Source organism: Myotis yumanensis, unplaced genomic scaffold, assembly GCF_028538775.1.
Source record: "Myotis yumanensis isolate MYYU_CA2020_CCGP unplaced genomic scaffold, mMyoYum1.0.hap1 SCAF_2, whole genome shotgun sequence".
Lineage (NCBI taxonomy): Eukaryota > Metazoa > Chordata > Mammalia > Chiroptera > Vespertilionidae > Myotis > Myotis yumanensis.
In genome coordinates this window covers 54,465,847-54,608,375 of record NW_027223753.1, presented here as the reverse complement: position 1 = coordinate 54,608,375, position 142,529 = coordinate 54,465,847, and the positions used below count along the sequence as shown (strand labels likewise).

The 142,529-nt window shown below is 39.4% G+C and overlaps 1 protein-coding gene across 3 annotated transcripts; it reads left to right on the top strand.

Annotated features, from left to right (window-relative positions):
• Positions 1-37,903: 37,903 nt before the first annotated feature.
• ERICH3 (glutamate rich 3) lies at positions 37,904-140,568 on the top strand. Of its 3 annotated transcripts, XM_070405391.1 has the most exons (15): positions 37,904-38,065; positions 62,248-62,341; positions 65,781-65,906; positions 69,597-69,668; positions 71,551-71,679; positions 76,158-76,316; positions 80,816-81,034; positions 94,252-94,432; positions 103,236-103,422; positions 107,613-107,902; positions 113,808-114,044; positions 121,570-122,013; positions 131,591-131,716; positions 135,324-137,641; positions 138,401-140,568. In XM_070405391.1, exons 1-14 carry the CDS (start codon positions 38,043-38,045, stop codon positions 137,621-137,623), a joined length of 4,587 nt encoding a protein of 1,528 aa, XP_070261492.1. In that variant the 5' UTR covers positions 37,904-38,042; the 3' UTR covers positions 137,624-137,641; positions 138,401-140,568. The 3 variants fall into 3 exon arrangements, with proteins under 3 accessions (XP_070261492.1, XP_070261493.1, XP_070261494.1); XM_070405392.1 differs by lacking the exon at positions 71,551-71,679; XM_070405393.1 differs by lacking the exon at positions 37,904-38,065 and having other exon boundaries at positions 62,322-62,341; positions 65,751-65,906.
• The last annotated feature ends 1,961 nt before the right edge of the window (positions 140,569-142,529 follow it).

Genomic DNA, 142,529 nt, shown 5'->3' with positions numbered 1-142,529 from the left:
TAGTCATGCTGGCCTCCTTTGTCACTTATCTCTTGATTTGACTTTTATGAAGGGATTATTCTGTTCATCCATTAGTTCAAAATATTTATTGAGTTCATAAGAGTGAGAAGGCACAGTGCTAGAATTTGCAGATACAAAGATATATAAGACATAGTCTACATCCTTGAGCTTACAGTTGTGTAGGGGCAAGAGCCAAGCAAAACATTTTTTGGAGTATTGCGTACACACATTACACATATATGCAATTAAAAAAAATTTTTTTTAAATTTTTCTTATGAAGTTATGGGTGCTGACAAGTCTAAATCTATAGGACAGGCCAACAGGGTTTCTGTGTTTCAGTTTTAAGGCAGAATTCTTTCTCTGGGAAAACTCATTTTTCGTTCTTAAGACTATTGACTGATTGAATGAGACCCACCTTCATTATTGAAGGTTATCTACTTAAAAAGCAACTGATGACTTTGTAAACATAAAACTAACCATCAAGGGGTGACCTGGGGACACAGATGTGGGACATTTAGTGTAGCTGGGATTTCCAATTACACATTTAGTATCTGTGATGCATTAGTTAGCTCCCTCTATCCATAGTAGCTTTGGCCATAGAACTACAAAATAACTTCGATGCTTCTGAAAAATAAAAACCCAATCAGGTAGCATTTTATAAAATCCTCTGGTCAGCTTTATTGAGGCAAGACATTCTGTGTGTGTCAAGGGGTTTCCACAATCTACAGTGTAAAGAGCTTTTTTCCCATTCAAGACACTTCTCAAGAACAGCAAAACCCATCAGGTCACCTTGGCCTGGCTCTCTGTGTCCTCGACCACATCTTACAGAAAACATCCCGCTCCGTCTTTGATTCTCTCTCCAGTAGTGCTGCTTTACAGCATAGTGATTTTCTAAAATGTCATTTGAAAATTGTCAGGAGCCAATTTTACTAACCCATAGGGCTTTAGGGATAGCTCATGTTGTGGTAACTTACTGCATTTAAGGAAAGGGTATAGGAAATTTTATATCATCGAAAGAAATCTAGAGTCACTTTGGTCTATGTCAGTGACCACTGACACAGGTATCGATGGGGACACTCCATGTACTTTAAGAGTGATTCTAAGCCAATTATGTGATACAGCTGCTCATTAAAGTGTGTTAAATGTGGCCACAGATTATCAGTCCTTCATTTATCCTTACGCACCAAGACTGCAACTGTACAAGAAACTAAAGAGGAAACCGTTTGCCAAAACCCATTGGGAATTTACACTAAGTCCTGTGTCAATCATTTGGTACATTGACCCAAATTAGCTGCAAGGTAGGTGGGAAAAAAGCCTCCACTCGGCCACTGCTTCTTACTCAGGACCCAGGGGCTGCACTGCCTAGAAAATCAAACCTCTCATTGCTGAGAAATATTTGAGCTAGCTGGGGATTTATGTAGCCCTCAGCTTCTTGCTTTCCTTTGCATTTTATGGACTACAGGCTTCAATTTATGGTGCAACTGAAGATTCAGGAGGCAGGGGCACTTTGTACCCTGGGACGTCCAGTCACACAGAGAAAGCCTTGCAAATGGGTGGAGAGGGAAGGGCCCCTGAATTGCAGTGAATGCTGGAGACTGTACGCCACTTGTACAAAGAACATTTGCCTGACTCCTGTGAAGCAGGAGATGCTCACACCTTAGTCCAGCAGGCACTAGGAGGGACATAAAGTGCTTATGAGGCCACCTCACTCCAGGTATAGATTTTATAGGAACTGAGCTCCCTTATACACAGGGAGGAGGGCCAAGGGAATATGCAACCCTGTGTTGGAGTTGCTGAGAGCATGGGTTGTAAAGGTAGATGGCCTGGCTTTAAATCCTGGCTCTACTACTGACCAGCTGTGGAGTCCTGGGCAAATTACCTATTCATCTGGAGTCTCAATGTCCTCACATGTAACATGGGAGTAATTTCTACCTGGAGTGTAAGAAGTAAACAAGATAATGTCTCTGAAATACTCAGCACTCTATCTTGCACGAAGTGTTTAGGCAAAAGTTCTTTTATTTATATGAGCCATGAGATAAAGGGGAGGAATGAAAAGGGAGTATCCTGAAATACGCGAAAAATAAAAGGAAACCCAAATGCAGATTCCCATAGAATGTACGAATCAGCATAACTGACATTATGGAAGACATCATTGGTCATATGGGTAATTTGATCACTTGCCAAAAATATGGAGAAAAGAGATGAGAAAAAAAAATAGAGCAAATGAAAAAAAGAAAATGCCACCTTTGAAGTGTAAATGTGCCTCCTCAAAACCCAGAAAAATAAAAGCAGTAATAATTAAAACTTTCCAGACCGCACCAAAATAACTAAGTTTATTCATTGACAGTATTTATTACATCTATGCAAAATTAATGAAAATTAGTAATAATGCATATCTTAAATTTTAAAAATTTTACATAATTAGATATTAGAAGGGAGCATGCAGAAGAATAGTTATTTGTAGTTATGTTATTCAAAACCTAGAGAATATAAGAGAACAGATGGAAAAACTATTAATGAATTCAGAATGGTGGCTAATTGCATAATAAATATATAAAAATTAATATAAATCAGATGATAAATTAGAAAATATAATGGAAAAAAAGAGCACATTCACCATAGCAGTACTACTATCTCTCTATATATAAGCTTAAGTGACCATTATGACCGAACGACCAGAACAACCAGTCTATCAATCACTATGACACGCACTGACCACCAAGGGGCTGATACTCAATGCAGGAGCTGCCCCCTGGTAGTCAGTGCACTCCCACAGCCAATGTCCCACAGCTGGCCAACCTCCCACAGTCCCTCCCCCATCCCTCCCCCCATCCCTCTGGCCCTATCTGGCAGCTGGCAGGCCCCGTCTGGAAGCCAGTAGACCCCCAGGCCCTGGCCAGCCTGGCCCCAATTGGGACTGGGCGAGACAGCCCCAATAGGCCCTGATTGTTGGCCAGGCCTAGGGATCCCATCCGTGCATGAATTTTGTGCACTGGGCCTCTAGCTACTAATATAAAAAGCAGTGAAATATGAGTGACCAAATTTATAAGAAACATGGGACCTTTACAAAGAAAACTCTAAAACTTTCCTGGGGACACAAAAGAATTCTCAAAAAATAATTCTTGGTTGGGTTCACATAAAGAGTTTCTTCCTGCTCATACTCTAGAAATTCAAAGTAATCCATTCCAAAATATCAATAGGACTTTTTAGAAATCTGAAGGAAAAAAGTTTCGGAACTTTTGGGGAAAAAGGGGAAATAGCCAGAAAAATTCGGGGAAAAAAATGAGTTGAAACAAGCGCCAGCAGATAAGACATTTTTTTTTTACCATGTTAGTTACTAGAGTCCTATTATTTCAAGAACTGGAGGCCCAGTGCATGAAATTTGTGCACGGAGGGGGGTGGTGTCCCTAAGCCCAGCCTGCACACTCTCCAATCTGGGACCCCTTAGGGGATGTCCGACTGCTGGTTTAGGGATCGGGCCTAAACCGGCAGTCAGACATCCCTCTCACAATCCAGGACTGCTGGCTCTTAACCACTCGCCTGCCTGCCTGCCTGATTGCCCCTAACCACTTCTTCCTGCCAGTCTCATCACCACCTAACCACTCCCCTGCCAGCCTGATCCCCCCCAACTGCCCTCCCCTGCAGGCCTGGTCCCCCCAACTGCCCTCCCCTGCCAGCCCGGTCACCCCTAACTGCCCTCCACTGCTGGCCTGGTTACCCTTAACTGCTCTCCCCTGCTGGCCTGGTCACTACTCAGTAAGAGAACTAACTGCCTGCTTATTTGGGAGGTAAAAAGGCTCTTATAGTGTTACTCAAAAGCCAAAACTATGAAAGAAAGAGCAAAGTAGAAAAAGTAGAAAAATCTCCAATACCAAATAAAGATTAATAATCTTTAAAAAAGAATTCTTCAAATTAATTAGTAAATAATGAACACCCCATTAGAGAGATGGACATTAGTGGGTAATTCATACAAGAACAGGTACAAGTAGGAGCACTTATGTAAAGAGCTGTTCAACCTCATTAGTAATACAAGAAATGGACACACATGGACTATTTTGATGGGAGTATAATATTGTTTCTGTCCTAGAGAGCAGATGGCAATGTCTTTAAGTTTAAAACCTGAATCCTCTTTGACCCATTAATCTCACTATAGGAATTCATCCTAAAGAGGTAGACATATCTGTAGAGGCATGTGTCAAGATTGTTTTTATTGCAGCATTGCTTACCATAGTAAAATATTGGAAACAACCTAAATTTCCATCAACTCAGTGATTAAAAAGCCAATATATTCATGTAGTGTAAGGCAGTGTAGCTATTATAATGACCATGCATATATATAGTTACTAATATGGGAAGATGTTCAAGGCATAGTATTAAGAATATTAAGTTTAAAAAGAAGATACAGAATATGTATCATTTCGCTTGTATATAATTGTCTGCCTTTACTTAGGCATTTTAAGAGATACCTGGTAGATGTTCATCAAAATAATTTGTCTTAGTGGAATTATTAATATTTCTTCCCATCATTTTTATTTTTCCAACATTTTCACATATTTTAACAAAAAGTTATTTCTGACAAATCAATAGCTAAATACTATTTAAGAGAAGTACTTTCATATTTATAAATACTTATACATATACATATGCATATGCATATAATTGTTAGTAGTATTACAGATGGCCCCCATTTTCCCCCTCCTTTGCACCCCTCCATCCAGCCCCTACCCCACCCCAGGCCTTCACTACACTATTATCTGTGCCCATGGGCTATGCATAAATTCTTTTGTTAATCTCTTCCAATCTCCCTATTCCCCTCCCTTGAGAAATGTTTTCTTAAATAATAAATATTAAGCTCTAAAGAATTTAATATAGAAAATGACATTAAGTTTCAGATTATATATATATATATATATATATATATATATATATATATATATCTTACTTTGAATCTTCTATCCTATATAATAAAAGCCTAATATGCTAAGTGTCTGGTCGTCCAGTCAGCCATTCAATCAATCAAAGCATAATATGCTAATGATATGCTAAGGCCCGCTCAACCACTGGCTATGATGTGCACTGACCACCAGGGGGCAGATGCTCTGACTGGTAGTTAGCTTGCTGCTGGAGTCCAGAGATTGGGACTGAGCGAGACGGGCCAGACACACCCTGGAGCCCTCCCACATTCCCTCCCCAGCTGGCCAACCTCCCGAATTTCTCCCCAGTGGGTCCCTTGGCCTGGTCTGTGCCCACTCACAATCCAGGACCCCTCAGGGGATGTTGGAGAGCCAGTTTTGGTGAACAATGCAACGGCCAGTCGCTATGACGTGCACTGACCACCAGGGGGCAGATGCTCAACACAGGAGGAGCACTGCTCAGCCAGAAGCCCTGAGCTGGGCTCAGAGCTTGCGAGGGCAGCGGCAGTAGCCTCTCCTGTCTCTGCGGCAACGCTAAGGATGTCCGACTGGCCAGTCAAACATCCCCTGAGGGCTTCTGGACTGTGAGAGGGCACAGGCCGGGCTGAGGGACCCCCCAAGTGCACGAATTTCATGCCCCGGGACTCTAGTAATTGTATATTTGCACATTCAGAATTAATTCTGACCTGTGCTGTAATTTATTTATTCTTATGAATGCTCTATAAAAGAAAAAACTGTTGTGTATTTGTATTAAATTTGCACTAAATGGATCATAATTTATTTTATTCTTCTTTTTGAAATAATAAATTATCCTTAGAAAATATTTCATTTTGTTTTTAAAAGATAAAATATTCTTCAGGTGATGAGAATTATCTGATCTTGGGAAAACTTGGTGTTTACATCTCTAGTAATGAACTCTCAGTTTAACTCATGATTAATAAAAAAACCTAAGATGAACTTGGACTTATCAATTTGTTTTGGATGTTTATTTTGATTATAGCATCCATCTGAAATCCGATTGTAAGCATCACTCTAATCAAAGCACTTTTAGTAGGTGTGACAAATGCATTTGAATGGAATTGTGCCCATGTATTATTTGGTGAGATATTATTTTGCTTAGGAATTAACACTACATAATTCTGTTTCACAGTTTATTCATGTAATTTGAGTTTTTATGTCTTGCAGTTTTTTTTAAATCTGGAATAAGTTTTGAGTTTATTAGCTGGTTTCACGTGGTCTTGTTTATAGACCTATCATCATAGCTTCTTAGTGCTTCACAGATTATGATCCCTTTTATGTCTATCCAACTTCATTTCCACATAAATGAAAACTTAAATTGCTGGAATTACTTGCCTTTTTATTGTCCGCTTGCTGGTTAACCAAATAAGGAGCACTGTTTTTCAGAGTTTGTTCCACCCAATGGTAGACAATTTATCTTGAATTTTTTTTTTGAAGAAAATACTAACCCTATTCCCACTTACAAATTTATTTGCATCCTTTTGTCTTTATCTTCTGTTTCATTTGAAGTGATGAACCTCCTTCTTATTAAGCATAATTTCTCTATCCTTTTTCTGAATTGCCTTGCCCTAGCCTCTTCATGAATTTCGCTCTATGAATTTTCCCCTGAATCCTATAGCTTCATCATAAACATCTCAACTTCTTTCCCATCCTGCCTTTCAGAATATCATTCTTCTGACACCCCTGGTTTCTCTCAGTTTGCTTTGCAGACATCTCTTCTCACCATCACCTCTTAAAAGTTGGTGTGTCTTCCTTTCTTTTTCCTCTTTTCATTCCCCTTAGCTGGCGTCAGAATCCAGGCATTGGTATCACCTTTGTGCTCTCAAACCTTTGTCTCCAATGTGTTTGAAGGACCGTATGGACTGCCAACTGGAAACTGATGCAGCGTGGCACCAGAGAGGTCAAGGAGGCCTCATCTCAATCCAGGTTCTTGTCACAGAACAAGAAAGGATTCAAGAGCGTGACAGAAGGATTTAGCGAGCACAGTAAATTTATTAAAGTGATAGTATGCACTTGAGAAGTTAGAGCAGGCGACTTCAGAGAACTAGAAGCCTTGATGGGGTCTGAGTAGAAAGTTTTTATTAAATGTGGCCAAGCGGGTTGGGGCGGGGAGGGGATAGAGTGGTCCTTTGCTTCTGACACTGGTGGGGTGACAGCTTGTCCTTGTGTCCTCTCCAGATTGCGATTTTGGAACTCCCGATGACAGGAAATTGTGGACGAGGAAGCAGGGGAACAGGTGGTCAGTGAAGTTCGTCTCTGTGATGTTCCAGCCAAGGTGGAGAAGGGTATGGGTAGAGCTTGAGGCCTTTGTTAGCTATTCTAACCTTCTTGCCTCAAAATCACTTGGAGGTTTCACAAACTTCACAAAATCAGTATGTCCAGAATTGAATTCTTCCCAATCACAAACCTGTTCCTCTTCATGTGTTTCCTATCTCAGTGACTGAAGACAACATACGTACCTGTTACCCCAGTCCAGCAGTCATTCTCAATGCTTCCTTTGCCCAGGTCCCAGCCCTGCATCCAGCTGGCCACTGAGTTGAATGGCTTCTATTGTGTTTGTACCTACAGAACCTGGCTCACCTCCAGTGCCTTGGTCTGAGCTCTTGCTGCTTCCTGCGTGGCTTTCTGGGGTGGCATTGCTATGGAGGGCTCGGTCTTTTTCGTTGCCCAACTTTAAATCCACCAGAGTGGTCGTTGTAAAATGTGTTAGTAAAATCCCCTAATGTGTTTTAGGAAAAAATATAATAAACTTCTTACCTTTGCACAAATGCCTTGCCTCTTTAGCCTCACTCTTCACTACACCCACATCTTCTCAACCTGCTTGTCCTTCCTGAAATACATCATATTCTTTTATAACTCAGTTCTAACCTGCTTTTCTCCATTTCCCCACCTATCTAGATCTCATTCATCCTTCACAGCTCAACTAACATGACTGTTCTGATCAACTCCTGCAGTGAAAGAGGGACCCCCCACCCTAAATAGTGTGAGATGGCCAAACACACAATAGCCAACACTGGTTGAATGAGATTGGCAGCAGTTATTAGTCATATACACTTATAGTTGGGGAAGAAGGCACTTAATGCCAGGAGGCAGGCCACATGGAGGTTGCACTGGGGAGCAGAATGAGTCAGAAGGGGTTGTAGGAGGCAGGCTCTGTTGTACCAAGAGGGTAGGATCCCCTGTGGTTCCCATGGAGGTGGGGATGTGATTGGTTTGTTGGAAGAGTCTCACAGGCTGGCAGAGGGGTAAGACTCACTAAGTGGAGGGCAGGATGGGTTGTAGTCAGTCCAGCCCGGAGAGGAACTAAGTAGATGGAGAGCCTTTTCCACTGAGGGGGTGTGTGTGTGCATATTTGGCAAGAGTAGGGAAATTCACAGCTAAGCCTTTATTTTAATTGATTGATTGATTGATTGATTGATTTTCTTTTTTTTTTTCTGGTCAAGTGCTCAGTAAAGGTGAGCTGTCATGATTATTGGTCTATCTTCTCTTGTTATTTTCTTGGCTTTGCATCAATGAGAACTGCCCATGTTTGAGATTAATCCCAGAAGCACCATGTCCCCGGTTTTGTATTATCTTAAAATATTACTACCCTTTGTTGCTTTGGTGAAACTGGGAGCTTGAAAAATAATTGCATTAAATTGGACAGCATCCCTGGGATTAGCACCCAGCACATTGTAGGCCAATAGTTTTCAGATGGCTTATTACGCATAAAACTCACCTGGGGTGCTTGTTTAAAATGCAAATTCCTAAACATCCCTCCTCTCATTCTGGGGTCAGGGGGGCCCTAGGAATTTGCAAACTTTAACAAATATCCTTGGAGGTCAAAAGAACACTGTGAAAAGCCTTTAACTAGTGTTGGCTCCTACCCTACTGCTGTTGCTGCTCTTTGTCCTCCTCCTCCCCCTTCTGCTGCTCCTCTAGGAGGAGCTAAGCCTGTAAGACAGCAATGGAAAGTCAGGCCTTATGACATGATAAGGCAATACGATGACCTCCTGGAGAAAACCCTCCTTAACCACCACCAGCCAGAGTTAGGCAGCCTTCCTCTCTGCTCCAAGTAAATCTGAACACTGGCCCTCCTGCCAATGGCATTTAATTCTTTTTGGAGGACCATGGGTCTGCATACACACATACTCTCTAAACAGAAACAAATAAACACACTTTACACTGTTGCAATTTGCTATTTATTTGCCTGTTTCCCTGACTAGAATGCTGTAAATTCCTAAGGTGCAGGGACTGTGCCTTCCATTTCCTAACGCCATTTCTGTGCCTCACACATAGAAGTGACTTAGGAAATGTTTATCAAATACATTAAACAATATTTATTATGCACTGAATGATGGAATGTACCTTAATTGCTGCATGAAAATGTACTCACAGTGCATTTTAGCATTAAAATTTCAGAGCACTATGAATGGGGACTTTGCAATCCAGTGGGTCCTAGTACAGCTCGGGGAGTGTCGGAGGCAGACGGGGGTCGGAGTTCACACTAGGAAAGCAGCAGCACTCCCACTGCTAGACCGCAGGGCCATGGAAAGTGGACTTGGTCTAGATAGCAGGGGGAAGATTTCTCAGGGAGCCGGATGCTCTGGCCCAAACACTGTGCTCTCTGAAATCATACAATTTGTGTTATCACCACCACATTGCAGTGACCTCATCTGCCTCCCTTCCAGCCCCCAGGTGGTGAGGACTGGGAAATATGCATTACCCCACCTTTCTAAAGTGACTTGAGAGGGGAGAAATCAGCTTCCAGAACAGAGGTAGTTTAAACTCCTTTTCCCTTATTTTAATTATACCTGCTCTTTGACTTGATCTAGTCCTCCCATTCATTGGATGCCTCATTGCTTCTCAGCCTACCAGCCTTGACCAGCCCTCACATTCCACCAAGCCTCAGTGGTCACTAAAAAACCTTCAATTACCTTGAACTGTCATCCTTCCACAAAATGAAACCTAACCCTGTATCAAACCCGTAATCAACCTCCAATTTCCAGCTTTATTTCCATCACTTTACTTGATCTACCCAAGCTCTAGCCCAGTGGTTCTCAACGTTGGCTGCACATTAGAATCACCTGGGAATCTTTTTAAAATCCTGATTTCTGGCCGGGGCTGGTTTGGCTCAGTGGATAGAGCATCGGCCTGCGGACTGAAGGGTCCCGGGTTCGATTCCGGTCGGGGGCATGTGCCTGGGTTGCGGGATGTGCAGGAGGCAGCTGATCGATGTTTCTCTCTCATCGATGTTTCTGGCTCTCTGTCTCTTTCCCTTCCTCTCTGTAGAAGATCAATAAAATATATTTTTAAAAAAATCCTGATTTCTGGGCCTCACCCTCCAGAAATTCTGTTTCTTTGTTACTAATGTTGTGGCCCCAAAGTGCTGCTCAGCTTTCTCCTCTAATTTGCCCTTCAGACCCATGCCATTTATTCCCCATTTATTCCCCTTTCTCCAGATATGAAAGAGTCATATCTGGAGAAATGAATCATCGATTAATTCTAAGATAAGTATATATCTCTGTGCGCAGAATTTAGAAGATGAGCATGGCATTTCCCCTCTGGAAGGCGGGTGGAATGTGGGAGCAGCTATTCACCAGATGTCACTCAAACCATTTGTGAAAGCAAATGGCTATACATCACATAATGGGGAAGAAGAGAGAATGGCTGATGCTTATAAGCAGTATTATAAGCAGTTGGTATTCAGGAGTAAATATTTTCCTCTCTTGATTTAACTTTTTTTTTTTTTTGCCCTAGAATTTAAGCTCCTAGCACAATGCTGGCAGAGGGCAGACACTCAAGTGTTTGAGGAGTAAAGAATTACAATGGTTGGTTTGGTTTTCCTACCTGTTTTCTATCTCAAGATTTACAGGTAAACACAATGTATTTTATATAGATAGATATATACATATAAATTATATATTCATATACTATGCATATATAATTTAAAGTTTAAATGGTATCACAGAATAACACAGAAGTATACGCACGTGTGTACACTAACTATATATTGGAAGTTTGACGTGCGTATCAAGCATGAGAAAGTTGGTTTTCTGTGCTTTTGAAACTTAATTCTAAATACCTGTCATCTTGTTTTTAAAAAAACTCACTTTGGATGGTTAAGAGGGGGAAAAAAAGAAATTCCTAAAACCATAAAAGAAAAACTAATCCATTAACATATTTATTTTTCTTTATTATTTTGTTTGGATTTAAAAAAGCATTGAATCTTCTTAATCTTACTTAATTTTTACCTTGAAAACTTTTAACATCCTAACTCTTAAACTTATACTCTAAATACAGAAAATGCACACCATTATTAATTTTTAATGTGCCAATTCAACTTAGTAAAAAAAAAGCAATTTATGTGCTTCAGTAATAATTCCCACTTATTTTAAACTTGTTTTATTAAAGCTTGCAATTCTATTTAATTGGCATGTAATTTAATAGCCACATGAGTTATTCAACTATATGCTATACATGGAAAATGTTTATAGGCAATCACATCTCTTTTTTTCAAATCTGGACTCTAGATCTTCCTCCATCTTGTGTTTCCATGTAATTCCTTCATGCTGATTATTTGCATTGCATGAGTGAGTTAGTGAGTTATATATTAAATTGATTTTGCCATTGTTTATAATGGGATAGGTGTGTGTGTATGTATGGTGTAGGTGTGTGTTTTTATTGTATTTTAGTAACTAATTCAGAGAGCCAAAACGTAACCTATTTTATTTATTTATTTCAATTTATTTATTTTTTAGTTTAGTTTCCTCCATAACCTATCTTATTGATGAAAACAAAGATCCAGAAGACCCGTGTTTCTTTCTTTATGGAAAGTACAGCACCGCTACCCTCACACATCCTGTTCATTTAGCCCAGCATGTCCTGTCCTCCATTGTTTGCCTACTTCAGCATAGTACTTTGGAAGATTTGCCTTAGTTGTTACTTCTACATGAGAGGCTGTTCTGACCTCACTAACAGGTGAGTGAGGTGGCTTTTCTTCATCTTCCTTTAAGCAAAATAACAATGTTGAATCAGACAGAACTAGGGTCTATGCTTTATCTTTCACTAGTGTGCCAACCTTGGACCTTTGTAGGCCTTCAGTTTCTTGGTTGTAAATCAGGGATAATATTTACTTTATTGGGTTGTTATAAAAAGTATATTAGATAAGTCTTTTTCTGCCTTTGCACAATGCTTGGCTTATAGAAAGCCTGTGGAAATTTTAGCTCTCTTCTATTATGTGCGCAATGATTATATGTTGAATGAATGGATGGATTACAATCACCTATCTTCCCCCCAGCTTTATTGAGGTACAATTAACTATAATTATCTCTTGACTTGTCTGACTTCCAATGCTCTGTTTGTTTATCCAGGGATGGGTCAGTGATCTTTTGTCTCATGTAAGGTAGAGAGTAGTATTGGCCATATTGTAAGTGGTTGGTAAATTGTGAAAACCTCTATCTTGCCTATCTGACTAAAAACTTCCATAAACACTTCAGATACACATCATTCACTTAACAAATATTTGTTAAGCACCTATTTTGAGCCAGGTGACATACATCAGTGATAGTCTCTGGTCTCATAGTGCTTTCATTTTAGTGGAGAAAGACAACACAAACAGGTAGGTGTATAGTGTGCTGAGAGTTAGTAAGCACTATTCAGAGAAATAAATCAGAGTAAGGGGCAAGAGTGTTGGGGGCGTGGCTATTGTATGCAGTGTGGTGAGGGAAGCCTCTCAGGAAAGGTGGTATTTGGATGAGACCTAAAGGAAATGCGGGAGTCGGTTATGCAGATAGATACCTGGACATAGAGCTTCCAGCCCTGAGGAAGGAACACGACTTGTGTGTATCAGGAGGATCAAGCTCCCATGGGGGTGGAAGCGGGGGAGAGTGAAAGAAGATGACCTCAGAGAGGCAGCGGAGAGCCTTGTAGATGAGCAGAACTATTTAGATTTTAAATCAGAGTTAGATGGAAAGTATATCCATTAGGGTTTAGAGACAGAAATAAAGCAGAGAGTGGTTTATACAGAGAATAAGTGCTCAAACATCACTGGAAGGGATGGAGAGATGGGGTCTAGGCGGGACCTCCAGGAATGACTCCTAGAACAAGCTAGAACTGCCAAAGGGAGTTGCTATCTCTGCTCCTATCAAGAAGGTGAGGGGTTCATCAGCCTGCGGACTGAAGGGTCCCAGGTTCGATTCCGGCCAAGGGCATATGCCTGGGTTGCGGGCTTGATCCCCAGTAGGGGGCGTGCAGGAGGCAGCCGATCAGTGATTCTCTCTCATCATTGATGTTTCTATCTCTCTCTCCCTCTCCCTTCCTTTCTGAAATTAATAAAGAAATATATTTAAAAAGAAGGTGAGGGGTTAAGAGCACCATTTGGCTACAATTCAGGGATTAGCAAACCACCAACAATACCACATCCACTTTTCTCCATCCAAAGAGTTGATGACTAACATCAGAGCACATGCAGAAAAATCCAACGTCTCCACATTGCTGCTCACCAGAGCAACGGCCAAATGGCAGGAAGATGGCCCCATTAACTCCTGTCCTTTAAACCTGGCTGGGTGCCTGTACTTGTGAGAAATTAATTCTATCACAGAACTTGGCTTTCTGGTGTTTATAATGCAGGGAAGCAGACTACAAGGAGGTCCCAATAGATGCTGAGATCCAATCACTGGCTATTCGCTCAATACTCACCACTGGCAGCCACAGGAGGAAATTGAGGAAATACATGATCCGCACTGAGTTTTAAAAAAAACACTCCAGCCACTATGTAGAGAATAGACAAGGGAAAACCATTAAGAAGGCCATTTCAATAAACCAGTAAGAAATGAAAGTGTGTTGTGTAATCTTGTGTTAGAAGAAATATTATAATTTAGTCCAACTCACTCACTGAGCTGATGTCATTCATAGTCATTCATTCATTTATTCATTCAATAGTCTGTGTATTTTATGATAAAATAGACTATGTCTCTAAATATTGAGGAAATATACCTGTGTGATCCTATTGAAACTGGCTAAACATTTCTGTAAAACCATTAGTGAAATGTATATGGCGATATGACCAAAACCTAATTTAAAATCATCTTCTCTGTGTGGCTACATACACATACATCCAAAGATTTCAATAGATTTTTAAAAGTTTTATTTCATTCATTAATACCAAGAGAGAAATTCATTTATGTCTTATTTTGAATTCACTTGGCTACATGCAAAACATGTCAAAGCCTGTGGGAGAGCCAGTTACAGGCAATTACTCCCTCACAGGCACGATAGAGGATCAGAACTCCTTACACATTTGGCAATATTGTTTATTTACCTGACCATGATGGAGGCCCATTATTTTATAGATAAGGATGTGACAAACATTCTGATAAAGAGATCAAGATGATGTAAACAAAGGTGGTTTTATAAGAAATTTGGATATATATATATAGAGAGAGAGTGACCAGATTATTATGACCACCTGATGTTTCTAGGCAAATTAACTATAATTTCACGCTGAAGTTGCTAGAGGGCCAGACCATTATAAATAGGGAAGCAGGTTGTTTACCACGACAGTAGAAGTGATTTTTTTCTGAAGATATGGTAAACAATGTGATTTAACAGCCTTTGAACGTGGGATATATATTATTATGACTGGCCAGATTATTATGACCACCCCATCAGTACTTCGTTGGGCCACCTTTTGCCTTCAATACTGCGGTGATTCTTCTTGGCATTGACTCCACAAAATGTTGAAAGGTGACGCGAGGAATCTGACACCATGCCTGATGAATAGCACTGTCCAGTTCTGTGAGATTTGATGGTTGTGGAACCAGCTGCCTGATGGCTCTTTTAACTTCGTCCCACAAATGCTCAATTGGATTGAGATCTGGTGATTGTGGGGGCCACCTACGCAAGGTAAAGTCTCCCTCATGTTCTTGAAACCACTCCTGCACAATACGAGCACCGTGGCATAGCGCATTGTCTTGTTGGAAGAAGCCATCTCCATTGGGATACGCCATCAACATGATAGGATAAACTTGATCAGCAACAATACTTAGGTATGTTGTGCTATTCAGACGTTGTTCCACACGAATTAAAGGGCCCAAATGATGCCAGGAAAACATGCCCCAAACCATAACTCTGCCCCAACAGTTTAAGGGTTGTACTCATGCATGTGGGGTGCATGCTTTCATGCTGTTTCTGCCAAATTCTCACTCTGCCATCTGCATGATGCAACTGGAAACGTGATTCATCAGACCACATGACTTTTTCCCAATGCTTGACTGTCCAATCCTTGTGTTCCTGTACGAATTGGAGACGTTTTATCTTGGTAACTGCAGACAGCAAAGGTGTTTGAACAGGCCTTCGGCTTCCATATCCCATACGATGCAGTGCACAGCTAATTTGCCTACAAACGTCAGGTGGTCATAATAATCTGGCCACTCAGTATATATATATATTTTTTTCTTCCATTTTTTAAATTCACTTTGGCATAAAATTTCAAAATATGAATAAATGCCACCAGATGACATTTAAATTAGCATCTGAAATATATGTTGTAGATATTAAGCAGATGATTTAAAAATAGGCTTAATAATAAACATAACTTATTTTCTGATCAAATATTTTTATAGGCAAAAATAATGTAACTTGCCTGTTTAATTACTGTGGGCTACTTATTCGCAGATGATGGTTGTAACCATATTACCTGGCAACCTTATGTCACTTTATGTTTGAATTTTTATTCTTTTTTGTGGTGCTTTTAGTCTATTCAATATATGTTTTGTTTTTTAAAAGAATGCTGTCTATAATAATTATTCTTGTGAAGCTACACAATATATGAAGTGAAACAATTTTAAAATGCTTGTCTTCTGTATATACTATGTTACCGCATATCTTCTTTTTTTTTTTTTTTTAGATTCTATAACTTTCATTTTAGTGTACCTGTTAAGGAAGGGATAATACATTGATTTTTATGTAGTATGATATAGATGGTTAAGTTATGCTTTAAAGCATAAAGTTATGTTTTTATATAGAAAATATGAATTAAATAATCACTCTTTAGCTGTCACAGGTCAAATATGTTTAATAAAGGAGAGATATTTAGTTGTTTATTTCTAAAATATTTTCTCACACTTGAGACTATTGTTTAAATGGATGTACACATACATATAAATTGATGTGTGTGCATATATGTATATGTGTATGTACATGTATATATATGTATTTTAAATATTTTATTGATTTTTTACAGAGAGGAAGGGAGAGGGTTAGAGAGTTAGAAACATCGATGAGAGAGAAGCATCGATCAGCTGCCTCCTGCACACCCCTTACTGGGGATGTGCCTGCAACCAAGGTGCATGCCCTTGGCTGGGACCCTTCAGTCCGCAGGCCAACCAGCTCTATCCACTGAGCCAAACCAGCTAGGGCTTTACATGTATATTCTTAATAAACTAAACTATCTATTCATAGAATGCAAGGGACTTATATTCTTTTTCATATTTGTATCTTTCTTGTAGCTCATATACACAAACACCCAGTAAATATTTGTTGCATGAGCAAATATAAGTGCTTGCCCTTGTGTGATACTCAATGGACACATGTATTCCTTAGATTTATTTTTATATAAAGGGAAATCATAGCCTCTTTCACATTATATTTAATTTCTCAATTTATAATTATAGCAGTTCATTTAAAATTTTAAATCTTCCTTTGAGAAACATTACGGTGATCCAAATTTCCCAAGGACTTTGGATGTGTTTTTATGGGAGCACTTCAGTGCTATTGAAACAAATTGTTGTCTCTGGGCCCTTGTTTCCAAATTGCAACCATTAAATGTTTTCAGGTGTGATCAATATTTTTTGAAAGTCTCCAAATTTCATTTGTAAAAATGCATGCTTGGATTGTGGAGCAATTATGCTTTCATATGCTAAGAGATATTTTAACTCTTTCCTAAGGCTATATACAAAGAAAAAGAAGATATCTACATTAAAAGATGAGGCTCTCTCTCTCTTTATTTAAGGAAAATAAATGTTCCTTTTATTTTTTTAAATAAGTTTTATTGATTTCAGAGAGGAAGGGAGAGGGAGAGAGAGAGATAGAAACATCAATGATGAGAGAGAATCATTGATCAGCTGCTTCCTGTACACATCACACTGGGAATTGAGCCTGCGATCTGGGCATGTGACCTGACCGGGAATCGAATTGTGACCTTCTAGTTCATAGGTTAACACTCGACTTCTGAGCCACGCTGGCCAGGCATTCCTTTGATTTTTATACTAAATCTATGTAAGCGTAAAATGTCCTTAAAATCCTTCTTCTTCCTCAGAGTCCATATCTAAACATGCTCTAATATTGGCTGATGCTGTTCCTGAAATACTCCCCTCTGCACAACCCCTCAATCCTTGCCCTATTCAGACTCATCTCTCTAGAGCTCTTTTAGCAGCTTCTTACTTTACCTTCCTGACCTTAACTAGTCTTCTTCCCTCCCTCCCTCTACACCAGTGGTTCCTAACCATTTTTTGGCCATGCCCCACCTAAGCATCTCTAAAATCCTGATGCCACCACCCCCTGTGACATATAATTCTTATTATTCAAAAAGTGAACTCCTATTCATGTGGAAGAAGGCTAAAAGGTCATTAATTTGGTCTAAACAAGCTTCCAAAGAACATGGCCATCCATAAAAGAGAAAAGTAAAAGAACGAAAGGACAGTTGAAGTACTGAAGAAGAAATCACTAAGATATTGTTAAAAAAATAATAATATGAAGTGATATGAAAAATAGCAAATAAAGTTTCAAAACATATAATAGAGCACTGAAATACATAAATATGTCACAATCTACACTAATAAAAGATAAACATGTAAATTGGTGTCACTCTACTATACCCACCAGCCAATCAGAGTGACTATGCAAATTAACCCAACAAAGATGGCAGTTAATTTGCATACGCAGGTGCGAAGTGAAGACTGAAGACTGAACACTGAAGACTGAAGACTAAAGACTGAAGAAGCTTGGCTTCTCCGCTGCAGCCAGACCAAAGGCCTGGATCCTGGGTGCCGGAGGAAAACCGGTGCCAGCAGCCAGGGGAAGGAAGGACTATTGCTCGAATCTTCGTTCAACGGGCTTCTAGTATATATTTATATACTGTATATGAGGCCCCTAGAACCATAAGAAATGCAAAAAATTCACTGTTAATAACTCATTCTCGAAATGTCCCCCCTCCCCCCTTAAAAATCAAATTGCCCCATGTTGGGAACCACTGCTCTACACTGCAGCCAGGGTGATTTTTCCAGTGGGAAAATCTGATCATAGCTCTACCACGCTTATATCTTTCAATGGGTCTCTGAAGTCCAGATCATAAAACCCACACTTCTTAGTTGAGCCTTTTTGGATTGGGGCCCTTCCCACATCTCTCTTCATGCTCTCTGATTTCCAGGTAGACTGAAATATCTTCTGCTCTCAGACTAGTGCATCTGCTGTTCCTTTAGTTTCCAATGTATTGCACTGTCCCCTCTGCATACCCTTCTTCCTACCTTGTTTTCTGGCAACACCTACTCATCCTTCCAAGACTTCAGCATCACCTCCTCCACAAGACCCTCCCTGATTCATGAGAGTAAGTTGCCTCTGTGGGCTTCTGTAACATCTTCCCCGAACCAACACAATTACAGTGCTGACATACTTGATTGTAATCCCTCTGTAGATGGGTGTGTAGATTGAGATCCCACACACACACACCAGGAGGCGATTGGATTCTTGAATGTAAGGATCATACCTTGCCCTATCAGTAATCCCAGTGCCTGTCACAGCGCCTGAGACATATCAGGTCTTCACAAAAGATTGGTTTGTTGCAATAAAATCTATCTGGAAGGACCATCGTCTGAATTAGTTTTTGCTGCTGTTGATGAAAATACAGTTTGTTCCTCACCAGAAGGTGTCGCCCTAGCTCTATGTTTTCTACACATATTTTGGCTTTTCAGCTTTGCTCTAATATATAATTGGGTTCTTATGGGAAGGAGATGATAATTTAGGCACTGTTTACAGAATAAAACTGATTTAACCTTCATTTTTTCTGTGAATGTTTTTTTTTTCAAATGTAGTGTTCCAACTGAAAGTGCCAAAGTAAAAAGGAAGATTTCAAGTTTAAAAAATGATTAGAGCAAAATAAAAATTCAAGTTAGGACATCAAGTTAAGAACACAGGAGAATGTTAAGCACAAAGTCAACACTTCAGAATGGTAATGGCACAATAATAGCTATAGCCACACAACTGTTTCTATCTCACAAGCAAAATGCAAATTGTGTCTGATATTTGAGCAAAAGCACTGAAAAGGAAAATAAGGCCTGGAATGAAATTGCCTTGTTGTAGGATGTCTTTAACTTTGAAGAGCTCCAGATCCTGTATAAAGAACTTTTAATCATGGACCTAAGCACGTTACACATATAACACAAGCAGAGAATGAGGAGAAATGGAGATGCAGACAGAAAAAGGAAACACAAGGAGATGATCAATGATCATTGAAGGTATGAAGACATGCAAGGAAGAAATATTTAAAATAAGATAGAAAGTGGCCAGGTACACATTGCTGAACGCTTGCAGCTTGGTTTAGTGAAGGAGATAGACTCTTGGAATCAGAAAATCCAGGTTATGGATTCTAAAATCTATTAGCTGTGAGACCTAAGGCTTTATAGATCTGACCTATCAGATGGTCTGTTTTTGCAAACATAAAATAAAGTCTATCTCCAAATGGAGCCATGAGGGTCAAATAAGATAATACAAGAAAAACCTTGCTCTTTAAAATGCTATATTAACGTGAAGTAGTAAAAAAGGGAAAATGAAAGTAACATTTACTGAGCACCTACCCTGTGGCAGGTCAGGTAGGTGCTGGGCATTTTTCATAAAAACACCTTCTATTTCTTCCAATGGGTCAAGACTCTCTCCTAGACTATGAGTTGCAACCACAGCTTCCTCCTTCACACATCCCTTCTCTTTCTTTGCCCTGTCACCGCATTCCAATAAGTATCTCCTAGAAATGGAAATTATGGACATTACTATCTATCCCTAAACATTGAAGGGTCTTCATGAAGGGTGAGCTTTACTGAAACCGGTAGTTTTCAGCTTCAGCTCTGCCTGGTGGTATTGGAGCAGTAGAATCGGTGCTTCTGAAGAATCTCTGGATGGGTTTGCCAACTAATTCCTGGTGGAAGCTTTCTTTTGAAGGAAAAAGATATAAAATAATTTGTCATCAGATCAGGACCATGTGTTCCTCATAGACCCCTTCTCAGATGGTAGATGAGACTTATTTAATTTAAAAAAAATAGATTCAGAGACATAAAAGCATGGAACAGACTGACGAATTTCAGAGGGAAGGAGGGTGTAGGGGTAGGGGAGAGTGGGGAGTGATTAACAGGAGAACTTATATGTGTATATGGAAACATACAATAGAGTGGTGAAGGCCTGGGAGGAGCAGGTGCAGGGTGGAGGGGGCCAAAGGAAACAACCAACAAACAAAGAGGACATCTGTAATACTTTAAACAATAAATAAATAAATAAATAAAGATTTCTTTATTACAGGGTGAAAGCAGTTTTGGAAAATGCCACTTTGAGACAAGAGGAATAACCTTGTTCTGGATGTGTTCTCCATTAATGTTTACTAAATAAATTTAGTCTCCATAACTGGCAACATAAACAATCTATATTACTAAGGTTATTGAAGTCAATACATGCACAGAATTATAAGTTTTCTAATCCTTTGTAATTTCCATTTCAGAAATCATTGGCTCTGAACAGGAAAAACATGTTTTCTCGCATGTACATCCTTTCGGATGCAGTGGCATCAACAGTGTTATTATTCTAATGAACTTTACATGGGCTGGGTGAGAAATAAGTAGCAAAAAATAAAATGGTTATAGAGAGAAAGTAAATTTCAAGATTTTATTCAGCTTAAGGTGAAGAAAGCAAATCTCACAACTGTGTTTGTCCTCAATTTGATCCTAACATTCTCTCCTTTTATTTGTCCTTGGCTTTTCTATAGATTCTAAAAGTTTTATATAGAAATTAAACTTTTGTAGATGTTTGGATCAGCATCACACAAACACTATTAGACTATTAGCCATCTATGCCGTGGTTTACAACTTCCATAGATTTTCTTGTGCACTTTTGCAAAACTTCATTATTTACATGGCTGTTGAACGGAGGCTATTGCCAGTTACTACAACAGCAAGTCGAATATTATGTCAATTGCTGATGAGTAGCTCTATTCCTTGTCAAGATTAACAACTTTTTGATGTTTTCTACACAATGGAATTAATGTTATTCCAGAAGGTAATGGTAATGAACTAAATTTTACATCCACAGAAGAGACTGGACAGCAGGGCAGTCTTGCACTTTCGTTTTTATCTGTGATCAGGTGCTTTATCACCACAAATCCTTTCTGTCAAGTTCCCTCAAATAAGCTGGATTTATTAGCACAGGTTGTTACCCCTTGTTCCCATAATGAGCTCCACTACTGGTGGTGGCTCAAAGAACCACAGGAAACAAAGCAGAGGACCTGTCATTAGACAGCAGACTACATAGGCAGTGGGGATTGGATGTGGCTTTTAACTCCGCACCACTGATGGTAATTTTTGGTTGCTTGCCTGATTTGCCTGGGGCAACTAAAAACATCACCTTAGGCCAATTCAAGCTAACTGTCAGCCTATGCAGTGGTGCTAAATTTGAGATATGATTGACAACTGTATATATATACTCAGATGTGTGACCCCTAGTTCATAGTCATTAGCATCCAGCACTCAGTCAGGGCTGGCCTGCCCCAAAGACATTAGTGGAGGCCAGCCCTCTGATAAGACCAAAGAGCTCTGGGGAGGAGCAGCAGCACGTTCTCACCCAGGTGTTCACGGTTCTTGTTGCATCACTGACCATCCCTGCACAGGAAAAGCTGGACAGCTTAGGGCCTTGTGATGACCTCGTTTGATATTCATTTGTGTGCAGGGGCAGTTACGGCTGAACGCCATCTGGCCTGACTTGGCCAGCCATTTCATCATGTGCTACCTCTCCTTGATGATGGATTTCTCTGAATAGCTGAGAGGGTCAAGCATTAGCTAAGTAAGTAAAAAATAATGTGTAAGCTCTGACGTTGCTCATCACATTTCCTCTCAATCTAGAAAATTGTAAAAACTGTCCTTCTGTGACTTGCCTGTAATTTTAGGGAGCACACATACTTATAAAAGTTATTATTATGATACTAGAGGCCCAGTGCATGAAATTGTGCAGTTGGGGGGGGGGGGTTCCTCATTCTGGCCTGTGTCCTCTTGCAGTCTGGGAGCCCTCGGGGGATGTCCGACTGACGGCTTAGGCCCACAGGGAGCGGGCCTAAGCCGTCAGTCAGACATCCTTAGTGCTGCTGCAGCTCTCTGCTACTGCCGCTGTGCTTGCCACCCATGAGCCCGGCTTCTGGCTGAGGGGTGCTCCCCCTGTGGGAACGTACTGACCACCAGGGGGCAGCTCCTGCATTGAGCATCTGCCCCCTGGTGATCAGTGCACATCATAGTGAGCAGTTGAGCAGCCTTAGTATATCATTAGCATATTATGCTTTGATTGGTTGAACAGCCAACCAGCCGACTGAACACTTAGCATATTAGGCTTTTATTATATAGGATCTGCATATTGTATCCATCACCTTTACATTTTAACCACATCTCAAACTCTATTCTTTCTACATTAAAATTTTTTTTTTTGCATGCTTCTAGTGTTCTGGTGCTTGATCAAACTTGTACCAAAGCTAAAATCAATATGAACGAACTGTCAGACCCCTCATCTAAAAACAGGCTGATGTTAGATGTGCTGTGCAATGAAGGGTGGTACATTAGTTAGGGAAAGACACTTAAAATTATATAGGAAATATGACTTTGCACCCAGTCTCAGGAAAAAACATCCAAGGAAGTAAAACGTTCACCAGGGTCTCCTGGTGATCATCTCCAGCTTCTATCTTTGCTGAACTTTCTAAGATCTCTGCTGCCTCCAAAAAATGTCTTTCTCTTCAAACTTGGCCTTGAGAAATTTCACTTACCCTTTGGGAAAAATCTACTCCCTACCTACAGGGGCTGGAGTAGATCCAGTGGCCTTCCCAAATTTGTTATTCAGTGGAGAGAGGAATACCCAGGAGCTCCAGTGCAGGGTGGCCTCTAGCCATTCACATCCTGTAGAGCAGTGGTTCTCAACCTTCCTAATGCCGCGACCCTTTAATACAGTTCCTCATGTTGTGGTGACCCCCAACCAAAAAATTATTTTTGTTGCTACTTCATAACTGTAATTTTGCTACTGTTATGAATCATAATGTAAATATCTGATATGCAGGATATATTTTCATTGTTACAAATTGAACATAATTAAAGCATAGTGATTAATCACAAAAACAATATGTAATTATATATGTGTTTTCCGATGGTGTTAGGCGACCCCTGCCTGTGAAAGGGTCGTTCGACCCCAAAGGGGTCGCGACCCACAGGTTGAGAACCACTGCTGTAGAACAATCTCACATGGGGGAATCACCCTCATGGAGCCTTCTTCAGGTCTTCCCACCAGTGTAGTTGTTCATACTTTATTTATCTTCAGTTGCCCAGTAGATATCTGCTGGCTCACCTGGAGATGGTAAAGTTCTACCCACAGATAACTTTTCTTTGGCCTGCATAGTGTCCTAAAAATTAGAAAATTTCACCCAAAAATATCTTTTAAATTTTTATTTTAATTTGTTTAGCTTCTTTGAAAAAAATAAGATGTGGTGATTCTAGAAGGCATTTCCACAAGGCAACAAGTGGCTGAGCCCAGAAATTCAGCTTTGTAGGCAGGCTGAGGGATCTCCTCTGCTACAGGCCTGTCACTCCCCTTTGTCTTATATTTTTCTTCCTCCTTTGGGTTTTTGACTTCTGGTTTAAAAGTATAAGAAGGAGGAAAAATATTCCAGATAGGACACCACTCTCACAGTGGAGTTGGCAGAAGTTGTTCATTTCAGAGCAGTGTTGGGTTTTTTATTCTTACTTTACTCAAATATTCTCACTCTTTCAAATTGTGATTCTTGGGTCTTCCAGGAATAAAAATAAAATGTGTCTTTTATTAAACTATATACTCTCTGTGGCTTTTGTTTAGCTACATTAGACTCGACAGATACTTTGAATTGTCACATATGAAAATTGGATCAAATACCTAATACAAGGCCTCAGCTTCTTTCCATCAGAGAAATGAAAGGATCTCCTTCTGCCAGGGCTGGTGGAGGTTCAGAGGGGATTGTCACATTCTCTATACCTATAACTTCATATAATCACAAAGTTAGAGCTTCTTAGAAGCTGTATAATCTATTTATTTCAATATAACTGTACAAAGATCTCCTTTAGAATATGTGATCATTTCTAGGGATAAAGAACCCTACCATCAAACTTGTCCATTCTGTTTTTGGACATGTGTATAGCATACGTGTAAAGTGTGTCCTTGCTCATAGAATTGTTGCAATAGGACTTCTAATTGTTATTTTGTTCTAGAAAGTTCTTCCTTTTACCAAGCCAATCATCACTTTATAACTTCTTCTCTTTTATAACTTCTTCTCCTAATGATCTCCCATGAAACTTCTCAGTCTCTTCCTCATAAAATCCTTTCAAATATTTGATGACATTGATACTTTCCAAAGTCCTGTCAGTAGTTTAGACATTACCAGTTATTTCAGTGGTTGATTTTATGAAATGGTTTCCACAATGTCCACCAGTTTAATAAACATATACTTGATATTACATTTTTAAATGTAATTCTTTTTAGTTTAGAATGTTGAATGTAATACCCAGAAGTAAGTGAAACAGGCTTTTCTATCTTAATTTCAGCAAAGGTTTCCTAGGCAGAGATGATAATAATAGGTGCCAAAAGGGATGCCAGTTGCATAACTGCAGGGGGCACATTCACATCATGGTCTATGTGAACAGGACGCCCTGGAGTTGTGCATGCTGTGCACAGCCTGTGTGATCCCATATGGACGACCCCGACATATCCTAGAGAGAAGTGCTGGAAACACATGCCGGGTATGCATTAGCCTATCACTCATTACCAGACACAGAGGAAGAAGCTGGTGGTAAGGATTTAATTGGAGAGAGAGAGCTAAAAATGTGTTCATTTCTCTGTTCCCACATCTACCTGCTGTGGATGAGAGGGAACAGGATGCTTCCCCCTTACCTTACACTAAATGACGAGGGCTTTCAGAGCCTGGGATTTGCCTTTGCATTTGGAGAATGCAGTGACTGATATGTACCTGTGATATAACTCTATCATGTGGGAACAGTGTTCTAGATATGATCAGATCAATGAACTTGATCTGAACACAGAAGAACTTGTACATGTAAGAATGTAAATCAGTATTACATTGATGCTTTTAGTTGCTATGTCATAAAATTGCCTTATATTGAGTTTCCAAATAACTACCCAGGTATATCTCAGGTGAACTATAATTTGGTCAGGTATCTTAATATTTTGTACTAGAGGCCCAGTGCACAGAATTGTGCACTGGTGGGGTTTCTCAGCCTGGCCTGCACCTTCTTGCAATCTGGGACCCCTCGGGTTGATGTCGGACTGCTGGTTTCGACCCGATCCTCACAGGCCAGGCCGAGGGACCCCACCAATGCTTGAATCTGTGCACCGGGCCTCTAGTATGCATATAAGATCTTTGGTTAATCTCTTCCCACCCTCCCCCATCCCTCTCTCCCTCTGAGATTCATCAGTCTGTTCCATGTTTCCATGCCTGTGCATTGAACATCTGCCTCCTGGTGGTCACTGCGCATCATAGCTACTGGTTGAATGTTTGAATGGTCAAATGGTTGGATGGTCACTTAGGCTTTTATATATATAGACTAGAGGCCCGGTGCACAAAAATTTGTGCACTCGGGGGGGGGGGGAGGGGGGTCCTTCAGCCCGGCCTGTGCCCTCTCGCAGTCTGGGACCCCTCGGGAGATAACGACCTGCTGGCTTAGGCCTGCTCCCAGGTGGCAGAGGGCACGCCCAATCCCTAGGTGCAGCCCCTGGTCAGGCTCAGAGCAGGGCCGATTGGGGAGTTGGGGAGCCACCCCGTCATGCACAGAGCAGGGCAGATCGGGAGGTTGCGATGCCACCCTCAGTCATGCTCAGGGTAGGGCCGATTGGGGGGTTGGGGCACCACCCCTTGTCACACTCAAGGCAGGGTCGATGGGGAGGTTGTGGCGCCACCCCCTGTCATGCACAGAGCAGGGCTGATCAGGGGGTTGGGGCGCTGCCCCCTGTCACTCACAGAGCAGGGCCCATCAGGGGGGTTGGGACTCCGTACTCTGTCACATACAGAGCAGGGCCGATCAGGGGGTTGAGGAGCTCCCCCCGTCACTCACAGAGTAGGGCCGATAGGGGAGTTGGGGCACCACCCCCTGTCACACACAGAGCAGGGAGGATCAGGGGGTTGGGGCGCTGCACCCTGTCACACTCAGGGCAGGGCCAATGGGGAGGTTATGGCTCTACCCTGTCACACACAGAGCAAGGCCCGTGGAGGGGGGTTGGGTCGCCACCCTCTATCACCCATAGAACAGGGCCGATCAGGGGGTTGGGGCGCCGCCACTGTCACATTCAGGGCAGGGCCGATGGAGAGGTTATGGCTCTACCCTGTCACACACAGAGCCGCAGGGCCATCAGGGGGTTGGCGAGCTCCCCCCTATCAGGCACATAGCAGGGCTGATCAGGGGGTTGGGGTGCCTTCCCCTGTCACGAACAGAGCAGAGCAGATAGGGAGGTTGTGGCCCCGCCCCCTGTCACACACAGAGCTGCAGGGCGATCAGGGGGTTGGGGAGCTCCCCCCTATCAGGCACAGAGCAGGGCTGATCAGAGGGTTGGGGCACCTTCCGCTGTCACAAACAGAGCCGCAGGGCGATCAGGGGGTTTGGGCACTGCCCCCTGTCATGCTGATCCTGGTGCCGGGAGCCTCGCTGCTCTGCTGATCCCGGTGCCAGGAGGCATATTACCCTTTTACCATATAGAATAGAGGCCTGGTGCATGGGTGGGGGCCGGCTGGTTTGCCCTGAAGGGTGTCCTGGATCAGGGTGGGGGTCCCCATTGGGGTGCCTGGCCAGTCTGGGTGAGGGGCTGAGGGCCGTTTTCAGGTTGGCGGGTGACTGAAGCTCCCAACTGCTCCTTTTTTTCTTTTTTTTTTTTTCTGTTCTGGGCCGGCTTTAGCTCTGAGGCCTCGGCTCTGGCCTTTACCTTCTGTATTTGATAAAATGTTGGGGTCCGGCTGGCTGAAGCCCGGCTGACTGAAAGCCGGTTTCTAGGGTTTTGTTTAGCTTCTATATTTGCTACATAGTTGCTTAGAGTTGCAGCTGAGAGGCCGGCAAGTCAGGTGGGGAACGTTGGAGTCCGCAGTCACTGGAGCAAGCAAGCCTCCCTGTTCGCTTCAGTGCATGGCTGCCGGCCGCCATCTTGGCTGACAGTTAATTTGCATAAGGATACACTGATTAGCCAATGGGAAGGGTAGCGGTCGTACACTAATTACCATGTTTCTCTTTTATTAGTGTAGATGGGAAAACAATTATTTTGAGGCTAAATCAGAATCACCTTACTTCAGAGCAGCATCACTAAATGTGGATTTAGACTGCTTTGGTTTGTGTCTTGTCTACTTAGTTGGCCAACCCATTAATCTCTCTGAGCCTCAATTTTCTCATTTGTACCATGAAAATAATAATACCTCCCCTATCTCAAATGTGAGAATTTGATGAGAAAATGTGTATGGGTTGGAAGCACTGGATAAATACTGGTACTTTTCTGTCTCCTTGATGACACCCTCAATTTGTGGTTTGCTCATCCCCAGCCACACTGAAGGGGGCACTAGAACACAGGAGCTGAGAGCCCTTGCTGAGGAGGTGTCATCACTTATAAGCATGTGATTTGAGCAAATGACTTCACTTCCCTGCTTCTCAGCACCTTTCTCTGCAAAAAGGGGAACTAATATTATTTTGTGTAAACGATGAACATGGCATTTAAAGCATTTAGCACAGAGCCTGGCACACAGCATGTATTCAGTAATTTTTTAAAAATTGTCACTACTGCTACTGCAACTATAGTAGAGTTTTTAAATTTGCTTTGATGACAAGGCCTATGACTGTCCTCCAGAAATCTGGACAAAGAGTCTCTTTGAAACATGCTTAACCACTGTGCTTGCTCTGGGAATGACTGAAGAGCCTTTAATGTATTGGGTCTGAAAATGAGTAGCCAGTTTCCAGCAGGAGGTGGTAGAGGGAGGAATGGCTACAGAATGCCATTTTGACCAGCTCTCACTCATTTTTATCCACATTTCCTTAAAAAAGCTCTTGCCAATTCCTCTGAGACATATCCTCCTCCACATTCTAGGTGTCCTGACCATGTCCCCGAAAGTGACAAGGTTACTTTGATTCTATCACTTTATTTCTTCCATCAACTCCTCCCTTTATCAAATTAACTAAAGAGGAATTGTTTCCATCATGGATTCCTATGGATCCACTCCCCTGCCTGTCCCACTACTAATGCCACATCGTTTGTTCATCTTCCCTGATATCATCTGCTTTTCCTGCTGTGCTTCTTTACGCTACCTCTCTGGACTGCAGAGGACAAGTTGCATTGTTTATCATTTATGTTTATAATCCCACTGTATTATAATCCCACTACCTCTCTGGACTGTAGGGTCCAAGTTGCAAAGTAGCTAAATTGCAATAAGATGGAAAAAGTAAATTTAAGCTTGTACACTTTTAAAAAATAATTATAAGTCTAATACTTTAAAAAAAGACTATTTTTATTCTGGGATGATAATTAATAATGTCTTCCTATGAGAAAGCAAAATGTACCATAATGAGACGACCCATTATAAATTCTGATAAAAGCAAACAAAAAGAGAAAACATTTTTATTTAGCTTGGGCCACCTTGTCCTCTGAAAATTTATTATTTCTTCTAGACTTGTGGAAATCCTGAGAATATCTTACAAACCAATATTATTACCTTAATAAACACTCAAGAGTTGCTGTCTATGGCTTTAACTGGAATTATTAAAATCAAATCATTTAGTGGGAAAGATGCTATTTATATTGAAGAAAATAATGATTAAAACTCTACTATTTGTTTTCTTTTTCTTTGCGTTTTAATGTTAAGACCTTTTTTTTAAATTACTGATTTGTTGTAACTAAGTTCTCACTCACTAGGTAGCTGAATTAGCTGTGTTGAGGGGAGGGCGCATGGTAGGAAAAGCAAGAGCTCTTTCTGCTCAGAAAGATCTGTTTCTTCTACTCACAAGGTGGTTGACCTTCATTAAGCTGGTAAATCTCTTTGAGGGTTGGTTGTATCATCTATAAAAAGATAAATAACACCTACCTTATAAGATTGCAGTGAGAATGAGAATAAAGTGACTGGAACAGCATAGGTAGTTATGAAAGTGTGGTTACATATTATAAGGATGAACAAGTTACCATTTTCTGATGAGGAAACTGAGGGTTGGAGACTGTCAGTAGCTTTCCCTAAGTCACACAGCTATTCCATGGCTGCAGTAATCACTGTCAGCCAGTTTTTCTGTGATAACCAATAACCCTCAGATCTCAGTGGCTTTACACATCAAAGGTTTGTTCCTCATTTGAGTCCCTGTCCATCGGGAGTTTGCAGGGGGTCTCTGGTCCATGCTGTCTTCATTTGGGAGGAAAGGCTGAGGTGAGCACCATCATCTGGAACGTTGATGATCACTGAGGCCAGGGAAAGCAAGGTGGGGAGTCCTGCTCTTAAAAGTTCTACCAAGAAAAAACATCCATCATTTTCCTATTCGTTTCTCATTGGCCAGAACAAATCCTATGGCCATGCCTAACTTCAGGAATGGAGACTTGCAAGCCTCTCCTATAACCTAAAGAGAAGAATCAGATATTGGTTACTATTGGTGAATAGTAACACTTTCCACAGTGACAGAATTCCCTTTCAAGCCCAGGTTTTTGATTTGCATATGAGCAAAACAGGGGAGCCAGAGCCTGTCACCTCTCCCTAAACCAGTTCTTCAGCACAAGGCCAGCCTTGTTGGTATATCAGAAGAAAATTCTCACCATTCAAATATCACATATGTGGAACTGCTCAAATGCAAGTGCAAAATCATGATGTCAAGCAAAATGAAGGGGATTTGTGGATTTCCTAATTTTTGTAATTATGAATAATTGAAACTAAGTACTTTCCATCTAAGATTTTGCTTCTTTCTTCATCACTTGGTTGCCTTAGTAGAACTGTGTTACTCCTCTTGACTTCTTTCCCCCGAATGCTAAGTGCTTCTTTCTCCATACAGTAGCACGCTCCAGTGGTTACAGCTTTGCCTTTTCCCCTTTGGCTTACAGCTGACGAAATAAGCTCAGTTGCTTTGTGTGACTATGGAACACATTCGAGAGACAAGGCCAAGAAATTTCGTGCTTCTGCTTCTAATGCTGCACAATGTTGGCTCATCAGTGCACTTCTGTATCCCCACCTGACTGACCATTTAACTTAGGAATAAACATTCCTGGGGTGCCAGCCCTGCACAGGTGCAGACAATAAACCCTATAGTCACGAGTCCTCCTCAACCAAAATATGGGATCTAATGTAGCCTTTACTATACAGGGTTACCAAACTTTCCATATTTCAAGGAATCAGCAGATTTTTTTTTTCCAGATACATTTGTAGAGCTCATGAGCTCAAGGTTTTGCTGTTTTAATCTGCTGTCCTATTGATTTATTTTCACTACTTTGACTTTTCCTACAGTTGGCTGGTGGATAATCTCTCCAACTCCCATTTCAGAATAGTCTTTTCCACTTTGTATGTTATTTGATGCTTGGTCCACATTCCCATTCCATGTATCACAATAGGAACATTTCATTAATTCGGAACCTATGATCACTCCAACAATAACAAAACTTTTCTTTAACCTTTGTGCTCTTAGGGAGGAAGGGTCGGTGGCACAATTATTAGTGAAAGCATATTAAAGCTCCTTGAGGGGTGCTATTTCCATAAAACTAATACGTTAATTACCAAAATTTTTTTAGTTAATATCCATTTCTCAAGGACTTTATCGGGTAGCACTTCTTTAATCGAGTTTGAGTTATAATATGAATTTGTAAGTAACAAAGCTTTGTCTTTATTTAAAGATAGATGCTATCTTTCAGATGGTTTGTTGTTATAGGAGGTTCACTATCACTGCCTCCCATATGAACAACCCAGTCTTCTGCTCCAAGCCATCCATCTCCTTCAACCTGAGTTTAAGAACTGCCGTGTTTTTGTCAACACGATCAAATCCAAGGGCTCACAGTCCCCTCCCCAATGTCCTTCTAGCTGTAGAGAGGAAGAGAACAAGATGATCCAGTCAGCCGTTTGCGGTGCCAGAATGCTGGAAGATCAGGGCTGTTCTGTTTTCACAGAAGAGCCGAGTTCAGTGTCACTTAAACCAAATGAAGCTGTAAAACTTTTTAGGAACGGTTGCCCTTAAGGGCTCGAGGGCGTGGACCATTCCATTTACTCTGTCAGAAAACACAGGTGTGGTAATCAATAAAATCCTGTGCTTCCTGTGGCAATCAATAAAATTCCTGTGCTTCCCTTTCTTTTCACCAGCCACACTATTGAGTCGCTGCCCCTGGGGAATGTTGGGAGGAAAAGAGTCGGTGAAACCAAGAACATCTTTCCCTGAGATCAGTGGCCTTCCAGTTATTACTGTCTCCTCTGGCGGTTATGCTTCCTTACCCCTGGGAAGTGGGAAGGAAGAGAGCAAAGTATTTAAAAGTGTGGGTTCTGAAATCCTGGAGAATGGGATTTGAATCTCAGCTGTGCTACGTGGTAGCTGATATTTAACTTATTTGAACCTCAGTTTCTTCATCTGTATAATAGGGATAAAAATGACACCTTACAGTTGTGAGGATTCAGCGAGTGAAGCACTTAGCACAGAGCCTGATACATAGTCAAGTCAAAGAAGAGTCTGATATTAGGCCGAGTGGCGCCTACGTGGAGTTCTGAGTACTCTGAGTTTGCTCTGTTTCTCATGGCGACCAGTAGAGTCAGACATGTGTAGCTGCTTAGGAAATGCCGGATCAAGTCAGCAAACCTAGTCTCTCATTCTATGAGGTCACCATGATGGCTCTGCTCGGTTCCTCTCCCCAGTTTCAATGCCTATGGTTTAGAAATCATTTTTTGGCTATTGGTGGAAAATCATAGACATGGCCAGCTTGTTAATACATAAAAAATGTACTCATATGTAAGTGGGACAGAGTCAGAGAAATAATTACTTATGACTTTTATACACATTCTTCACATTGTCTCTTCCAACGGGAGTGTCCAGGAAAATATGGCTTGCATTTCTTATATCATTTATTCAATGAATACTTATTTGATTAAATACTTTCTAAATTCGTGGCTACTGGATTGACACTGAAGGAGAAAGCAGAAACTTAGCCTGGAGTTGGAGGAGGTAAGAAATGCATGCAAACTACACAGTATAATATGCCACATGGGAGGCACAGACAATGCAAATGAGCAGAGGTGGTGATCTCACAGCAGCGATTTGACACACCAGAGCTCTGTTCAAATCCCCTTTCCTTAATGAAGCCATCTTCTCCTACCTCTTCTCCTTTTTCTCCTCTTCCTTTTTTCTGTTCCAAATCATAACTCCCATTAATGTTTGGGCTACAGAAACCAGGACAGGGTCTACAGGCACTGGCGGAGCCTACTCTCACCTTGAAAGGCTTAAGTGGCAGAGTCTACTCTTACCTTGAAATGTCTTTTCCTCCCAAGCCCCATCTACCTGGCCACCTCTTACACATCTTTTAAGGCTTCTCTTAAGGATTGTCTCCTCTGTGAGTGTTTCCCTGGACAAACATTTTGGGGTATAAATGGGGAATGTATCATATCTAATAAAAGAGTAATATGCAAATTAACCATCACTCTGTCACAAAGATGGCGGTGGCCACGGAGCTGGAGTGAGCCGGAGGCTTGAGTTGCCCTGGCGATGGAGGAAGCCAAGCTTCCTGCCTGCCCTGCCGGCCCTGAGCTCTGCTCAAGGCTACAAAGTTTCAATTATAGAAGATAAATAAATCCCAGATACCTGCTTCCAGGCTGTGGCGTGGCCAGCCTGAAAACGGCCCTCAGCCCTTCACGCAGGCTGGCCAGGCACCACAGTATGGACCCCTATCCTGAAGGGGCTGTGGCCAGCCTGAAAACAGCCATCGGCCCCTCACCCAGGCTGGCCAGACACCCCAGTATGGACCCCCACCCTGAAAGCACTGTGGCCAGAATGAAAACAGCCCTCAGCCCCTCACCCAGCCTGGCCACACTCCCATGTGGTGAGGGTCCCCACTGGAAGGCTTAACCAGCCTGCAAACAGCCATCAGCCCCTCACCCAGGCTGGCCAGGCATCCCAGCGGGACCCCCACCCTGATCCGGGACACCCTTCAGGGCAAACCAGCCAGCCCCCATCCATGCACCAGGCCTCCATCCTATATAATAATCCTATATAATAAAAGGGTAATATGCAAATTGACCCTAATAGCAGAAAGACTGGGAATGACTGGTCACTATGACACACACTGACCACCAGGGGGCAGATGCTCAATGCAGGAGATGCCCCCTGGTGGTCAGTGCGCTCCCACACGGGGAGCTCTGCTCAGCCACAAGCTAGGCTGACAGCTGCCAGCACAGCGGTAGTGGAGGGAGCCTCTCCTGCCTCCTCAGCAGTGCTAAGGATGTCCGACTGCAGCTTAGGCCTGCTCCCTGCTGGCAAGTGGACATCCCCTGAGGGCTCCCAGGCTGCCAGAGGGATGTCTGACTGCCATCTTAGGCCCGATCCCCGCCAGGGAGCGGGCCTAAGCCAGCAGGTGGACATCCTCCAAGGGTTCCCAGACTGTGAGAGGGCACAGGCCGGGCTGAGGGACCCCCACCCCCAGTGCACAAATTTTTGTGCACCGGGCCTCTAGTTTATCAATAATATAATGATTTGAAAAGAATAAAAACATAAATATTCTTTATTCTGCTTTCAGATTTCTTAGTGGTTATGCCTCCCCAGTAGCCTCTATGTTTCTCTCTTCTCCATGATGGTTAGTCTCTTATTTCTCTTGGTGTAGAATCCCTGGGAGAGGACAGTAGAGAATAATCAGGGTGTCAGGCTAGAGGAAATAATAATGTCATTAGTGAGAAGTGATGCTCAGCATCACAAAGAATGGGAACATGGCTGGAAATGGTGGGGGATGGGATAGTATAGGAACATTGGTCAGAAGGTACTTCTGTATTACACCTTATACCTACTTCCATCAGATCACTTATCACTTTACTTTGTCATTCTCTGTCTGTGTCTCTGGATAGATTTCAGACTAGAGGGCAGACAGGAATCCTGTTCATCTTTGAGACCACAAGCATAGTAAATACCATTGATCTCCCATGGCCACTAAAGAAGTTCATTGACTCTCCTATTTCAACTGATCTGTCTGCAGATTCTATCCAACTCAGAAATGGGGATATAAGGATCTGGAGAAACCTTGCCTATCCTGATTACTCACAACTCTACATTAGGGATGACCCTTTGAGTTTGCCACTCTCTCCACTATACATGCCCTCTCAGCCTTTCCTATACCTGCTCCCATGGTTCACTAAATGGTTCACTGGAATTAAGCTAATGAGGGAGGCTTATTAAAGAAGGCTGGAAAACAATTCAGGTTTGAAGTTAAATCATTGGACATTTGCTCTTCAGCTTCTCAGTGGTACACTTTTGAGTGACACAAGCTAATGTTGGAGGATGTCAGGTATTAGGAAGCTCTGGTAAACGTAACCATCTGCATATTGTGTTCTTCTGAAATGTTTACATTATCTACTTCCTACTGGGGTTTGATGTAGTGTTGATAAAAGAAGGTGGTCCTGGGGTCACATCAAATCATCCTGCATGTCTGTTACAACTGAGGAGAAAGTCCTGATGACTTGACCTTTATGTGTAAGAGAAAGATAAACCTTTATGGGGAAACTTACTTCTCCCATCTATTTATTCATTCCTTCATTCCTTTTTTGAACACTCTGTGAAAGGCACTGTGATAGGTGCTGGGGATAAAAGGGTAAAGATGTGGTATCTGTTTTCAAAGTCCATGAGGGTAAATTATCTCTCTGATTGCAGTGACAACACAGTCCAGGGGTCAGCAAACTATTTCTGTAAGGGGCCAGATGGTAAATATTTTAGATTTTTTTTCTGGCTATCAGGTCACTTATAACCACTCAACTCTGCCACCAAAGCTGCCATAGATAATTCATAAACAAATAGGTATGGATGTCTTCCAATAAAAATGTATTTAGGATAGTGAAATGTAAATTTCATGAAATTTGCATGTATCATATAATGCTATTATTTTGATTTTTTCCAACCATTTACAACTGTAGCAACCCTTCTTAGCTTGTGCACTATACAAAACGAGGCAGGGGGCTGGGTTTGGCACTTGGGCCATAGATTTCCCAGCCCTGATGGTCACTGGTAGGTTAGATGTGTGTGTGATTCCTAAGTCCAGCTCGTTTTCAGTCAAAGCACAGATCCAACCAGCATCATAGGAGTAATCCTTGTCTTTTCTACTGTCCTACCTCTATTAATCCTCTGTCCTCCAAATCCCAACTCCACAGGTCTTTCTACAAAACAGAAATCTTTTTATAAATTGAGGATACTACCAAGGACATCTGGGAACTTGTTTTCCTGTGAGAAAATGAAAATGACTCCAATGACTATTTGGTCTCTAAAACAGTTTAATTTAGTATTTTTTTTTCCCTTCCCTATCTCCATACTAGAAATTAACATAAAAATTCCTTCTGGCTAAATTCCCAATACATTTTCACAGTGAGCATTTTCTGAAGTGAAAATTAGTAGCTTTCTTGCAGTTTTCATCAGGGATGTGAAATCATGCAGCTCACAGGGGTGAATAACTCAAACCCCATTTATGAATTAATGCATGCTGTTGAGGGTACCTCGCTGTTTTCCTAGTGACAGGGATTCATTTCTACAGAATCCTGAGCATCTAAAGAGTGTATTTTAATTTGCTTCTTCATTCCACCAGTGAGAGAATACCATTTCCTATTTGCACAAATGAATTAATATGTAACAACTGGTACCTATATAAGATTATATTATTTACACCATCCTTAGGGGTTGGCAACACTTGGGCAAATTATAATGTCTCTCCCTAGTCTCTCCTCCCTTCTTCCCCATTTTTATCCAGGTGAAATCTAGAAACTGAGCATTAAGGACATCCTGAAATGGAAATCAGAGTCTGTGGGGTTAAGCATTTATGGAAGAGGGAGCCCAAGTCCTATTTATGCCTGCATAATGATTAAGTACTTATAGGGCTTCCTTGTTTAAGCTTAAGATGCTACTTTCATATCTCACATCTTCCTTCTTTGACAACCTCTGCCTCTCTCTCTAGTTCTAGCCAGCTGGTCCCCAAATCAGCCTGAGTCCTCAGTCTCAGAACCTAAGCTATTAGCCAGACCACCCTCCCCCTCACCCTCCCCCCTACACACACACCCATTGGGATGGCTCTGGTCTTTTAGGTCAGAAAACTCTGATAGTATGGAAAATGAGAGCGTTTCGTAAGTACTCAATAAAAATGCTTCCATTTTGAAGACATTAAAAATTTTTCCTTCATTTATACTCCAAACATTTATTGAACTGCTATTCGCTTCTGAGAATACAGAAAAACAAAATAGAGGAGCTCATGTTCAAGGAGAAAAGGCAGCCATAGACCATTCAGTGCAGCACAGGGGGTGAGTATAAAAGTGAGCTATGTCCAGGCAGTATGGGCCCAGAGGTGGGAGTCAGCCATACACTTGGGCACATCAAAGAAGGTAGTGTTGAAGAATGAATAGAAGTCTGTCAGGTAGTCAAGGGTGGAAGTAGGTTCCCGTTAGAGGGATAGCACAAGATTTGTTTTGCGAGAGAGTTTAGGGTGGCAGGGGTGGGGGAAATGGTCACAGTGAAGCTGATGAGAGATGCTGGGGAGACATGATGAAGGGTCTTGAGTGTCGTGTGGAGGACTGGGCTCTGACCTGTGCAGTGGCCCTTTAGGATGGGTGGGAAAGCAGAAAGACATCAATGAGGTGACAATCTTCGCACTTGCAAGAGAGGCTGAGTTAGAATAGAGCTCCATGTGTCCAACCTGTCACCTATACATGAGGAACCTGGGGCCAGAGGCCAAGTCACCCAGCAAAATCCCTGACAAAACAAGGGAAGAACTAGGAATAGGTCATCTGAATCCAACGCTTTAAAATTCCACCATACCAAGGCCCTCTCCCTTAAATGGAGGCTTCTTCATCAAAGCCTTGCTTTCTACCTACTGGATTCGAATACAACTACTGATTCCAGCACCGTTTATTGAGTAACTGCATCTTCCCTGCCTTCTGAGCATCGGAACAGCCAGCCTCCTGGGAGTGGGGACTCAGCTAGGAGCAAAGATGGGAATTTTACAAGGAGGAAATGACCCGATTACAGCGCCTTGCGGATGCAGAAACAACATAAAACCCCAAAGCAGATTGAGAAAGGCTTCTTTCTCTTGAGTTTGCAGTCTAGGGTCTGTTTTATAAGAAGCAATGCGACACCCTGTAGCTGCTCCCTGCTCTTCTTAGTGCCCGGAGCCAACGCCCGCCTTCCCTAGGGCCTAGCAGGGAACACACCAGCCTAAGCACACGGCCTGTGTGTGTGTGTGTGTAGGGGGGGGAGGGGGTGTGTGTGTTCAGATTACAGGTGCTGGGGAACCCGCGTCCCGCAGCAACAGACCAGGAGCTGGGTGTCCTCTCACTTAGGGGCCCAGAAGAAGGGCTAGCAGCTGAGCCTCCCCGGGCTGGGTTCCAGCACAGCCTTGGCTTCTCCGCAACCTGGGCGCTTGCATTCTCTCCTCCCTTAGCAACCGGGAGGCTTTGGATACCGCCCTCCTGCGTGTGGGGACCCGGGAGGCTGCGGGTGGCTGGGGCTCAGGGGTGGCGGCAGCCCAGCCCAGGTGCCACGCGAACGGGCGACGCAGTGCGGAGCCCCCCCCGCGAGCGCGATTGCCAGGGCGCCAGCGAGCATCGGCCCCACGCAGCCACCCTCCGCACCTGCTGCGGGGTCCAAAAACGACCCTGTAAAAATGAGCCATTCTCACCCCGCTGGGTAAGTGACAACTGCGGCTTTTTTTTTTTTTCTTTCTTTTTCTTTTTACAACTGCAGCTTTTCCACGCAGTGGCAGGTGGCGGCTTCAGGCGGCGGGCCCTCCTTCTCCCTCCTGCTGCGGAGGGAAGGGGCGGAGGGGAGAGCGACGGGGGGGATGGAGCTCGGAGTAAAATAATAGGGATTCTGGGTTGCAGCGAGGATGGCAGAAATCCCAGGCTTCGTGTCTCCTCCCTCCCCTTTCCTCGCTTCGTTCACGTTCATCCCCTTTGAAATGTTCGCTCTGGAAGGATCTAAAAAGTGGATGTGAGAAATGCATCCATTAAGCAGGGACCTTAGCTGGGATCAAGGCGACCCTGTGGTGTGGAACGTATGTGCTTAAATGCAAAAGTAGAGGTCACCAACATACGCATTCCTTGGGAGATCCGGGATTGAGATAGACACATTCTCGCCTTGGCATCTTGCAGACACAGGAAGTGTGAGTTGGCTTGAAGCTGAGGGTGGTTGCATTGTGAGGAGTGCCTCTCATTTCTGGGGTTTTATCTGCCTCGTCCCCAAAGGAACATAAGGGGCCTTTAATAGCATTTTGACCAGGGGAGGTGGTATGACACAGAAAAGGAAGGAGAAACGGAAGGAGTTGTGTGCCTGTATGTTTACAGGCCATCTTCCCTTTGGGGAGGGTGACTCCACCGAAGACATATTTAGGCAACTATTCAATCCATTTTAGAAAGTTAACAAGGTCATTATTGGCTATTGTCCCACCCCCCAAAAATAGTCTTGGTCCTTTTAGTGGAAGAGTGAATATCCAATTTCTGAATTAAGCAATGTCATGCATAATACATAATTTTTTATCATGATACATCTAGTGAGTAGGTAATATCCCAGTTGATCTTGCAACTAATTTGAAGATGTTTTCCTTTTTAACTGGATTTATTGCACATTTTCAAGAGCAGCAAATTAGCAGAGGACACCATATTTAAGATCATTTGGAGTTTGTAATGTCTAAAATTCCACATTGGTCTTTGTGCTTTGGATTTATAGTCAAACTTAAAGATTTAATTTTTTAAAATGAATTTTCTGACTGTAATGACATAAAAATGTTTGAAAAAACTAAAGGCATACAAGGTGCCCCGTTGGAAGTCAGTTTTAGAACTTTCTGGAAAGTGATGTAGTTATGACTAGACAAAGTTCTTATTTGATCTCAAATTGAATTTCGTTGAGGTGCTTCAAGGCTTTGATGCTGAGCTCCCGTGCAGTTTCAGTTAGCCGGGGACCACGTGGGATGTGGATGGCACTATTTTTCTGCATCTGCTGTTTGCAGTATGTCCACATTCGGGAAAATGAATGTGTCAGTCATGGTTGTCTTCCTATGTCTTTCAAGTTTTTAGCTAAGTGAGAATCTGATTAGACCATTTAATCATCTATTTTAAAATATGGAAAAACTTGTAGCTGCTTATGAAACTGTGCATGATTAAGATTTCAGAAACTGCCCTGGCCGGTTTGGCTCAGTGGATAGAGCGTCGGCCTGTGGACTGAAGGGTCCCAGGTTCAATTCCGGTTAAGGGCATGTACCTTGGTTGCGGGCACATCCCCATTAGGAGGTGTGCAGGAGGCAGCTGATCGATGTTTCTCTCTCATCGATGTTTCTATCTCTCTATTCCTCTCCCTTCCTCTCTGTAAAAAATCAATAAAATATATTTTAAAAAAAAGATTTCAGAAACTGAAGTGAAATTTTTCTGAAGCTCCATTAGTTTCAAGTGCATGGGAGAAGGACAAATCTGTGATCCAGTGAACGAGTATGCTTCATAGTGCTCTTCGAGAAAGGTATTAAGATGCCAACAATCATTTTGCACTAAAATTGGAAGCTCCTGGAGTGTAGACACCATATCTCATTCATCTTTGTGCCCCCTTTACCTAGGACAAATGTGCTGCATAAAGTAAAGCTCAACAGATGCTTGTTGAATGGATGGCATCATTTGACGGAACATCCGGTCTAGAGGTGGATGTACTCACATGGGAAGACCATATTAGAGCTTAACATTTATCAAGTGCTTACCATGTGCCAGACTCTAGTCTAATGTTTTACATGAAATACCTCTATTAATCTTCACATCTATCCCATAAGGCAGGTTCTAGTCACCCTTATTTTTACAGGTAAGGAAAGTGAGGACTGGGAACTTTCTAAAGATCTCACAGAAAGGCAGGTTCAGGGCTGGCACGCAAAGTCACGCAGTCCAGCTTCAGAGCCCATGGGCTTAAACCATCACCTACATTACCTCTCCTGGTCAACAGTTGAAGTTTGTGGGATCCCTACACATATAGCAATTCTTATCCAGATCAGACTGACATCTTTCAGGTGGTAGCTGCATACAGATATCTAGTCTCTTAATACATGATTAGGAAATGATTTTGTTATAGTGTGAAAAAGTACATATATATTTTGGTTTCGGATCATCAAAAATAAATGAAAATAATAAACATAACAACTCTAAATGTTTTAAAATCCACCCAAGAACAAAATTATTCAAATTGCTAAAGTTTTCCCCTCCATATAAGCAGTGATTATTTTTCTTGCCTGTGCTACCATTTGGAAATAATAAAACTTTCAGTAGCAAGTAAAAGGTTTCATTAAAGCCGAGAAAGCTTTTCCATCATTACTGAAGCAGTTTGTACTTATTACATGTGAAGGATAAAGTGGTAATAAAGTGCAGTTGTACAATAAAACAGAAATTTTAAATCCCTAAAATTCCACCGATCAATAAGTGACGCCCTGATGCTTTCTCTCGGGGCTTCCTTTGAGTTCCACTGCTTACTTAATTACAGCAGGAGACACTTGACGTACAAATTGCAAAGGGCCTGTGCTGACTTTGTTCAGATAGAGTTTGGAGTCAATAAAAGTAGTCTTAAAAACGTCTGCCACAGATTATAATAAAGACTGAATCTGAGCTGCATTTCAATTTGGGGGAAGTCAAGTAGAAAGCACCATTTCTGGCATTGCCATCTCCAATGATACTGTCTTAGAGTGGGGAATTTCAGTTGGTAGTCTCTCTGGTTTGCTAAATCTCACCCCGAGTTGCTCTTTGTTTGTAGGCTGTGCACTAGTCCTAGAGATGGAATGGCAATTTTATACCCCTCAGTCATTCATGACAATAAAATGATAATGCTCTCTTGGCTCCTGCAAAGGATCATCTCTGAATCCTTGGATCTTTTAAGTAGAAAGAGTCACATTCGTATGTAATTTGCTTTGCGGAACTGGAAGAATGGGGGATATTATCGTTTACAACAAGATAAAGATGTACAAAATGTGTGTTTGGAAAGATTCTGCCAAGACTTGGAAGCACTTTTTTTGTTGTTTAAACTTATTAATTCACACTTTTTTAATGTAAGGAAGTGTTTCTGTAGTGACAATATACTGAAGTGTGATATAGAATTAACACATCCTTAGTACTCTCTGATAACTCAGCCCTTCATCAAAAGCAAAGTAAAAACTACTGTAAGCAAAATTGTCCATTTTTAAATAGTAGATATGTATATCCAAAAACGAACCCCCCAAAATCACAAATCTGCCATGTTATTTAGTGGGAGCGTCCATTGCACTTTGTCTCTGCTTTCCTCATTAGCGAACAGTGTAATGCTTTGTATGTTTGTAGTCACATTCTAGTTTGTTGCTCATCAACCACTCCCACTACCAAAATACATCACACAGAATTTCTGATTTGAAGTCATTATGTATTTGATTTCCAATTGGGTAGTCCCTAATTAACCTCCTGTTAATATTAGCAACTTAACTTCTAGAAGTAAATGGTTTCTGGTTAAATAAAGTGAATTAAATGTGCTCATTTTTTTTTTTTTTACTTCCTCTCTTATTTTGTTAGAGATTCTGCTCTTTTGTTTTTATAGATGGGATGTCTTCTCTTAGTCCTTTGCTTAGCAAACCTGTTCATATAAGTAGGTGGAAATGAAAAAGGATTTGTTATACACTGTCACTCAAATCTTTGAATTCCTTCAGAGTTATATGCCAAAAATCACATAGTGATCTATCATTGAAAATTGCTTTCAAAGATCTTTCAAATGATAACTCAGTTAGGTCTTTCCTTCAGTTATGTTGAAAGCAAAGGCTTGGAAACAAAGGATTGCAATCCTACTTGTTGCCCAGTTATGAAAGCCATTTGTTGTATCATCATCTGTATAATACTTCAAGTTGTCCTTTTGTTTTGCAGATGTTTTTCTAAGTTTGGTGCACCCTAATAAGACACTACCAGATGGTGAGATATGTACCTTTCTGTTGTAAAAACAGAAAGATAAAAGGGAAGGATGAATTATTATGATTGGAAGTGCATTTTTCAGGTAGATCAGCTTTAGGACACTTGAGGCTCTAAACTTGATTCTTTTAAAACTATCCTTGCCTGGGATCCCCTAGGAAAGTCTTTGGGTATCCCCAGAAGTGTGCATATCCCAATTAGCAAATGTCCGATTTAGAGAACAGATACTGTCAGATGCAGTCTCCTGTAGCATTCTTTCTTTCTCCTAGTCTTTTTTTTCCCCCATTGAGGCATTTCATTTGGACATATGCATCACATCCTTAGAAAAAGAATCCCAGGATTTTCCCTCCTGTATGTTCTTGTCTTGCTTCTTCATGGTCCATAATGCTTGCTGTGGTTGTCAAGGCATTGCTAACTGGGAAGAGAAGTGGAAACTTCTCCAACTTACTTTAGTTATTAATAATTACATAATTTTTTCAGAGTGTGAGAAAATAAAACTTCTCTGACTCAATTTTCAATTAAAAAATCAGCCTCAAATAATTGACCTGAGGTTTATGTATTCTTGAGACTTTATGTTTCCAGAGATATAATTTCCATTGACAACTTCAGATTCTGTAAGATAATACTGCCATAATGTTTTAAATGTTAGTTACTAATTTTGGTATAGACCCAGAGAAGTTGTATGCAGATTGGATTATTGGATCTTTTCTTCAAATGGCTTACTCACTTTTCCATACAGTTAATTGTAAATGGTATGTACTTTGGAATAATTTTATTATGTCCATAAGTTTAAAATAAGATCAAATTAAGTGAAGGTAAAATTTGTAAAAAAGAAAAAAATCTAGGATTCAACATTCATAATGGTTTGCAAATATTTCTTCACCTTTCCCTAAACTTGAAATCTCAAATGATATGTGTATGATTTATATTTAAAAAGGAAAAAGGATAAAGAGGACAATTAATTAAATCATGTTCAAAGTAAAACCCTTGGCACTACAAATAAAAATAGTGTGTGGATATATATTTATGCTTTTAATTAAACTATTTAAGATGGATGTATTTATATACATTTACTTCATTAACTTAATTTTTTGTTTAAATGATCAACTACTAGTCCTGATTGCTTTGGAGAAGACTTGTACAATGCCCTCAAAAGAGAATTAATTATTTTAGTGTGTAGATACTACATTGTGATTTTTGTTTAGTTCCTTGCTTTGGCCGATCTCCATGATTATCAAACTTAAGCATGCAAAGAATTACTGAGTAGAGTAGTATAAACAAATCCATGGGTATTGTACTTTTTTGAGTTAAATTAATGACGTTTAAGGATATTTTTGCCTACATTGTATGTTTGCATCTTGTTCTGATTTAAAAAGTCAACCCAGATGTAAGCTGGGACTCCATTATACCTCTGGTCTTCAGCTGAGCAGAAGCTACTTGGTTCTTTCACTCGCCAGAAGCTCTAGATTGCTCTCTTCTTGCAAATGTCCCAATTAGGGAACGTATCCTTCACGGACAACAGCATTATTGCATTTTGTTTTATCAGAAAATATATCCGGGTTTAAGTAAATCACTTGAGAGCTTGCCTTTCTGGATTAGTGTTTTTCTGGAGAAAAGAGAAAAAGAGGTGACAAGTTCAGGAGATGCATCTTAAAAATCATGCTTTACTGAAACTCTGTCTCAGGTATTAGGATTAAAAGTCTATTGAGAATTGTTGTCAAGTCATTGTTTTTATAGTGAAATATAAGAACATACAAAAACCACACAAACATACAGGAATGATACTTTAAAAGTGAAAAACATTTTAAAATGTAGATGTAGGACTCTGGTTTCCTTAACAACTTCTTGTTTTCTTGCAGGTCTCCTCTCATTCCCACTCTTATTTCCCTATCCCTTTCGTATGGTTAACTCTAGTCTATGGGTAGATTATTGTGAGTTGCAATTTTTTCTCTTCTTCCCCATGCTCTGGGGACTTTCATTGGAGAGCTTCGTTAACCTCTCTTCATCCATCCCAACTCTCTACACGAATGCGGTAAGATCCTGAGGGTATCTGCTCCCCTTTTAGGATGGGTCACCAATGATCCTTTTCTGTTTGATAGATCAGATCATTCAGAATCAAAGTGTAGCAGCTTGGGGTTCTTTGTACTCAGCAAACATGTACTTTTTTTCTTCTAAGTCCACATTACATACTTAAATTGGTCACATTACTGGTTATGCCTGTGTTATGGGCTGAATTTTGCCCCCCACCTCAGTTCAAATATCAAAGCCCTAACTCCCAGTACCTCATTCATATCTGACTGTATTTGGAGGTCTTTAATGAGGTAATTAAGGTTAAATGAGGTCGGTGGGTTGGCCCCTTAAAAAAAAGAAGAGATTAGGACACATATACACACAGAGAGAAGACCACTGTGTTGATGCATGGAGAAGACAGCCATCTGTGAGCCAGAGATGCCTGGAACAGATCCTTCCCTCATGGCCCCCAGAAGAAACTTATCCTGCTGACACCTTGATTTTGGATTCATAGCCTCCCGGAACTGTGAGAGAATAAATTTCTGTTGTTTAAGCTACCCAGTCTGTGATACTTTGTAAGGGCAGACCTAGCACATTAATACAACTATTTGCAACCACTGATGCTCTTTATTACTTGGTCCTGCAAAAGCTGAAGATGGTCTTTATGGGAAATGCAGAGTCATTGAGAATACATGATTTGAGAATATGAGATCATGGGGGGTGGAGATTGGAAGCCAAAAGTTCAAAAGGAAGATAAAAATAAGAGCAAATAGAAGATATGATTAAAGAATTAGTGAGGAGAAATAATTAAGACAATACATCAATGATCTCTACTGGTAAGTATTGAGCTTTTCTTTTGTTAAGTCTGATTAGTAATCAAATTACTCCCCACCTCTCAGTGGGTGACACTAGTTTCGATAGAAAATTGAACATTTTAAGATGGTGATCCATTTTTCAGTGACTCTTATTGTTTTCTTATAATAGTAATAAACATATAAATTAATGAGAATTCTTAGGGCAAAATATTGAAGCCAGGGAAGGAACAGCAGGGAACTAAACAGGCAATATAAATTGCACATAGTAGTTATGAAACAGCATTAAAAACTAAGGGTTTTCAGTTGAATTGAATCACTGTTTTATAGTAGCAGTTAATTTGGTATTCTCTCTATACACAATATTGTAATATTTTATATTTGTGAATATTATGTGGCTCTCATATTGAGAAGTTGTTTCTCTTGATGTCTTGCTTCAAGATATTTACAATAATATTGTTTCTGTTGTTTAGATTCAAATAAAAATAAGCTGCTTTAAATTAGAATAATAAACTTAGAAGGGATCTGAAATCTCTGGTACTAAGGATACAAGTGGTTTTCTATTTTCCTCCTTGTACTTATTTGTATTTTGAAAAATTTCTACTTTGAGCAGGAAAATACAAGGAGGAAAATAAAATTGTCTGAAATCCTACCATCCATAAATAATCATAGTTAGTATTTTTGTATTTTCTTTCTTCTCCATTTTCCTTTGGATTATTCCTATTCTTAAAGCTATGCTAATGAAGCAACACTGTTTGAAAAGGTGTTTCTAAGATGCATTGTTTTGAAGTTACACCAAAAGATATCATATAGACATGCCCCCTCCCATTCCAGTCATCTTTATCTTTCCCTTATAAACTACAAAACCTTTGAGGGTGGAGACCACAACTCTCTACATATTTTGCTCCTTCATGTAGCTCCAGAACAATGACCTGAACTTAGCTTAATAATAGCTGACATATGTCTCCTATCTTAGTGATCATTTATGACAAGTTCCAAGAGTACATTTTTTGCTCATTCATTCAATTAATATCTACCGAGTGCCTATTATGTGCTAGTCACCAAGCTTCCAGTTCATTTGAGTTCTTGAAACAAAACACGAGTAGGGAGTTTTTAAAATACATTTTTCAAAGTCACTGGTCTTCATTGAGTTGTGTGGTTTGGGGGCAGCAGGATGATTATATCAATTAGGAATATGTTCAACTGCAAGTAAGAGAAACCCAAACAAATAGTGGCATAAACCATAATAGCATTTATTATTTATTTCACAAGTCGTGTGGAAGTGGGTAATTCTATTTTTTTCTCATATTTCACCGCAATTCATAAGGATTTACATAGGTTATAACTGTTACTCTTCGTTCCTACATTTTCCCCCTCTAAAACTTGAGATGTAGAGCTTTGACCCAGGCTGGAATCTTCCAGAACAGGAAGTGGGTCAGACTGACCTCAGGCTGCAGACTGTGAAGAGGGAAGTGGGTCAGACTGACCTCAGGCTGCAGACTGTGAAGAGGGGTTTTGAGGTTCCAGTCCTTGGTGAGGAGATGGGCTCAGAGAAATAAAAAAAAGAAAGAAAGAGAGAGAGAGAGAGAAGGAGAGAGAGAAAGAAAGAAAGAAAGAAAGAAAGAAAGAAAGAAAGAAAGAAAGAAAGAAAGAAAGAAAGAAAGAAAGAAAGAGGAAGGAAGGAAGGAAGGAAGGAAGGAAGGAAGGAAGGAAGGAAGGAAGGAAGGAAGAAAGAAAGAAAGAAAGAAAGAAAGAAAGAAAGAAAGAAAGAAAGAAAGAAAGAAAGAAAGAAAGAAAGTCTGAAGTTACAAAGCCAAATGCAAGAGCATGGAGCAGGAACCAAATCCCAAAGCCCTATGTCAGGGTGCAGGGGAGCTCAAGCAAGGACGCTGGGAGACAGAGCCACGGGAATTTAGAAACTGTAGTGGGGAGTGTGGAGAGGCAGCATTTCACAGGAGACATGATGAAGGGCTTGAAGTGTGTGAAGGATTGGAACTGTCTGCAATTTTCTCTTCTTTCTTTTTCTAAATGAAATGGAGTGAAATTCCAAAAGAAAAAATCAATGTTCTATTAAAAAATTATGAGATAAGAATGCTATACTGGGAAGCGTAATATTTATGGAGTCAGAAAGACTTAGATTTGAATCTCAGTTTTGCCCCAGGTGAACTGAGGAAAGTTAATTTCTCTGTGCCTTACTTTACTCTTTCAAAAAACGGAGGGGAAAAAACACCTTTCATGTAGAAACATTGGCACATACTAGAGAATAGCTGAATGGCAACCATTGTATATTTATTTTTATTTTGGTGCAGAGAACATGTTGCTTAATTTTTTCCCCTAGTTTTAATTTTCTAGCTTTCTTGAGATATGACTGACAAATAACACTGTGTAAGTTTAAGGTGTACAATGTGACACTTTTATATACGGTTATATTATGAAATGATTATTACAATAAAGTTACTTAACATATCTTTAAATCTTTAGGATTCATCTTTTAAAGTACATCAGCCAAAAACACATAAAATAAACAGCTCAAAATAAACTGAGATATCCTAAACTAATTGGGAGGGAAGATGAGGAAATTAGCTTTCAGACCATAAATCACTTTCTTGTTCAATTAAACAAATTCATTTTAAACGGTAACCTGTTCTTAAATTCGTGTATTTTTATGAAGAAAATTAACACTGACCCACCTCTGCATAATCCAAGAATGAGGTTGCCCTTTGAAGAACCCATAATCTGGATAATTGAGAATTCTAAGAAACATGAATGTTTGTACTTCTCTAACATATTTATTCTTCTTATCTAATCTGATAATTTGGGACAGACTCAGGAAGCTGCATCATTACTTTGACACTGAAGAATGGCAGAAGGACTGGTGAAAATATGATGGGGCCTTTCTTTTAATGATTGATCATTTAAAACTTAGTCAACCTCTTTAACCTTTGACCAGATGTCCTTACTACTTTAAACCTCACTATGCACATAAAAATTACATTTTAGAGAACTGAGAAGATATCTAAAGAGGTTAATTTGTTACCCTTCCTCATTGAACACACCTGGTATTTTATTGTTGTGATCTTTGGTGGCTGTTTCTTTTTGCTGTTTTGTTTGTGTTTTGTTTTGTTTGTGTTTGTGTAGTGCAAGTTGGCTGGTCTGGGAAGGACTTGCTTCCCGTGTGCAGATAGTGGCCTGTAGATTATCCAGCTGTCAGCATCTTCAGGGCCTGCCTTCGTTCCAGAGAACCACCTGGTCCAAGGTCACATCCTTCCTGGGCAGCCCTCAGAGGTGACTGAGCATGGAGGGATATAGACAGAGGCTTGGCCACTTCAGCTTGGCCAAGGCTGTGCTTCGTTTATTGTGCATCTTGACTTCTCCCTCTGCGCAATCCTGCTTCCACTTTCTTCCTTTCACAAATATTGGCCCCTAATAAACATCTTGCACCTCAACTGAATTTCAGTATGTGTGCTGAACAATTCAGACATTGGCTTTCCTGAGCATAGGTGAGTATGGAAAAGCAAGAGAAGGAGGTGGGGGGAGGAGGAGGAAGAACCTGACAACACCAAGGATTACTATGTGGAGAAGAATTGTCAGTTAGGAGTGAGATAAGACACAGGGAAGGAAGGTTGGGTGTATGCAAGGCAACCTTCACCTACTTATTAATTTTGCTTAAATCAGTTCTTGATATGGGAATACATAGAATAACATGGAAGTTTTTCAGACCTTCTCTAAAAGACTGCACTTTTCTAATTTGTTAACTCACAATGGATATTGACAGCTAGAAAGGCATTTGAAGATTTAAAAAAAACAACCCCACACAATATTTATTTACTTTTAACATTAAAAAAATACATTCCAGACATTGTTCTGTGTAACTAGAATACTAGGCCTTAGTGAATAGGACCAAGTTAACACCCTCATGGAATTTAAAATATTTAGATAAGGGTACTTAAGGAACCTGTCTTTCTGACTTAAAAACATAGTGGTCAGATTTTCATGAGCTTCTTCCTAAGAGGATAATGAGTAACCACTCTTTGAGGAATAAATAGGGAGAAATAGATTTTAAGTGTTGTCTCTTTCAAGGAAGGCTTTCTGCCAATGGGGAAAGTTAAATATGGAGAGAAATTACTCATGGTAGAAGCCTTTAAAAAGTAGTTACTTTTACCTGCATAGAATTATTTCAGTTTGGGTTTAAATTGATGATTGGAGTGGAGGTGTATACTCAATGATAACTTCCTAAAATTCATTGAGCATTTACTGTGTGCTATGTAAATTATTGAGTGCTTTATACAGATTGACTCATTTAATGTTCTAAATAACTTTCTAAAGTAACACTGTGACTATTACCATTTTCAGAGGAAGATGTAAAGCACATCCAAGTTAAGCACCTTGCCCCTGGTTGTTAATCTACTTAACAACCCAGTTAAGATTCAAACTCAGGATATTGGACTTGAGAGGTCAAACTCCTAACTACCGTACTCTGCCATCTCCAGACACAGCAGGAGGAAATAGGTGTCAAAAAGAGAGAACATATAATTCATCTCATTTCCTCTCTTAAAACCCTCCATTGCTGTCAAAAAACCATACAATTCCAGGACCTTTGGGCATACAATACTACAGGCCACCCCTTTGCTCTTTAAACAATTTCCTTTTATTGAGTGAAAATACCATCCCTATAGTTTCATTGTGATGGTCCTGCCTTCTTAGCACCTTTCACATGGTAACCACCCACTTCTCTGACTCCCTACATGTCTTTCCTTCTCCAGGCTGACCTCTGAGGGACATTTGACTGTACTTCATAGGACACAATTCAGCTAGTAGTTAAAGCAGAACAGTCCCTGATTTGAATCCTGGGTCTCTCTTGAACTAGTTGTGAGCTATACCTCAGTTTACTCATCTATGACAAGGGAGGATAATAGTACCTTGCATGTTTGTTTTGAGAATTAAAAAATACAGTGAATGTCATATAAGTGTGTACTGTGTGTCCTACAGAAATTTAAGTGATCAGTAAATGCTACAGATGAAAATGATTGATTTCCAGAACTTTTCCTTTTGTCACCTTTGCTCCAAATAGCCTTCTTACCTTTCTTAATTTGGATGCTACTTTTCTATTAATGCACATTTTTAAGTGGCCATAGTTTTTATTTTCCATTCAAAGATGTAAGATTCTCAAGTGTCCAAAGAAGAGCATATTATAGGGAAATGGCCCATCTTAGTGCGCAGGAGCCCACTGACTCCCACGCACTGCTTTCCTATGGACGCATCTGTGAACAGTGCAAAACCATCTTGCCAGCAGTCAGCACCGTCGGAGATTAGTTTTGTTTTTACTGGTCACTTCAAACCATCATATTAAGGCTATAAATAAAATAATATTATGGTTCTCATCTGGCTGCATCATTAGAATAGATGAAATTGTAAATCAATATTTAGCATAATTGCTGAGATCTGGCTGGTTTGGATGCAAATAAAAAAGAATGAAGAATGGAATATAAAATCATTTATATGATATCAGTTCAGTCACCCTTCATAAAGTGGCAGGCAGCAGAGACTCATGGTCTAATTTTCGGTGGCAGAGTTTTCTTATAAAGGGTTGGTAAATAATTGACCCTTGTGTCAATTGCTCTTCTGTATTGGTCTTTCTGCAAGTTTCCACAAAAGGCTGTGTTTTTTTGTGTGTTTTTTTCTGCCTCCATGGAAACTTTTTCTTCTAACGAAACTTCGGAGTACACTCTAAAGGCACTTATGTGACAAAAACAAAACTAACATTGTCAGCATGCTCATCCACACTGAGCATTCTGCATTTTAAAAAGGACAAAATATTTAAAGCATGCTTTTAAATTTCTTTTGTTGTAGACTGTTTTCAGTTATTTCCTGAAGCAGAAGAAAGGATGTGATCCTTACACATGGATTTTTTTTTAAAGGATATGTGTCAAGGAATTGGACTAATATATGTTGTTTCCATTAATTGATTTATTCATTAATTCACAAATATCGGCTGAGTGTTTGCTGTAGGCATGGCTCCATACTGTACCTTTCGGGAGGGACACAGGAAGAAATCTTATATGAAATTAAAAGGAGTGATTAAACATGGAGGAAAGAAACTCTGGTGGAAGGTAGTGAGAAAAGGACCCTCAGAAAGGGCTGGGTAGAGTTCTGTGGGAATTACTATAGCATTGTTTTTGAGGTCTTTGATCTGAGTTTACTGATGAAACTCAGTTTCCTGAATATAAAATGAGGGAGTTGGCTAGATCTTATGTGGTCATTTCTATAACCCAGTGATGCAGTAGCTCCAAGAAAATACACCTCCATACCAGCAAACTTAGATCAGTCACTTCAGGAAGTAGTCACAACATTGTAGGTCATGGTGATCATTGTAAGGGGCAGAAGATGGAAGTCTTCAGCATTATCCATCCGTAAGGGGTGGAATTAGAATCTGACCTCAAGACTTCTGAATTCAAATCCCATCTTTTTTATTTCATCAAATTTACTTTGGGAAGGACATATTTGAGATAGATTTATTTGCCTTTAATTGCAGGGAAATCGTACCTCTTAAGAATTAAAGTATCTGGTCACATATTTCCTAAATTTTGTTTCTCATCAATAATAGACAGGCAGTTTTAGAGATAGAAAGCTGAGAAGCTTAATTTTTCTGTGCAGTTTCCAGATATTTTATTTGGGGAATTTATTTCAATTTAGATTTTATTAACTTCCTAGCTTAGAATCTTGCTGAGATTCAAAATCTTAGGCGTGGTTGAGTGGCTTAAGTGTGATGAGTTCCTTCTGAGAGCCGTAATTCAGTGGATACCTGCAAATCTTTTCTGATGGACAATGAGAGAGGCCTTTGGGTTGAGGGATGGAGCTCCATTCCTTGTGAACTGCAACATAAAGGCAATCAAGCCACAGTAGCCTGTGATTTGTTTAACTTGCTTTCCTAATACAAGCACCTGTGGCAGAAACATTTTACCTGACTGCCGTCGCTAGAAGCCTGTGGTAGTGGAGGACTGATCTGAGCCCTTCTTGAACACGGTCACAGTCTCTACAAATCACAGATTTAGTGACCTCTGAAATGCAAAGCACCTCTCGATTAGGTTTTTCATTTTTAGTAATAAAACTCTGCTCATTCACCTAAGTCTCACTTGATTCTGTTAAATATAAAATGGTGTAATCAGTTTTTCCAGATTGGTAGGTGAGTTGAAATTTTCCATTTGTGGCGATGTAAAGAGATATCTTGCATAAAATCTTTTGATTTAAATGCCACTGAGAAATGTCAATGTATCTGCCAGAGTCCTTGTGTTCTATTTGTTAGAGATAGGAAATGGTTGAATGTGTATATAAGCCCCTTTGGTCAAATATTGTATCCAAAAAATTAATTTCTGGATTAAAAGTATGTAAAGCATACTTCTGTATGTTGACTCATGTAATGAATCATCTTATTTTTTTTTTCCCCTGAGATATATCTTGACACATACTTTTTATTTTTATTTTTTAAAAATATATTTTATTGATTTTTTTTACAGAAAGGAAGGGAGAGGGATAGAGAGTAAGAAACATTGATGAGAGAGAAACATTAATTCAGCTGCCTCCTGCACACTCTCTACTGGGGATGTGCCCGCAATCAAGGTATATGCCCTTGACCAGAATCGACCTTGGGACCCTTCAGTCCGCAGGCCGATGCTCTATCCACTGAGCCAAACCAGCTAGGGCTTGACACATACTTTTTAAATTTAGTCAGTAGTGTGCTGGTAAACTAGCTTTTCAGAAAGAAAAAAGAGCCCTGACTTGTAATGTTTGCCAATTTCTAAGGTGTAAATACTCCCATGATGGCCAATTTTAAGCTAACAATGGCTTACAAAATTCCTGAAAATTTTAACTATCTACACTAATAAAAGAGAAACATGGTAATTGGCATACGACTGCTACCCTTCCCATTGGCTAATCAGCATATCCTTATGCAAATTAACTGTCAGCCAAGATGGCGGCCGGCAGCCATGCACTGAAGTGAGCAGGGAGGCTTGCTTCCTCCAGGGACTGCAGACTCCAACGTTCCCCGCCTCACTTGCCCGCCTCTCAACTGCAACTCTAAGCAACTATTACTATGTTGCAAATAAGAAGCTAAACAAAACCGGCTTTCAGTCAGCCCTGGACTGCAACATTGTAACCATGTTTTCAGCAGCGAGGCCTCAGAGCTAAAGCTGGCCCAGAATAAAAAAAAAAAAAGAAAGAAAACAAGGAGCGGTTGAGAGCTTTTAGTCAACTGCCAGCGGGAAAACAGCCCTCAGCCCCTCAGCCAGCCTGGCCAGGCACCCCAGTGGGGACCCCCACCCTGATCCAGGACACCCTTCAGGGCAAACCAGCTGGCCCCCACCCATGCACCAGGCCTCTATCCTATATAGTAAAAGGGTAATATGCCTCCCAGAACCAGGATCAGCGGAGCCGCGAGGCCTCCCGGCACCGGGATCAGAGTGACAGGGGGCAGCGCCCAAACCCCCTGATCAGCCCTGCTCTGTGCCTGATAGGGGGGAGCTCCCCAATCCCCCGATTGCCCTGCGGCTCTGTGTTTGACAGGGTGCGGCGTACCAAACCCCTGATCGGCCCTGCTCTGTGTGTGACAGGGTAGAGCCATAACCTCTCCATCGGCCCTGCCCTGAGTGTGACAGTGGCAGTGCCCCAACCCTCTGATAGGCCCTGCTCTGTGGGTAATAGAGGGTGGCGCCCCAACCCCCCTCCACAGGCCTTGCTCTGTGTGTGACAGGGTAGAGCCATAACCTCCCCATTGGCCCTTACCCTGAGTGTGACAGGGTGCAGTGCCCCAACCCCCTGATCTTCCCTGCTCTGTGTGTGACAGGAGGCGGTGCCCCAGCTCCCCTATTGGCCCTACTCTGTGAGTGACAGGGGGAGCTCCTCAACCCCCTATCGGCCCTGCTCTGTGAGTGACAGGGGGCAGTGCCCCAACACCCTGATTGGCCCTGCTCTGTGCGTGACAGGGGATGGCGCCGCAACCTCCCCATCGACCCTGGCTTGAGTGTAACAGGGGGCGGTGCCCCAACCCCCCAATCAGTCTACCCTGAAAGTGACTGAGGGTGGCATTGCAACCTCCTGATCCGCCCTGCTCTGTGCATGACGGGGTGGTGCCCCAACTCCCCAATCGGTCCTGCTCTGAGCCTGACCAGGGGCTGCACTTAGGGATTGGGCCTGCCCTCTGCCACCCGGGAGCAGGCCTAAGCCAGCAGGTCGTTACCTCCCGAGGGGTCCCAGACTGTGAGAGGGCACAGGCTGGGCTAGGGGACCCCCCCCCCCCCACAGTGCACAAATTTTTGTGCACCGGGCCTCTAGTTATCTTATAGGAGCCAATATGAGCCAGTTCCAAAACACCACTGTTAGTGCTTTTTAAATATACTTTTTATATGCTTTCTAATTGTTTTATGCATAAAACCTTTCTCTCTAATCTTATTTTCAGGTTCTTAATAGTATGGACTCTTCCATATTCTTATATACGCCTTTTTTCTTCCCCAGACATATCTATATACATGCAGTAGCAAGCATGCATTCTAACCTATTTCATCAGTACTAAGATGATTGTTTTCACATTTTAACATTATTAAAATAATTTGCAGCTTACCATCAATGGCATGCCACAGTGTAATTGGCAAAATGTTTTCTTGCTTAGTGTTTCATATAATATGAGAATTTAATGAAATATGTTAAATGCTGAATAAATGATATTTCACATGACTATAACTACATACTAAGGACTAATGTGTCTTTTTGCATATTAGATAAAGTAAGTTACCTCTGTACTCTTATCCTTGTGAGGAAAAATAAAGTGCTCCTAGACTACCTCTTGTTCATTTGTTTTAGAGCTCACATTTGGCACATCGAGATTAGATCAGCAGGGTGGGTAGGCTCCAACTTGCTTTGTACATCTTGGTGTGGTTTTAAAACTGTCTTTCTCTGTCTGAGAAGTGTCTTTTTGGAAAGTGGTGGTCACCGGCATGACTGATCACTAGACAATGTGTGTGACAGCCAACTAACCATCACGTTCAGTGCCCAGTGTTTCTGCTCCCTCCCATCTGGCATATAAGAAAAATCCATGGTAGACAGAATAATGACCCCTGAAGTATGCCCCTGCTGTAATCCTCAGAACAGGCAACTAGGTTACTTTACAGAGCAGGTGGAATTAGGATTGCAGATGGAAATTAACCTGCCTAATCAACTGACCTTAAAATAAGATTGTCCTGGGTCAGTCTGGATGGACCTAAGGGAAGTAATCACAGTGGCCCCTCAATGTGGAAAAGGGAAGCAGAAGAGCCAGACCCGGAGAGATGGCACCGTGAGAAAGACGACCTGCCATCGAGGGTGTTAGCAATGGAAGGGGGCCGGGAGCCAAGGGATCACACAGCCTCTGGAATGTGGGAAAGGAAAGAGAAACAATTCTTACTTAGAACCTCCAGATGGAATGCAGTCCAGCCAACACCTGGGTTTCCGCCCAGTGAGACCCATCTGGAATTTTTGTCCTCCAGAACTATGGGGTAATAATGTGATCCTTTTGTACAGTAGCAATATGAACTACACAAACTTCATTAATTTAAACGGCCTAAGTCACAATTTGAGCTAATAAAACTGGTTATGTCAAAATGATTTTTATATTCTCCCTGAACAAGTTTGTTAAGGAAACCTGAAGTGTAAAACAGATTGTAGAAATATATACATACTAGAGGCCCGGTGCACAAAAATTTGTGCACTGGAAAGGGAGGGGAGATGGGGGGGGTGTCCCTCAGCCCCACTTGTGCCCTCTCACAGTCTGGGACCCCTCGGGAGATAACCACCTGCTGGTTTAGGCCCTCTCCCCAGGTGGCAGATGGCAGGCCTGATCCCTCGGTGCCTGCCCTGCTTCCCCGGGTTGTGCACACGGCAGGGCTGATCTGGGGGTTAGGGTGCCACCCCGGGTCGGGTCACACACGGGACGCCCGGGTGGGTCGGCGGATCGCTGCTACCCCGCCCGGCCGCCCCAGGTTGGGTCGCACATGGACACCCACTGCCCCGGGTCACAGATAGCAGGCCCAGATGGCAGCAGGGAAGGCAGGATGGCGCTGTCCTGCCCTGCCTGCAGTATGCAAATTAGCCGCCATCTTTGTTGGTGGTTAATTTGCATATCGTGCTGATTAGCCAATGGGAGGCATAGCGAAGGTACAGTTAATTACCATGTTTGTCTATTATTAGGTAGGATAATATATTTAAGAATAAGAAGATTTAAAGATATCAGCACATTGATTTTATGTTAATATTATAGCTATTTATAAATGGAAGTTATTTATTTGTTAATTTTTGTCTATAAGAAACTTCATTTAAAATTTTTCTATCTCTTTACTAGGTAGAATAATATTTCCTCATGAATATTTCATGATTCACATTTTTCCATCATTATGAATTTCTTATATATTTTGTATATTAACTACTCATCAAATATATGGTTTGCAAAGGGACTTCTGAAGGTGATTCTAGTGATGGCTCGGGAGAAAAGGGAGTGGAGAGAAAGCGTCCTCTTCATAAAGAATGCATAAATAACCACTTGCAGGGTGTTTTGTGGCAAGTAGAACCATTGAGGTGGAGGGAGAGTAGGTTATTTGCTCCCATTGCAGTTGCAGCAAATGATGGAGACAGGATTGAACTTGTGGACGAAAGGGGCCACATGCTAACCTGACAAGCTCAGGGAAGGCCTGCATGGTGGTCTTGCAAACTCAGACACCTAAAGTAACTGATAGATTCTCCCTTCCCCCAACTGGTGGGCAGACTATGACGTAACCTGCAGCCCGGAAATACCTGAGTGACTAACCCATGTACCTTATATGGACTCTACATTGGACCACCAATCTACACCTGCCAAATACCTTAAGCCTTTGTTCTTATATGGACTATACAGTAAACCACCAATCAGTGTGTGCCGAGTACACTAAGCCCCCACCCCTTCCCATTCTGCCCCTCAAAAGGCATGCCCACCTCTGCACGTGCTGCTGTTCTCCCCTTGCGAGACAGCCTGGCACGTGCTTCTCCTCTAATAAAGCCTGTAGTCCTGGTTTTCGGCCTCTGTCTGATCGTTCAGTAACCACAAAGGATGGTCTGAAATTAAACTTTAACCTAAAGCAGTTATGGTGGGCAGTTACATCCTAGGCCAGGTATCTTCACTGACAAGGTCAACCTTTACCTTAACTGAGCCTATGTGTCTTTTTTGCATCTATAATAACATATCCTTGAAATGTCTGGGTAACTTGTAACTTCTTTTTCTTTTTCTGGACCCCTTGGGACACAACTTAATGTGTCTGGGCTCCAGGACAGATACCACAAATTCCTTCATTATTATGTTAATTGTTCCTACACCCACTTAAGTATGTGTCTATCATTTTACTTTTTATCCAATCCCAGGGGTTTCCCTGATTTGCTTTCTCCCGCCTCTCTAGTCTATCACCAATGGATTTCATGTAACGCACCTATTTCCCTTGATGGCAATGTATAAATACAGATGTAACCTGCCATTCTCCAGAGCATTATCTCAATTCATTGAGGTTCTGCTTCCTGGCATATGTCAACAGTTTGGCTCAAATAAACTCACAAAAATTCTTTACAGGTTTCAATGGTTTTTTACATTAACAAACTGGAGCTGGAGTCTGAACCACTGCAGGCCTCGCCCTCCATAAGGGTAGACAGTGTGGGGCCAGGCAGTGCTGGGAGAGAAGGCCGCACAATTCCTCTATTAGTGTGCCCATGACACCTTAACCCTAGGTTTTCCTAGGATGGACTTAACATTAGGCAATAATCTTGTTTTGGAGCTTTTCCATTTTAGGAAGTTAGAAGATATGTAATAGGTATTTACATTGCAGGGATCTAGAAGAAAACAAGTAAGAGTTTGTGTGCGAAAGTGGTTTGTGATGTGCAGAGTGGGATGGGGACTGATATTGGGACACTCAGACACTCAGTAACCACTTATGAATGAATTGGCCTATAACACAGGAAGAAATCAAGTGCACACACACTCTCTCTGTCTGCACATGCACACCTCCCCACTGGACTGGGGCTCTTTAGTGAAGGATCTGTGCCATCTCGCAGTCCCAGTGTCTCGTCGCATGCCGTGAAAATGGTACTCAAGAAACGTTTGTGATGAGTAATATTGCAGTGCCCCCCCTAGTCGCTGGGGTGTTTATGGGATAGATGCTCTCTCTGTGCGGGCAGATGGAGGGTCTGATAGGAATCGCGACTTCATTACTTCAGAGCCCCATTTAGATATTCAACATGGTGGGGGGCAGGGTTTTCCGGACTGAGTATTGAGAGGCTGCAGCTGGGAAGGCAGCACCCCCAGTGACTCAGCAGCCACAACTCTAACCCTCAGGCGCCACAGGGTGTGGGTGTGCATCTGTTTCCCGGAGGACTTTTCTCCAGGCATTAAGCCAGACAGTGGGTCATTCTCTACCCAGCAAATGGGGGGTTGGGGTGGGGGGGTGGGGAGGTGGTGAGTAAATAATCTTGTCCATCCCGTTGACCAGTTAGACTTGTCTGGCCTGTACGCTGTAGGACTCAGTGTGAATAGCATGGCCTTTGAGTAACCAGCACAGTCCTTGATCCTATGGAGGGGAGCAAGAGAGGATGGCAGGACTGAGGCAGTGTGACCAAGAAGTCCAGCTTTGACAACAGATTTGCAAGTGACTTACAGAGGAAGTGGAGAGCCCAAGGAGCAGCACAGTCACCAAGCCCAGGGCGAGGTACTTCAGTGGGCCACTGAGGCAAGAAAGCAAAGAAAAGAGTGGAGGGTGGGAGGAAGACAAACGGTGGCAGTGAATGGAGAGGACAAAGGCAGAAGCAGCTCTAAGTTTGTGACTGAGTCAGTGAAGCTCTTGTAACTGAATAACAGCAAGGGAGGTTTCAAGCCCATTCCCAGCCACATGAAGTGGAGCAACTGGAAAGGGTCAGACAGACCACGGTACTGTGAAGTACTACCATCTCCTCTGAAGGAGGTTTGATGGTCAGGACATGCATGATGTTAACATGGACACCGTGGAAATGTTTGTATGGACTACTGTCCTAGTCTGTCCTGGCTGCTAAGACAGAATACCATAGACTGCGTGGCCTAAACAACCTGTTTCTCACAGTTCTAGCAGCTGGCAAATTCAAGGTTAAGGTGCCATAAGACTCCGTGTCTGGTGAGGACCCCCTACCTGGTTCATAGATAGCCCTTTTCTTGATGGCCATTTCTCATGGTGGAAAGAACAAGGGGGTTCTATAGGGTCTCTTTGAAAAGGGCAATAATCCCAGTCATGAGGCTCTGATCTCAAGACCTAATCATCTCCCAAAGGCCCCACCTCCTAATACCACCACATTATGGTTAGAATTTCAACCTAGAAATTTGGGGGCGGGGGAGCAGGGACAAACAGTCTGTAACAACCGTTTTACTAAATCTGTATATAATTTACTCTTCTTATCAGACAATTCATTTATTTAAAGTTTCAGTTAAAAATAATTCAGGCATTGCCCGGCCAGCATAGCTCAGTGGTTGAGCATCGACATATGAACCAGGAGGTCATGGTTTGATTCCCGGTCAGTCCATGAATCTGCCGGCTCGATCCCCAGTAGAAGATGTGCAGGAGTCAACCAATTGATGATTCTCTCTCATCATTGATGTTTCTATCTCTCTCTCACTCCCTTTCTCTCTGAAATCAATAGAAATATATTTTAAAAAAATAATTCAGGCATTGTGTGATAAAGGAATGATGCCTGGGTAGATCCAGTTAGTTATTCCTCAAATCATGTGTTGATAGTCATGGAAAGAGTTGCTTTGCAAATGGCATCCCGACCTGAACCCTTAATTGTTCCTAAATAGGGAAAGGTATGAACACAGGTGTGTGCAAAGGTTTCAATTGAACTGGATCCATTTGACCTGTAAGAGTGGAGGGGCATTATGCATACATATTCATTTAGTAAGAGCCTGAGAGAGTAGAATTGAAATGAGGTGGGTGCCAAAGCTGGCTAAGCACTTTTATTAGCACCTAAATATTTTAAAGAGTAACAAAGGGTGGATTAAAAGAAGGGCATATTTTCTCAGTCAGTAGGGAAATTGAGGTCCATGTTATCCCATCTTTTTTACCCTACTTCATTTAATCAGGGTTTTAGCACTCACAGCTACTCCAAAACCATTTATTTTAAAAAAACAACAACACACCTGGAGCTGAGAAAGCAGACGAAAGGCTGTATGTGATATCAGTCTAATGATTTATCTGAAGAATCTGTGACCTGTGGAATCATGATTGTTAGGACTGAGAGACACCTGCTCACCTTTCTGAAATGAGTAGCTGAAGAGATATTCTGAGATTCAGAAAGGGTAAGGGATACGATGCTGACCTTTTGGAGACAGGAAACCTTTGATGAACTATAGGAGACCAAGACAGTTCATTTAAAAGATGGTTTCAAAGCATTATCGGCGCTCGTTTTGTATATGCATTACTGGAGCCCTTGGGTTGTCTTTTTACATAAACCCAGTGAAATAATGGTTTCCACACTGGTTCATCTGTTCGCAACCCTCACGTGGCACCTTGACTTCTGGGCTTTGTAACTGCCTTTCAGTCTCTTTTGTGCACAAAGTTAAAATTTCCTTACCATTTGACAGTACGGAACTTTGCCGAGATGAGCGCTAAAGAGAAAAGAGATAGGAAAAGGTCACAATGGCATCTCCATGTAATTAAGGCCGTGCAAACAGCTAAATAAAAGGGTTGCTAATGACATCTACTTGACTCTCTATATGAGTCCCTGTTCTGGTATTGGAATAAGTTAAGGATCAGCTGCTTGTAAAATGTACAAATTGTAAATCTTTGTTACAGGTAATAGGATATGTATTTTTTAAAGACAGCTTTATGTTAGGGCTGTATTTAGGCTTGTGTTCTCTCTTTCTCTGCCTATCTCTCTCTGTCTCAGTCTCTATATATACATGCACTCATGTTTATATATGTATATGTATGGATGCACATATTTGCATACATGTATACATGCATGTATATATGCGTATGTGCTTTTGTCAGGTAGTAATATTTAATAAACTATAGGTTAAAACTAAGAAAAAGTAGCTACAAACTTTTCCTTACAGTCTTAAACTGACCATCTACCGAGGTAGAGCATGGAGTCAAGGAACCAGTTTGTCTTCTTTTAACTCTTAAGATGGAGGCCATAAAAATCAAAAGGGATCAATAATTTTTTGGCAGGTTCTGGAATTAATGAAATTGTCTGGATATATATGAGGTAATTAAGTTTAAACTGCTGAGCTTAAGCTTAGATAGAAATTTATATCAGTAAGAATAAGTCCCAAACAAAATTGTGCCTTCATTTATTGAACACATCATTATTAAGTACACAGTAAATAACACCAACAGGAATACCAAGAATAGCACACCATCCTGGCCTTGAAATCCAGCAGAAGTGACTAAGAAATAGACTATAACATATTGTGTGATGGGTAATGCAACTCAGGGGTGCAGGGGAGTGGAGCAGGAGGTAGGGTAGCACACCCTGTGTGTGTGTCAGGAAACGTTTCCTGGGAGAAGAGATGCTTGTGCATCACAGGTGGTGGCCACCAGCCAACAGGCGAGGGAAAGCCCTTTGCAGAGGCGGCACTGTGCATTGGGTCCAGAAGACAGGAGAGAACATGTTGAGGAAGTGCAGGTAAGTGTGAGTTAGGGTTTAGGGTGTAACAGGAGAATGAAGCATCCTCTGAAGGACCCCCGTCTTCTCCATCAGGCTTCCTCCTTGAGGACATCCCTGACAACTGGAGTTGGTGTTCTGTGTCCCGTGACTTTTTACATATTTCTATTGTTGGATATTTTACACCAATCTAATTGTTCATGTCTGATTTTCATACTTGTCTTCAGGATAAACATCAGGACTGTCTCCCTGTTCTTGTCATAAAACCTAGAAAATAGTAGGTGCTCAATCGTACCTGTTTATTACATGCACACGTGGCTGGCTGGCTGGCTAAGATTATGCACAGTTTGGGAATGAGAAAGTCAAGAATTGCCTTGGTTATCAAGCAGCATTTCGTAAAACCTTAATGGTTTCATTTTTTCTGTTTCAGGTTACTTGCCGCATATAATAGTCTTACTGACAAACACCTGACTGGATATTTTAACAATACAAGGATAAGGCGGCATCTCTTAAGATCAGGGCTGGTAAGCTTTGGTTTACGCTCTACCCGCCCTTTTGTTTCATTAAGTCCAGTAATTCTCTCCCTTTCCTGGTTTTCTCTTTGAACTAATTAGGGACATCTCCCCTGACCCCCATTTCAGAAAAATTGCTTCCTTTGCAAAGCTCTGATTTAACTTGTTGAGGTTGTTTTTCAAAAGATAGGAAAGGAGGTCACAATGACTGCTAAGGCAACTTATAAATCACTGAGGAAAACCCCTGAGTTTTCAACAGCATATTTCACTTTGTCTATTCATTCATTTATTCAGCACATTTATTGAACACAGTCTATGGGCCAAGAACTATTAAGGATGAAGGGTAGAGAGGACTTGACTGTCTTTGGGAAAAAGTACATTGTTTTCAACCATCACAGAATCTGCTGTGGAAGACACAAACAGCTCAAATTTCTCTTCGAATTTTTAAAAACAGTTTCATTTTCTAGGGTGGTTTATGGATACATTAATGTATTTTGCTAGCTCCAAAACTATCATTTCCAAAAAAAAAAAATCCTATTTCTCTAAATGTAATGCAAAGCCATTAAAAAGTACGATAGCTTTCCATAGAAAGAAATGGGTGTGGGTATAGAAAGTAGGACTGAAGAGTCGTGCAGTTTACCTTCTTAAAATACAGTGGTTTTCCTTAACTATTGTTGCTATGGTATTGAAAGGACATGCATTGCGGTTCTAATTGTTTATGTGCTTGGCACTCTGGCTGGTACGTCCCAGAGAGCTTGCATTTTTGCCTCCCGTGGCTTTGTTATCAGACAGGTCTGGCTGGAAGTTGGCTGTCATTTACAAGACATAGACTTGAGCAACTCACTTAGCTTTGTCAGCTCCAGCTTTCTCAATTGTAAAATAAAGATGATGATACCCAGCCCTCAGGACTGTTGTGGCAAGAAGAGATGTGTAATAAATGGCTGTAATTATTGTGGTTACTAGTAACATTACTTCTTTGGATAACAATATGTGAGCTTCGTGTGTAAATAGGAAGGACTTGGTATTTACTCATCAACATCATTAACAAGCACTTAATTGAACATTGGTTATGTGCATGGCAACCCAAGTAAGGAAGATCCAGCTCTTTCTCTAGAGTAGTCTTTCAAATATAGTCCTGGAATCAGCAATCACCTGGGAACTTGATAGAAAATGCAAATTTTAGAGCCTCACCCCAGACTGATTGAGTCAGAAGTTAATGGGGTGAGGCCAATCAATTAGTTTTTTAAAAATTAAATTTATTGGGGGTGACATTGGTTAATAAAGTTAAGTAGGTTTCAAGTGTACAATTCTATAATACATCATGTGAATTGTGCATTCACCACCAAAGTCAAGCCTCCTTCTATCACCATTTATTTACCCTCTTCTATCTCCCCTCACCCCACTTTCCTTCTGGTAACTACAATACTGTTGTCTGTGTCTATGAGCTTTTGTTTGATTTTCTTGTTTGTTTGTTTGTTGCTTTCAGTTTTATAACCCACATATGAGTGAAATCCCACATATGGTTCTTGAATGTTTTCCATTTGACTTATTTCACTTAGCATAACATTCTCAAGATCCATCCAGGTTGTCACAAATGGCAATATTTCATCTTTTCTTATGACTGAGAAGTATTCCATTGTATATATGTACCACATCTTCTGTATACCAATTATCTGTTGAAGGACACTTCGGTTGTCTCCATGTCTTAGCCATGGTGAATAATGCTGCAATGAACCATAGGGGTGCATGTATCTTTGCGAATACATGTTTTCAAATGTTTCAGGAAGATACCCAGAAAAGGGATTGCTGATATGGTAACACCATTCTTAATTTTTGAGGAACTTCCATACTATTTTCCACTGTGGCTGTACCAAATTAAAATGGCCACATTACCCAAAGCAATATACAGATTAAATGTAATCCCCATCAAAATTTCTAATCTGTTTTTCAATTGTCTTCTATGTGATCTGAGACAGGTTCAAGTTTAAGAGCATTTGCCCTGTAGGAACTTCCAATCTAGTTAGAGAGATCAGATGACTCCCAGGGGAGAGATAACAATGACACATGTTAACTGCAGGGGAAGAAGCAATGCAGCACATTCTCAATCTATTTTTCCAATTGGAGCACATGACATGATATCCCATGGACAGCACATTTTAAAGACTGTGACTGAATTGTAATCTCAAGCATACTTCCTATAGCCACACCCCTTTCTTTCATTGGAAAATGCATTCCTAAAAAAGATTATCAGTAGTCAATTGCTTGTAGCACAACTTAATCACAACACTTCAATATGTTACAACAACAGTGCTAAAAAAACTACAGTTATCAAAATTGAGAAACATGTGGGTTCACATTAGACCTGAAAAGAGGAACAGGCTTAATCAAGTGGAAAAGAAGAAGATGAACAATCCAGAAAAAAATAACACCCTTTGTTTAGAGAACATACAGAAAAATACAAAAAAAAAAGTTGCCATAGGAAGGATTAAAAGAAAAGAAAAACAAGTATAGTTGACCCTTGAATAACACACAACACAGGTTTGAACTGCATGGGTCCACTTACATGTGGATTTTTTTAAATAAATACCTGTATTATTTTTGATCTTTGGATGCTGAAAGCTGACTGTATGCATTCATATACCCCATTTTACATAGGGAACTTGAGCATCCCTGGATTTTGGTATTATCAGGGTTTCTGGAACCAATTCCCCATAGATACTGAAGGACAATTACGTTTTTGAGGATTCAAAAGTTACATGCAGATTTTTGACTGTGTGAGGGTGGGTACCCTCTAAACCCCATGTTACTCAAGGGTCACTGTAAATGAAAAACAGAAATTACCATTCCTGGGACTTGCAATGATGCCAATAGACACCAACCTGGAATAACTTTATATCTGCAGCACTACATAATCTTAAAAAATCGAAACCACAACAAATTCTATTACATTCTTGGCTGGAGAGTGGAAGACGAAAAAGCAGAGTGAAGACAAAGTAATGAAGCCAATTATTTTAAAAACAAAGTGATGAGAGCCTCTGTAGCTTACCTGTTTTGCCTTTCAAAGTAAATTTCCTATGAGATCATCAGTCCTGTGATCACTGCTCCTATTCATTGTATCATGGTAGCACCCGGCACTTCCTCCCCAATGCTTGCAAAAAAAGAAATGAAAAGAACACCTGGGTTCCATCAAGGGAAAATTGCTACTCTAATGAAAACCTTGCTTTAAACAACAAGTGCACCATCTGTGTGTGTTTTCATGGTGGTGGGTATATAGGACTGCCTTTCTCTTTTTTTGCCTTATGAAATATTTATTAAAAGTGAAAGTTTATCAACCACAGTAGTATACTCCTTTAGGCTTAGGAAACATTGCCTCTCTAACTCTCCCTGTTTGGTGACTAACAGTACATTTTCTGCTTTGTAGTTCTATGTGTGTCTTATGTATTCATGACAGATCACAAGAAATGGAAGAATACTTTCTGAAAAAGAATACAAACTAAATATCATGAAGAGGGATCACCAAAAATATATCCGGGAGTGCTTAGCCCAAGCTATTTTCCATAAGGTCCTTGATATGGAGGTACAAGATTTTACTCTTTCCTTTATAACTGATATTTTCTAATATGATAATGAATAATAATTCTGTATCCCAAGGCAGAGACATTCTTCTTGTATTTCATTAAAAACGAATGGAATAAGGTGACCTGAGAAATGCTCTATATCTCTCTAGGTAGCAAGGAGCCAGCAGACTAAAGTAAGCTTTTCTCCATTTCAGTGTGAGAAAATATGGACACCATTATATACTTTGTGATATTTAATTTAACAAATGTAGATTTCTAATCCATAATGGCTACTCTAAAACAAAACCGCCCTCACCATCTGTACCTCAATTTCCATTTGCTAAAAAAAAGTGACATCTGTTTAAATATCAGTAATTCCACTGCCATGAATTATTTCAGATTTGTTATTCTTTTAAGGCTCCGAAGCTCAGCCGTATGCTAAATTTCAAGGAATAGGCATTGAAACATCTGCTGTCCCTCCTACTTTAGGCCACATTGGTCAGCATGGACTTATAATCAACAACATTTCTTTTTAATCTGACATGGCATTTTTAGTAGGATATCTAGCTAACTTGATAAATTATTTTAGCCTTGCACCATGAAATTTGTAGTTTCAAGCATCAGTACCATTTTAATCTCTGTGAAAAAGCATGTCACTTCTTGGCTTGAACATAGAGCAATAAATCAGAAAACCTGGCTCATAAAACCATTGACCGGTGGGTGCAATAAACATTCATGAACAACTGTAGAATCATCAGTAAACCACTACTAAGTTTAGTGCCACTGAAAATGATGCTACTATTACATTGAGCAAGTGTTGTGTTTAGTTAAGATGTATGTGATCTGTTAATTTAGGAACTCATTTTGTGCTTATATCATGTGCATGAATTACATAGAATCACTCTTTATGACCCCTAAATCCACTAGCTTATGAAAGTATTAGTTACAATTCTATAACTAATGCTTAAAAAAATAGTACGGTGTAAAATCAATCTATACCTAGTTTCAAACTTAATTAGTAGGCACGGAGTTCTATATTAGCCTTGATCCTGGAGGTTTTTCAAACTTTCATATAACTGGCACATTATAACTGGTAAATATGCTATTATTTAAGCATCTTTGTGTATTCTTAAAGTTTGGAATAAATATCTTAAATAAATGGTAAAAATGTAATATATAATATATAATTACAAAATATAATATATAAATTAACAAATAGACTATTTCTGTCTAAATTGCCACATTTAGTTTAGGCTGATGCTGTTGCTAATTAGGACCATTAATATTCATTCATGCAACAAACATTAATATGTACCAGGCTCACCTATGTATCATTATGAGTCTCTGTGATGTATAGTTGCAAGATATAATTTAAAAAAAACAACACTGTAGAAAGTGATCAAATGCTAGAAGAAAGGAATGGACAGACTGAGCTCAGAAAAGTGGGGATTGGTGGCTTCCCTCTGTGAGAGTCAGAGGAAGCTGCACAGAGGTCCTGCTATTTGAACTGGACCTTGAAAACAACGAGACCTCACATGAAACCAGGAAAAAGGCATTACAGAGAGTGAGGTTACAGAGATATGAAAGGACATTGTGGATGGGAAGGAAAGCTCACTGAGGCCAGACAGACAGCACAGTGGGTTGGTTGAACGAGTGGCAGGAAGAGATGCTCTCCAATAAGTTGGGGCCCAGTTTCTGTAAAGCCTTCAATTCCAAACTAGGTTTGGAGTATAGGTGATGAGGCGATGAAACATTTTTTAGCAGGAGACTGAAACAAATGAGCAGAGCTGTTTTAGAAAGATGATGTTGCTGAAAATGTGGGAGATGGATTAATGAGCTGGAAAAGATTGGAGGTGGGAGGTCAATTAGGAAGCTGTTGCCAAAGGGTGTGAGCTAACAGCAGTAGCTGAAACACTGGGGAGATGCAGCTGTCTGCAGAGACGGGGAAGAGGGAGGAAGACTGGCACTGGCTGAGTGAGGAGGGGTGAAGAAGGAGCCCAGAGAAATTCTGCGGTTTCTAGCTTGGCGGGGGGTGTGCATTGCAGGAGATCAAGAACAACAACAACATAGGCTGGAAAAGAACCTTCCAGTGGTGAAAAAACATGCCTGAGCCAGGAGATTCTCACAAGTGGCAGAATGGTTATGTAAGATGGGTACTGGGACACAAGAAATTAGGTTTTGACCCAGAGGACAAAGACAGTGGTGGCCTTGGTGAAAGCAGGTCCAGGGGTGGTGGTGATGAGGGGTGGTGGGAGTGGGAGACTTTGGTGAGTTGGGAATAAATGGAAGATGGAAAGTGGTTGATATAGAATCTAATCAAGTTTGGTGAGAAGTGGGAGAGAGAACAGAAAAGGGGGAGACAGAAAAGGGAAGTGTGATGCTGAGGTAGGGAATGACTGCGTCTGCAGAGTCTCAGGGCAGCTGGAGGGGCTCAAGAACAGAGGAAAAACACTTCACAATGCTCTCAGATGTGTCTGAATAATTTCAACCCAAATTATATGCAGATTACATGACTAATATATTATAGCAAAATTGGAAAGCATAAGAAAGTCTGAAAAAGGAAAATAACCACATTAATGCCTCCTCTTAGAGATAACTGCTGTTTACATATTCACCTTTTCTTTTAGTCTCTATTCATATTTATACATTAATAAAAGCATGCTATTTTTTTGAGAAGACCATGGTTTTGTGAAAAATAAAAAACAATAACAAAACAAAACAAAAACCCAACAACAACCAAAAATCCAACCACTGTGTGATTTGAGGAAAAATTCATGATCCTCCACCTCAGTTTCTTCTTTTGTAAAATAAGACAATTTAGCAATTAGAACAGGAAGAGATGATGTACACAAAATGCACCCCCAGCATGGGGTCAGGCACATAATATGAACTTGATAAATTAAATTGCATTTCTGTGCAATTCTGTATCCTCCTTTCTTTGTGTATTACATGTATTTTCCTTTTTTTGGAAAAAAATATTTATAACTTTATTTTAATGATTATATTCTATTCCATTACATGGATGTGCCAAAAACTTAACCATTCTCTTCAAGGTTAATAGTGCTTCTGAATTTTTGCTTTGAAGAGAACAATACTACTAACAAAAAAACCCTTTTATATATGTATATATATGTGTATATATATATTCAAATATATTTTTATTGATTTCAGAGAGGAAGGGAGAGGTAGAGGGAGATAGAAACATCAATGATGTGAAAGAATCATTGATCGGTTGCCTCCTGAACATCCCACAGTGGGGATGGAGCCTGCAATCTAGGCATGTGCCCTGACGGGAAATTGAACTTCAAATTCCTGGTTCATAGGTCAGTGCTCAACCACTGAGCCATGCTGGCCAGACAACAAAAACGTTTTAGATAGTATCTTTGGGCCATTTAGATAGTATTTTATGCATATAAAAAAAAATTCAGACTTCCTCCTAAGTTTTAGAAGTGAAATTTATTGGTAAAAGGAAGGGACACGTTTACATATCTGAGATATATGATATTGGCTTTCTGAGATATATGATATTGGCTTTCTAAAGGGTTGTACCAATATATATTCCCACTTGCACACTAAAGCAGGTGATTCTTCTCCATCTCAATGACAGGAGGGGTAATTGAGACTCGGTTAGCTGGTAGGCTTATTTTCCTTTTAAAAAATTGTTGCTGTAATTGATATGAATCTCTCCTCCATTTTTCCTGTATGCTTAGCGTTACCATCAGCTTGAAATTAAAAAGAAACTGGAGACCTTAGCTAGAAAGGAGCGAATTCAGAGATTTAAGGTAAGAAGCCACATAACTCTCTTTCATCTCATAATATTATTTTATGATTTTGGAAGCCAATGATGCTATTATTCAAGTTTCTTGGGGCACTTTGGGATAACTCATAGCTGAGGTCAAATGGTGGTTTCTCCAAGCCTAAATCTTGGCTACCATTATTACAAAAGAGCATGACAAAATAGGAGCTGCCCGTGCAAAATGTTTTATAAAGCACGAAGAAAACTTGAAAACTTTCAAAGAAAAACTTGAAAATATTCTTTTCAGACCTGGAATTTAGTTTTTGTATTTTCTTGGCTGATATGTGATAGAGGCCTAAGGATTTTTGTGGGGTTTTTTTTTTGGTCTTAAGAAGGTAAAAATTAACGGTGATGTTTCTGATGTGATGGAAAACAGAGCATTCTAAGAATTATCCAATGGTACATTTTCATGCAAATGTGAACCTTGAGAATACGTGGTAGGAAAAATCTACCTTAGCAAACAAGAGCTTAAGATTTAGACATTTTGTACAAGGTATTTCAAAATTTCCTGTTTGTTTTCTATTCTTGTATTTGATATTCTTCTTTGAAGTAAGCTTAGGAAATATATAAATTTGAAGCAAGAGACCAGAGATTCAATTAGGCATGTTTAAAAGGTTTCAATGTAGGTTGGCAGTTTTACTCAATTTCTTGAGCCATTCAAACTTACATGTTGTTCTTCATTTTCCGTGTCGTATTACAAATGTGAGGCCTAAGACATTTCACAAACTGATGAATATTTGTAAAGCTTCTGTAGAATGACTTGCCATATAAGATAGTAATGTTTCCCTCTTGCCTGATAGACTCAAATCTTTCTATTTTATCATGGTCAAAAGATGATCTTGTTATAAAATTGTTGTTAAATAACAGAAGATGGGCCAGTTTTTCAAGATCAGAAGAGTTAGTGTGTAGAGATTTGTGGTTAATTCAACTTTGCCAATATTGTCCTACATCAAGGACTGAGTTATAGATTCTATAATTCACTGCTGAACTGTTGTTGGAGAAAAATGGCTACTGGAAATAAAGAGTGACTAGTGCTGCCTGAAGAGGTGTGAGATCCACGCTCACCCAGTGTGCCAGGCACACTAACTAGACAGATGGGCAGGTTACAGCTTTGGAAGGTTTGTGATAGACACTCCAGTTCCTCCTTGTATGATTTGCACTTGTAACAATTTTCACTTTATAGCTGCACTTAGTGAAAGACCTAATAGTATGTTTTGGCTTCTTTTATGTAACATGGAAACAACCTTTTCTTAGGGCATTATTTAATAATTTAAAAATATATATTTTTATTGATTTCAGAGAGGAACAGGGAGGGAGAGAGTGGTAGAAATATCAATGATGAGAGAGAATCATTGATTGGCTGCCTCCTGCATGCCCCACACTGGGGATGGAGCCCACAAGCCAGACATGTATGTACCCTGACTGGGAATCGAACCATGAGCTCGTAGTTCATAGGTTGATGCCCAATCGCTGAGCCATGCTCGCCTGTCTATTTAATAAATTGTTAAGGTAGAAAAGTAATACTTTCTGGTATTCTCTACTACTGATCAGAGTAGTGAGGAGCATTATGCTTCTTGTAGTGATCTGCAGATTAATGAATGCTTTTGCTAAAACTGAGGATACACTGCTCTTGTAGTTATTTCTTTGAATAAAACAGACTCAGTTTCCTGGCTATCACTACACACCCACCTCCCCAGTACAGCTGTGGAAACTTTTTCTGACTATCCTGATAGACCTCAGAAGGAACATTTTGAAAGTAATGACCATGGACTTCTCTAGTCATACAGTATTTTTTTTATCTGGTAGGCACTAACCTAAACTAGTTTTCTAACTATGCATCGATTTGTTAAATTACACTCTTATTCTAGGGAGAGCCCACAAGATGGTCTATAGAAAAAAACATGCCAGTGCTGTCTCCCCACCCCCCAGTGGGCCCAAAGACTAACCGTGGCCATAGTGTTCTGGTTGATGAAGGACATTCCAGTCCAATAACAGTGGTGAGTTATATTACACTCTCTGTCATGTATCATCCCAAATCCATTTATAATTTCTTACTACTCTTAGAAAGAATGCTCTCTGGGTAGATGTCTGTATAAGCCTGAGACTTCTACTGAATGAAAGCATAGTTTTCTATCTATTCAACTCTGCCTCTACTGAATGCCCCACCTCGAATCAACACCATCCCTGTCGAATTCATTTTGCCTGTTACTGCTAGGTCAATTTGCTTTAGGAAGAGATTACTTATGTTATTTACATGCCCAAATACCTTCACTTGCTTTGTGTCACCTATAGAAAACCACAGGCTCTTTCACTTGACATTTAAGACCCTGAACCATCTGACCTCAATTTAGCTATCCCCACAATTACCCTTTAGCGCCCTGCAATGCAGCAAAATTGAACCACTAGTTGTTCCATATTTGTGCTATATTTTCTGACCTCTGCATTTTGTTCTTGCTGTTCCCTCTACTCTCACCTTACTTGTAGCGCTTACTTATGCACACAAATTCAATGGTACTCTATAGCATTTGGGGCCAGATACTTATATTTGTACTTCATTTATCAAAAGTATGTGCCCATGCTCTAAGATAAAAATAATTAAATGTGTAGTAATTCTATTTAAAGAAATTGCACACTGACCTTTCTTCTAGTTTGATTCATTTATACAGTAGAGGTGGTGTTTGCTTGAAGGAAGGTAAGGTAGCTTGAAACAATATAGAAAAGATTGAAACAATACAGGAAAAGATTTGCAAAATATTTGCTGGAGGTTGATGGGTTAAGCTGTAAATGAATTGCTTGATTATGTCTTTATTCTTGCTTTGTGTAGCCTAATATATTTCCTTGTTAGCATGAACATTTTTTTTTGGATTGCACAATGTTTATGGAGAAATTGCAGTGCTTCACAGATTGCTAAAGCAGGTTCATCGTTCATCACATATAGTGTTAAGCTTTGACATTTTTCAGAAGGTAAATATGTTTTGACATTTCCAGGTGAACAGCTCAAGTTATGAAAAGCAGTCTTCCCTTTGTTGCTACCATATTTCCAAGCTTCATTTAAATGCATATGTACACAAATAATTCTTTTATTAGGTGGCAAACTCACTAGACTCTCAAAAGCTTAAACTGGGTGAAACAAAAGAAACCATCAAGTGCTGTTTTCTATCTTCCCACCTGTTTCCGAGTGGAAAAACCCTTGAAAGGCTTTCTTTTCAATTTTCCAGCTGAACACCCTCAATAAGTAGTTTATGATACATCCAGGAGATCTTAATGTGGCAGGAATGAGAAAGTAATTTAAAAATTACAGGAAACACTGACACCAGCACTTCAGAAGCCTTTCTCTCTGGTAAGCCACAATTCTTCACTTGGTCACCCCCTGTGGCGAGTCTGCACTGTAAGGGATACCATTGTAATCTTGGCATTGTAGTTTCCATCCGACAGAAATTCAAGTCCTCCTCTTTGTTTTCCCAACCTGGATACATATCCTTTAAATTTGACTCCTGACCTCCACGTGCCATTGAGACGAAGAAAAAAAAATCCTATGGGGATACTGCCATCGATTTTTCTCTTTTCACTTTCTTGAGCGAATAAGGAAAGTATCCAGTGAGTAGTTATTGCATTTGGTCACTAATTGCACCTAAACTTTCAAAATAACATATAAGCTTTTAGCTGTATTGCTCCCATTAAAACTCTGGAAAGTCATTCAACTAATTCTGCACAGGCTTGGAAAATGCACCCCCAGAGATCTTCCACTAAGAATTAGAAATGCTCAGCTAAGCTGAATAATCACCAGGTAGTCAATTTCGATTCACATTCCGGTGCAGATTTGAAAATGTTAAGCTACAGTGCCATGTTTATTCCAAGAAAATATATTATGAACAATTTAAAATATAGCCAATTTAACGTGGCTTTTGATGTGAACTACAACAGTTTGTAGCTCACAGCTGTTGGTTGAATGGTGCAGATTTGTTTTTAGAGATAAATGTAATCAGTTAAACATTTGACTGCCACACTCATCTAACTGAATGATATCTGTATGCAAATGTGGAGAAGTAAAATTTAGAGCACAACAGCCCATTGATCATGTCCTAGTTTATAGGAACCTGCTTTTTTGAATTCCTACATTCGATTTTCAGTGTTTTTGTGTTCAGTTGGATTATATGACAGGAGTCTTAAGGCGTATTTGTTTCACCGAGTTCAAAGGAATTCTTTTGGGTGATCTGATTCCCTTGTTCAGAAACCTCTGGCTTGATTGTTTTGTGTGTGGGTGTTACGACCTTCCACTTTTGGACTCAAATAGGCTTATGTTCTGTTTCATGAAATCAAAGGCTGTTCTTGTCAGTTCACTGGGTTTTCTGTCTCTGTCAGGATACAGGCTTGTGTGTAGACAATGCGCATGCATGGATCTCAGCTGGTGCGCCATCTTTGCTCTCTCAAGTCAGCAACAGCCTCTCTAAGCGCATGATCTGGAAGTTTCATGTATCACTTCTGCTCACATCTTATTACTCAAAACTGAGCATATATCTATACAGAATTACGTGAGATGCTAGAAAATGTACTCTTTATTTGTAATAGCCGTGCTTCCTGATTAAAATTCTCTTACTTGTGAAGAAAGGAAAACAGATATTGGGGACTATTATCTTTGTCCCCTTCCCATGTCTGGGTTACAACTGGCTCTCTTCTTACTCAGATGTTCAAATTTACCAGTCCTTTGCTTTTCTCCTCCATTTTCTTCTGTTGCTCACCCATTTGAATAAAAGATAACTGCATCTGGAAACTTTAATTTTTCATCTCATTGGCTTGTTCCAGATAACTTTCGTTCTAACTGCTGTGAGTTCCCAGGTATGCTTGTTGTATTGTCCCTTTGGTAGTGTTTGTGTGGGTCATTTGGCACTAATTGTCTTGTGTCACTCTTAGATGTTAAAAATTACTTTTTAATCTCTTCATAGTGCCTATAATTGGAATTCAAACAATATTGACTTAATAAAATCAGATATTTATCACATATGACATGCTGTCAGGATGGCATGGAGACCAACTTTTGGTGGTAGAAGCTGCCCTATCATTTTTTAAAAATGTATTTACACTTTTATATAGTTGAATATTTTGTTTACCATTCTTTAGAATCAATGTATTAAACCTCCTTATGAGTCATTTGCATACTATCCTCACACCCGCTGGTCCAAATATGCATGTATTATTCTTAACAGGTTTTTATTATATTAGAACAACTGGGCCAAAAGCCTTGTTTTTTCCTCACTTTTGAAACATTGCTGCTCTTTATACTAAACTCATAATGTTCTGTCAGTGCTACAAAAGACAGAACTCATGTTCCGTACTGGCATGTTTGGTTCTCTCCACAGTATATTCTTGATTAGAAAGTGTATCAGTCAGGGTCTCAGCAGGAAACAGATGGCTCACACAAATAGGGTAATTAGGAAGGGTTTAATAAAGAAACTATTTACAAAGAAGCAGACAGGGTAAGGAAAAACAACTAGGGATGTTTAGCCTGCTGGGGTCAGCCCAATGGGGAAGCACACCACCTTGGCCCATGGGGGAAGGGAGGGTTTGGACAGAGAACCTCTCCTACTTGTGAGCTGGGAGAGGACTTCCTGCTAGAGATGTGGACTTGGTGGAGGGCCCTAGTTGGCGCATCGCAACCTTGTGGGGAAGGGTCCAGAAGAAGTAAATCACCCATCTCATTTCCTCCTATCTTTTGATCTCCTGCCAGTGCCTTTGATTGGCCAAATCTAACTGGAACCTGAGGTCAGTTGGTATATAGTCCATAAAGAAAGACTCCCAGAGGCTGGAGCAGGAGAGAGAAGGCATAGAAGAGGGGTAAATGGAAAACTCCCAGCCTGCAAAAAATCTGTTTTTTCACAATGTTTTCCAAAATTGCCAGTTACTATTTTTCACTTTTGTTTTCCTAATATTTCAAGGAAGAGGTTGACTAAATAGTCATGCATTACAGTTACACTTTTACCTTTCCTCTGTTTTGAATCCTATTGCTTGTACTTCAGCACTAATCTTAAGACTTAGAGGACTCATAGTAGAATTCATGTTGCAAACATTTAAATAGAAATGAGTCCATTCCAATCATATTCCTTTAGACCTCTAAAATAGGAACATTATTCAACTTAACATTTAATTGAGCAAAGCTAATCTATGCACAGCATAAATTAGGTACTGTCAGCGAGTTTACAGTATGAATAAAATACAGGAACCTGACAGAGAACGTCTCCTCTGTCTAGAATCCTCTGTAATTGTGGCATTTAGTTATGTGGAGAACTTCCGCGCCATATGTTTTAACAAATACTTCAGGTCATAAGGGCGTGTATAATGGAAGGACATAATTAAGGTTTAATCTGTTCCGTAAAAAGGCACCATTAATTACTCTAGTCAATTTGTTGGGTTATTAATTGGTTCTGGAAACATGTCAAGGTACTAATTTAAATGTATTTTTTTTTTCCTAATTGTCTAGACAGCCCCTCGACCACACACTGCCCCAGGAATGATGCAGCCTCCAATTCGATTACAGCCTCTTCCCAGTCATCCTGCAGCAGGAACTGTTCCAAAGGTAACTCCAGGGTCCAGATCCAAAACCTCACCGCCGGAAAATGAAGCTCCATTTCCTATTGGGGTAAATGTTATTCCATCAAGGAATATCTTTTTATTCTTGATTAGAATATTAGATTATCACAGTAGTTAAGATGCTAGATTTAATTAATCTACTCAGTGACATTTGTATTGTGCACTTATTAAGCACTTATTATGATGTTTTATTTAATTATCTTACTCGAGTGGGAAGGCCTATAATTTCCATGTTAGTGAGCAAAAAGAGTAAGGAATAGATGTAATAATGTAAAGTGATCTCTCACTAGTTTGAAGGGTTGTATGAGAAACAAAGAGGAACTTTTTATAGCCAGATATGACTTCTATGAGCATAAACCCAGTGTTGACTGCTTTTACATTTTAAATGCATGAGACCTAGAAAATGAAACTTTCCAAGAATAGGTTTGCATTTGCATGTTGACTTACTTTACCATCAGTGTATGAAATTGCTTCAAGTTTGACTCTGGAGAACGTTGGGTATAGAAGGAAAAGAATGTCCATCTTTTTAAAAATGCTGAATTAATCACACACAGTGACTCTGCTTCCCTTTCAAGGTTATGTCTGACTCAGGTAATTTCAGTTATTTTAATAGAGCACAGAAGGAGGCATAGTAACCATAAAATATGAGTTCCTTAAACAGGGAGATATAACTAAGACATTCAGTAATTAGGAAGGGTATTTTTTGGGGGGTGGGGTGGGGTGGGAGGGTATTATTTGTATTTCTAGCACAAAGGAGAAACATTGGCAGCTTAAGAACCTGTGTCATAATACAACAGTCATTATGTTCAAATGGGTGAATTTAGTTTCATTCCTCTTTTAGGAAACATAAGATACATGAAATTAAGGTATTTTTATCTAACACTGACAAAGACAATCTCGACACTAAGGAATTAATTCATACAAATGATTGCTTCACAGTAAGAGTATAAATATAACTCTAAAAATGATAACTAATATTTTAATCCATTTACTATGGTTTTCAGCTTACATAGCACTTTTTATAAGCCTCATTATAATAGTAGTTTATCAGAAAATGGCAGGGGAAATTAAGCCAAAAGTGGTGGCACATTTTCTAGGGAAGACTTCGTAGAGCTAGGCAGGAATTTATTGGGTCATAAGTCAATTAGGTTGACGCTTTCTAGAATCTGGTCTCTACTTAGAGACCCAGACATTTCCTGTTTCAGCTAGTGTTCAGGAATGGTCAGGTCCTGAGAGAAATCTTGGCTAACTGAAATAACTCACAACGACCTAATTTTTCTCCCTATAGTAAACTGGAGTGAGGAGCAAAATCATAATCAGGGACCATTAATCCACAAGATATCAAATAATCACAGCTTGTAGAAGCAGCGTGCCTCCCCCTGTAGGCAGACCTACATGGGAAGCCGTGTCACAATGAGACGGTTGCCTGGTGAGCATGGTGTCAGAATGAGCAGATGTGGGATGGAATGTTACTGCATTAGGCTAAGACGGCATGATGCACCTAGCTCATTTTAGGAACGGGATGCCAAAGGTTCCAGGAAACTCAAAGGTCTTTGGCTAAAGCCCCCTGTATGCTCCAAGAATAACTTTGCCAATAGGACTAGAAATATTCAAAGTCCAATGGGTGATACATCCTCTACCCTAGATAGTACTTGGATGCGCACTTTCCATGTTTTCCAAGGTGATTATATTCTTTTCTATGCTCCTATAAGTATTATTTTACTATACTACTTTGATAGGCACATTTTCCTGTAAGATATGTGAATAATATCAATCAGGTAATATTCAAGTTCTGTTGGCTAGAGAGGAATTTGTTTTTCTTTCAGGTGGTTTTCCATACCTGCTCTTAACCACTGTCTAGATTTATTAATTAAATTTGCATAAGGACTTTTATTTTCCTGTTTTCAAGGTGGGGGATGTGAGTGATTGAGGGACAGGCATTTAATGGTAACTTACATGGCTGACAAAATTGAGATCAATCCCATATTAATTTAAACTAGCTAAACTAACGCTTTTCATTCAATAAATATTTATTGGCTACTTACTGCTCTAAGCATTGGTGGTATATCAATTATCAAGGCAGGCAAAAGTCTCTAACTTACTAGAGTTTATATTACAAGGTACATAGGCAAAAGAAAATACATCGAATTTTTTCCTGTGGCATTGATGATAAAAATGATTTAATATAAAATCAGACAAGAAATTCCTAAAGAATAGCAGTCTGCATGATTGATGAGTATGTAGTGATTTTAATACAATACTAAATTTGTATTGCTTTCTTAAAGATTACCGAAGGATGTGGTATGCATATGGGAACTGTTCAAAGGTGCGACAGCCATAAGCAGGTTGATCTTTCTAAATGTCAGGAGTAAGGGTTTTTGATTTAGGCAAAAGCAATTTGGTAAAAAACAAGCTGGTTGAAATCCAATTGAGTAAAAATAATGACTTGATTGAAAATGGTTATCCTTAGAATGAGAGTTTCTCATGGACTATTGATAGAAATAGAAGTTGGTACAACTCTTGTGAAAGCAATATGGAAATATCTGTCAGCATTTTAAATGAACATACTCAAGCATTTTAACATATAGGAATAAACACATATGTGAAAAGGAATAAATTCAAGAATATTTAGTAATATAATAGTGAACAATTATCAAATACCTACAAATATAATAGGGTATTGTTTTAAAATGTTATAACATATTAAAGTATGTTTAAAATAAAAAGGTAGAATTTTTGTACTGTCATGAAAAGATGTTCAAGATGTTTTGGGCTAAATATGTGAGGTAAGAAGCAGCATGATAATTCTTTAAAAATTATCAGACCATTTCCAAATAAAACATGTAGTTGACTGATAACTACTTAGAAATTAAAAATTCCTCAACCTCTGAGAGTTTTCTATTCATACATTTTATTGTTATTATTTTCACTTATTTCATTTATAACTGTTATTACAATATCAATGCACACCATCACAGAAAAAGGAAAAATGTAGAAAAAGTAAAATGAGAATATACAACCTGCAGTATGAACCATTCTAACAATTCTAAACTTCTTGGTTAATTCTATTTAAATCCCTCTCTGTTCACATAAATGTTGTCTTCAATCAAAATATGTATGGCATATATCTTTATTTGACCTGATTTTATTAATTTGTAATGAGAAATGTTTGGAGAATGATTTTCCTTTCTTAAAAATAGCTTTTCACTATTTAAGCATCTCAAAATTAAGAATAAATTGACTAAAAATGATTTTAAAACCATACCAAATAAATTAGTATAAAGTAGATAAAAATGATTAAGGTGACTGAAAGTTTGAAAAACTACTTCATAGACACAAAAATAATCAATTTTTGAAAATCTAAAGACTCAAATATACCTGAACAAAGTGACATAATTATTGATTATAACTTTGGTGCTTTATAATTGTTGAGGTAATACATGTTGATCAAACTTTCAAATAATATAAAGATACATATATAAAATACAAAATAATATTCTCCCCAAATATCCAAATCTCCATGAAAACCTTATGTTCAATTCTTCTAGATATCCCTAATTTTATCAAAATCTATATATAAATTATTTAAAAGAAATGTATGATTACACCACATACATCTTTTTATGAATAGATTCATACAATTCTCTTTGAAGCCTGCTGTGACTCTAAGAACAAAGAAAAATTTAGTTGAACATTCTCCTATTTTTTTTTTTTTTATTGATTTTTTTTACAGAGAGGAAGGGAGAGAGATAGAGAGTTAGAAACATCGATGAGAGAGAAACATCGATCAGCTGCCTCCTGCACATCTCCCACTGGGGACGTGCCCGCAACCCAGGTACATGCCCTTGACTGGAATCGAACCTGGGACCCCTCAGTCGGCAGGCCGATGCTCTATCCACTGAGCCAAACCGGTCTCGGCGAACATTCTCCTATTGATGGACTTGATGTTCAACTAAGTTTGTTATACATAATGTGTACTTGTATGTGTGTATGTATCCTTACATTTCCACCAGTGTACTTGTGTAGTTGTCTTCGGTAGCATTTATTCTTACGAGTTGAGTTTCTAGGGGAAAATAAGCTGAATAGAGCCTTTGGGTTAGCCTCTGTACTTGGTACCTTGAAATTGTATTGTCAAGGACTACTATAACACCTGAATGGGTGAAATGAATATGAAGAAAGTGCTAAGACCCCATTGTTAAGTAGACTCTTCAACCATGCTTCAACGTAAACACTTTAAACTTCTTGATTCCAAATTGTTTAATTATACTTAGATTTAATCGATTGTTGAGGAAAAATCCCCAAAGTACTCTAAAGATGCCATCATTCTATATTTGGTTTAAAAATACACTTAAATAATGTTAGAAATTCATAAAAATTTAATTTGCTATGGATGCTTCAAACAGAATGGATTGTTTTGAGTTTGCCTATTTATATCAGTTGTGTTGCATTGCAATGTCAATCATACAGTCTTGTCTCGAATTTTGGGTGAGACTGAATCACCACTTAATTCTCTCTCACTGGTTCTTATGTCATGGAATGTGATTACAGGGCAAGAAGGCAATGATGAAGCTCAGGAACTCCATGGACAATTCACAGGGAATGAAACAGTATCAACCTCTGAACATTAACAGTTACATGATGCCTGTTCCTCCTCCACCTCCTTCCCCGAATGGAAAAATCACAAGGGAAAATAGATCTGAAACATGGAGAAGGAGAAGATTTCGGTCAAGCACTGCTCCAAATGGCTTAGAACCAGTCTTTACCAGGGTGATTATGGAATCAAGTTTTTGTTTATTAATTTAGCAGAGAGTACATTGCATTGTAAAATTTCTAGATTTGCAGTAAAAGAATTTAAGAAAATCAAAGGCTAAATGCCTTGAATAAAGACATATAATACTTTTATTAATGTAACTAGAGGCCTGGTGCACAAAAATTTGTGTACTTGGGGGGTGTCCCTCAGCCCGGCCTATGCCCTCTTGCAGTCTGGGACCCCTCAGAGGATGTCCACCTGCTGACTTAGGCCCACTCCCTGGGGGATTGGGCCCAAGCTGGCAGTCAGACATCCCTCTGGCAGCCTGGCATCCCTCGGGGGATGTCCACTTGCCAGAGGGGAGCAGGTCTAGCTGCAGTCGGACGTCCTTAGCACTGCTGAGGAGGCGAAAGAGACTCCCACCACCACTGCTGTACTGGCAGCCATCAGCCTGGCTTGTGGCTGAGCAGAGCTCCCCCTGTGGGAGCGCACTGACCACCAGGGGGCAGCTCCTGCATTGAGCGTCTGCCCCCTGGTGGTCAGTGTGTATCACAGTAACCAGTCATTCCAGTCGCTCTGCTTTTAGGGTCAGTTTGCATATTACCCTTTTATTATATAGGATAGAGGCCTGGTACATGGGTGGGGGCTGGCTGGTTTGCCCTGAAGGGTGTCCTGGACCAGGGTGGGGGTCCCGCTTGGGTGCCTGGCTAGCCTGGGTGAGGAGCTGATGGGTGTTTGCAGGCTGATCACACCCCCTTCAGGGTGGGGGTCCCCACTGGGGTGCCTGGCCAGCCTGGGTGAGGGGCTGAGGGCCGTTTTCAGGCTTGCCTAGCCCCCAGTGACAGAAGCTCCCAGCCTCTTCTTTTTTTCTTTTTCTTTTTTTATTCTGGGATTTATTTACCTTCTATAATTGAAACTTTGTAGCCTTGAGAGGAGCGCAGAGCTGGCCAGGGCAGACAGGAGGGAAGCCTCCTGCTTGTTCCAGCTCCATGGCCACGCTTGCTGAAAGCAGGTATCTGGGGTTTATTTACCTTCTATAATTGAAACTTTATTGCTTTGAGTGGAGCTCAGAGCCTGCCGTGGCAAGCAGGAAGCTTGGCTTCCTCCATCATTGGGGCAACCAAGCCTCCTGCTTGCTCCAGCTCCATGGCTGCCGGCCGCCATCTTGGTTGGGTTAATTTGCATATAGTTGCTCTGATTGGCTGGTGGGTGTGGCTTAAGACGTAGCGAAGGTACGGTAAATTTGCATGTTTGTCTTTTATTAGCGTAGATTGTAAGCTTGAATGAATCTGCAATCAAATATTTGAGAAGTGCAGTTCAGAAACTAATTGCACAATTGATAAAAAAAAATCCAGTGAATCTTGAGATCAAATTTAGTTTGTACTATACCCATTTCCAAATTATTTATTATTTTGGAAATTTATTACTTATTTATTTCTTTTAATTTGCTCATTCAATCACACATCAGAAATATCTTAACATTTAATTTGCAAAAATTCTGAAATTTAAATTTAAAGAACAATATACTATATAAAGTAACTTTTAGTAAGCTTTTAGTAATCACTTTTAGTGATTGTTCGCAAATTATTTTTTAACATTTAGAAAAGAATTTATTTCAATGTTCTTAAAAAATATTGTCTCATTTTCTCAAAATACTGATGAATAGTCCTAAGACCAATTAGACTTTATATATGTACAGGCTAGTATGAAGGCAAAATATCTCTTAATTTTTATTGTGTAGATATACAACTAATTGTAGTTATATGTAACTTTTGTGATTTGCAGGTAGCTAGGTCAACATTTCACTGAATGAGAATAAGGGACTATAATACCAATATGCACATAGACTACATGCTGTCTCTTAAAAACCAACCTCACTCTTGTTTTTTAAATTATTATGGTGGTAAAATTGGTATACAACATCATATATATTATATTTCAGGAGTACATTATAATTTGATATTTGTATACATTGCATAGTGTTCACTACTATAAGTTTAGTTACCATCCATCACCATACAATTGATCCCTTCCAACCATTTCACCTTCTCGCCAAGATTCATTTCTTTTAGTAACCACCAATCTGTTTTCTGTATCTATAAATTTGTTTTTGTTTTATTTATTCAGTTCTTTTTAGAGTCCACATATAAATGAAATAATACTATATGTATCTTTCTCTAACTTTTTTCAAGGTCTATCCATGTTGTTGCAAATGACAATTTTCCTTCTTTTTTATGGCTGAGTACTATTCCAGTGTGTGTGTGTGTGTGTGTGTGTGTGTGTGTGTGTGTGTGTGTCACATCTTTTTTAATCATTCATCCATTGGTGGGCACTTAGATGGTTGTCTTAACTATTGTAAATCATGCTGCAATGAACTTAGAGGTGCATATCTCCTTTCGGATTAGTGTTTTTCTATTCTCCAGATAAATATCCAGAAGTTGATTAGCTGGGTCATATGATAGTTCTAATCTTAACTTTTTGAGGAATCTCCATACAGTTTTTTATAGTGGCCACAATAGTTTACATTCTCACCAAGAGTGTATGAGGATTTTCTTCTTTTCACGTTGTTTCTAACACTTGTTATGTGATGTTTAACAGATGTGAGTTGATGTTTCAATGTGGTTTTGATTTGTATTTCCCTGATAATTAGTGATGTTGAACATCTTCTCTTGTGCCTATTATAGTCTTCTTGGCTGTTTATAGTCTTCTTGGGAAAATGTCTGTTTAAATATTCTGCCCATTTTATAATTGGGTCATTTGTTTTTATGTTGATGGGTTGTGTGAACTATATATTTCAGATATTAACCTTTTATCAGATAAATGATTTGCAAATATCTTCTCCCATTCAATAGGTTCCCTTTAGTTTTGTTGATGGTTTCCCTTGCTGTACAAAAGCTTTTTAGTTTGATATAACCCCATTTGTTTATTTTTGCTTTTGCTTCTCTTGCCTTTGGAGTCATATCTAAAAAAATTATTAAGACAAGGAGCTTATCATGGACCTTACCACCTATGTGTTTTTTCCTAGGAATTTTATGATTTCAGGTCTTACATTAAGTCCTTAATCCATCTTAAATTAATTTTGTATATGATGTGAGACAGTAGTCTAGTATCTTTTGCATGTGGCCATCCAGTTTTCCCAGCACCATTTACTGAAGAGATTGTCCTTTGCCCATTATATATTCTTAGCTCCTTTGTTATAAATTAATTCTTTATATTCATGCAGATTTGTTTCTGGGCTCTCTATTCTGTTCCATTGATCTGTGTTTCTGTTTTTATGTTAATACCATACTGTGTTGATTACTATAGTTTTGTAGTATAGTTTGAAGCCAGGAATCATGATACCTCCAGCTTTGTTCTTTCTCAAAATTGCTTTTTTTGTTTTGGATCTTTTGTACTTCCACACAAATTTTAAAAGTATTTTTTTTTTAGTTCTGTGAAAAATGCTACTATAACTAACCTCATTCTTAAGAGCTTTATTTATCTTTGTCTACATCTTACTCTTAGCACCTATACTCACCAATATCTTTCTCCAAAACTTGGGACTATGTTCCTCATGCTTGCTCAGACTTCCTCCTTTCACTTCTATTTCCCACCAATTCTCTTCCTTTGGTCTAGTCTCTGACATGGCATTGTAACCTCATCGCTGAGGCTCAGGCTCCACCCTGTCTCCTTAAACGTATCCTTTTCCATTGCCCTTGGCACCTAACATCGTCTGTCATTCTCCTTCCTAATTTGCATTTTTTGTTCTCTCTTTAATATTCATCTCTGTCACTCAACATCCCTAGGCCTTATATAAAGTAACCAAACCTTCTGTTTTCTCCTTTCCTACTGAAAGTTCTCTGAAGAGTAGTATAGCTGAGTCTCACAGACAACCCCAGGCAACTCAGCTTCTACCAACAAAGGTTTATTTCTTATTCTCATTATTATCTGTTGTTGGTCACCTGTCATTCTGGGACCTAGACTCAAGGAGTTGTCCCTGTCTGGGGTATGTTGGCCTCATGGACAGCAGAACCATGGAATTCTTTGAAGATTCCACTCAGAACTGACACATGTCACTTGCACTTGTGCCGTAGTACCGAACTTGACATTAATAGAGTGGGAAGTATCATCCTCTCACATAGATTGGGGGTAGATATTGGAGCAATAATAGAATTTACCACATCTACTAACTTATTTTGAACCCATTGCCTGCTGGTCCCCCAGGCCAACAAACATACTGTCTTTAAGGATGTGGCTCCCACTTAGCAAATATAGTGGCTTCCTTATCATCCTCACTTGGTGGCAGCATTTGATTTTTTGATATTAAAAGATATTACTGAGATAAACTCTACCTGTTCATCCTTTAAAAAAGTTTAAATGTCTCACAAACCATAAGAATATATAAAATTTATATGTACAAGTTAAACAACAATAATCAAACAAACACTCATGTTCACACCACGACTTCTTAACAAAGTGGAATGTTACTGTCATATTCTGAACCTCTGAGCTATCACATCCCCTATTGCTTCCCAGAGGAACTCCCATACTGACATCTGTGTTAACTGAGTCCCTGCTTTTCTTTGGAGTTCTATCACTTACATTCAGTAACCTTCAGAAATAAGTTCAAACCTAGCATTGTAACAGAATGATATTTCCTGGAGAAAACAGGCTGAATAAAGTTTTTGAGTCACAGTCTGGGATTGGTGTAAATTTTTAAAATAGTTTTAAGAGCTTCTTCTGGAGAAGTCAGAGAAGCCAGGTCATGAGTGTGTCCTTAGAAAATGGGGCTCACCAGAGACAGGGCATCTAAAGAGATCCTCCTGTGAGCCAGCCAGTGGACATCAACAGGAATGTGGTCAGGTGAATGAGCTTCTGTAAACAGGCACAGAGGTGAGAGTGGCAACTGGGGCAGCTTCCCTTGGGCATTCTGCCCTGAGGTTAGAAATGCAGCAGTATGGTGTCCACAGGCATCCTCGCTTTGACGGACCCTAGCATGTCTTTCTCTTGAATCACAGGGCTTCAGTTTGCCCTGGTCTTAAAAAATAAAAACAAAAAAACAAACAAATAAGAAAACTTAAAAAAAACCAACAACACCTTTTGTCCTCTCTTTTCAAAATCCCTATTTTAGGAATGTCGGAACTACTAAACTGATGCTCTAATATTCTTAGCTTTTCTGTCTCATTTTCTATGTCTTTGTCTTTTTGTTCTACTTGCTGGGAGATATCTTCAATTTAATCTTCCACACATACTGCTGAGTTTTTTCTTCCACTGCCTTATTTTAATTCTAAGTACTCCTTTTGTGTTCACTGAATGTTACTTTTAAAAAGCTTCTTATTCTTGTTCTGTATGATTTTGATTCTTTGCTATTTGTGAAGACTTGCTTTGTAGGCTAATATATGTTCAGTTTTTGTAAAGAACGTGCTTCTCTAAATGTTGGGATCAGCATTCTATAAATGCCCAATAAATAAGAAATGTAAATTGTCATCCATATTTTTTATATTTTTAGCATTTAAAAAATCTGTGTGGTCTCACGGTTTCTGAATTCTAATGATCAGTCTCTATAATTTAGATTGTCGCTTTCTCCTCATTTTGTTTTGTAAATGTCAAGTTCTATTTTGTAAATGTTCAAAACATCTTGTTATGTGCTCTCAGAATTGGGATTACTCTATTTTGCTGGTGATGTGATTTTTTTTGTCATTAAAAAAGATTTTCTTTATTACTTATTACTTTTGGCCTTAAAACCTATTTTGGCTAATAGTTCTTTTCCTTAGATTAGTATTTAAGATAGTATATTTCTTTTACTTTCTGTACATTTAAACTTTAGGCTTTACATGTATTTTTGCAACATATGGGTGCTCTGTGTTTATCTCAAGCTAAGAATCTCTGTTTCCTTAATAAGTGAGTTTAGTCCAATTACATTTATTTTATATGGTAATGTAGTTAGACTTACTTCTATCATCCTAGTTTTTATTTCCTACTTACCATATATTTTTTTTAAATAGTAGTATTATATGCTTTTATTGATTCTTCCTTGAAACTTCCCTCTCTTGCCTTCCATGGCATTCTATTTTAATGCTGCTTTGCCATCTGCTTTTATCTCTTGTCTTCCTCCTTGTGTCTCCTCCTCCTCCTCCTCCCCCTCCTCCTCCTCCTCCTCCTTTTCTTCTTCTTCTTCTTCTTCTTCTTCTTCTTCTTCTTCTTCTTCTTCTTCTTCTTCTTCTTCACCTCTTAATCTAGCCATCAGCATGGCTTAGATCTTGACACTTTTTATTGTTATTAAATATGTACTCCTCTTCCCACATGGCTTTGATAGCTTTCTAGGTGTCCCTTGGATTTTTTTTATCAGCTCCTGGATCCTGGGGTATAGAATAAAATTGGCATAATGGGGTGACTCATGTACTTTTAGTACTTGGATTTATTTTATTTTGACTTAGAACTGATTTTTAAAAGGGAGATGACTCTCATGACTAATTTACACATTAAATTCACTCTTTTATTTTTTGAGTACCACCCCAAAGCATCCTTTATTTTTTAAAAATATATTTGCATTGATTTCAGAGAAGAAGGAAAAGGGAGAAAGAGATAGAAACATCAATGATCAGAAAGGGTCATTGATTGGCTGCCTCTTCCACGCCCTACAGTGGGGATCAAGCCTGCAACCTGGGCATGTGCCCTGACCAGGAATCAAACTATGACCTCCTGATTCATAGGTCAACATTCAACCACTGAACCATGCTGGCTGAGACCAAAGCATCCTTTAAATTCTCTTAAAAGGAAAGAAAGAGGTAGAGGGCAAAGAAACTTGGCTTGCTGGTGGCCCATCATTTGTTCCTCTATGAATGTGTAGAACATGGTCCCTGGATTCTGTGATCTGTGTCCTAGAGGATGATGCATGGAGCCAAATGATGAGGTGTGGTAGATCTCACAGCACAGCACATTGCTTCTGTGTCCTCTTGCTTTGTTCTAGGACTTGCTTTTACAGAATCTATGAGACTAGTTAGAATTTCCTTGGAGGCTTCTCTCACCCATCTGAAGATTCTTGTGTTCCACTCAGGATTGCTGGTTCACCTACACTATACAGCAGATTACTGAAGAGGTGGATGGTCCCATCAATAGTGTTTATAAATGTGAAAATACAGGCTTTCAGATAAGAACCTATTTAATCATCATCTTTATCAATTAAAAAAAGTCTTTTAAAATTTTATATGATTTGTGAGAGGGCAAAGAGCTTCCCCTGGCAAGAACTGATCTGTACATTTTTTAAATACCATGTTTTTAAATTCAATAAGTATTTTATATGTACAGCACTTCTCATTTGAATGAGCCACCTTTCAAGAGCCCAGCAGCCAAATATGGCAAGTGGCTGCATCTCAGACAGCACAGCTCTACACCTTAACAATGGCTCAGGTATCTGGTAATCCTTTTTCATCCTCACTGCTACATCTTCAGTTCAGACGCTTGCTACCTAACTCTTAACCAGGCTATTGCAATCATCAACATACTTATATCCTGGCTCTAAATCAACAAATAGCTCAATTTAGCTTTTATTGATAATGACAAGCACTATGCTAGGTGCCGAGGCTACCAACATAAATAAGACCAAATCCTTGTTCTCGGAAAGATTGCAGTTTAGCAAGAGAGACAGAAACATCTGCAATTAACCATGATGCATTGTGATGAGAACAAGCATAGAAGTATAAATAAAGCACAATGGGAACATAGAGGGAGGAAATAGACATTCTGAATGAGGAGATTGGAGAGTGCTTCAGAAAGAAGGTGGCATTTGGAATGGGCTTTGAAAGATGAGTAGGAAGCTAGCATATAGAACCAGGGAGCAGGGTGTAAAAAAGCAGGAAGGGGAAAAGAGAGTAAGGGACGTCCATCTCAGTGTTAGCAGATTCTACATAATGATGTTAACATCAACTCTGTGAAGTGCCTTTCAGCATGCTTCTTTCCTGCTTAAACCTCTTATTAGTCCTCTTCCCAAATGAGAGCAGGTATATTTTTTGCTTTGCTGTTTGAAAATGTAGGTTTTATTGTGATTCTGGTATATTGAGATCCATAGATGATGATTGCCTTTGAAGAGACGGGTTGTCACTTGAGTTCCCAAGAGGCGGGGACATGCCATGGATTAGTTAGGGTTCTATCCAGAAGAATGTTTGACCACATCTCTGGGTATCATGGCCCAGCTAAGGTGACAGACAAAGGTAACCATCACACCATGTCACACAGGGCAATAGAGGACAGCACCAGGGACAGTTGGGAGGCTGTAGGAGTGTGAAGAATATATAGGCAAGAGCCTTTGTTGTGTTTCTGAGACATGGAACCAGATGGCAGGGTAAGCAGGCTTAGGGTTGGGTAGTATGAATAATTTTGGCAGTTTCCCGGGTCTAAGGGCTGTCCTGAGTTGTCTGGTACCTGATCCCAGGGTGATTAGGATTTGGGAATATTGGTCTGGAGTTCCAGAGCCAGATAGTAGTTTTCCTGGAACAATTCAAATTAATGCTCATTTTTTCTAGCATGTGTCCTAGTTTGGATTATAAATTCTATGGTGCCCTAGCCGATTTGGCTCAGTGGATAGAACCTTGGCCTGTGGACTGAAGGGTCCCGGGTTCGATTCCAGTCAAGGATTCCTCCCCTGCTTGAGCCCTGTTTAGGGTGCGTGCAGGAAGCAACCAATCGATGTGTTTCTCTCACATCAATATTTCTCTCTGTCTTTCCTTCTCTCTTCCACTCTCTCTAAAAACCAATGAAAAAATATCCTTGGGTGAGGATTAAAATATAAAATAAAATCGATAAAAATATATTTAAATAATAAATAAATACATTCTATGGTCACCCTACTAACTAGAAGTTTATTGCAGTGGTCCAGGTAAGATTTTAGGATGTCCAGAGTTCATCAGGGCGTGGCTAAGTGGCTGGAAAGGAATTGGTGCCCAACACTATCAACAAGTACAGGCTCTTGGACATTAGAAATCTCTTATATCTAGCTCACACAGGCCTGGGCAGAGATACAGGAGACCCCAGTGGGGATTTGTTTTATCAATTGAATGCTAAATATTACATATACGTAATGGCTAACTCCTTAACCATTCAAGGGTCTTGCTGTTGGTCAGCACAGATTGTCATTGCCGGAGATATCAGAAAAGAAATGAGAAGGAAAGTCATAAGCAACTGAAGAAGAAGTCAGAAAGATAACCCTTAGTTGTTCAGGGCCATGAGGCCTTGCTGCTCTTCTTAACGTGGAGCTGAATTTTTATGGATATTTTTTGTTGTTGTTAATCCTCACCTGATGATATATTTTTTCCCAATGGATTTTTAAAGAGAGTGGAAGGGAAGGGGAGAGAAATACAGAGAGAAACACCGATGTGAAAGAGACATATGGATTGGTTGCCTCTCAATGAGCCCTGACTAGGGCTGGGGATTGAGCCTGCAACCGAGGTATGTGCCTTTGACCGAAATCAAATCTGCTACCCTTCAGTCCAAAGGCCAACGCGCTAACCACTGAGCAAAATTAGCCAGGGATGGAGGGTTTTGACTCCTGCTTGAGGATAGCAGAGAGGGCCATGAAAGCTTGTCAAAATTTCATTAGTTTGCAGTCATTCTAACCTTGGAAGACAGCAAGTATAGAGGCAACTTAGTCAACTGGAAGAAACAATTGTTTCCTAGTACATGTGCTTAATCATGGGCTATCATTTGGCCTCTCATTAGAACCCAGAAAGGTTATTTGGTGACAATAATTGGGGAATATTTTTTAAAGGAATCAAGCAACTAGACCCAGGGAAAAAGAAGATGTTGCTATCAGGAATACATTTTAGCAGAGGGAAGAATATGAATAAGAATAAATGAAAAGGGTGAAGAGCTGTTATGTTGTTTTATTTTTTTAAAATATATTTCATTGATTTTTTACAGAGAGGAAGGGAGAGGGATAGAGAGCTAGGAACATCGATGAGAGAGAAACATTGATCAGCTGCCTCCTGCGCACCCCCTACTGGAGATGTACCCACAACCAAGGTACATGCCCTTGACCGGAATCGAACCCGGGACCCTTCAGTCCCCAGGCCGACGCTCTATCTACTGAGCCAAACCGGTTAGGGCTATGTTGTTTTATTTTAAATATTCTTCCTTCTAGTTCTCATTTCGTATACAGGAGGCAGGCTTTGCTTCAGTCCACTCCCAGTATTACCTTGTATTTATACAGTGCTCATCTACCAGAGGCTCACAGGGCAGCCTTGAATCCATGTTGCTCTAGAAAGTATTGCTTAACAAAAGGGGGATGCTCTTATTTCATCCGTCATATCATGAAATGTTCCAGTGGGAGCCTGGAGCTGGATTTGCCTTAGGCTGATGGTTTTGCGTTGGGCTGCACACATGCATGACACAGCTCCACACACCCAGGCAAGAGAACACGTGGCATCATTTTGCAACGAAGAGCCAGCCCTGCCATCATCCCTTTGCTTTTGACTGTGACTCAGGGAGGTGTTTCGATTTACCTTCATGGCTCTTGATGTTCCTGAAATATTTCTGTTGGGGAGTTCTGTGTGCCCACAGGCAAGACAAGTTGCTTAAATTTTAAACCTCACAGCCCCTCTCTATACTTTTCACACTATTATTTATAGAATTTCATTTGTCAGATTTACTTCCTCTGGTTTTTGCTTCAGAGAAATAGAATTGAAGTAGAAAAGTCCTCTGAGGTAGAAGGGGATGGGTTTGAAGATGGAAATATTTTAGTAATTACTTCAGAAATTTTTATTGCAGCTTTGTTATTCTTTTTAAAAATGCATGCCTCCAAGGCATCCGTAATTCAATGAAATCAAACTCAAATAATTGCCTTGGATTCACTAAAAGTTGGTGTCTTCACATTTTTCATTAAGCTACGAATTGATTTTTAGAAAAATGAAGTAGGTTAAAAGTAATGTTTGGCCTCGGTGTGATGCTAGAAGCCAAAAATATTCTTACTAGGACGATTCTCAACCTGTGGGTCACGACCACTTTGGCGGTCGAACGACCCTTTCACAGGGGTCGCCTAAGACCATCCTGCATATCAGATATTTACATTACGATTCCTAACAGTAGCAACATTACAGTTATGAAGTAGCAACGAAACTAATTTTATGGTTGGGTCACAACATGAGGAACTGTATTTAAAGGGCCAGAAGGCTGAGAACCACTGTAACTAGGTCCTTTTAAAGTCTTTCAGTGAGCCATTCTGACTTCTCTGCCTCCTCCTCTTCCTTTTTCTAGTGTCTTTCTTCATCTTCCTCTTGCAGATTAGGCAAGCACTATGCTCATTCACTATTGTGACAAATACTTTAGAATATAGAGAGAAGTTAAGGAATAGGACATTTCTTTTAACCTCTGGCATTTAAATTTGTTTATCTTATAAATTACTAAAGGCCCAGTGCACAAAAATTTGTTCACTCAGGTGGAGGGAGTTCCTCAGCCCAGCCTGTGCCCTCTCACAGTTTGGGACCCCTTGAGGGTGTCCACTTGCTGGCTTAGGGCTGCTCCCCGGGGGATTGGGCCTAAGATGGCAATCAGACATCCCTCTGGCAGCCCGGCAGCCCTCGGGGGATGTCCACTTGCCAGCAGGGAGCAGACCTAAGCTGCAGTCAGACATCCTTAGCGCTGCTGAGGAGGCGGGAGAGGCTCCCACCACCACTGCTGTACTGGCAGCCATCAGCCTGGCTTGTGGCTGAGCAGAGCTCCCCCCTGTAAGAGCGCACTGACCACCAGGGGGCAGCTCCTGCATTGGGCATCTGCCCCCTGGTGGTCAGTGTGTGTCATAGTGACCAGTCATTCCCAGTCTTTCTGCTCTTAGGGTCTGTTTGCATATTATCCTTTTACTATATAGGATAGAGGCCTGGTGCACGGGTGAGGGCCGGCTTGTTTGCCCTGAAGGGTGTCCTGGATCAGGATGGGGGTCCCGCTGGGGTGCCTGGCCAGCCTGGGTGAGGGGCTGATGGCTGTTTGCAGCTGGTCACACCCCCTTCAGGATGGGTGTCCCCACTGGGGTGCCTGGCCAGTCTGGGTGAGGGGCTGAGGTCCGTTTTCAGGCTGGCGGGCAACTGAAGCTCCGAGCATCTCCTTTTTTTCTTTTTTTTTTTATTCTGGGATTTATTTACCTTCTATAGCTGTTACTGGAGCTGAGAGCCAGCTCCAGCTCTGAGGCCTGGCTCCAGCTCTGAGGCCGTGGCTGGCTGAAAGCAGGTATCTGGGTTTGTTTGGCTTCTATAATTGAAACATTGTTGCTGTCTTGCTCACTCCAGCTCTGAGGCCCCGCTCCAGCTCTGAGGCCGCTGCCGGCTGAAAGCAGGTATCTGGGTTTGTTTAGCTTCTATAATTGAAACATTGTTGCTTCCGGAGCTCAGAGCCGGGCCACGGCAGGCGGGGAACCTTGGCTTCCTCCATCACTGGAGCAAGCAGGCCTCCTGTTCACTTCAGCTGCATGGCTGCCGACTGCCATCTTTGTTGGCAGTTAATTTGCATATCCTGCTGATTAGCCAATGAGAAGCGTAGCGGAGGTATGGTCAATTACCATGTTTGTCTATTATTAGATAGGATTTAAATTGGTCAATGACAGAGAATATCAGATATGAGCTTTATGAGGTGGTCTTTTGTTGTTGGGTATATGTGATACTTAAAATAATATTAATAATGTTGATTTTCATTGAATTGAATGCCTCCTGTGAAACTGGATAATCACAGGCACATAACATACATTGTCGTTAATCCTCCGAGTGACCACAAAAGGATTCAAATGTGTGCATCGGAATAAACTCAGGTGTCATTGCTGGAGTGTTAAGCACTCAATTACTAAACCAATTATTAAATCACAATCACAATTGTTAAGTCAGTTCAAATTAGAACAAAATTACGTCACCAAAATTTAATTAATTTGATTTGTTGTTGTTGTTTTTTGAGAACCAGCTCCAAGAGTGAAGAGCAGTTTCCCGTTAGCATCCTTGACATTATGGTTGTATGTAAAACACATGCACGTACAATAAAAGTGACAAATTTTGTACAAGTCTCAGCATTTAATTAAAAATACAAAGCCAAAATGTATATAACTATTAGAAAGATATATTTTGTAATGGGCTTCACTTTTTGAGCTCTGTGAAGATTGATGTTTTATGAAGGTTTTGTTGCTAGGTACCTAAAAATAGACTTTTCTATTCTTCATATTACAATGTCATTGCACTCTGTTAGAGGGTAAGTAGTTAACAAGCCCCCTTTTTAAAATTTATTCTAGGATTCAAGAAGGATTAATAAAACACCACTGCATAGTAATGCAGTTATTACAATGATCTATTTGGGGAAGACTGTGCACTTACGTTATAATTACCCAGAATTCCAGGATGAAATACAAGTTTATCAACAGCACTGTGGTGGAGAAAACCTTTGTGTCTACAGAGGCAAACTACTTGAAAAAGGTACACATACAATGTGAATTCTTTTTATGTACTTGAAGTTAATGTTATAGATAAACTATTGTTGATATCAGAATGACTTCACTTTCTCTATGAAATTATGCATAGTCAGGGACTTATAAAACAGCTGCCTCAAAGTGAATCTGGATTTACTGCTCTGTGATTAAAACTGGAGCAGCAATTACTCTGACAGATTGTGAAAGAAAGAACTTGAAGTTATTTAACCCAGTAACAGATTAATTTGGGGGATAGAGATATATGATCATTAAAATGTTGCACAAATAAACTGTTCCCAGATTACAAGTTAATTATTTGGCTTGCCACAATGAACTACATCATACATTATTCTAAGAGAAAAATACAAGATTGGCAATTTGTTCCTTAGAAGTATGTTGAGATAAAATTACAAACCCAATAAACTTTAGGGGAAATCACACCTAAATAACATGGTGCAGAATTTAGACAAATGCATTTAATACATTTTCACTTTCATTTGATCATAAATCCATGTTTGTTAGTGTCGGGGAGGAAAAAATTTTCTTCTACACTTTTAAGTTCTAGCAGGAATAAGAATTAAATTGATGTGAGCTGGATTAACAGGGGAAAATAACCAAATTCAGTTATGTACATAGAGGGTGGAGGGGTTTCTAAAAGAATGTGGGGCCCAGAGACAAATTGGGCAATTGAGGCTTATGTGCCTTTCTAAGGAGAAGGGGTTGGAGTCTAGGACTGCAAAGGGTAGGAAGGCAATTCACATGGAGTTGGAAAAGCAAAGGTTCAGTAAACAAATTAAAAAATGTTTGCTGGGCCATGCAGAGACAAGAGGGAACAGAAAGAACTTTGATCTTGAGGCTCTGCTGGGTCTCCCGACCACACCTAGTTCATATTGTATTAGAGTGACCCATGGCGACAGCGCCCTTTCTGGAACAGGCCCTCTACCTGGATTGCTGTAGGCAGGAAGGGAGAAGGTCTAAGGTTCTTTCTGAGTGTTTCCTTTCTTAAAAAAATCAACTTAAAATAATCAATATCCAGCTCTGGCCAATGTGGTTTGATTGAGCGCCGTCCCATGTATGGAAAAATCGCCAGTTGGATTCCCAGTCAGGGTACATCCCCAGGTAGCCAACCCATGTTTCTCTCTCTCTCCCTCCCTCTCCCTTTCTCTCTCTCTAAAGTCAATAAAAACATATTTTAAAAAATATTTTAAAAATAATCGATATTCCCAGAAGACATATTTTGGTGGTATAGGCTAATTTTTATATTGCATATAGAGTTTCACATATTTGACTGAAGTGGTTTTTGTCTACTTAATCTGTGGGACAGCAGTTAAAAGGAAGAGTTGTTATAGGGTTGTGCTACTTGTGATTTCCTTGCTTGAGAAACTCTATAGGAAGTAATGGAGTTTTCACTAATTAAGAGACATATTTATATGTGAGTAATCTTGATACAGACTTAGGCGTTAAGGGAGGAGTTGGAGGCAAGCATGGAGTTGTTAATTTTGGCTTATCTGTTTTCTCTCATCAAGAAAACAGTGATATCACTTTAAAAAATTCAAGTACTTAAAGAGAAACTATCCATATTTAGGGGTTAAATGTTAAAACTTTCCAACATAAGAAAGGGCAAACACTTGAATGTTAATTTTAATTTCAAGTAAAATACATTATGTTTTACTTTATAAAAATATTTTTTACTTTATAAAAATATGTATAATTTATAAAAATAATGTTTAATAATGCTGGAAATATTTTACCCCATTTTATATGGTTGGATGAAATATAATTTACTTTTGTCTCATTTTTGTAGCATTTGAGAGTTCCTTCCTTCCCTTTTGTAGATGAGGAAAATGAGAGGAGTCCGGAGGTCCAGGCTTCCCAAGGTCACACATGCAGCTGTGGGCAGGGTCAAGAGCAGATGCGGCTCCTGACTAGGTGCAGGACCTTTGATTAGTACCATCTAGCTCCAGTTTGCTATTCTCAGTAACAAAGAGCTTCCTACATTCTCATCATACAATGGGTATACTGAGAGTGGCATAGATACATGCGCTCATTTTTTAAAAGTGTAACTTTCAACTATTAATTTAGAAGAATTGCTGAAATTAGCTGTGGTCTAAAATTGGAATTAACATAATGAAACTCTTCCTGGGTCTTAGATTACTCTTTATTCAAGAAAATGCATATATAATGTCTGTTTGACTGCTGGAAAGCATGGCACATACAAATGAAAACAAAACAAAACAAAACACAACACAGTAAGACTTAGCTGAATGAATTTCTGGGAGAGGATATACACTCTGTGATTACTGTGCCAAGCCAAAGGTTACGAGGGAGTGTTACCTGGTTACGCGTTATTTTGTGTACATACTGGTCCTGGGACTATCTTTTTGTTATGTCATCGGACAGTCTTGAATTATAGGATGCGATGGGGACATAAGTAATTGAATCCCATCCACACAATAATTTTGTCTCAGCTTGTTCTTGATTGCCAGGAAAGTAATTATTCAAAATTGAAAAGTGCGGTGGCTCAGAGTTGACTTGTGGTTCAGCAATCTTAGCAATTTAGCTGAACTGAAAAGAATCTGCCCTTTTTAAAAATCAAAGCTGTGTAAGACTCAATGAAATGTGAATAGGTTTTGAGAAGATTTCTGTTAGGAAAAAAAACACATTTAATGTTATGCTTGGAGCAGAAAACTCATTAAAAATGTGGCATTCATTAACTTGTCTTGCTTTTGGATGAGAAATAACAATAAAATTAATTATTTAATAGTGTGGCAAGTGCATCTTTTATTCCCATAGTAGTTCCATGATGTCTTGCAGTTTGATTTTAGACGTCAAGCCACACATTGATTGTTTATTCTGTACACCGAGGAAGACACTGAACATTTCTACAACTTGTGGAGAATGCAGTTCTTCACAGGCCTTTTGATTTGCCACGTGCATCGTGCATTGTTAAACAAGGCAAACCTTAGCCTCCTGGGTTCATGTGGATACAAAGAACAAAGTAACTGTTTTCTGACCCTCTTATAATCTCTTCCTTTTGGCCTGATTATCTCTCATTTCCAAACCTGATTCTGTTGTAACTATTTGTGCATTCCGAAGTACTCCCCCTGCCCCCCAATTCATTCTCTGGTCTTTTTGTGTGATATTTCCTTCGTCTGCAATAGAACAATGGATTTGAAATTCAAAATAGGATTTTAAATTTAAATCTTCCCCATCTTTTAAGATTCAGAATAAGGCTGTGAAGCTTTCTCAGTTGACTCTGTTATCCATCTCTCTTGATGGCAATGGCTCTTATTCTATGCTTAAAACCAAAGCATTTCATTGTACTGAGACTTATATTAACTGTTTTTTTTTATTTCTCTTTTTCCATTATCATATATTGAGGGTTTTTTTGTTTAAAAAATAGCTTTAGTGAGTTGTAATTTACATTCTGTAACATTCACTCATCCTAAGTGTACAATTTACTAATAGTTGGGAATTTTCTAGCATTGTGCAACCATTATCTATCACAAAGCAGTTTTAGAACATCTCCATCAGTTCTAAAAGCTTCCTTGTGCCCACTGGCAGTTAATTCCCATTTTCATAGCCAGTCCCAGGCAACCTCTGCAGATTTGCCTTTTATGAATATTTCTTATATATGAGATTATACAATAGGCAGTATTTTGTGTCTTGCTTCTTTCACTTAGCATAATGCTTTTGAGAGTCACCCGTTTGTAGCATCTATCAATAGCTTCTCTGATCTTATATCACTAAATACGTAGTTATCTATCTCCAGGTGATGGATATTTGGACTTTTATAAATCATGCTGTTACAAATATACAAGTTTTTCCACTTTTAGGACTTTTATAAATCATGCTGTTACAAATATACAAGTTTTTATATAGACATCTGTTTTCATTTCTCTTGAGTAGATCCTAGGAGTGGGTTTGATAGCTTTTCCCCCCCTTAGTATGGGTCATACTTTCCTGTTTCTTCACATGTTTTTGGATTTCTTGATGAAAACAGAACATTTTAAATTACATAGCAGTGGTTCTCAACCTTCTGGCTCTTTAAATACAGTTCCTCATGTTGTGACCCAATATAAAATTATTTTCATTGCTATTTCATAACTGTAATGTTGCTACTGTTAGGAATCATAATTTAAATATCTGATATGCAGGATGGTCTTAGGCGACCCCTGTGAAAGGGTCGTTCGACTGCCAAAGGGGTCGCGACCCATAGGTTGAGAACTACTGTATTAGAGCAACTGTGGTTTCTGGATTTTGCATTTCTCTTTTGAAGATTATTGTTCTTGCTGTTTGTTGTTGCTGTTTGTTTAGTAATTTACCTGGACCAATTCTGTGAAATTCAGTTTCTCTCTCCTTGGTATACAGCTGGTGAAGTCTCTACTCATAATTTTTTAAATCCTATTTTTCAGTTTTCAGGTTAGTTTCCTAGGGTTGTCTCAGTGTCTTCATAGTTTAGTGATCATCCAGTGATTTATCAAAGGCCGTGTTCAAAACTTTGGGCCAGTAAAGTCTCCACCTTGTGCAAGTAGATGTTTGTAGGTTTATTAGTTTCCTGAACTGGTGTAAAAAATGTCCCGTAAGCTGGTGGCTTAAAACAATAGAAATGTATTCTCTCACAGTTTTGGAGGCCAGAGCCTAAAACCAAGGTGTTAGCAGGTTCGTGTTCCCTCTAAATTTTAGTAAAAGCTCTAGGGGAAAATCCTTCCTTGTCTCTTCTAACTTTTGGTGATTCCTGCAATACTTGGCATGCTTTGGCTTGTAGCTTCATCACTCCAGTCCCTGCTCTGTCTTCACATGTCATACTTCTCTGTATGTTTTTGTGTGTGGCCTTCCCTCTTCTTATAAAGACATAGGTCATTGGAATGAGGACAAAATTCAGGGTGATCTCATCTTGATCCTTCACTAATTATATCTGCAAAGACCCTAGTTTCCAAATTGACTCACATTCTGAGGTCTAAGAGGTCATGAATTTTTCGAGGGTAATGTCCAACCTGCTATAGTGGATTCAAGAGTATAGGCAGGGGAGGGGGGTGGTAAGAGATCAACCAAAGGACTTGTATTCATGCATATGGGCATAACCAATAGGCACGGACACTAAGGGGGGTGAGGGCATGTGCGGGGGTAGGGGATGGTGGCTGGGGAGAGGTCAATGGGTGAAGAAAGAGACATATGTAATACTATATGTAATACTTTAAACAATAAAGAACTAAAAAACAAAAACGAATAAAGAGATGTTAGTTGACATTCCAAAACAAAAAACAAACAAACAAAAGTACATTCAAAGTTCAGGTAGTTTTCAGGTCTGCTCCAACTCTGATTTTCCACCAGGCTCTCTTGTGTTTCCTTTATTCATGGATGCAAACTCCCAGTTGGCTAGGGATGTATGAATAGGTTGAGCCTACTCCAACCCATGCCACTTCCAGCTAGCCGAGGATGTGTATAAAGCTTACTGAATGTGTGAGGGAGGGGACAATTTCTCCCTTCCCTTCTTTGGTTCTTTGGGCTGGTCAAATAATTAAAATAACATAAGGTAGATTAACAGGATAAAATCTAACACATACATTCAGGAATTCTGCATAGACATAAGAGATTCCAAAGATAGTAAGGCAAGATAAGGTGTATATGTCATTCTGGACTAAGGAGATGGAGGAGACGTCTGGAATTTCAAAGGGAAGTCACAGGTAGATGAAAAGAGTTAATTTTTGGTAGATAAATGTTTGTGGGCCATGCAGAAACAATGGGACAGAGAGAAAACTTTAATCAAATGGGCCTTGTGAGCTTCATCCCTGTCTGTTATATCTAGTTTGTATTAAACTATAGTTATGTATGATGATAGTTTCCTTATTGAGCAGGTCCTCTAACGTCTTTTAGGCAGTTAGGAGGAATGTGAAAGGTTCTTTCCGAGTCTTTTGTTTCCTGAAAATAATCCCTAAGCCACAGAGACACATTTTGGGGTGGAAAATTTTGCTCCGCTACAAATGCATCTATGATTGCCTTATTACCTATATCCCATGGTTGAATTTCCAGCTAGCCCACTGGCCTGTTGCTTGCCCTAATTAGAACTACAGTTTCAGGCTAGCAAACCCTCTGTCTTTCTATGTTAGCTTGCCTCTGAGATTGCTACCTATTAGTGGAAAAGCGACTGGCCAAGGTTATTTTGCCTTCTGTTCCAAATCAAGTGAGCTCCCACTGACATTGAAGCTGCTGGTTATTTATGGCCTGCCCTACCTGTTAGAACTGCAGTGATGAAATAGTGGCAGGTGAGAGGCATGCGAGCAGCCCCAGGCAAGGATGCCTCAGATCTCCACGCTTCTTACCAAAAGTTCAGTAAGTTTTCACGAATAACTGCTGCTCAGTTTAAGCCTTTGGTACATTTTCAGAGACACCATTTTAAAAGGAGAGGATTTGGTGACCATATTCCAGAAGTCTGATATATTAATGTTGTCTCTCCTGCTAAATTATAATTTCTTGAAGGAGGAGACCACATATGATGTTTTTTCAGTATTCTTGTTTCTCCTTAGTTCAGTGGTTCTCAACCTTCCTAATGCCGCGACCCTTTAATACAGTTCCTCATGTTGTGGTGACCCCCAATTTCATTGTTACGAATTGAACATAATTAAAGCATAGTGATTAATCACAAAACAATATGTAATTATATATGTGTTTTCTGATGGTCTTAGATGACCCCTGTGAAAAGGGGTCGCAACCCACAGGTTGAGAACCGCTGCCTTAGTGCCTAAAATAGTGCTACCCATTGTCAATCAACAATGAGTAACCACATTTTATAAATATTACAGAATGCTTTCCAATATTGCACTGTATATAACCTTTAAGACTGCTCTGTGAAGTGGGTAGACTGGGTCGCCCCCTCCACTTCACTCCCTCACCCACTCCTCCTACCTTCTCCATTTCATAGATGAGGATTCTGAAATGGTCTATCTTCCTTCCACGACTCCAGGTAGAAACCATCAAGTCAGGGCTGGGAAGTGACGCTAAAGTTTAAAATATAAAATTATAAAATAAGTAATAAGGGAATAAAGGCAGAGGGTGTCAATTCTCGTTCAGCGTGCTTGGGGAAAAAAGAAAAAAAGGCATTGAATACTAGGTGGATGTGCTCTCCAGTCACATGAGTACCAAGTGGCAGAGCAGTCACATCTGGAAGTTGGTGTCCTGTGCCCATTCTCAGCACTTCCTTGGGTGCACTCTCTTCCTGGGCTGGGCACTGCAGGTGTCATGAGTCACATGAATGCCCCATTCAAGTTTCTGTAACGAAATATTTCTAGTCACCACTAAGGAGTCCAAAAACCATAAAGACAGTTGGATTTTAAAATCTATTGCATCTTAGTTTCTCCAGACACCATCCCTTCAACTTTCTCTTTCCTAGTTTGTTTAATTTCACATCACAACACTAATGTACAAATCACAAAATTACTTTCTCAATAAGTCAATTCTTTAAAAGCTTTGCAGTTCCACTCTGCTAGATTTATTTAGCATCTGATTCATATTTCTTTTTACAGGCATGCTGTGCTATAAATGTAGTATTTTTAGGTGACTGTGAAAGAATTAGATTAAAATAAGAACTCAATATTTATCGGGGGCCTCCTATGCCATAGTCCTGGGATAGGGGGAAACAAAGATGATTATGACCAATTTCAGCTCTCATGGATTTCATAAACATGTAGGGCAGCACACATCTAGATCGGGGTTCTCAAAGTGTGATCTCTGGACCAACAGCATAAGCTTCACCTGGCAACTTGATAGAAATGCAAATTCTTGAGTCCTACTGAATCAGAAACTGTGAGGTGAGGCCCAGCAATCTGTGTTTTAATAAACTCTCTGGGTGATTCTGATGTATACGGAAGTTTGAGAACTGCTGGTGGAGGCATATTTTAATATATTGCAATAAATGCAACCATAAGAAATGTGTACATAGCAGAGATGCAAAAAAAACTTGTCTATTATTAGTAGAAGTGAAGGGCCCAAGGAGGCTTCTTTTGTAGGAAGTAGAAGTGTCAGGAATAGCAGGTTTCTGAGCCGCTCTGCAGAACATGGTATCTCAGATGTAGGGCTTAGTAACTTTAGGGTGAGACCTTTTCAAAGAGCCTTATAAAGATTTGGAAACATTAAAACTGATCAATTACAAGCAGTGGCTTTTATTTTATTGGTGGGACTTTTGAGTGGTTCCGGGGGAGCAAAAAGGGGTCTCAAATTCAGATAGAATTGAGAATGGACTAGAGATAGAATAAGTTTGCCTCATATGTATTAATTAGGATGTTTGAAGTCACAACGAAAAATACACTTTTTATTTAAAAGTATTACTGAGTTCACACTAGCCCTTTGTCATGTACTTTTTCAGTAGGTAACAGTGAAATAGAGGCATGGGATCTAGAGAGATGTTTAGATTAAAATGCTAACGTTCCCACTTACTGAGTGATTTGGGGTAAATTATTGAACTTCTCTGAGCCTTCATTTCTGCATCTAGAAACTAGTGATAATAACATTCCCACCTCATGTGATTGGTGAGAAATAGCACACTCAAGATAATCCGGATAATGCCTGGGCATAGTAAGTGCCATACAATGATAGGTATTTTGATATTTTTAAAAATCACTTTTATAAAGGCTTGAGGTACTTTTTAATAGATAAAGATAATAGAATGTATTTTTTTCATGATGAAAAAGTATCCCCAAGTTAAAAGGTGATCTAGACCATAAAATTGTACTTATCTAATAGAAAAATGTGATTTACAACATGTTAGTCCAAAATCAGTTGCTTTCACTAATTTCTTTCCTTTTTAATTGCAGAGACCTTTCAGTTTATTTCCAAAAGGCACCATGGTTTCCCCTTCAGTCTCACCTTTTTCCTGAACGGGATGCAGGTGAACAGGCTGAGCTCCTGCTGTGAATATAAGCATCGGAAAGGTTCCAGACTTGGAGGCAAAGGAAGCTACTTTGGGTTCGTGTGTGTGGAGAGATCATCGCCTTGCTACAAGTACGGAGACAGATGTCTTTTGGGAAAGGGCACGTTTTGCTACACTGTCTTATGCTTTTACCGATACGTTTCTCTGCACAATTTGTTGAGAAATATATCAGTGCAAATGAGCCTAAAATACCCAAGTTAAAGGTGGTTTAACTGTGTGTTGTACTAGACATTATAGAATATAAATTAGACTTCCAGATGTGTGACGGGGATAAAAGCTGGTGGTGTTTTAAATCCTGTAACCCTCTCTATCTGATCCTTTCCGTATCATGCTTTCAGCTCTGTTTCTGAAGTGAAAGAGAGAGGATTTTTCTTTTCTTTCCCCCCCCCCTTCTTTTTCTCATTCCTCTTAGTAACTGGTTTTGGGCTGAGCCCCAAAGCATGTGCAAGCATCTGGCTTCTACGGTCGATTATTGTAGGTTATGCATTGTAGAGCTGTGACTACATTATTGTGTGGCCCAAATATCATTCTTATGCCCCTAGTTTTAATCTCAGAAAATGCATAATTAAAGGTCAGTTTTGATTGTTGTTTATCCATGTTTGTATTGAATATTCGGTTTGAAATTGTGAGACTTGCTTGCAACCTTTCTAGTCTTAGGCCAAGCTTAGAAAGCAGCAGTGAACCAAGCGAAGTACCCCTCCCCCCATGGAGCCCATTCTAATGGGGGAAGGACAAATAACATCCCAATAAATAAATTAATATATACCATATGGCAATAAGTGGTGGTGGGGGGGGGACAAAGGTCAGGGGGGAGGATTATTTTATATATGATGGTCAGGAAAGGCCTCTCTGAAGGGGCCAGAGATACAGGGGGACCAAGTCATTGGAGTCCGAAGATCAAAACAGGGGCTTTGACTTTGAGAATGATGTAAAGCTTCTGTGACAAGTTTTGGGCAATGACCTGTCACGATTTGACAGTAGCTCCTATGGCAAAAATAAACTAGGGAGGTTGAGGGAAGGGTGGAAACTACTCAATCCAGAGGAGGATGGTAGAAAGGTAAGGGATTGAGTCCTAAATGTGTTTTGAAGATAAAATTTAACAGAACTTATTGATGGATTGAATATGGGACATGAGATTAAAGAGCAAAGTCAATGATGATTGAAAAGGTTTTGGCTTGAGCAACTGGAAAGATGTCCAGTTAACTATTCTATGTGTGAGAGGGAGTGGGAGAAACACGTTTGAAAGTGGAATGAAGGGGTTTTGGTTTGGGGCAAATTAAGTTTAGGACATTTATTGGTTCCAACAAGAGGTCCAAGCTAGAAATATGAATTTGAGAATGGTTTGCATATCAATGACATTTAAATCATAAGATGAGATGAGATTGCTTAAGAATGGAATGCAAATAGAGAAGATACCTGAGTAATGAGCTCCAGGTCACTCCAGTTCAAAAATGAGAGCAAAAGGCCTAAGAAGGAAGGCCAGTAATAGAAAGGAACTTAGAGAGAATGATGTCCTAGAAATGAACAAAATATTTGAAAAGAAAGGCATGACCAACAGCCCTGAATGTGTGGATAGATGAAGTGAATGGAGAATGAGGATTGAGCATGATCTGGTAAAGTGTTGGTTATTGCTGATCTTGGGACAAGTTACAGTGGAGGGTAGGAATGCAAGTTTGATTGGAGTGAGTTTAAGACATAATTGGAAAAGAGCTAAGGCCAGAGAGTATAGATACTGCAGACTTCCAGTGAAAATTGAGAACTACCCCTAGGGAGACTGATTCACTTATAATATTGTATAATCTTTGTTTTTTATTGTCACGTTCATAATAATAATTTTAGTTATTTTAAGGTCTGTTCGATTTCTTAAAAATGGAATTGATTTTAGTTCATTTTAAGAGTAATGGTTGCTGGAACTTTTACTATGATAAAATAAAACAGTAGGTAATTTGAATACCAACATTGATTAGGAATTTCCTGCTTAAGGTTCGAGGAAACAAGAAAAAGCTCAGCAGTGGATACTTACAAAGTGTGGAGCTTAAACAGTTGTATTTATCTCACAATCATGGGAACTGTTCAAAAAGACGTGATAGTTATTTTCAATTATTAGAGCAAAACACAGGAAGAAGGATTGCCTAACCAAATAGAATGCAGACAGCTTTGAGTTTAGTAATCAACACCTCAAATTATACTCAGAAGTCAACTAGGTAGTCAGTGACGAGGAAAGCACAGATGTTACTCACTTTGTTTGTCCAATTCCCTTAAGCAGATGGGCAATAAAAAGTCTGTGCATGCAGTAGGGAGGAAAAAAAGAGTCACAACATAAAGTAATAGCATAGCAGAGGCTCCAAATCAATGGATTTGGTGTTGCCGTGGATAAGGGAAGAACAGCTTGGACAGAAGGCAATGCAGGTAATCATATTCAGTGAAGATTCATGACACCTTTATTTTAAGGAAAGTCATGTGCTAAGTACATCATCATTGAAGTCAAGTATTTATCATGCTTAATATGGGTGAGGTAAGTGTATTCTTATCTCACTTTTTTTTTTTTTTTTTTTTTTTTTTACAGCCTGATAGTTACTTTGAGTTCAGAGCCTTTTAGTTTTATTTTATGGGGAGGTATTCAAAAGATGAATAACATAACTTAAGTTTCCATATTTGCTTGTTGGGAGAATTAATTCTTATGCTATTCCTAGACTAGAGATGGCTGAAATTCAGTGAATCTTGAGTTTAAGAAATTGTCGTTGGATTTGATTCACCTTGAGGCAATTTTCAAATTTTCCATATTATTTCTAGTCTTCCTGAACTGACAAGTCTTGACTGCATTCTGATCTTTTTTTACCTACTCACTCTATTTGATTCAGTTCCCCGATAGCCATGTAACCTGTAGATAAAGGGAACGTGTGTATTTCTAGAGAAGGACTGATAAGTGCCAGCCCCCTTTCCCAGGTCACGGATTGTCTTTAGAGTTTGGTGAAAACTTCTCCAGATTCTGTTAATTTCTGGTGTGGAGTGTGAATACGTTCCCTGGTGGTAAACCCAGCAGCATAATATTTGTCTGTGTAGCTAGTCATCTGAGAGGACTATACCTGTAACCTAGCAATATTGTTGTACTTCAGTGTGAGGTCATGGGGTTTAACAGTCCTGAGCTGGAATCCAGCTCCATCACTCATCTGCAGGGTGAGCTTGGGCATGTCATGGAACCCTTTAAGCCTCAAATTCCTCATTGAAAAGTAGTGATGATAGTTCCCGATTTATTGGTCTGTGGTGTAACAAACCTGGTAAAATAATGCATATATAGGGCATATAGCAAAGAGCTTGGCACAGAGGGAGTGCTCTGTAATCTTATTATGATAACCATCGTGTTATTAATGTATATGTTATCATTATCAGAATTTTTATTTTGACATTAACTTGAGAGAAAAAAGAGAAAAAAGGAAAAACTTGATAGGAAAAAAGCTATAGAAGAATTTATTTACGTGACTTGGTGTAACTGATTTAAAAATTATTTTTAATATCTTAATGCATGCAGATTACCTGCTTGGTTCACCAGATTTGACTTTGAATGACTTTATGACCTCTACAAACTATTGCCATCTTTAAAGAACAAAGCTTATATCCAGTAAAAGTCACCAAGAATTATGGTACAGGTTTCAAAAGGCAATTCTAAATGCAATAATGACATTTCTATTAAAATAAGCAGGAAGGTTTCTGAGATGTTTATTTAAAGGGCACAACAACATGTGACTGTATGTTTCTTTAAAAAATCAATCATATTTATTCAGAGTCAACCTGGTATGTAAGTCTTTTGTTGTTGTGTTATTGGAATAATAAATTATCGTGGACTGAATGGCATCTTTCTTTTTCTGAATATTTTTTATCTCAGCTTTCCTGTGCTTGCAAACCTGGATGTTCTTTTATCACATAAGTATCATATAAGGACTTGAATTATATACCATATGACTCTGGTATAAGACCAAAATATGTTTTAAGGCACTAATTTTAGTTTGGGACTAAAGTTCTTTTGTTGTTTTCCTGTTTATTATTGTGGGTAAAGTTATTAAGAATGTTTTGTGTTTTTTATGAGATTTTAATATTAATAAAAAGAAAATAATTTACTTTAGTTAACTACTGGTATATACCTTAATAAAAAATTTCTTATAACAATTCTTACAAGAATAAGAGGTACGTGATTTAAAAGCTTTGCATTTCCACTCTGCTATGCATAAAAGTTAATAAACATCCTATGTTAATATTTTCATAGGTGCATTATTGCAATGGGCCTTGACAAAAAACCAACTTCGCCAAAACCTAGGAAACAAAAAAGTCTTGAGAAAAGAGAGGAACCAAAGGGCGAGGGGAAACTGAGGAAGGATAGAGCATGCATGGTCCCAAGAAGGAATGAGATGGAGGGGAGCAAAACCTCTTCAGTCTTTTTTTCAGCCGACGAAGAAAAAACAGGGGTTGAAGATGTAAGAACTGCTGTAGAAGAAATGGAACGTAAAGGAAAACAACATGTTTGGGAAGATGACCAGGAAAATATATTTAAATACGGTAAGATAACAGGTGACACAGGGTTCTGTTGTTGTTACTGAGGTTGTTCTTTTGCTTAAGTCTTTAAAATGTGATTATCGAAATTTGCAAAATTATTTATTAAATGTTGTCACTGTTCTGGCATTTAGGTGATCCTATTACACTTGAGGACTCCCTGACCACCTTCCTCCACTGTTTTGCGTGGAGCCCGTGTCACCTACCTTAGAGGAGGGCAGGCTGAACTCTGCAGGGCCTGAAGTTGCTTGAGGAAGAAAGGAGAGGAAGGGGAGTTTAGGGCTGCTGCGTACATGAACTAAAGGCTAGGCTATTCACTTATGCAGAGAGAGACATTCTAACCAAACAGAATTTTGCCTATTTGTTTTTTAGTATTTGGGTATTTTTTTTGTTAATCCTCACCCGAGGATGTTTTTCCATTGATTATTTTTTAGAGACAGTGAAAGGGGAAAAGGTGCAAAGGGAGGGAGGGAGGTACAGAGGGAGGGAGAGAGAGAAAGAGAGAGAAAGAGAGAGAGAGAGAGAGAGAGAGAGAGAGAGATATCGATGTGAGAGACACAGCCATTGGTTGCCTCCTACACCCACCCTGACCAGGCTGGGGAATGAACCTGCAACCCAAGTACATGCCCTTGACTGGGAATCAAACCTGTGACCCCTCAATCCACAGGCTGATGCTCTAATTATTGAGCACACTGACCATGGCTTTTTTTTTTTTTTTGTATTTGAATGCATAGTACTTGCTTTGGTGATACTGGTGATTATTGATGGCATTGGGTAGGCACAATCTATATGATTGTACGGTGGTAGAGTATTCCATAGCTGGAAACAGTTGCCATAGGCTTGGGGTCCTAGAGTCTACCTGTTCACCTTTTTGTTTTCTTATTCTTTTCCTCCCCTCTTCTTTTCTACTCCCCTCCCTGCCTTTCCCTTTTCTTTCCTCCATCACTCTATCACTCTTCCTTCTCTTTCTTCTCCTCCTTCACTTCCTCCTCCTCCTTCCTCCTCCTCCTCCTCCTCCTCCTCCTCCTCCTCCTCCTCCTTCTTCTTCTTCTTCTTCTTCTTCTCTCTCTCCCTCTCTCCACTTATATAACTATAATACAGTAATAACAACAATAAAAGTGCCCGGCAGTGAGCACTGAGCCACGCACTTTACACTGTGTCATTTTATCCTCATCATGTCATGTGGTAGATATTATTGTTATTGCCTCCGTTTTATAAGTTGGGAAACTGAGATTCAGACATAGAGAGAAAAAGTAGCAGAACTAGGATTCAAACGTTAGGAGAGGAAACACTTTTTCCCTTTACCCATCTTAGGTTCATTGGCTGGGTCCTTATAAGTTAGACTGACAAAAGAGATTAACAAGGGGAAAACACAGAAATTTACTAGCACACACATCACACAAACATGTGGGAGCACTTGGAACTGAGTCACTCAAAGGAGTGGTTAGAAATTGAGTTTATATGACATGTTAACAAAATTAACAATATATTTTTAGTGAAGTAACAGGACAAAGGAAAAGGACTTTGAGCATCCAGGGGCAGCAAATTGTGGAAAGGCAATTATATGGGGAACTAATGATAGAAGGTCTAGTTTTACTGATGTTTGTTAGGTTGACTCCTCTGGTGCCTATCTGAGATAAGGTCTAGAAGTTGTCTTCTGTGATTAACTTTCCATACTTCCTGCTAAAAAGGGAAGGAAAACACCTTCACAAATGTATGTCTTACTTTTAGGCAAATGGGGGTGGGTAGAGAGCTTTCTTGTATCTACTTCTTCCCAGGAGATACAAGAAGCTGTCAGCTCAAGATAATCCCTATGCCGAAATTGTGTATTTCAGGGTGGCATACTCTGCTACTCTTCAACACCCAGGTTTGTCTAATTCCAAACAAATTTAATTTGTCTAAATTAAAACCACAAAGAGGTATCACCTCACACCTGTCAGAATGGCTACCATCAGAAAATCAACAAATAACAAGTGCTGGTAAGGATGTGGAGAAAAGGGAACCCTAGTACACTGCTAGTGGGAATGCAGACTGGTGTAGCCATTATGGAAAACATTATGGAGTTTCCTAAAAAAATTAAATATGGAATTGCCATTTGACCCAGTGATCCCACTTCCAGGACTATATCCTAAGAAACCTGAAACACCAATCAGAAAGAATGTATGCATCCCTATGTTCATAGGAGCACCTATGAACATAGCTAAGATCTGGAAACAGCCCAAATACCCATCAGTAGATGAGTGGATAAAAAAGCTGTGTTACATTTACACAATGTAATACTATGCAGCAGTAAAAAAGAAGAATCTCTTATCCTTTGAGACAGCATGGAGGGATCTAGAGAGTATCATGCTAAGTGAAATAAGTCAGTCAGAGAAAGACAAATATCACATGATCTCACTCATATGTGGAATCTAAGTAACAAAATAAACTGATGAATGGAGTGGGTCCAGAGACATGGGAGCATGGAACAAGTCGGGAATCTCAGAGGGAAGGTGGGGAGGGTGGGAAGTAATCAACCAAAGACCTCGTATGCATGTAGGCGTGGCCCATGGACAGGCAATAGGGTGTTGAAGGCCTGGGGAGGTAGGCGGGGGTGGGTTGGAGGGGGGTCAATGGGGGAAGAAGGGGGGCATATGTAATACTTCCAACAATGAAGAACTATTAAAAAAAGAAAGAAAGAAATGGAGCTGCCTGAGAATCCCCCTTATACGCAGAAGACAAAGCCTGGATTGCAGGAGCGATGGCCTTGAGCTGGGATGGCCTGTGAAGAGGCTCCATCAGGAAAAGGCACATCCTCGGTATCTTCCTCACCCCATCTTGTTGCTGCCCAAGGGTTTCAGGAATCCAAGGCAATAATCCCAGGGCTGGTGGGCACCGGATTCTATGCTTGTTTGTTACTGAAATCACGTGACTATTTTCAAAAAGTTTTCCCTTCTAACACTTTGACCCAGTTGCCTCTCTCTCTCTCCACGATCCCTTCTAGTCTTTATTGTTATCTTAGACTGAGAATTTAGAAATATCTATAGCAAGAGCAATAACAGGGAGATTCACAAATGGGGTGTTTTCCCATTTGTTTTTAACTCTCAAAACCTGTAGGTTTATTAAAGCCATGTTCAGTAAAGGCTTTTCGTTTTCTTCACTTATTCTCTCTCAAACCCACATGGCCGGTGCTGTGAGTTAGCATAGTCGATGCCTATAATACAGCTTTTCCAAGATTTTTCTTCTGGGTTGGCTAGTTAATGGACTTTAATTGCCCATTTCCATTAAAAAAAGAAAAAAACAGCAGCAGCAAGGCTTCAGCCTTCCGCAGAACAGTGGCTGATGGGAAGGGCACGAGAAGCTTGAGGAGGTCAGCGAGGGAGGGTTGCAGCTGGATTGATGTTGACCTCTTGCTGACTCTCTTCCTCATTAGTGAGGATGGTAAACAACAAGCTAATTAAAATCTCAGGAAGCAGGAAGATGAGACGGGGGAGAAAATGAATTCATGAAAAGGAATCCAGAAAGCATGCCACCAGTTCATTCATATTAAAAACACGGGAGTGGATGATACAAAGGAGGCATGCTTTGAGCTGTAATGCTAAGAGAATGTGGTTCATAGAAGGCTGATGTTTAGATGCGATGATAGTGGTGGGTAAAATAAAACCACAGCAACCTTAAATTTCATACTTTGGGAAAAAACGCAGAAGCTCCTGCAAAATAAGAGGCAGGGACTATTTGTGTGGTCACTACATGTTCCTTCAATTTTCTGCTCTGCTTCAATAACATAACTGTAATTATGTTCTAATTGTGGACATTTGTACATCGCTGGTTTTAATCAGGTGCTTCCATCAAAGTGTATATAGAGCACATACTGTGTGTGTAATTTCTCTTGTTCTACAACCAACTCCCTCCATCCCCCAATTACAATCCCTATTGCTACTAAATGCCTAATATTGAGTAGGCACCTACTGGCTGTGGCACTGTTCTAAGCATGTTCCAGGGTTGTTTGCTTTTAGTACCACAGCTTTTTGAGGCAGATTGCCTAAGTCACACAGCTAGTGAGTGTTTGAACTGGGACTTGAACAGGTGACTGCCTGACTCAAAAACTCTCATCTTTCCCCATTGATGGAATTAATACTATCTAGTATTGTTGGTGGAATTACCTAATTCACTCAAGTGCTCTCTGGCCCCCTGCTTATCCTGTGACCAGGAGCAAATATCTGTACAGTGATATATGTGTGTGTTTCTCCCTGTGTGTGCATTCTGTGGCTAGCCTAAACTTCTCCTTTTACAAAGTTTTCCACAATCCCCAAATGCCTTTCTGCTCCCCTTTGATTCCATTCCACTCATTTTGTACTATTTCATATAATTAATCAAACCCTATATAAAAATCCATTGCCATGGAGATCAATAATGTTGAAACAAACAGTACTGAGGACTATGTATACACACTACTATGAGTACATATCTCTTCTGTAAGTATGTCTTATTTTCTCAACAAAAAGTGGAGATTCCTTGATGGTAAGTGTTGTGTTACTGTAATATCTTTTATCTTCCAATATAAAGGCTTATTGATTGATAGCTAACTGGGCCCAGTGAAGAATTATTCTATTACTTGGTCTGAAAATTTAAATCAAAAGATTCATTTGTTTTTATTCTATTTCCTATTTGCTTCGTGCAATATAAGCCAAATTTTTCATCTTCTTGCGTACTTTATAATTCTTACTGATAATAATTTTCACTTAATGTTCTTCATATTAAATCTCTTTCATGAAAATAATCTTGTGATGAATTCTCGTTGCTTTTATTTAAGTTTCTGATTTCACTTTTCCTCTTACATCTCCTTCATACATTCTCTGTATTAACAGGTTTTTTTTTTAATACACATAGGGCTTGAATTTCTAAATTAAGTTTCTTTCATTGGACAGGGTGGATAGCTCTCACGTATTTACCGGAGAGGCCCCCACCACTGGAATATCTAATAACTAAAAAATTCAAAATAGGGAAACCTTTACTTTCCCTGTAATTTTCATCTTAAAGATAATTGTTTATTTGCTTAATTGATTCTGCATGAAATCCTTTTGCTCTCTATCCTCAGCATGTTGTCACTCCAAGATCGTTAGTTTTTAGTGAAAGAAAAAGGGGAACAATTAAATATGAAAGGTGAACATTTCTAACCACAAGGGACAGCTGGAGTTCATATGATGTGACAATTTTCTTTTTCTGCTGCAGACTTGTTGCACCTCTGCAGGGAATGAAGCAAATTAGTGGCTGTGACAGTAATATTCTATTCTATACAAATTTTTACCCTTGGAATATAATTATTTAATTGATTGTAGGGATGAATAATGCATATGATTGCAGTCCTGGCCTAGGTATAGAATTCTTCATAATGCCTTTTCTTGAGGTCCATTTGGTTCTCAAAAAAATGTGCTTTTCACAGTGTTACTTCTTAGGGCCTTTGGACTTGATTAATTACATTTTTCCACTTCACTATTCATTAACTTGATATCCAAATATTTTGAACATTTTTATATGAAATATGACCTCACTGGATCTGCAAATTAACTTTCATTATTATGATCCTATTCTCTTCATTTTTTTAATTTATTTCTAATTTATTGTTTTCTATCAAGTTCTTCTCTTGTCCATTTTGGTTATTGTTAGATGATGTGCTTTTGTAAATGAACTCTTATTAGGTTTCAGGCATGTCATTTGGAGCCTCATTTCTTTTGTGCTCTTCTATATGTAACTGATTGCAATCTTTGATCATTCACTGTTAGTTTTCCATGTTCACTAATTGTGTGAAATAGAAGTGAAGGAAGACCCCAAGAAAAGAGGATAATCGAATCATGGTTCTCATTAAAGTGAATTTGGTTAAGTGTTAGGGATTCTATTTTCATTTTCACAGTGGATAATTTTTTTTTCTCAGAATATGAAGAAGATTTTGAAGTAGACGAGGAGAAACAAGATGAGAAAGCTAATAAAGAAGGACAGGCTGATGATCAAATGAATGAAATGTCAAAGTCACCATCAGACGATGAAAAAGATAATTTAGACCCTGAAAAGGACAGTGAAATCTCGTCACAGAAGGCACCAGATGCTGATGACAGTGTGAAAGATGAGAGTGATGGATGCTCTGATAGTGAATTGGAAGAAGATAAACAAGGCAAGTCATTTAGTTTATCATATGACATGGACTGTTGAACAAGTGTGCATTCCAATTTTCTTCTTTATGTTTAACTAACGGGCCAATGCACGATATTTGCGCAAGAGTAGGCCTTCCTTCCCCTGGCTGCCGGCACCAGCTTCCCTCTGGCACCCAGGACCCAGGCTTCCCTCCAGCCACTGGCAGGCACCTGGGACCCAGGCTTCCCTCGCAGCCCCAGCTTCTTCCAGAAGGATGTTTGGTCTAATTAGCATATTCCACTTTTATTATTATAGACTAGAGGCCTGGTGCATGAAATTCGTGCATAGGGGGAGTCCCCTCAGCCCAGCCTGCACCTTCTCCAATCTTGGACTCCTCGGACATCCCTCTCACAATCCAGGACCACTGGCTCCTAACTGCTCACTTGCCTGCCAGCCTGATCACCCCTAACTGTCTCTGCCTGCTGGCCTGATTGTCCCTAACTGCCCCCTCTGCTTGCCTGGTTTCCCCTAACTGCCCCCTTGATGGCCTAGTCACCCCCAACTGCCCCCACTTGCTGGCCTGGTCGCCCCTCACTGCCCCCCCTGCCAGCCTGGTGGCCCCCAACTGCCCCCACCCACTGGCCTGGTTGCCCCTTACTGTCCCCCCCTGCCAGCCTGGCTGCCCCCAACTTCCCCCCTCTGCTGGCCTGGTCACCCCTAACTGCCCGCCCCCCCCCACGCCAGCCTTGTCACCCCACGCAGCCTGCTGTTTGGTCTTTACTTTTATTGTGATGGTGTGACGGTGTCCTGGACAAGTTGCATATTCCTCTATTATTATTATAGATGAGATAATCTTCTTTTAAGGAAATGTTTAGAGCATGTTTCCCCAACCAGAGGGTGCTGATCAATCAGTCTTCCGTAAATATCCAAATTATGGAGTGACTCTTTAATCTTTCTTCTTTCCTTAGTTTGCTAAGATTTTTTAGCTGGATGTCAGGTAAAAGTTATAGTGACACATCTGCTGTTTACTTAAAAAATTATTTTTTTATCCTAAACTATCCCCCCTTATACAACACATACACATACACACACACCATTTTATGGCTCTGGGAAAATGAACAGTAGCTTATACTCAATTAAAGAAAAAGTTGAAGATTCCTGTCTTAGGTTCATTTTTTTTCTCAATTTACTTTGGACACATGATAATGGCAATACTTGGATCTTCCTTGGAGGGAAAACTTAAGTCATATAGACACGCAATAACTGACAATGATATGTAAGCTTTAACGCTGAATACTGCTTATATATAAATAATTGGAATTCTGTGTTTAGAAAGACATTCTATAGTTATTGTTTATTAAGATTATATTTTGTGCTAAGCACTGTGCTAAATATTTTCAATGAATTATCTGATTTACCTCCAATAATAAGCAGGTACTTCCTTTATATCTCTATTTTACAAATAAACTGGGAAATGGTGAGATTAAGTAACTCTCACAGCCAGAACTCACATTACCAACTGCAGAGCCTGAATTTTGGAAAATACAAATATAATGTTTCTCCAAATAAGAAAGTCTCCACTTATATTAAATTAAAGCAAATCCCCTCAATAAAAGGATTATATTGCCTTAAGAATAAACATTTTAGAAGCATTTATCTTGAGCCTTTAAAAATCCTGTTCTCTAGTCTCTGTTTTTGTTTCTTTTTAGTTTTGTTTTATTTTTAAACAGAGGAAATAGAAATGGAGGTTTTTTAAATTTTACCCAAGTTCATGTTTCTCCTCCCTGGATAGACTTCCCTATCAATTCCCAGGCCTTTTGCTCAGCTCCAGCTCATCCCCTCTTCCTCTGACACATTTCTACTTCATCAGCCTTCACTGAGGTCTTTACTTTATGAGACTCTATCATTCAGTAGTTTGGTTTATATTTATGTTTTTTGTGTGTTAAATTTTGCTCAAGGTAATTATACCAGTTCAGAACACACAAATTATAGGAACTGATAACATCACTAAGATATTATCTTTGTTATTGCTCACAGAGGTGATTTCCTAAAAGATCTTTTGTAAATATTAAGCAAGTACAATTAATTTTTTTTAATACCGAGAACACTAAGGTACTTTTGTTAGTGTCATAAAATCTAGTTACATGTATGTATATGATTATTATTAGAATTTTATTGAAAAAAATTGTATAAACTTTGCTGCGTTATATAGATATAGAATATAGAATATTTTAAATAGATATGTAGTGAGAGTTATTAGAATGTATAAAATCTAGTCCATAAGTGTTGAAGAATTTAAGAGCCAATAATTTAAAAAATATATGTTATTGATTTTTTTACAGAGAGGAAGGGAGAGAGATAGAGAGTTAGAAACATCGATGAGAGAGAAACATCGATCAGCTGCCTCCTGCACACTCCCCACTGGGGATGTGCCTGCAACCAAGGTACATGCCCCTGACCGGAATCAAACCCGGGATCCTTCAGTCTGCAGGCTGACGCTCTGTCCACTGAGCCAAACCGGTCAGGCAAGAGCCAATAATTTTATTGGCCAACAATTTTGTCTTAATTTTCAATAGTGATATTATTAAGCTATACTTTTAGAGCTTCTTTGTATCTTTGGCATTTACATCAAAACTTTGACATTATTATGAAATAAAGTGTTGGTTAGTCTTTCTTTCTTCCACTGTTAGGCTTGTTTATTTTTCTATCTCTTTGTTTTGATAACCTGACCCTATGTTATTTAAAAGCATGCCTTTTAGTGTGTGGAATATCAGAATTACAGATTTCATGCAGCAAACAAGTAGCATGTATTAAAAATGATAATGTCATGATAGGTTCCTTGGAACACTCTCCTGAAAAGCCAGACAGCACTTCATCTTCAAAAGCGTAAGAGGCATATTGTGACCACTGAATCCCAGACACCAGTACATCTCTTTTATTGACATGATTAAGAATCTTGCTCTTAGTATTTGGATGTGTTTCATTTGAACCTGCCTGCACCTGTTCCCAGAGGGCAAACAATTGCCCAGGCTGTCACTCTTGTGACAAGTTGGCCCCATTTAAACTGCCAGCTAACAATTGCACCGCCGGCCTTGATGAATACACCGTGCTGAACAGGGTGTGAGTGATAGAGTGCTAGGGACTGAGAGCTGACTCAGAGAAGACCCTGCTTTAGGAATGATGTGTGAGACTGCCCATCGTTTATAAAGAAGGACAGCTTCCCTTTCTCTGCATTTGTGTTGGCAGCCCCAGCTGCTAATTCGCCAAATGAAAATATATTGTCGTAATGAATGTTGTAAGGTAGAGGGGACAGTGTCATGATACTGAGAATATACTTTCATCCTTTTATGGACAGTTTAGATGATAGTGCCTATGAGTAACAGCTAAAGACCAAGTAGTTCCTTATGAGAAAGATGTGAGAAGGGAGTGGAGAGTGGGGAGACAGTGTTCATTCCTAGAATACAAAGAGAAGAACTTAAAAATTAAAGCAAATATATTTATTAATAAAAAAGATAACATTTCCCTTGTGCTATTTTCCAGTCTGTTGAACAAATAGGCCGTATAGAAATTTAAAATCCCAGAGTCACAAAAATATTCTGTTTATTTAACTTACAAACTTCAAGGATCTTTCTCTTCATTTCTTGGCCTATGGGCTTGAAGAGATACATATGAGGGAAGGCTGCTCCTCAATATGATATTATACATGCTATGAAACTACACTCTGTGCACTTCAGTGTAACTTGTCTGCTGGTTGGGCCAGAAAATATTAAGGGAAGATTGTAGGAGGCCTTTTGGTCAAAGTCTATATCTGTGATTTCTGCATGATTAGTCAAACTTTAATTTTTCTTAATGGTAAGAATTCCTTAATTGCCAGGACTGACCAGCAGACCCTGAACGATGGATGAATGATTACTCTGACACATGTTTCTGTGAAAGAGAGGCTAAGGGACTACTTGGCCTCATTCACCTGCCTTCTTAGGCTTTTACTGTAACAACAGCTTGAACTAAAATTAACTATTAGATACTATCAGCAAGGTAAGCATCTTTCAGAAAACATATGCATCCTTTAAGCAAGGATGTTTTGAAGTCTAAACATAAAGATTCCAGTAAAATACCTGGGGCTCTGACTTGTTTGGAAAAGTCAAGGCAGGGGCTGCCACCTTCGGCAAGGTCTCCCAGAGGCCTCCAACCTTGCAGAGAATCCTCCTTACAGACTCTCCCACCAAGTCCTGTGCCTCCGCACACTTAATCTATATTTACATTTCAGTTGTCAAAGTAGGAAGTCATGGTAAATATTTAAATGCAGCAGCATCTTTTAGTTTACCTAAAATACTTTCCATGAAGTATTTTTTTTATAGCTTTGAGATTCAAAGCAAAGGCACTGCCCAAGCACCCTATAAAATCTTATGGAATGCCAGGCTGTTTGGCTAGATTAATGGATAAATGTAAAAAGACTTAGACAGTAGCACAATGTGACACATGATTTTATTATATTCTCAGTATTTTAAGTGTTTGTTTTAATGTTTATAAAGTGAAATTAGAGGTAAAGATGAAGGAACTTTTAGGCTTTTTTTTTTTCTTTTTCTTTCTTTCCTGCTATGTCTACATTTACCTGTAAATATTTATTCTTACAAAGTAATGTATATATTTCTCATTGATGAATTGAGTAATGAATGATCAGTATGAAGCTATATGCTCTCCCATAATACTAATAACTAGTTACTGTTCATAGATGAAATTTCATGATTTCTATTTATATATTCATTAAGCATATATTCATTTGACAATACTGACTGCAAAGCACTTGTCTAATTAACATTATTGTACATGAAAATATTGACTGAAACACAGTATCTAATATAAACAGATTTTTATGGATATAAATATAATCAACATAGAAGTATTAATACAAGTAATAGTATAAATATAAATTCATGTGTCATAGTTAATTTGAAGAAAATAGGAGCAGAATTTATGTAGGTTTTGCTTAGTCAATCCCTTAGACTAAGGAATGGGAAAGAGATACATAATTCATATTAGAGTTCAGAAGAGTATTGAGTCCACTGAGTTGGGATAAATGGTATGTCATTGGGTTATCTAAACTTTTCTGTCTCATGCTGTGTAAAATAGTGGTGATGCAGAAGAAGGAAGTTATCAATGAATAGTTATCAATGACATGAAAAGAGAGGACAGTGAAGGATTTAGTGACTGACTGAAGGTAGAGAGAGAAAAGTCAGAGATCCTGCTTAGGTCTTGGAACAGGGCACCACACTTGCTGGCTTTAGCCAAGGTCTCAGGCAATACATGCACATCATTTTTTTTTTTTTTACCATGAAGACTAAGAGCAGATGTTTTCAGCGTCAATACCTGGAGCGAACACTGGAGAGACAAATGGAATTGGGTGGGAGGCTGCGTTGATTTCCAACATGCCTCTGAGATTACTTTTTCCCTATTAATGACAAAAACATTCACACATATACCCTCAAAGTTCCTTTATATAAAACTTGCTTTATTTCTAAGAAAATAAATAAAATTAGTGTTGAAAAATCCAATTCCATGGCTCTAACACATTTTGAGCATTTTTTTATATGCCAAGTCTTGCCCCGGTGTCTGTATGAAAACGAGAGTAAAGAATGAGAGTGAAGCAAAATTATATGGCGAGGTTAGAGAAGTGCAAAAACTGAAATGAGTTTATATGGGAGGTCAGCCACCCTCACCACTTCGAGGCCATTCATTCTCCAAAGGACTGACTCAAAATGGAACCAGAGTGTGTTTTAACCTTTGGAAATCAAACGATTAACAGAAGCTACTAAAGAAATATAGAGAAGCACTCTTTTTATTTATTTATTAGTGAACAACTCTCAGAGCCAAAGTGGGACTCATCATGACACTATTGAGGTGGTAGACATGAATATTTTTAGAAGTTTGGAACAAGTATGACCTTGTGCCCTAGCTTGTTGTGCAATTAATGAATGCCATTGATCAAACCTCTAGTCAACTGGAGTTGTTTTTTATTGAAAACAAAACAAATGTGAGATGCTTGAGAGAGGAGGAGGTCATCATCTCTAAAGTTTTTGAACTAATAGGAAACACAGCATATCCTGATTTCATAAAGTGGAGATAAAGAATAAGAAGCTAAAGTATCTGATTCCTTTGACAAACTGTGGTCATCTGGTACCTGTCAAGGTAGTTGGGAGATAAGAATAAATGGAATTGTACTTAAGGGGTTCTGTTGCCTAAAGGCTTTCCAGAGTTTGTTATTTACTGCTGTGCAGTATCTTTCGAATCTTTGTGGAAACTCTGATATGTCTCTGAGACTATACTTAAAATGCTAAGACCTGTCATGGAAGTTGTTGGGGCTGGCGGGACTGAGGGAAAAGGATAAGAGTGAAGACAGGTAATTCTTCCCCTTAAACTCTGCATCAACTGCTACAGCCATCTGTGTAGCTGCCAAACAAAAATAAAAGAAACAGAAAAAAGAGTAAGGAGCACACAGAAAAGAGAAAATAAGAAAGCTAGGCAACCTTCAAGTGTAGGATACTACATTTGAAAATATATTCTATTAAAAACAATTATAAACACATGTATTGGTTAAAAATTAAAAACAAGTTTGTATTTCTCTGGTCCTCAGCAGCATATGCCGTGACTTGTAGGTTAGGCTGTTCATCATCCTGACTAAGATTCAGTGTGTATGTCCCTTTCCTGGAGATTTTTTAAAAGTTTTTTGGGGTAGTAATTACTAAACTAATGTTTGGCTATGTTAAGTCTTTAGATTGCATATCTGTAGTAGCACATAAAGGTGCTGCCTGGATCTCCTAGAATATCTTTTAAAGATTCAGTGTGCCTATCCCCAGCTTCCGCACCCTCTGCCCTCTTCAGAGGATAGCCGTGGGCCACTGGAGTTGTTTCATCTTGAGGCAAAGAACCTAGGAGTGCCAAGGAACTTACGCACCCCTGGGGTGAACTAGACCAGAGTATGAAAGCCAACTCCTCCTTCAAGGGAGGAAAACTGCTACTATAATTTAGACTTCGGAGGTCCCTGTGAGATAAGACTGTTGAAATGTTTCTTGAAATAGCTCCTTTGATTGACTTCTTCCATTCCCTGTCCTGTTCCCCCACATCTGTAAGAGTTTCTCCTGGAACATTCATATCCTTGATACATCACTTACCCATGAATCCTCATCTCAGCATTTGCTTCTGGGGAACCTGAAATAATACATCTTCTACACACACACACACACACACACACACATCATTTCAAAAATTTATTGTGTTTTTTCTATAACAATATACTTACAAAGGTTTTCCAATAAAATGCCATTCTAAAAAATACATTAATTTTTAGTTAAATGTGATTTCCTGTTGAAAACTTCTATAGACTCACAGATTACACAGGTGTTTTGTTTTTTTTAAATCATGGCAACTATGTAGAACATATAGGGACAGGGTATCAAATCTACTAAACTATATTAACTAATTTTAGTAAGATTAGTTATTAACATAATTCCCATAGTTAAATCAATTGCTCTATAAAAACAATGACACCCCCCATTTTGCTTTTGTAGACATAAAAACCACGTCGTCCTCCTCGTGCAGAAGTCACCCCTACTCTAGCTGCAGCGAAGATGAGTCTGTCCTGGAGGACAGGGAAGCGCACGCTGAAGACAGTGCAGACGAAAGTGTCCGAAGTTCATCTTCTCAGGAGTTGAGTGAAAATGATGAGCCAGGAAAATCACACCTTCCCACTGAGGATTCCTTAGAAATTGAAGATCAAAAAATCATAAAAGCAGATGTAGGGATCAAGACTCTGCCAAGAGAGGAAAGCTTGGAGCACGTTCTTGAAGAAGAAACAGAAAATAGAACCCAAGTGATTGCAGAGGGCTTATCTGAGGAGTCCCGGGAACATGTTTCCAAGGAAGAAAAGAAAAATTACAGGAATAAGCTTTGGAAAGGAAGCACTGCTAAGGGGAAGGACAAAAAGGCAGGTCTCTGTAGGGTGGAGAAAGGTGGTAAGTATGGCCATTGAGTTGGCCTGCCATTGTCCCCGTGCATGGAAGTTGATTTTGGCCACTGCATTCTGCCAACGCTTGGGAAATACTCTTGTGATAATGCCAGAGGGATTGGATTGTGTCCTATTTCTCTCTTTGTCACATAATCATACATGTATTTTCAGCTTGCTGTTTTCCTTCTATTGCATTTAAAAAATAACTTGATGATTCTTATAGCCTGTTTCCTATTTTCTGTAAATGTCTTCCTATGGTAATTCTATCTCAACAATCAAATAAAACCCAGCAGGTGTCTTGAAGACAAGGGTGTGTGTGGCATTTTAGAGGTTAATGCCAGCAATGCTATGTGTCTTTAGCTCTATACGCGCGCATAGACATCTGTAGCTAACATTGATGGGTGCTTACTATGCATCAGTTTTAAGCACTTGCATATATTAACTCATCTAATCCTCACAACAGCTCAATCGCCATAAGTTAGGTCTCATTATCATTTTTTTTTTTACAGATGACAAAATCATAGCTAGAGGAGGTAAATTTGTAAGGATATACAGCAAATAAACATTCCTGAGATTTGAACTTAAGCAGAGCTGTTCCAGTTTCAAAAAACGTCCTATTGTGTCTGTTCAATAAACATGTTTAGATTTAGATAAAAATTACAAACATTTCATAGAAACCTCCAAAGTTCACTTTGAGTTCTTCTCTGAAGCTTAGTAACTTCCTGGGTGTGTAAGACAGTTCCATTTGACAGGGAAGAGGGGGAGTATCCCAGAACAATCAGGTCCCAGTACCTTAGACACATGAAAGGTCAGCTACTTTTCTCAACTTTAGGAAGACAGTGAAAAAAACTGAGTTATGTCCTGTGAACAGCCCGATACTGCCTGCCAGGCATTTAGCTCTCCTGTAGCCAGCACCCTGTGCCCTGTAACTCGCATCTCGATCGATCCTTTCCCTGTGCTCTCGCTCATCTCTCTCCTTGGCCAACCTGGTGGGAATTCTACTTGATTCCAAGATAGAATTTGTTTTCACATTTAAATATTACTAAAAACCCATCTTTGTCTTAAAAGTTATAAATACTTTTCATGTCCATATTTCTTTTAGAACCTTAAAAGCTGTTATCAAACCATGGGGGCCTACATCTAGGAATTGACAAGGTCATTTTTCATTTCAACCGTTATTATTGACCTTCTATTATGTACAGGGCACCATGGTCAATAAGACATGTGTAAGAGAGGATTCCCCCCATAAAATGTTGAAAGGAAGGCTTGGCACACCAGTAATTGGACAAAGCTCAGTAGCCATATGTAAAACCAGAGAAGGTACAAATGCTATGGGATTTCAAAGGGAGAGAAGTCCCATTTGGTTAAAGACACCAAAGGTTTTGTGAAGGACCTGTTGAGGAAACCTTTAAAGGTTAAATACGATTTTGAAGGTGAAATAGAGGAGGATAAAAGCATCCAAGACAGTGGGATACAGCAGAAGATAGAACCTTCAAAGAAGTTAAAAAATAAACTCCAGAATGAACAGTTTACAACCTTCAGCCCATGAGCCAAATCTTGCCTAGTGCCTTTCTTTCTGTATTTCCTGTGAGCTAATTTTATTTTTTAATGGTTGGGGGAAAATTCAAAAGAAGAATATGTTGTAATGTGAAAATTATATTAAATTCAAATGTCAGTGTTACAAATACTATAAGTTTTATTGGAAAAGAGCCATGCTCATTCAGTTACATATTCCCCATGGCAGCTTTTGCACTACCAGGGCAAAGGGAAGTGGTTGCAACAGAGACCCTGTGGCCCACAAAGCCCTAAGAATTCACTCTCTGAACCTTTACAGAAAAGATTTGCCAACCTCTGCCCTAGGATTATAACACAAGTATTTCCAACATTGTCAAGAGGATTTTGCCATAGATGAGCTAGAATTCTTATTAAATACTAGAGACCTGGTGCACAAAATTCATGCAAGGGGCTTGGCCCTCGCAGCCCTGGCTTCGTCCAGAAGGTCGTTCAGCTATCTGGTCTAATTAGCATATTATGCTTTTATTATTACAGATATTTAAAACTTTTATAAAATAATTCAAATCTTTGATCTTGGATTTCATTGTTCAATTCAGGTATATATAATATAGAATCAAGAAAATGTGTACAATTTGGCAAGCTGCTGATCAAAAAAGGTAGAGATACTAAAATTCAGTAGTAACATTGACATTATTATTTTTATTTCCACTTCAGTTAACTAGATTGTTTACCTGGATTGGTAAAAGTAAACATTTTTTTTTTTTTGTAAAGTAAGATGCACACATATAGGCTCTATTTTGGCAATGGATAGAATAGCAGAAACACTGATAGGATTATGTCAGGTGGAAGAGAGTGGGTTTTCTTTTTTTCTGGATTTGTGAAGTGTACGTGTGTACACTTATTATTTTTCTCAAATATGATGGGAACTCTGTGTTCTTAACTTGATAACATCTATATCTATAATTTGAAACATTTTATTATCTTTTTATTAAGGTTCAGACTAGATTGGAAGTTTTGTGACTATCTTTCTTAAGCTCTAATATATGTACCGAGTCCTTTTATCAGTATTTATTTTTCGTGAACAGCTTAGAAACATTTAGAAAATAGGGAAAGGTAGTTTTAAAAAAAATCACCCATAAACTTATCACACAAAAACTCACTTTTAACATTTGGTCAGGCTTTTTATTTCTAAACTTAGGATTTACAAAGTTATGTTGTCATATTTTTATAAAATGTATACTTTTTATTCTAACTTTATACTCTAAGCATTTTTATGTTTTTATGTAATCATATATGTTATTTTTATATACAGATACATTTTGTTTTATAGCTTGATTTTTTCACTTAAACTGTTTATTGGGTATTTTTCAACACACATAATTGTACTTTATTCTTATTTACTAAACATGTTGATTATTTGTATTGCTTTTTTTTATAACTTTAAAACTTTTCTGAAAAATATTTTACTTTCTGTGCAAGAACTGATATATTTGTTCTATGGCCCACCTTCCACAAAGGAATAAAATTTTTGTGTTATGAAGTCCAAAAGGTAGATATTATAAGGTACAGTGGAAAATAAGTAATAGGTAAAACAAAACAAAGACTATATAAAACATTCAGAGTGATGTAGAAAGATTAATGCTATGAAATCTAAAAATGAGTATATTATAACAGTTGGGTCCTGATGTTTTTAAAATATACTAAAAGAAATGATGCAATAAATATGTAAATATTTGAAATAATAAAAGAAAATAAGTCATAAAAATTCTCAAAGATCTTCATAAACATTTCTAAGAAAATTATAGATAAAATCATCCAAGAAGTGATTGCATCATGTGTTATACTGATTTTGATGGCAAATAAAGAGACAATGGCTAGTTGTTCTTTCTTGAGTCTTCAGTTAGATTGCTCAGGGAGAGAGAGATGAAACCAAAGTTACATGCTTGAAATGAAGATCATTTAGATGACTATGCTGCAAAACACACCTTACATGAATTAGACTAGAAGGTTGGTGCAAATTGAAATGTGTATATTTTACTTAGGTTCCTAATTAAACCCTTAGGTTGAAATTCAGTGGGGGCTGAGATAATATATAAAAGATTATCTCTCATACTTGTCTGGTGCTGAATTAATCATTTGTAAACTAAACAGAATAAAAACTGTGATTATATTAAAATAGGTCTATAGGCAAAAATATTATATACAATTAATGATGTTTTATAGTATATAAGCTAACATAACTTAATCTGAATTGTTTTCACCTAAAATCATAACAGTGGCTAAATTAGCAAAGTACTACATTCAATACCTTTTACCTTTAAGATTGAAAATATAAACCGATCTTTTCCTTCTAATTATTTTATAATATGTCTCTATTAGGCTTCACTCAGTGCACCAAAAAATCAGGTAAACTGATATAAAAGATGAGTTGAGTGCAGTGAAATATAAAATGTAAAAGATTATAATTGTTGGCTTCTATGAGAGTGTTTTTGGGAGTCAATTTAGTATTATAGGGCATAGTGTTATTTTAGTGTGTTTATTTTTCTCTTATTTTTAGCTTAAACTGCCGCAATGCATTGTGACACAATCTTTGCAATATGTCTTAGTGGTGGAACAATTCAGAAGTATTAATTTGTGAAGTTAATATATGTTATACATTACAAATATAAATAAAATATTAAGAATAAAGCATTGCAGTGTAAAGTATAATGTAAAATGTATACAGAAGTAGGCATTTTATACTTTTGTATGTGAATCAGGAGAAGGCATGGTGCTTGGCCAGGTAATTCAAACCTAAATAAGGTTGTGACTAAAGTGAAATGCAATTTTATTATCATGCAAGTAAGATAGAATAGTCCTGATAAAAGGACAAGAAAGTCATGAGTTATCTGTTGCAGTCTAAGGTAAACACACAATACAATATACAGATGCACTATAGAATCATATAGCTGAAATCTATATAATTTCAGTAACCAACGTCACCCCAATAAATTTAATAACAAGTAAATTTTTAAAAAGAAATTCCTCCAAATTTGAAAATACATAAATAAATAAGTACAATTTCTGAGTGAAATGTGAAAGCATGCGGTTGTTTGTTCCAATAGATTATTTTTGTCAATAAATATTTGTTGGGTATCTGCTTAATCCACACAGTTCTTCGTGTGAACATAACAAAGTCCATGACTATATTGAAATTTATATTTAGGGGGAGATGTATCTAGCAAGTGAAAATAAATATGTCCTGGGGTATCTAGGCAAAGTGCTAGAGGAAAAAGATATCTGGGTGAGGGAAAAGAGTGATGGTTTGAGGAAGGGTTAGTATTTCAAGGATGAGCTCTCTGAGGAGGGGACATTTGAGCAGAGACCTGAGTGAACTGCAGAGGTAAAACACTCTGTCATCTGAAGAAAGAAGAAAGAGAGGGACCAACAAATGCAAGGACTCTAAGTTGGGGGTACAGTTGCTGAGTGAAGGATCGAAAAGTAGGCCAATGTAATAAGAGAAGAATGGACAGTCCAGGGAGTAGTCAAAGACGAAAGTTGAGGGTGACACTTGCATGCCATGGGGAGGATTTTATTCTGAGACAGGAAGCCATTGGAAATATTTGAGTATAGAAATGACATGACCCAAAGTTGTGAAAAGATCACTGTAGCTAACTGTGAGGAGGATAGACTTTAGCTTTCTGCAGCGGTTACCTTTGAACAGCTGTGGTCTTGAGTTTGTAATTAATCCTGGGTGTTTATGGGCCATGTTTCAATGCCAAAGGCAACGCAGGAGCATCTTTACTGTGTAGGTGGATAATGTTAGTCATGCATTTTGTCATGGTGAGTTGTTGGGAAGATAATAAATTGGCTACACAAAGAATGATCAAAGCACAGGGATAGTTTTCAAGGTGACCAGGAACTTGGAACAAACTTGGATATATAATTTTTCTGCTTTTATGGCCTTTTTACATTCTTAAAATTCAGATAAAAAGTCCTTGGTAAAACTTTCTTCTGATATTGAATTATTCAGGATTCTTAGCATGTTCTAAGATGGAATTTTTTTGTTTTGTTTCAAAACAAGAGAAGAAAGGGAATTAATTTAGAAAATTTGCCTACTAATATTGAAAACCATATTCTTGCCACCACTTCTTAATTACTAAATTATCAAATATAGAAAGAATTGGTGGAATTTGTGACATTGTTGCCAATAGTACAGGGACATAAGGCCATTTATCAGTATCTGTAAAATTGCTCATTGATACCTTCTTTTCTGAAGAATGATTGAAATTTATCAAAAGCATTTACAAACATCATGCTCTTTGGCCCAACAATTGCAACTTCAGGAATTTATCCTAAGGGAATAGTCAAAAATAAATAAAAAATGATTTTAAGTGGTATTTAATATAGCTTTATAATCATGCACACACAAAAGAAAATAACTCAATATCAAATAGGCAATTTGTTAACCAAATTTTAGTAAACATTAGAAAATTTTATGCAGTTATTGAAGAAATGTTTTATTTAATGGTATGTAAAATGGTCACAACATATTGCTACATGAATAAAATGGGATACAAAATGCTATCTATATTGAGTAGGGTAAAAAATACTCAAAAATCCATAAAAATGTTAACTAATAGTTCTTTCTGAGTTAGGGAAATTTTTATTTTCTTCTTTGTACTTTTTATCTTTTTAAGCTTTAGATAATGAATATGTACTACTTTTATATTTAGGAAAAATACAGTATATATTATTTTAAAGTATACTCTTTTATAATAAAAAAGCTAACATTGTAACATAAGAATATGTTAGTGTTTTAAAAACATCTTAAAATATCCTATTTCATTTGAGTGGACAAAAAGGCTTTTCTAAGAAATTCGCTGTATGACCCTCTTCCGTTTTGCTACAAAAGCTATGAGATCTGACAATGACCTTTGCTTTTCATGGTCATCTTTATGGAGAGGTAAAAGAGAGGAACCTTGAGGGATGAAGGGCTAACTAGAGAGAACAAAATGATTGCTGGTCTGGGAGTCTCAGCATGCAGTCCTCCCTTATGACAGGTCAAAAATGGCTAAGGTTGGACATTGGCCAAATTCTTGCTTTTAAGGTTCAGTTTCACAAGAACTGAAAAAAAAAATGACCAAGTGAAGCATTTTCTGGTCTCACACCTAAAAAGTCCTTGATGCTCAGGCTAGGGTCTCATTCTTGCTGAATCAGAAGCAGGCAACAAACAGCTAACTGTACAGGTTTTCATCTACTTCCAAAGTGTAACCCTCCAAGGGCAAGCCAGCAGACATGGGCAAGTGGTGGTTACAGTCCTGAGACAGAGGAACTTCATGCTACACTGTCAATCCTGAGTGAGTTGTAATGTTCAGATTATGCTAGTGCTATTTGGCTTCTTAGAATAGTTTTTTGGTTCAATAGCTGCTAATTATTTACTTTCATTATTGCTTCTTATTAGTGTAAACTTATTTCTTAAAAAAATTTTATTGAGGTGTAATTGACATAATACATTATATTAATTTTAGGTATCCAACATAATGATTTGATATTTGTGTAATAAACCATATTTCTTTATAGCTTATGGACTACTTAGAAATAAACCTTAGATGTCTTGTTGGCTCTGATGAAACAAAGCTCCAAGTAATTGCTACAAAATCAGACTTCCTCCCTTTGTCCTCTTCTACCATCCTTGGGATTTCTAATGCTCAGTCAGCCAAGCAGATTTATATGCAAAGACCTAAAACACTGCTTATTTAAGCACTCTAGATATGCAGTGTTAACATTATTGGAATGAGGAAGATGATATTTAACTTATATGTACTATGTTTCTAAAGTTACTAAAATAAAGGTTGACTTGATAACAAACCCAAGTATAACCTAATTTTCATAAGTTGATGTCATCTCTAAACTATTAAAAAACATTTTTATTTGGCATACTGTATGAATGAGGAAAACCGATGTTCAAAAAACTTTTAAAGGGAATACATTTGAACTATATGATGCACCTCTTCTCATTTCCATTCTTGTTCCTTTAAGATTAATGTAGTTAAGTCATTCCATTGCCTTCTGCCCCAAAGCTAATAAGACAGACATTACACTCTGTTTCCAAATACAGAGGGATCAGTAAGCAACTAACTTAGAATTCACCTTAAACCAAGCAAGAGACCACATTCTAGTTATGTTTTCCTCAAAGTCCCTCAACTGAATCAGAATATATGAGAGGCAAGAAAGTATGACAGAAGGGAGGAAGTGTGAGAGGGAGGAAGGAAAGAAGGAAGGAAAGGAGGAAGGAAGGAAGGAAGGAAGGAAGGAAGGAAGGAAGGAAGGAAGGAAGGAAGGAAGGAGAAAGGGAAGGAGAGAGGAAGAAAGGCAAGGGTATTTTGGAGAGATCATATTCTGATTTAGGAGGGCGGGTCTAGATCAAGTGTTATTTGAGTGAGCTTTGTTAACCATAAAGTAGTATAATGTTAGATGTCAGGGAATTAGGGACATGGGTCATCAGATGATAGGCAAGGGATGGAGATAGGGACATGTCAGAAACTAAAGACTTAGTTGATATTACAGTGTTGTCTAGAATCATACCACATTGGGTGATGCTACATATAATACCCATGCTCATCATCATTATGATCATAACTATTGTTTATTAAGTGCTTAAGCACTCGCTAATAGTGAAAGATAAGTATGCTCCATATATATTTTTCTTAATGGGGGAATGGTGGAGTAGATTTACAGTTGTTTGTGTGGAAAATAATACAATCCTATATAATAAAGAGGCAATATGCAAATTGACCATCACTCCAACACACAAGATGGCCACCCCCATGTGGCCACAAGATGGCCAGCAGGGAAGGGCAGTTGGGGGCAACCAGGCCTGCAGGGGGGGGGGGGCAGTTGGGGGAACCAGGCCTGCAGGGGAGGGCAGTTGGAAGGGACAAGGCCTGCAGGGGAGGGCAGTTGGGGGGGACCAGGCCTGCAGGGAAGGGCAGTTGGGGACAACCAGGCCAGCAGGGGAGAACAGTTAGGGCCAATCGGGCCAGCAAGGTAGCAGTTAGGTGTTGATCAGGCTTGCAGGGGAGTGGTTAGGGGGTGATCAGGCTGGCAGGCAGAAGCAGTTAGGGGCAATCAGGCAGGCAGGCAGGCAAGTGGTTGGGAGCCAGCAGTCCTTGATTGTGAGAGGGATGTCACAATGCCCGTTAAATGGGCAGTCGGACATCCCTCAAGGGGTCTCAGATTGGAGAGGGTGCAGGCTGGGCTGAGGGACACACACATACCCCCTAGCACGAATTTAGTGCACCGGGCCTCTAGTAATCAATAAATAACAATACAAGAATAAACTGTTTCATGTACTCACAACTGTAAACCTACTTTTGCCAACACCTGTATTTAATCCTCCCAATGATCATTGAGTAGATATACCTCTATTTGACAGATGGGTAAACTGAGGTTTAGGCTTAGGCTAAAAACTTGCCCATGGTGACACAGTTAGTATGGAGTATGGGACTTGAATTTTGATCTTTGTGTTCTTGAGATTCTGTGCTAGTAATCACCTGCAGATAACAGGAATTTCTATAACAGCTTTTAATGTCAAATTTATAGGAATCATGCAATAGCTTTTTTGCTCTGTCCACATCATGGAATGAGTATTGAGGTCAAACACTAAAATATACTAATGGATAAAATAATATAGTCAGCTCTGGTAGTTTTAACAATTTAAAATAGCAGTGGTGACTGGTGTTATAAAAGCCATAACACACCTTTCTGGAAAGTAAAAGGCAACCAAATTCCTTTTCCAATCATTCTATTGCATGTGCATTTGGCAAATCTGTCACTGCTTCTGGCTGTTGTCATTTTTTTTTAATGCAAGCATTTCTTTGCATGGGTATCTCTACTTCATAATCTATTATCTTTTCTTTTTAAAATCATAATTGGAAACTTTAATTAATAGATTTAAAAAATAAGGTCACATATTCATGTGAATGCTTTAAAATTAACCCCATTTGCTGAAATGATGTGAAATAGCTCAGCAATGTTCCCATGTCCTGTTTTTATACCTCTTGATATTTCATAAAATCTGCAATCAGTTGGACAGATATTAGGCGGAGCTGTGGAACCTGGCTGCCACTACCCCTGTGATGCTGAGTCTGGTGTTAACAGCACAGATGAGGAGGAGAAGCTCTTGACCAAGCTGGAGATTGACACAGGTGCAGGTAAGAACACATCATTACCTAAAAAAAAAACAACCTTCAGAAATCCTCTGCCAAAGTCAGCCCCATTTCCATCTTCCATCTTTTTATCCTTGTTCCTCCTCCCAGGTCTATTTTCTTTTCAACTGATGAATGTGATGGCAAGAGGGGCTGAGAGGCCTCAAGGGGAGTTTTCAAGCTGATAACAGATGTAGATGTTAATTTTTGAATACATTGGTACCTAAAATTTAAAAAAAAAAGAATTTTGGATTATGAAAAACATTGATAGAGATTTTCAGATCCAGTCTTCTTTTTATAGACTCCAGTTAGTTGACTGAATAGGAGGGTTGAAGACATGGATGGCCAAGGCACACTTCAGAATAACTTATTTGAACTCTCTATATTTTAAAAATTAGGAAATAATTTATTGCCATCAGCATATGACCTGGCTCTTGATGCTGAGTATTCCAGCTGCCAATTAGAGTGACCCAACAGACGTGACTCATGCATATCTGCTCAAATAGCCTCTGTCCTTGAAATCAGGATTCCCATTTGTTAGTGGGTGACTTTTTCAAAAATACCCCGATTTGCACATATGTTTATGGGGGGGAGTATTCTTTTTATTCATCATGTGGTCACATTACCCCCACCTCAAACTTTTAATGGTAGTCATCAAGCACTGGGAGGTATTTGAGATTTTACCCTATTTTTAAGCAAATAAGTTAGACAGCCATAGTTTAATGAATGCTATGAGAAGACCCAAGACTTCTGGGTCAGAAAAAAAGAACAAAACTTTATTATTCACACACACAAAAAATAGCAGTAGCTAGAATATTTGCACTTATGCTGGTTTCCTGAGCTCCCACCCGTGGTCGGCAAACTGCGGCTCGCGTGCCACATGCGGCTCTTTGGCCCCTTGTGTGTGGCTCTTCCTAAGACTTAGGAGTACCCTAATTAAGTTAATAACAATGTACCTACCTATATACTTTAAGTTTAAAAAATTTGGCTCTCAAAAGAAATTTCAATCGTTGTACTGTTGACATTTGGCTCTGTTGACTAATGAGTTTGCCAACCACTGCCCTAGTCAATGTGAAGAGGGCCAGGTGACATTTGAACATGCAGTGGGCTGAGTTGTATGACAAGGACCCTGTGCTTAGAGAATCCAAATCTTTTGTACTGGGCATTAAACCCAAGGAGTTCCCCAAACATTCTACAATGCAGGCACAGTAGTTGTTAGATCAAATCTGGTTAAACGAAGAATATATATCGTAAACAGTGGGAGGGGAATATGGGAGGAAGATTTTGTAGGGCTTTCTGTGTGCCAGGAACTGTGCTAATCACCTTATGGTTTACTGTCATAAGAATTCTGTGAAATTGTTTTCTATTTCTATGTTATGATTAAAGAATGAAGGCTTAGTGAGGCATTATTTCCCAAGTTCATACAACTAGTAAGTGACAGAGGTGGCATTCTCACCCAGGTCTGTCTGACTCCCAAGTATGTACTCAATCAGCTAAAACAAATTACCCCTATTTGTGAATATTGCTTGCTCTCTTATAGACATTCTTTCAAAAGCCCATGAGGTAACCATCAAAAATTATGTCATATTTTTGTACTGACATTTCTTAGAAGGGCTTCAATTACTCTTTCTCCCTTGCTTTGGGAATGTCATGTCTGACTCCCCAACAGTGTGTGTTCATGTAATAGCTCAGCTGGATGCCATTAGTACTTTCTCTTTTTAAATGTAGGCATAGTATATTATTACGTGGTGGGTAGGCAATTTTATTCCCCTGTTTTCCTGAATGTTCTTTAAATAATCCATAATTTTAGAGGCCAGTTTAGCAAAACAGAGGACTTTATTTAAATGTCTTTCATAACTGAATTTTAATATATTTCATGTAGGAATTTGAATAACAACAGATATATTATTAAAGAGACTTGTCATGCTTTGCAGTTTCTCACTGTTTTAATTTTGTTTTTAATCAGAAAATAATCTGTAATGAAATAAAATGGACGATATTCTTTCAGGTGAATTGGCTGCATGTTCTCTGAGTGAACATTTGGTTCAACAGTTTCTTCTGGGACTTTCTATATACAATTTTGTAAATAACCACTATGATATGCTGAGGACAGCCTATAAAAGTCAACACCAACTCTGTTGATAGGCCTGAAATTTCTGTGTTATTACTTTGAAAGAAGACATTAAAAGATACCTTCTGAATGCATTTATTTTAAGGAAAATGTAATGTCAGTTATTATTACCTTACTTCAAAATGGTTTCTAATAATAGCTGACAAGAGACAGGGAATGCAAGAAAGGACATCCATGTTTTGTATTAGGAGAGGAAATGGAGTGATAAGACTGTCCTGGGTGGGGTATCAGACTACAGAAAATGTGAATAAGGTCAGGGCTTTAGGTTTCTGGTAGATTGTTGGTAATGGGATAGGAGGTGAAATGGCTACTCAAAAAGTCAAACAAATAAGTAAATGAGGAAGATACATTTGCCTATTTATAGATTGACATAATTTGGAGGTTGACACCCTGGTATGATAACTTATTTTATAACATCTAGTCCAGTGTCATCTATAAGTGAAAAAATTTAAATTGATAAAAATTAAGATAACCATTTTAGAAGCAAGCTCTTACCTTTCAAAGTATTATTTTATGGTGTGAAAATTAAAATGCTTTAGGTGAATGGCATGACATGCCTTTATTTTGTGTAGATCATTTCAACAGAAATATATGTATTTGTTAAATAATAAGAAATTCATTTGAAGACTTTTAAGAAACATATTGAATTTGTATTTATTAAAGTATTGATAGCTAGTACACCCAGATTTGCCAGGGAATTATGGATGAGAACTTATGAAATACTTCAAGAAGGTTATTTATTGAAAATTGTTCTAGGCTACAAAGTCTTGTCTTGCTCTGTGATCCTGCTTTGCCAAAGGCAATCAGTTTCTGAACATAGATGGGAGGCATCCTGACCTATGATACAAATTGGTGTTTTTAGTAAAAAGTCTTACCTTGAGCTATAAAGTTATTTGATAACAATGTCTAGATATAGTCATTTAAAATGTGAGGGTAAAAGATGGCATAATGATGAGCTCATACTGTATTATGATTATGTTGCTAAATGCCCATGTAAGTATAAAAAACATGGGCTGGGATGGGCATATTATGGTGCTGTAGAGAACCATAATTTCTAAGAAGAGGAAATACTCACTATTTTTTATTGCATAATTTTTGAAGTTCCTAATATTTCAAATGAAAGTAGAAGGGGTGGTGTGTGTGTGTGTGTGTGTGTGTGTGTGTGTGTGTGTGTGAAAGAGAGAGAGATTTTGTTATTCTAAGACAGGGAGTTTTTGTTTGTATTCAACATTTCTGATGTTCAATTTTTCTTTAATATAAATGTATCTATTAAACTTGATAGCATTTCTTTTCATCATGAAAAGCCATTTTGATGCATGTTATAGTTGATATCATCATAGAATGGAGAAATGTTTTATATATAATATCAATGGCCCCTTGATATTATATATAATACCTCTTGTAGTACATAATATTACATATAATATCTCCTCTCTGTGCACTTTGATTAAAGTCACCTTGTTTTCTAACCTTACTTTATAGTACCAAACAGGATTTTAGTGGCTGAAGAAAGCACAGCCCTCACCTCAAACAAAGAATCCAAGCCAGTTGTATCAGAAATGTACACAGTGGAGAAAGAAGAAGCAGTGGAAGAAGATGGGGCTCCCCAACACAGGGATGCTGACACACTAGAAGAAAAAGGGGGTGTAACACTGGGGAGTAAAGCAGGGATTAATGAGGTTCCCTTGGGGGAGTGGAAGCCAACAGCAGAGCAGCCAGTCCTAGTAGCACTGTTTACTGGGGAAAGAGAGAGCCCTCAGGGCATAGCAAGCAGGGCAGAGGCAGAAGGGGCTAGAGAGCTGGATGAAGAGGGGTTAAAACCAATGGGAGAAGAAGCAGCAAGAGCCTCAGGAAGTCTGAATGAAGAAGAGGCTCCTGAACAGCAGGCCTTGATGCAGACAGTGCTGGAGACAGAGAAGGCAGCTTCTGAAGAGGAGCAGAGTTTGGAGAAGGCAGTGTTTGCTAGCAAGGCTGCAGCTCAGAACTCAGAGTGTGTTCAGGAGGTAGCAGACCCGAGAGAGGCTGTGATGCCGGAAAAGGGAGAGGCCGAGAGAGGGGTGGCTGTGAGTGAGGCAGGCTCTGAAAAGCCAGACATGGAGGACGGTGAAGAGAAAGCATCCATAGATCTAGGGGACATGGCACCTGAGGATGACACTGCATTCGAGAGAGCAGATGGTTCAGAAGAGGCAGTATTTGGGGGCAAGGAACCAGCCAAAGCAAGGAAGACAGTTATGAGAATCGAAACACCTTTGAGCTCCTCCACTTCTGAGAAGGCCAAGGCCACCAGCATGAGGATTTCAGAGGAAAGCCTGGAAGAACTTTGTAAGAAAGCTGAGAAAAAGAAGGATGTTGAGACTGAGGTAGAATCTAATAAGAAAGATGATAGGAAAGAAATATTACCTGAGGAATTCGATGCAGCAAGACAGAGGAGGAAAGCTGAGAGGCCAAGAACACCTCTGGGGGAAACTGAATCTGAAAGAGAAGAGGTGACAAGGGCAAAAGCTCCACAGGATGAAGATATTTTAGCAGGAGAGCAAAAGTTTAAAGGGGAAGAGGGGGAAATTGTGAAGGAAGTAAGACCCATGGAAGAGACACCAGGCCTCCTAGATGAAACAGAGTGTGATGTTAAGAATGCAGCACCCGTGGAGGGTCCTGAATGGACTGAAGACACAGGCCCACAAGGGGATGATTCACCAAGAGAGAGGGAGGTGGGCATGCTTGAAGCAGCACCTGGATTTGAAAAGTCACCGGAAAATACAATAGTTGTGAGGAAAGAGGAAGGATGGGAAAAACTAAGAGAAGCTGGAGACACAGGGCATAAAGGCAGAGCAGAGCTACTCTGCAGGGAGAACGGGGAGAAGGCGACTCCCTCAGACCAGGATGAGGGGCCAGGCCCTGAGAGAGAGGGTGTGTTAGGAGCTCCTGAAAGTGACCCAGCAGGACATGCCCAGGAGTGTGCAGCCAAAGATCAAGATGGTCTTGCAGGACTGAAAAGGAGGGAAAAGGAAGGGTCTTTACAAGGGGGACAAGGAGTGGGGGCCCAAGAAGATATTTCTGAAGGAGAGTCCATGATGGTAGAAAAGTTAAGTGAGGAAGTGATGGATGAGGAGCCAGAGGAAGAGGTGGATCAAGAGTGCTCTCTGGGGACAGGAGTGATGAAGAATGGGCACAAAGAGGGGGTTGGGAGCTTACAAGGAAGAATGGTTGTGGCTAAAGAAGATCTCCAGGAAGGAGGAGTGGCAGGAATGGCTGACGAGAAGAGAGAGGTGTTCGCAGATTTGAAGACAGCTGAGGAAAAAACAGAAGCAAATACAGCCTCCTCCCTTTCAGATGTTGCTGATGAGAAAACTTGGCACAAAGTGGATGAGTTACTAGAAAAAACAGCGTCTGCAGAGAAGGTGGCGGCAGAGGAAATAGCGCTGAGCATGGAGAGGGTGCCAGCAGCGGAGGAGGTGACCGTGATTGGGGCATCAGAGGCTGAGGTGGGGGCTCTAAGAGAACCTTCAGACCTGGAAGAGAAGGCCCCTCAGCTAGGGCCAGATCAGAAGGGAGGGGAAGCAGGGATGGGGAGCCCTGGTGGGGGGCAGGAATCAGGCAAGGCTGAAGATGTCAGACTGGGACTATCCCAACAGACAGAGTCAGAGCTGAGTAGAGAGGGTCTACAGGCTGTGGAAATACTCCCTGGAAAAGCCAATTGCCCTGGAATCCAAGAGAAGCAAGAGCACAAAGTGCAAAGAGAAAGTGAGAACACAGATGTTTCCCTGAACAGCAAGAAGGCCTAAGAGACTGCATGGCAGATGGTGAGTTTAGGCCTCATCTGTTTGCAAGATTAAGCAGATACCTCACCTTGGGTCCCCTCTCCTTTGGGCTGGCTCATCCCTTATCAGTCCTTGTATACACATAGCACACAGTTTCAGTTCTGTGCTGCTTAGCACCCAGCCTATCAGGACAGGGCTGGGTAAGATGGAGGTGGGGTCAAAGCACACACAGGACCCACTCTATTCCCTTTGCAACTCTAAATCACATCCTTGGCCTTTGCAAGCATAGCTCTCTGAAATTGTGAGTTTCTTATCTCCCTTATGGGGCCCCAAAGGTGCACTACAGAGGAGAAGGTGCCCCAGAAGGAAATACCACAGAAGGAAAGTATTGAGTATACATAGTATTGAGTATGTCTGTGGACATACCACAGAAGGAAAGAAAGCAAACTGTTCCAGAATTCATCCCCCTTTTAGTGTTGAAAGGAATGGCTGTGATTATTTGCCCTTAAATGGGCTCCATTCCTTAATTTCTGCAGTTTTGTGAAATTTAATATCTATGTATTAAGAGCTATACATCTATAAAAGAAATTAAAATATTAAAATATGAAATTTATATAATATATGTATATACTAGTATGTAAAATATTAAAGATGGTAACAAAAGGCCAAAATTATTTTTAGCATTTCCTTGTTTGCCTGCTATTTCCTTGATGCCTCCATATCTTTAGTGCCCAGTTTCTACTATCCTGAGTGATTATATTTATAGATACACTATCTCTTTTATTGTTGTTGTTTTTTTAGGATATTTCAAAGATGTTTCCTGGAAGACTTCAAGAATGGAGAAAGATTCACCCAAGCATCTTGCCAGGACTTTAGATTTTATCTTTATTAAGAAAACTCACTGTGCTTGTCTGAGCTGGTTTCCAGTGTGTCATTCTGGTCAGAAGCACAGTAAGCACCTTGAGAATACCTGGCAGATCGTAGGACCCTTCTTATGGGCAGTGGTTTCTAATAAAGGACTCTGAGGCTGTCACACATTCAACATAGCTGAGACGTCTATATTCAAATCAAATTCATAGTGTTCCAATGCCTGACTTTTACCAAAGATCACCTGAAAGGCCCAGTCCTGACATCTAGGGTTTATTTAAATTCCTTTTTATTTATAATCAAATATTATTCCCAGTTTCATACATGAGAGTTTTATTTAAAAACTGTGGCTTGGGGCTTTAATGACTCCGTCTGTGAAAATGAGTTCTAAAGGTCCTTCTATGTATACTCAATACTAAAGCTTGCCCCGAACCTGTAAAATGATCCCATGCCATGTATAATCACTTACAAATATTCATTCCTTCTATTTATGCCAGAAGGGTGATATAAAATGGACATATTATTTCAAAATGCCCTTTGTTTTGTGTGTGTGTTTCTGTAGTTTTGCTTCTTGAGGTAGACTGGTAAACGCTTGTGAGATTTTGTCCTTGGGGGCCTTATTTGTGGGGCTACTCAAATTTTAATCATAGTAGTAAATAATTGAGCTGAGTGGAATGAGTAACAATAATTATAGCAGGTAAACCTTGCACATCAGCACATATACCAACATTCTAGACTCTAGACTGGTTGGTGTCATTCAATAGAAAAGAAAGTTGGATTAAATTAGTGTGCTGCTCACCTTCCCAAGTTCTGTTATTTCAAACCTGTGAACTAACCTTGGAGTGCATTGTAAATCAACAGTCACAGTCACTCTCTGATTTACTCCCTGATATTGCTAGCAGTAGCTGTGTGTCCGTGTGCCTACTGGAGATTTTGATTTCCTTGAAGACGTCTTTGTTCATATACCGATAGTCCAAAGGGCACATATGTCTGGCTATCTTTTCTTCTCTGCATGAGGTGAAAGAAAATGTCCTAAAGCAGTGGTTTTCCAGCTGGACTACACATTAGACTTTCATGAGACATTTTCCTGAATGCATGAATGATTCAACCCCTGGTTCCACCCCAAAGATTCAGATTTAATTAGTTTTAGATGGGCGTAGGCATCCGTTGGTTTTTTTTTAAATCCGGTTGATTCAACTATGTAGTTAGAATTGAGAACTGCTGCCCTAAATCATCTTATAATCCATGCTGGCTGCCTCCAGTGATTCTCAAAATGTGATCAAGATATCAGCATCACTTGGAACTGTCCCAAATACGAATTCCTGTCCTCATGTTATTCCTATTAAATTAGAAACTCTGTGGGTGGGGCCTAGCAATGGGTGGTTTTTAACAAGCCTTCCAGGTAATTCTGATGTGCTCTAATGTCTGAAATATGCTGTCGTGGACAATTGATTGAATTGAGGATTTTGTGTCAGTCAAAAAATGGATTGTAGAAGCATTGTGAACTTTCTCTCTTTGTCTATGTCTCTCTCTCTGTCGCTTTCTATTTTTCTTTCTCTAGGAAAGGGTACTCACTACAAAAATGATAAATTCAACTTTAAACTCGTTTTTATTATGGCTGTAATGACATGTCTATGAAGTTCTTCAGCCCCACCCCCTATTGAGGATGTGTCACTGATGGCACATCATCGATTTCTGTCCTCTGAGAGAATTTCATCTACATTATATCTGATTTCATTGATGACTGAGCTGCATTACAATGGAACTCTACAGTATTTGTTCCTTGATCTCAACCTCAATGCTACAAAGCACTTTGAATGCATAGCACTTTACGGGAAAGATTGTAAACTTGTTAATTCTATTGAAGAAGGCGCTTGGTACAATGTGTTAAATGGAAATTGCATTGGATTATTTTTATAGTTAATACATTTCATTGAAACATTCTGTAACATAATTCTACAGTCTGCATGTGGGTTTAACTGTGAAATTCAGTATTGTGATAGTTTGACCAAATGTATTCTTTCTCAGCAAATACTATGTTGATAAAATTATTTGTATGTTCTATTAAACTGATTTTTCTAGTTTCATTATTAAAATCATAAATAAACCATATGTTTACAGATCAGACATGTGAATGGTTCTTTATAAATAAGACTCAATTTTTAAAATTGTCTTTGCCTTTTTCTTACAAAAATTTAACTCCATAGAGGAGAGCAGAGAGGCTTAGTTTCATTAGACTATATTTTTGAGTGTATGTGTTTATATTGACTGACTGCATTCATACATGTCTTTCACATACATGGGATCATTCAGAGGAAAATTATTGTCAGTATTTCACAGATAAGTAGAAACTCAATAAAGTTAAGTGGGTTGTTTAAAGTCATGGTCAAACTCAGGTCTTCTTCCCTCCAAACTCTATTTTAACACATACACTACCTTCTAGGAATACACTAAGATACTATAGGTGAACCTCTACTAGTACATATTTTTATTTACGTGTAGAAGAAAGGGAAAACAATTAGCAAAGAAGAGAAAGAAGAGTGAGTCGAGAATGACTTTAAAGAATTGTAGCTGTGTTGCTGTTAAAAAGAAGGAACTCCTACCATTTGCAACATCATGGATGGAACTGGAGAGCATTATGCTAAGTGAAACAAGCCAGTCAATGAAGGAAAAATACCACATGATCTCACTCATTCATGGATAATAAAGACCATTACAAACTTTTGAACAATAATAGATACAGAGGCAGAGCTGCCTCAAACTGATTGTCAAACTGCAGTGGGAAGGCCAGAGAGAGTTGGGGGGCAGGAGGGAGGGGAGTAAGAGATCAACCGAAGGACTTGTATGCATGCATATAAGCATAACTAATGGTCATAAGACACTGGGGGGTAAGGGAGGGTAGGGGTTTGTCAAGGGGGGGGGGGAAAGGATACTCATGTAATACCCTTTGTAATACTTTAAGCGAAAAAAAAAAAATAAAATGAAAAAAAAATAAATAAAAAAAAAAAAAAAAAGAAAAAAAAAAAAGAATTGTAGCTGTGTTTATTCCTTGTTCTCTTAAACCTCTTGCTGCTGGCCATGGTGACGGGGAACTTTTTTTCATTTTCATTTTTATTTTTTATTTGAGAGAGAGAGAGAGAAACATCGATGTGAGAGAAAAACATCAATGTGAGAAAGAAACATCGATCAGTTGCCTCCTATAGTGCTCCCACCGGGGATTGGACCTGAAACCTAGGTATGTGCCCTGACCAGGCATTGAAACCACAACGCTTTTTTTGTCATGGGATGATGCTCCAACCAACCGAGCCTCCAAGCCAGGGCATGGAACTTTTCTTTAAGTGACAGAATGGGTTGTTATATAAGGGGAAAGATTAAAACTCATTACTATATCCCATATCATCAAGAAGAGAGTTATATTTCCATTCACTGTCAATCAAAGAATACAGTAAATTATTTAAATAATTCAAGAGGAAAATAAGACAACCAAAGTAAAGGTAGACAGAATTAACCTACTTAAATTTCTTGAGTTAAGCCTTTTCTATGACTTTATGCATTCTTGCGTTGTAAATTTATAGTTGAATTACTTAACATTTCTAAGATTAATAATTTCGCCATCATTATTGCTCTTAGAAAATGATTAAGAAAAGAAAAGAAAGCTTTACAAAAATTCATATAGTAAATGAAATATTCCAACACCTTCAAGGACAGCGAGGAGAGGCCATTTGTGACCTTGGATAATATTTCCTTCCAGTATTCTACAACACCTGATTGTGTCATTTCAAAGAAGTCCCCTGTCATCATGGCCAGCAAGAGGTACAAAAGAACAGGAAATAAAAACAATTAGACTTCTTTAAAAGTCGCTCTCAAACTCTCCCTTTTGTTTTCTAAGTTTTTCTTTCCTTACAGCATGCCCTATGACAGGAACAGTACGCTCTTCAAACTAACAGGAAACAAAACACTCTGTAAGATAAAATGCTGGATATTTGAGAACGCACATTTCTTTTGAAATTCCTTCCAGAAGTCTCAGATTATTTAATAATCTTCGCAATTCTTACAATATTTT

Excerpts from the sequence above, each read along its gene's own strand:
- ERICH3 (XM_070405391.1), top strand. The coding sequence starts at position 38,043 with ATGAGCCATTCTCACCCCGCTGG. Across the intron at positions 38,066-62,247 it reads AGCCATTCTCACCCCGCTGG|GTTACTTGCCGCATATAATA; the intron begins GTAAGTGACAAC and ends TTTCTGTTTCAG. Across the intron at positions 94,433-103,235 it reads AGGCAAACTACTTGAAAAAG|AGACCTTTCAGTTTATTTCC; the intron begins GTACACATACAA and ends TTTTAATTGCAG.